This window comes from Populus trichocarpa, chromosome 2 (genome assembly GCF_000002775.5).
Source record: "Populus trichocarpa isolate Nisqually-1 chromosome 2, P.trichocarpa_v4.1, whole genome shotgun sequence".
Classification (NCBI taxonomy): domain Eukaryota; kingdom Viridiplantae; phylum Streptophyta; class Magnoliopsida; order Malpighiales; family Salicaceae; genus Populus; species Populus trichocarpa.
The window spans coordinates 2,385,021-2,522,199 of record NC_037286.2 but is presented as its reverse complement, the minus strand read 5'-3'; the positions used below and the strand labels follow the sequence as shown (position 1 = coordinate 2,522,199).

At 34.7% G+C, this 137,179-nt stretch overlaps 17 protein-coding genes, 2 long non-coding RNA genes and 1 pseudogene across 33 annotated transcripts in view; 10 read left to right on the top strand and 10 right to left on the bottom strand.

Moving 5' to 3' along the window:
- LOC7479972 (mitochondrial import inner membrane translocase subunit TIM44-2) overlaps positions 1 to 4,797 on the bottom strand; it is a 5,981-nt gene extending 1,184 nt beyond the window's left edge. The window contains exons 1-13 of the mRNA XM_002300741.4: positions 4,456 to 4,797; positions 4,248 to 4,360; positions 4,074 to 4,157; positions 3,868 to 3,943; positions 3,567 to 3,611; positions 3,056 to 3,469; positions 2,878 to 2,946; positions 2,711 to 2,775; positions 2,553 to 2,621; positions 2,376 to 2,448; positions 2,169 to 2,273; positions 677 to 748; positions 529 to 591 (exon numbers count right to left, since the gene is read on the bottom strand). Of these exons, the coding sequence (XP_002300777.1) occupies positions 529 to 591; positions 677 to 748; positions 2,169 to 2,273; positions 2,376 to 2,448; positions 2,553 to 2,621; positions 2,711 to 2,775; positions 2,878 to 2,946; positions 3,056 to 3,469; positions 3,567 to 3,611; positions 3,868 to 3,943; positions 4,074 to 4,157; positions 4,248 to 4,360; positions 4,456 to 4,530 (1,323 nt within the window). The 5' untranslated portion in view covers positions 4,531 to 4,797. The remainder of the gene's footprint in view (positions 1 to 528; positions 592 to 676; positions 749 to 2,168; positions 2,274 to 2,375; positions 2,449 to 2,552; positions 2,622 to 2,710; positions 2,776 to 2,877; positions 2,947 to 3,055; positions 3,470 to 3,566; positions 3,612 to 3,867; positions 3,944 to 4,073; positions 4,158 to 4,247; positions 4,361 to 4,455) is intronic.
- A 500-nt stretch (positions 4,798 to 5,297) lies between these two features.
- On the bottom strand, positions 5,298 to 6,141 carry LOC7479749 (uncharacterized). Its single transcript, XM_002300740.4, has 2 exons — positions 5,838 to 6,141; positions 5,298 to 5,744 (listed from the first exon to the last, which is right to left on the bottom strand). Exons 1-2 carry the CDS (start codon positions 5,978 to 5,980, stop codon positions 5,423 to 5,425), a joined length of 465 nt encoding a protein of 154 aa, XP_002300776.2. The 5' UTR covers positions 5,981 to 6,141; the 3' UTR covers positions 5,298 to 5,422.
- Positions 6,142 to 8,398: 2,257 nt separating this feature from the next.
- Positions 8,399 to 10,397, bottom strand: LOC7479748 (11S globulin seed storage protein Jug r 4). The gene is made up of 4 exons (XM_052450849.1): positions 9,930 to 10,397; positions 9,568 to 9,849; positions 8,979 to 9,467; positions 8,399 to 8,875 (listed from the first exon to the last, which is right to left on the bottom strand). Exons 1-4 carry the CDS (start codon positions 10,230 to 10,232, stop codon positions 8,480 to 8,482), a joined length of 1,470 nt encoding a protein of 489 aa, XP_052306809.1. The 5' UTR covers positions 10,233 to 10,397; the 3' UTR covers positions 8,399 to 8,479.
- A 2,711-nt stretch (positions 10,398 to 13,108) lies between these two features.
- LOC7471966 (TOM1-like protein 2) lies at positions 13,109 to 16,105 on the bottom strand. Its single transcript, XM_002300738.4, has 4 exons — positions 15,914 to 16,105; positions 15,303 to 15,823; positions 14,199 to 14,480; positions 13,109 to 13,779 (listed from the first exon to the last, which is right to left on the bottom strand). Exons 2-4 carry the CDS (start codon positions 15,786 to 15,788, stop codon positions 13,315 to 13,317), a joined length of 1,233 nt encoding a protein of 410 aa, XP_002300774.3. The 5' UTR covers positions 15,789 to 15,823; positions 15,914 to 16,105; the 3' UTR covers positions 13,109 to 13,314.
- Positions 16,106 to 16,685: 580 nt separating this feature from the next.
- Positions 16,686 to 21,728, top strand: LOC18096124 (uncharacterized). Of its 2 annotated transcripts, none has more exons than XM_024595179.2 (6): positions 16,686 to 16,865; positions 17,571 to 17,743; positions 19,609 to 19,792; positions 20,750 to 20,856; positions 21,079 to 21,190; positions 21,300 to 21,728. In XM_024595179.2, the coding sequence occupies exons 1-5, from the start codon at positions 16,794 to 16,796 to the stop codon at positions 21,158 to 21,160; spliced, it is 618 nt and encodes a 205-aa protein (XP_024450947.1). In that variant the 5' UTR covers positions 16,686 to 16,793; the 3' UTR covers positions 21,161 to 21,190; positions 21,300 to 21,728. The 2 variants fall into 2 exon arrangements, with proteins under 2 accessions (XP_024450947.1, XP_006386224.2); XM_006386162.3 differs by having other exon boundaries at positions 21,079 to 21,200.
- A 625-nt stretch (positions 21,729 to 22,353) lies between these two features.
- Positions 22,354 to 25,682, top strand: LOC7471964 (rho-N domain-containing protein 1, chloroplastic). Its single transcript, XM_002302007.4, has 2 exons — positions 22,354 to 22,521; positions 24,283 to 25,682. Exons 1-2 carry the CDS (start codon positions 22,482 to 22,484, stop codon positions 25,410 to 25,412), a joined length of 1,170 nt encoding a protein of 389 aa, XP_002302043.1. The 5' UTR covers positions 22,354 to 22,481; the 3' UTR covers positions 25,413 to 25,682.
- A 3,710-nt stretch (positions 25,683 to 29,392) lies between these two features.
- On the top strand, positions 29,393 to 34,834 carry LOC7471963 (U-box domain-containing protein 3). 3 transcript variants are annotated; one of them, XM_024596135.2, is made up of 5 exons: positions 29,393 to 29,743; positions 31,354 to 31,636; positions 32,085 to 32,201; positions 32,404 to 34,299; positions 34,592 to 34,834. In XM_024596135.2, the coding sequence occupies exons 2-5, from the start codon at positions 31,361 to 31,363 to the stop codon at positions 34,655 to 34,657; spliced, it is 2,355 nt and encodes a 784-aa protein (XP_024451903.1). In that variant the 5' UTR covers positions 29,393 to 29,743; positions 31,354 to 31,360; the 3' UTR covers positions 34,658 to 34,834. The 3 variants fall into 3 exon arrangements, with proteins under 3 accessions (XP_024451903.1, XP_024451902.1, XP_052306749.1); XM_024596134.2 differs by having other exon boundaries at positions 29,394 to 29,743; positions 31,357 to 31,636; XM_052450789.1 differs by lacking the exon at positions 29,393 to 29,743 and adding an exon at positions 29,788 to 29,915 and having other exon boundaries at positions 31,357 to 31,636.
- Positions 34,835 to 47,718: 12,884 nt separating this feature from the next.
- On the top strand, positions 47,719 to 49,355 carry LOC7471962 (protein LIGHT-DEPENDENT SHORT HYPOCOTYLS 3). The gene has a single exon (XM_002302005.4). The coding sequence runs from the start codon at positions 48,365 to 48,367 to the stop codon at positions 48,950 to 48,952; it is 588 nt and encodes a 195-aa protein (XP_002302041.2). The 5' UTR covers positions 47,719 to 48,364; the 3' UTR covers positions 48,953 to 49,355.
- A 13,023-nt stretch (positions 49,356 to 62,378) lies between these two features.
- Positions 62,379 to 64,294, top strand: LOC7479747 (probable arabinose 5-phosphate isomerase). Its single transcript, XM_002302004.4, has 3 exons — positions 62,379 to 63,215; positions 63,484 to 63,707; positions 63,941 to 64,294. The coding sequence occupies exons 1-3, from the start codon at positions 62,571 to 62,573 to the stop codon at positions 64,095 to 64,097; spliced, it is 1,026 nt and encodes a 341-aa protein (XP_002302040.1). The 5' UTR covers positions 62,379 to 62,570; the 3' UTR covers positions 64,098 to 64,294.
- Positions 64,295 to 65,597: 1,303 nt separating this feature from the next.
- On the bottom strand, positions 65,598 to 71,794 carry LOC7479746 (putative lysine-specific demethylase JMJ16). Of its 3 annotated transcripts, XM_052450616.1 has the most exons (11): positions 71,656 to 71,794; positions 71,170 to 71,285; positions 70,435 to 70,868; positions 69,427 to 69,498; positions 69,268 to 69,345; positions 68,609 to 69,112; positions 68,257 to 68,472; positions 67,932 to 68,096; positions 67,536 to 67,572; positions 67,204 to 67,430; positions 65,598 to 66,941 (listed from the first exon to the last, which is right to left on the bottom strand). In XM_052450616.1, exons 3-11 carry the CDS (start codon positions 70,729 to 70,731, stop codon positions 66,222 to 66,224), a joined length of 2,316 nt encoding a protein of 771 aa, XP_052306576.1. In that variant the 5' UTR covers positions 70,732 to 70,868; positions 71,170 to 71,285; positions 71,656 to 71,794; the 3' UTR covers positions 65,598 to 66,221. The 3 variants fall into 3 exon arrangements, with proteins under 3 accessions (XP_052306576.1, XP_024451281.2, XP_006386222.3); XM_024595513.2 differs by having other exon boundaries at positions 67,204 to 67,572; XM_006386160.3 differs by lacking the exon at positions 71,170 to 71,285 and having other exon boundaries at positions 67,204 to 67,572.
- A 1,948-nt stretch (positions 71,795 to 73,742) lies between these two features.
- LOC7471961 (protein CUP-SHAPED COTYLEDON 2) lies at positions 73,743 to 77,679 on the bottom strand. The gene is made up of 3 exons (XM_002300736.4): positions 77,259 to 77,679; positions 74,736 to 75,001; positions 73,743 to 74,360 (listed from the first exon to the last, which is right to left on the bottom strand). The coding sequence occupies exons 1-3, from the start codon at positions 77,425 to 77,427 to the stop codon at positions 73,953 to 73,955; spliced, it is 843 nt and encodes a 280-aa protein (XP_002300772.3). The 5' UTR covers positions 77,428 to 77,679; the 3' UTR covers positions 73,743 to 73,952.
- Positions 77,680 to 84,527: 6,848 nt separating this feature from the next.
- LOC112326482 (uncharacterized) lies at positions 84,528 to 94,002 on the bottom strand. Of its 5 annotated transcripts, none has more exons than XR_002980068.2 (8): positions 93,688 to 94,001; positions 93,533 to 93,595; positions 93,220 to 93,295; positions 92,996 to 93,064; positions 91,587 to 91,711; positions 90,870 to 90,950; positions 87,895 to 87,974; positions 84,528 to 84,791 (listed from the first exon to the last, which is right to left on the bottom strand). It is a non-coding gene; the product is annotated as an uncharacterized LOC112326482 (long non-coding RNA). The 5 variants fall into 5 exon arrangements; XR_002980069.2 differs by lacking the exon at positions 84,528 to 84,791 and adding an exon at positions 86,557 to 86,969 and having other exon boundaries at positions 93,688 to 94,002; XR_008058643.1 differs by lacking the exon at positions 84,528 to 84,791 and having other exon boundaries at positions 87,750 to 87,974; positions 93,688 to 93,998.
- Positions 94,003 to 96,568: 2,566 nt separating this feature from the next.
- Positions 96,569 to 101,051, top strand: LOC7479745 (probable methyltransferase PMT8). The gene is made up of 8 exons (XM_002302003.4): positions 96,569 to 96,728; positions 97,287 to 97,726; positions 97,849 to 98,013; positions 98,132 to 98,314; positions 98,482 to 99,076; positions 99,528 to 99,640; positions 99,715 to 99,935; positions 100,572 to 101,051. Exons 2-8 carry the CDS (start codon positions 97,481 to 97,483, stop codon positions 100,891 to 100,893), a joined length of 1,845 nt encoding a protein of 614 aa, XP_002302039.2. The 5' UTR covers positions 96,569 to 96,728; positions 97,287 to 97,480; the 3' UTR covers positions 100,894 to 101,051.
- Positions 101,052 to 103,322: 2,271 nt separating this feature from the next.
- LOC18096121 (probable methyltransferase PMT3) lies at positions 103,323 to 107,984 on the top strand (annotated as a pseudogene).
- On the bottom strand, positions 105,232 to 107,359 carry LOC127905010 (uncharacterized). Its single transcript, XR_008058580.1, has 2 exons — positions 107,095 to 107,359; positions 105,232 to 106,240 (listed from the first exon to the last, which is right to left on the bottom strand). It is a non-coding gene; the product is annotated as an uncharacterized LOC127905010 (long non-coding RNA).
- Positions 107,985 to 108,814: 830 nt separating the features above from the next.
- LOC7479744 (dolichyl-diphosphooligosaccharide--protein glycosyltransferase subunit 2) lies at positions 108,815 to 117,246 on the bottom strand. 2 transcript variants are annotated; one of them, XM_002300735.4, is made up of 19 exons: positions 116,886 to 117,246; positions 116,336 to 116,528; positions 116,148 to 116,237; positions 115,761 to 115,823; positions 115,389 to 115,458; positions 114,948 to 115,012; positions 114,180 to 114,234; positions 113,647 to 113,774; positions 113,420 to 113,535; positions 112,849 to 112,918; positions 112,455 to 112,559; positions 112,229 to 112,318; positions 112,002 to 112,147; positions 111,695 to 111,806; positions 111,537 to 111,620; positions 110,303 to 110,383; positions 109,986 to 110,210; positions 109,301 to 109,423; positions 108,815 to 109,085 (listed from the first exon to the last, which is right to left on the bottom strand). In XM_002300735.4, exons 1-19 carry the CDS (start codon positions 117,035 to 117,037, stop codon positions 108,969 to 108,971), a joined length of 2,085 nt encoding a protein of 694 aa, XP_002300771.2. In that variant the 5' UTR covers positions 117,038 to 117,246; the 3' UTR covers positions 108,815 to 108,968. The 2 variants fall into 2 exon arrangements, with proteins under 2 accessions (XP_002300771.2, XP_024450818.2); XM_024595050.2 differs by having other exon boundaries at positions 112,005 to 112,147; positions 116,886 to 117,231.
- Positions 117,247 to 117,889: 643 nt separating this feature from the next.
- Positions 117,890 to 122,738, bottom strand: LOC7471960 (H/ACA ribonucleoprotein complex subunit 3-like protein). 2 transcript variants are annotated; one of them, XM_052450310.1, is made up of 4 exons: positions 122,283 to 122,738; positions 119,412 to 119,489; positions 118,978 to 119,020; positions 117,890 to 118,295 (listed from the first exon to the last, which is right to left on the bottom strand). In XM_052450310.1, exons 2-4 carry the CDS (start codon positions 119,463 to 119,465, stop codon positions 118,198 to 118,200), a joined length of 195 nt encoding a protein of 64 aa, XP_052306270.1. In that variant the 5' UTR covers positions 119,466 to 119,489; positions 122,283 to 122,738; the 3' UTR covers positions 117,890 to 118,197. The 2 variants fall into 2 exon arrangements, with proteins under 2 accessions (XP_052306270.1, XP_006386216.1); XM_006386154.3 differs by lacking the exon at positions 122,283 to 122,738 and adding an exon at positions 119,622 to 119,768.
- LOC7471959 (uncharacterized protein At1g03900-like) lies at positions 119,884 to 121,626 on the top strand. Of its 2 annotated transcripts, none has more exons than XM_052450308.1 (3): positions 119,884 to 120,529; positions 120,642 to 120,929; positions 121,391 to 121,626. In XM_052450308.1, the coding sequence occupies exons 1-3, from the start codon at positions 120,041 to 120,043 to the stop codon at positions 121,454 to 121,456; spliced, it is 843 nt and encodes a 280-aa protein (XP_052306268.1). In that variant the 5' UTR covers positions 119,884 to 120,040; the 3' UTR covers positions 121,457 to 121,626. The 2 variants fall into 2 exon arrangements, with proteins under 2 accessions (XP_052306268.1, XP_052306267.1); XM_052450307.1 differs by having other exon boundaries at positions 121,366 to 121,626.
- A 546-nt stretch (positions 122,739 to 123,284) lies between the features above and the next one.
- On the top strand, positions 123,285 to 126,356 carry LOC7471958 (ABC transporter I family member 19). Of its 2 annotated transcripts, none has more exons than XM_002302001.3 (6): positions 123,285 to 123,564; positions 123,643 to 123,803; positions 124,286 to 124,337; positions 124,473 to 124,609; positions 125,193 to 125,279; positions 125,696 to 126,356. In XM_002302001.3, exons 1-6 carry the CDS (start codon positions 123,387 to 123,389, stop codon positions 125,981 to 125,983), a joined length of 903 nt encoding a protein of 300 aa, XP_002302037.2. In that variant the 5' UTR covers positions 123,285 to 123,386; the 3' UTR covers positions 125,984 to 126,356. The 2 variants fall into 2 exon arrangements, with proteins under 2 accessions (XP_002302037.2, XP_024450679.1); XM_024594911.2 differs by having other exon boundaries at positions 123,419 to 123,564; positions 123,638 to 123,803.
- A 1,834-nt stretch (positions 126,357 to 128,190) lies between these two features.
- Positions 128,191 to 135,925, top strand: LOC7471957 (uncharacterized). Of its 2 annotated transcripts, XR_002980565.2 has the most exons (15): positions 128,191 to 128,530; positions 128,629 to 128,901; positions 128,991 to 129,165; positions 129,752 to 129,835; positions 129,925 to 130,166; positions 130,287 to 130,509; positions 130,858 to 130,937; positions 131,119 to 131,203; positions 131,801 to 131,932; positions 132,028 to 132,141; positions 132,237 to 132,284; positions 133,656 to 133,740; positions 134,832 to 134,888; positions 135,032 to 135,269; positions 135,394 to 135,925. XR_002980565.2 is itself a non-coding variant. In XM_002302000.4 (14 exons), exons 2-14 carry the CDS (start codon positions 128,678 to 128,680, stop codon positions 135,166 to 135,168), a joined length of 1,686 nt encoding a protein of 561 aa, XP_002302036.1. In that variant the 5' UTR covers positions 128,191 to 128,530; positions 128,629 to 128,677; the 3' UTR covers positions 135,169 to 135,925. The 2 variants fall into 2 exon arrangements, 1 of the variants encoding a protein (XP_002302036.1); XM_002302000.4 differs by having other exon boundaries at positions 135,032 to 135,925.
- The last annotated feature ends 1,254 nt before the right edge of the window (positions 135,926 to 137,179 follow it).

Sequence of the window (137,179 nt, the reverse complement as noted above, 5' to 3'; positions counted from 1 at the left end):
CACCTTGTTTTCTAGTTCCTTTTTCAGTGAATATCTAGTTTTTGCCTCTCGGGGGAGAGAGTTTGAGTAATTTAATTTATTTTCTAGACTGTCCTCATTTTTTGAAAAAGTCTCAGGCATTGCCATGGTTTTTTGACCTCAATAATAACAAAAGAAGACCTGGCTGGATTTGTGTTCCTATGTCTCTCATAGCTGGTGGTTGGATCTTGGACTCCCACAGACAATCCATGACCAAAATGTAGATCAATGTTCTAAGAAAAAGGAGTTATGACATTCAGTTAGCATGACTTTTGTTATTTTTTTATAACCATGTCTGGATTTGGGCACATAATGTAGCAAGAAACTATTACATTGTCTCTTGGGCATTTTGCTTTCATAAAGGAAAAGTTTAAGAGTATGATATTTGCCGTAGGGAGCCATTCCTACTATTTGATTTCAATCAATAAAACTGGAAGTTTTGAGAAATCAAAATATATGTTAGGTTAAAAGGAAAAGGGAAATACAAAGAAGAAGGTGGTTTGTGTTTACCTGACCCCCTTCTGTTATTGCACCATGTCGATCGCGTACACAATGCACTTGCTGTGTCTGGAACTGCAGTTACTCCAGGAAACATGGCCATCAGTAACCAGAAAATCAATGAATACTTGCAACGAAGTTACCCAGAAAGGAGGCATACCACGACAATGATTATTGGGGAGGTTCCCATCATTTTGGTCTCTCTTACTTCCACATCAGTTATATGTAGAATCTGCACCAACCATAGGGGTGTGTTTTATTAACTTGTCATATTGGAACATTCCATCTAAGAACTAATATACAAATAGCTACTCTGCATCCAATACCTACAAGTCAGATTGTGAATATGACAACAAGGAGTTATTTCCCAACTTTGAGAAACATATTTAGCCCATCAAAAGCCTAGCTGTTTTTGGTCTCAAATTACTCAAGAAACCCATCAAACAATTGTAAAATGTAGCAAAATCCAACAACATTAGATGTACTGTGGGTAAGTGTCATAACTTCATTGTATCTTCATTCTTTGTACTCATGATTGAGTAATTCTAGAAACAGTTAAACACAGCATACTGCAACAGTCTAGCTTGAAGTGGCAATGTAATAATTTTAACTACTACTCCCTTGGTTCCTACATAAGAATCCTACTTTCCTTTTTGCCAGTCCCAATTTAAATGTCCACTTTAAAAGTAAAAATCTAATAGATACTCTACTTTCCATTATTGTCCTTTATCATTTCCTTGATAAAGATAAGAATATAATTAGGGGTAAAAAATGGAATAATAAGCTAGTGACAAAACAATTAATTTTTTTCATTTCCTCAAAAGCTGTGCATTTTTCACAAGGACAATTAAATTTGGGACAATGATGATTCATCTGACCACATAAAGCAATTTGAGAACAAGAAGAAACACAAATTCTGGCATCATATACCATGGCACACATAACGCATTCATGACATGCATGCTTGCATGTACACCACCAACTCAGGCACACATTTATGATGCTAATGATGAAATCGGATTCAGCAACCATGATATTGACAGATACCTACCTCTGCATCCTTACACCTAGAATTGTAGATTTTGATTGTGACAACAACAATTTCTTTTCCAACTTTTAGAAATATATTTATCCCATTAAAGGCCTGGCCATTTTCTAATCTCAGTTATTCAAAGAACTTACAAAAAGGTTGAAAATGTAGCAAACTCCATCAAATATTAGATGATCACACACCGTGGTGAGAGTTTCAACATACCCTTTCAAAGTTTCTTCTTTATTTAATTCCTTATATGGTAATACTAAGAACAGTTATATATTAGCACAGTGCCACAGTCTAAACTGAAGTGGCATTGTGATGAACTAACTATTAAGTATGCTGACTCATTTGAACACATAACTGTAAGAGAATTAAGAGGATAATTATGCTTAGCAGAAGCATCTAAATACCTTTAAAATTACAATAACTGAAATGAAAAACATATTCTTTACCTATGGCTAAAAGAAAATATTAAGGAGGAATGAGCAAACCCACTGGAAGAATAAGACATTCTTCGGCAGGTAAAGGAAAAACTAAGCTCAAAACAACATGGCATTCCACTGAAGGCCTCTAACATTGCACCACAAAGAAAGTATTTCAAAATCAAACTTGTTACCTTGTTATCAAAAAATATACCATGGGCCTGAAATGCCTTATGCTCTGCTTCACACCGATTAATCACTTCGGGGGTGCAGTACTTCTTCAGAGTATCTATATCCCCCTGTACATAGAGAGCATTTATTAGTTGCTAGTGAGAGAGAATTTCAAGGACTTAAACAGGCACAAGGGGGAGAGTCATGGGGAACCAACACTTCGTACTCACCTTAATATATGCATTAAGGACAGGTCTAACAGCTTCCTGAACTTCTGCCACAAAATCCATCAAAGAAAATGATCTGGTGCAAACACATTCAAGGGGGAAAAGAGTTGGTCAATTGGAAGTTGTTGGAATGCAGACATTAGTTTATGAAATGAAAAATCAAAGCTCATTTCATCATACGGATCTTTACGACGTATTTCCTTGAATGACGCTGCGGCATCACTTTCTTGAAAGATGGAGTCACTGACACTGTCATCAAGATAAAATGTTTTGTGAACAACTCTCTAAGTATTTATCATCTCTAGCATGGCCACAACAGGAGGGGGAGAGAATCATACTCCTGAATTTTGATAACAATGGGACTATCACTTGTCTCCCATCTTTCCCGCATGTCCTCTGCAATCTGGGAATTTCAACCCAAAAGGGAAGTTACAACAAAGATTTGAGGGAGACAATGAACTAACACCTCAAGAACCAAAATTGAAATAGATGAAGAAGATCAGACCTCTTGACCCTTTGTCACGACAGGTTCACTGAGGCCAGAAAAGCGCTTGAATAAAGGATGACCTTGCATCTGGGTTTACAAGAGCAGGAAACATTGTCATCTCAGCAAAGAAGCAAGAAGATATAAAATAAGTTGCTTTATTTTGTCCAGAAATTCAATGCAGCATTAACAAAATCACCTTTTCTCTGAATGCCTCCCATTTTTTACTCCATCGAGACTGTTTTGAAGGTAGAACAACAACGTCAGTTTTTGTACTTATTTCACCGCTGAAGGCAGGAGGAGGAGTATGCTCCAGGTGCTTTCTCTTATTGGTATTGCCATATAACTCATCCTTCACAACATCATATCCTTTCTTCATCATTTCACTGACCCTTGCCTCTTTCAATTTCTGGTAGGCTGAAGATACATTTGAAGAAGGAATTCTTGATTTAAACTTTCCAAAAAATGATTCTGCTGTATCACCAGTTCCAGTCTGCTTGTCTGCTTCTTCACCAGTTGAGGCCTTTGTACCTTCTTCAGCACCAGCACCATCTTTAGCCGACGTACCAGCAGACTCTGATGACTCTTTTCCAATCCCAAATGTTTCTTTGACCTGGATCACCCAAGACAAAATAAATAATCCCTTCATGGCAATTACTCCAAAACCATGTAACCCAAGAAAAGGCTGGTAATTTAAAAGGCAATCACACCTCTTCTGTGGCAGCCGAAATCTTTTCTTTAACATTGGCAGAAACCTACAAACAACACACAATTGCTAATAAACTATATCCAACTAACACGGGTGCTATTATTACAAACCGAGTAATGCTAAGTTCTCCAGTTCAGACACATCAGAAACCAACCCCACTATCCACCCATCTGACCAATAGGTTGATTTCAAGACCCTCTGAACGGAAAAGGAAAAAATAATCTCTCTTGCAAAATTTGAAAAACCGTTTCGCAGAAATGAGTCTATAATCAACACCATCTAAAGCTCAATATGAATCACACCTTTTTCGCAGTAGCTTCAGCTTCCGTCCAAACGCCATCTACATGCTTGTACAGCTGCTCAGTTGTCTGCTTTGTTCTGCATTCGCCATTTCATCATCTCAGGCCCTCCCTTGACATACAACGGTATGTCTCAGCCTATTAACTATTAATTAAAGCTAATTAATAACACACAAGTCATTAACACTCTCTTCTAAAGGCACACATACCTTACTTTGAGCTCCTCTTTCGCCCCTTTAAGCTCCTCTGCTTTTTCCTTTAGTTCCTTCACTGACTGCTTAAATTCTTGATTTCTGCACACAAAATCAACCACAAAGCAGATTTATACCCAAAGCATGATTTTTTATAACTTAATAACTAAGAAAAAAATACCAAGAATTTACCTGTCAGCTTCTCCTTTAACTTTGTTGGAGAATTCATTGAAGACACTGAATCGACGGTAGCCATAATACGTGCACCCATGATTTGATAGCACCTGTAGTCTCCTGCCTGAAACCTACCGCACCGAATCGAAACCCGAAATCCACAGAAGATTGCAATTAGTACCCAATACAGAATGAAAGAAAGGGAGATATTTTCTTGGAAAATAACCTGCTTAGAAGTCAGGCGAAGGAACAGGGGCTGTCTTGAGAGGAAGAGATCTCGAACAAGCTTCCTGCTCGCCATTTAAGAGAGGAAGACGTGAAGATTTTTTCTCGAGAAAAATCGGTGGTTTTTTTTTTGTCACCTTCAACAAAATAAGATCTTTCCACAAAAAGGAAGGAGAAGGAGGAGGAGGAGGAGATGGTTAGTTTTTGTTTCGTAAGAAACAAACCAGCAACGGTAGCGGTGTTTTTTTTTTTTTTTTCTGCCCTAACGTGTGTTTGTATGTAGCTGCTGTGCTGCCTACAGAGAGAGAAGGGAAAGGGTTTGCTTGGGTAAAAGGTCAGATTATCTTGGAGTCTGTTTGGGTTAGTTGATGAGTTTTAACCAAACTGTGCCCTAGGGCCCAACTACTCGGTTCAGACTTCAGACTGCGGGTCCGGAAAAAAATTGGTGGCTCCAACTCTCAACTAAAAAGAAAAATAACATAACCATGGTTAGTGTTATAGTTATTAGATCCGGGTCCTGTCTGATCCGGCCTAAAATTTGGGCTACAGATTTATTTGTCGGTTACTGGATTAATTTTTTCATTTTTAAAATTTTAAAATCGTGGAATTGATTGTTTTTTAAGTGTTTTTTTAATAAAAAAAATATATTAAAATAATATTTTCCATTTTCGAAACGCAATACCCAAACAGGCGCTAAGTTTTGGATGGATGATGAGTTATCAAATTGATTTGCTAAACTGGATCAGATTCGATAACCAGTGTGAGTATTGAATCGCATCATGACGATTCACATTCAATCCAAGTTGGGCAACGATCCAACTGACAAGATCCAAGCAAACTAAATTTCCCAACGGCAAAATCTTTACTTCTAGGCAATAACATAGAGACACAAGGGCTCAAGAAACACACAAAAGGATTAGTCACAAGAAAACGGAAAATCGAAACTAGTTTAGTGCCCATAACTTTAATCAATTACAAGCTTCGTTGGCAATGGAGAACTGTTTGGCTTGTGTAGCTGCAGCCTCTTTGGAGACCAATGCCTGTATAAACAGAGTCTTCACTTCCCAAGCGGAATAAGGAAACCCCTTTCTAGCATAAGTGTTGAGCAGGGCTGCACTCGCCTGCTTCAACAACCCAGCAAATGCATTCTCATCGTCATTCCTACCCGTTGATTCCAGCAAAGTCACATCCGATCTGTACCTTTCAAAAACTCCTGATCCAAACACCTTTGACACTGTTGATCTCTGTGGGACCATCCTAGGCCATGCCTCTCTCCTGCTGCTCCAGAACCTGAGTCAGATCCGGGTCCACTCAGTTACTCATTCGACATCCTTTATACATCACAATACAACATCATACGTAAAGTGGGCAGAGAGGACTTACTGGGGAGTGCATCTTCCTCTGGTTCTTGTGTAGAGAAAACCAGGTCTTGTAGCCACTACCTTTGAAGCTGCAAAGTGGGCAACAAAGATGATGAGAACGAGTCGACTAAGCAGAAAAGACTTACCCATCGCTGAGCTCAACATTGTTACAAATATGCTAAGCTTCCATTGTTTCCTGTGATGTCTTTATCTGGGATCTGAGTTTCCTACGATTTCAAAAATGAGACCCGTGTCTGTTGCTTGAAATGTAGCTGTGTTTTTCTGGACAGGTCTGTCTTCGTGTTTCGAAAAAATAAAAAGTAAACGGAAGCATTTGCATATGTACAAGATTGCCCTTTACTTTTGTGTGTGGTGGTGTGTATTGTGTGTGTGTCGGACACTGGTAGCTTTTGTGGGCTTTGAAAAAATAAGTTTTAAAAAACATATAAAAATTATAGTTGTTTTAATATGGAATGTTTTAATTAATCATGAGAAAGAAATATAAATTAAAAAGGTAATATATTAATTTTTTTAATTAAATAAAAATATGATTTATCTCAAAATAAATATTTAAGTGATTTTTTTAAATATTGAGACAGTAATATATTAGATTGATTCGAGATAACCTACTAACTTGTATGTTGGGTCATGAAACCATGATAACCATATAAAAATCAAATTAAAACAAAATATGAAACATGATTTTCAATAAACTCAATGTTGAATGACAAGATTGAAAAAAAAATCAATTAAAAAAAACTCGAGTAAACCCGGGTTAACTAACCAAACCAGCGACTTGAGTCATGAGATTGGAGTAACCCAGTAGAAATCAAATTAAAATAAATTATGAAATCTTATTCTCAATCAATCAAGAGTTGAAATATTCAAATAAAAAAAGGACATAAAAAACAAATCGAGTCAACCCGAGTTAACTTGTCAATCATGTGACCTGGGTCATGAGACATGGATAATCTCATAAAAAAACAAAACAAAACAAATAAAGAAGCCTAATTATCATCATCCTAATGTTGAATGATGAATTTTTTTTGTAAAAAAAAGTCGATTAGGAAAGGGGGGAATTCGAGCCAGCAGAGTTAACTCGCCAAACATATGGTTCGAGTCATAATGAGACTGCGATAACATCATAAAAAGTAAATTGAAAACAATTATAAAGTTCAATCCGTAATAAAACATAATGTTAAAAGATAAAATTAAAATTAAAAAATGACATAAAAACTAACTCGAGTCAACCTGGGTTAAGCCACCAAACTCGTGACTCGATTTATGAGACAAGGATTACATCATTAAAAAAAAAATCGAAACAAATCACAAAGCCTAATTACTAATTAACCAAATGTTGAATAATAAATTTGAGAAAAAAATCAATTAAAAGAAAAGAAAAAACTCAAGTTAATCGAGTCAACTCATCAAACCAATGATCTTGAGACTAAGATAACCTCATAAAAATTAAATTAAAAAAATTATGAAGTTTAATCTCTAATAAATATAACGTTGGAGAATAAAATTGAAATTTAAAAAAACATATATTGGAAAAATAAATGAAGGAAAAAAAATACTATAATAATAAATAGCATTATGTGAAAAAATTACAGTAAAATTCCCTCATCTTTTTTATTTTAATAATCGTACTCATGTTTAATTAAGTTAGTGGTATATATATCTATATTTACTAGAATATGAATTTGAATAATTAATATGTGTTTTGATTTCTTTAATTTAGTACTAAAATAATTAGTATAATATGTAATTTGTTGATAGATTTATTATTTTGTTCAATAACTATAATTTTAAATATATTTTTGGATTCATTAATATAAACATTATATTAAAAAAAAAACTATCTTCACCATTCTATACCTTAATTAATTGGTTTTTTTACTTTACTTTTTTTAATTTTTTTCGATTTCATTAATTTCTCCAATAAGGAGTAGAAACTTTCGGTCAATGCCACCACATAAATGAAAATTTATATCCCATAATGCCTTAAAATCAATTCATTCCAGGTATATGAGAGGGTAAAACATTCTTAAAAAACCAATACCAGTACATTTCAAAATTGTTCTCTCTTACGGTATAGTTATTATAACTGATATATTAGAGTTTTTTTTTTTTTTTTTTTTTTTGATTAATATAGTTGTTCGGGTTAGCTTGTGCATACTTCGACTAATTCTACGGGTCCTGAAGTTAACAACCATATAAACTTTCAGTGATTATCATATTAATAACTATAACTATAAGGCTCAAACCTGAAATCACCCAAAAATAAATCTTTTGATGCTAAAGTCTCACTACTAGGTGATATATTAAAGTTTCTTCTTCAGAATAGTTATGGCTATAGCTATACCAAAACCTACCGCGCGTTTACATGACGTGCGGAGGCATAAAACAGATCATAACCAGAAGAAGTAGAAGAAGAAGAAGAAACACAGCTCCAGAGGAAGGCTAATTACAGTACTTCATTACTCAATTGTACGAGGGCTCGAGCAGTAGTAGCTGTTACAAAGGAGATGCACACTCAACAGAACAAGAGACCTCAAAGTCCCTTTTTTATTTTCGACCCTTGAATGAGTTATTTTTTCTTCATAAAAAGATACTGCCTGCATGCAGCATCACATTAAACAACAGTACCCCATCTATACTCATCTATGCCTCAGCCCAGCTTCCAGATCGAGACGACCTGAGGCTAACCAAAGTGGTTTCCTGCCTTTCAAACTTGATCCTCCTAGCTTCTTCTACTGAGATTCTGAAGGCATTGGCAAGAACTTCGGCTGGCATGGCACGGATAGCCGAGGTGCGACCAGCAAGAGGAGAGATCATGGCATTGTCATTGGTCTTGAAGGAAACCCATTCGAACCTGTTTTGCTCAGCCCGTTTCACAACGGCGAAATTTTGTGGCACGGTCAAGACTTGTCCCTCGCGCATTTCGCCATCAAAGACAGTTCGACCACTGTGATCCACCACCTGAATCCGTGCTTGACCCCTGATCGCATACATTATGCTATGAGCGTTTAGGTTCCAATGTGGCACCATCATAGCTTCCTGTATTGTGAGCGAACATTGCAAACACGAATTATTATTATTATTATTATCTTGAAATTGAGATGCAGATTTTTTTTGGCAAGGATGTTAATTACACACTTACATTGTAAAGAACGCCTCTCTCTGCACTGAGTTGGATGTATCGGAGGATTGGGAGGTTGTGGCTATTGACAGTGCTAATGCGGCCAGCTTCTGGGGTGAACACATCAGCACGTGACGGATCACCGATGTTCTCTCCAATCCTCATTGTGCACATGGTCTCCTCCAAGCCATTGAATTGTTCTCCAGGTCGTTGTTGTTGAATTTGTTCCTCTTGTCTCAAACTGGGTGGCCTGACGATCTGAAGTCCACCTTTCACCCTCACAATGTTGCCCCTCCTGTCACTCTCACCCTGAAGCCTCCTTGCTACTTGTTCATTAATATTGAAAGCTTCAGCAAGGAACCTTGTGTCCATTCCACAGAAAACGTTGTTGCATTGTTGCTGGCCATGCCCGCGATATGATTCCCGTCCTGTTTGCTGCTCGCCATGGCGGCGTGGCTGGTCTTCTACTTGCCGGAACTCGTCCTCTGGGTTACCAGCTAGATAGAAATTCTATTACAAAATCATAGGAATATTGTCAATACCTCTCGTCGTCGAAAAATTATCCAGTGGATCAAGTTTACCGTAGATACAAATGAATGATCAATCTTACTCTAGGGCTCAGGACATCAAGCTGGTTGGCACTATGAGCAACATCAATGACAGAAACAGCAACAACAGGCTCATTGCCCTCGTTGAAGAACCAGTGGGCAACTCCAGCGGGTAAAGCAATGACATCACCCTCGCGGAATTGACGAACCTTCTGGTGCTGGTCTTGAAACCTGCGGCTGCCTTGTCCTCGCGATTCTTGAGATTCTTGGAATGTTTCAGGACATCCAGGCATCAAGGTCCCGGTCAAGACCTTACCTGAAAAAAAGAACCATACACAGATCAGCTGATAATCTTAATTATTGGTACTAAAACATAGACAAACCAAAAACATCATGTTTAATGAAGTAGAGGTAATTGATTAACTTGGACAATGTACACCAGTTGAGGAGCATTGGTATAGGATGGCAATAAAAGGCCATTGGGTTCAATTGTCCTTCTGACAACGGCTACACCAGCACATTGAAACTGATCATGGTTGGGATCCCAGGACTCAATCACACCAGCTTCACACTTAATGCGGTCATCAGGCCTGAGGGCGTTAAGCCTATCAAGCTGGCACTGGCCTTGTTGCTGCTGCTGACATGGGCGATCAGCTCTACGACCTAGGGAGCCATGGAAGAGAACAAGAAAAAGAGATAAAGAGAGCAGGAAATAAGTTTTGTCCATGGATGGTGTAGATACAGGCTGTTTATTGCTAGTGGATTGAGGTGAAGTGGCGACTGGGAGGTGGTGGTATTTGTAGATGAGAAAGGGTACCGAGTGAGTGACACGTAAGGGAGATGGCAGGCAAGATTTCTTTAGCCCGTTGTTCCGTTTGCATGGCTACTTGGCCCTAACGTCTTACACCTCAGAACTTCAGGCAAGGCAGGTGTCCCGGAGCTTCAGAGAACAGTACAAAAAGGTCCCAGACTCCCAGAGAAAAAGAAAGAAGCGTGAGACAGTACAACGATGCATCTTTATTTGAAGACTGTCTAAAATTAAGCTTGTAGTATCGTAATTAAACACACACACTATACTTTGCTCAATCAAGAAATGTTCCGGACTCTTAATTAATTAATTTATGAAATTTGATGATAATATATATTTAAGCTCCGCTCAATTAATTACTTTCTCTTGGTTTTCTGAGCTATTAAATTAAAACCACTATATCATCCATGAAGTCTCATGTTTTATTGTTGTTTGAGAGATATACGTACATCCGTATATGCATATGTACACGTGAGGATTTACATACTTGAATGTACATCAACTTTAATTTAAAAATATAGACTAATGGATTTGTTATCAACCAATTTAGTATATACTTTGTTATTTCTGGCACTACGCTACATATTGTGAGATAAAAAAAAAATTGAATGTAAAAAGTAAATGTCTAGGCTAGGAGGATTTTTTTAATATTATTAATAAATCAATTTTATTTGATCAAATTTAAAAATTCTTGATTCAACTTTGTATTTTCTAAAACTATCTTATATTCAATAATAAAAAATAACAAACACTTATAGAATCTAGTATCAACATAATATCATGATGTTTTATAAATTGCAAATTTATTTTTTAAAACAAAAATTAAAAAAAAATAGCAAGAGGTGCTAGATTCATTGTTCATATATGAACAATGAACCTCACCTCAGGTTTTTTAGTTGTATAATAACTAGATTATTGGTTCTTGTTATGTTGTGAATTAGATCATTTTTTTTCAATAAAAAAATATTTAGGTGTTGCTAGCACTTTTCTAGTAGAAAATTTTTTAGATCGTGTAGGGTTGATCTAATACACGTCAACTTGGTGACTTCAAATATAATTCGGATAACTTGTAAAAATATAAATTGATTAAAAAAATCAAGAATGTCATTATATATATATATATATATATATTGAGAAGACAACAAATTGGATTGACTCGGATCAACTTAGGTTAACTTGCTAAATTTATGACCCAGGTCATAAGACCATGATAATCCTATATAAAAAAAATAAAAACAATTATGATGCGCAATTCCTAAACAACTCAATATTGAATGAAGAAATTGAAAAAAATAATACTTAAAAAAAAAGACAAAAAAAAGGACTGAGTTAACCTACAAAACCCACGACTCGAGTCATGAGACCAAGATAATCATATAAAAAGTAAATCAAAACAAATCATGAAGCTTAATTTTCAATAAACTCAATGTTGAATGATATATGAAATTGAAAAAAATCAATTAAAAAAAGAACACAAAAAATAACATAAGTCAACCCGGGTTAACTCGCTGAAACCATGACCCGCGTCATAAGACAAAGATAATCTCATAGAAAGTAAACAAAAAAAACTTGGGTCAACTCAGGTTAACCATCCAAACTCGCTAATTGGGTTATTAGATTGAAATAACATTATAGAAAATAAATCGAAACAAATTATAAAGCTTAATTCTCAATTAATTTATTGTTGAATGATTTATTAAGAAAAATAATGTAAAAAATGACATAAAAAATGATCCAAGTCTACTCAGATTAACTTGCAAAACACTTGATTCAGGTTATAAGATCAGAATAACCTTATAGAAAGTAAACTGAAACAAATCATAAAATCTAATTCCTAATCAACTTAATGTTGAAATATGAAATTGAAAAAAAATATCAATTAAAAAAAATTGAGTTAATCAAGTTAATCCATCAAACCCATGACATGGGTCATGAGATTTTTATAATTATAAAAAAAATAAACTGCAACAAATCATGAAGCTCAAACTAGCAAAGATAAATATCAAGAAGCAGAGGAGAGGCATCACAAGCACACGAAGGTTGAAATCAATAAACTCAAAACTATAAATATGTTAGCATCAATAAATGCACAAAATCGGTCAGGCATGTTAAATTGCTTTCATGTTTTTCACAAATACTAAAACTTGTGTCACTGTACTATGTTAAATACATTCTCAAGTCGAAAGAGATTTAGCAAGTGAAGGATTTGGGTACAAATAGTAGATGGCTTGACTAGGTTGACAAGCTGGATTAATCCCCTGATACCAGGAAACAAAAGACAAATGTAAGCACTCAAGCATGCTGTTTCCAAGAAAATCAATAGGAAACAGATAACAAAAATTCAGTTGCCAAGGGTTCTTTTTTTTCAATTTTAGTGTGGATGATCTGCAGTGGACTGGAAAAAAATGAAATTAGTTTACAGGCAAAAACTGACCTGGAAATACCGGCTCAATACAATTTAATAAACACAAAATTTAATTGAAATGTCGAAAAAAGAAGGGGACAATACCCTGATAGTGGTCTGACATGATTTCGTAACGTTGTTAAAATGAATTCAGGAGGATTCAAGAATTTTTAGAACACCTGGTGCTTCAGATGAGGACTGTGGAGCCGGGGGGGGTTGGGGGGGGGTGGTTAAAAATGGCTACGCCACGAGGGGAACAGATCGCTACTGAACCCATTAACCTCTCCGTGTAGGGACAGCGAACCCGGTGGAGGTTCGGCCTGTGCAGGATTAAAAGAAAGCAGCACCAGCATGAAGGATGGTGAAATGAAGAACAGATTACAGGAGTACAAAACCAAGAACTCATTCCCAGGAAAAGAATGAGGAAGATAAGTACAACAAACTCAATTACATAAAATCTCTAAGCTAACTGAAACAGCTCGATTATTTATTTATCACTACACAGAAGGAAAGAACAAATTATTAGTATACATGAAATCGAGGATTAGAGAAAGTACAGTCGAAACATGCATTTTAACAAACCCTGCATACAGCACTTTAACCACTGAATTCTCCTTCATCAATTTTCTTCGCACTGCTAGATTCTGTACTCTCTCCTTTGTGGGAATCTGCTGTCTTGGTTTTATCATGATGTTCAATTTCAGCAGGCAACATATTGGCCCCAGTGGGAGAATCTGTCATCTTGGTTTCATTTTGATGTCCACTTTGAGCGGCCAACATATTGGCCCCAGTGGGATAGTCTGCTATTTTGGTTTCATTTTGATGTCCAAGTTGAGCAGGTAACATACTGGCCCCAGTGTTGTCAGAACTTTCAGGCAGCTGCTCTCTAGATTTTATACCAGCTTCTAACTCCTCGTACTGGGAAATGACTTGCTGGAGCTCATCATGGAGATTCAAGGCTTCAAAAAGCATTGCCTCGTCATCAGTGGTGCTTTCTATGATCCTCTGAATGTCAGGCTGTGACTGCTTGCACTTGTCCAACAAGCTAACTGTCAGATCTTCCTGCAGCCACACAGGAACTTTTAATAATCGCAGCCATTATTTCATAGTGCGTTTATTTCCCCTCTATCTTGCTTGTGAAAATGTAGTCACTCAGCTATATGTTTTACACTGGGATCACAGAAAAGAGATCCCAGGAACATAATGTGCTTTCAAACTCATATTAACAATTTTTTTGTTTAGCACCGTCACTACAATTTGTCATGTCATTTTTCTGGAACCCAATAACATTAGCAAGTACGAAAAAAATGAAAGATGAAAAATTCTTTATTCTGTGAAATATCAGAAAGATTAAAATAAACTTAAAAGCATGCATCAACTAAAAAAGAAATTCAAAAATGTATATAAACAGGTTAACAAGGATGAGCTGTTCAATGAGAATGGTAATTTCTTATTGAATAACACCCAAAAAAATGAATTACCTTAATGGGTTTTGGCTCAGTTTCAGCTTTCAAAATACTAGAAAGAAGTTCCAGACTGTTCCGAGTTGTTACAAGCATTTCATTCTTTTCCTTAATTGATAACCCCCCAAAGTTATATGGAAGAGTATTATGATCTGCACCATGCAATCCCATGTCAGGAATAGGATAGTTTCCAGGAGGTGACAACGGTTCCTGGTGAACATATGACTCCAATGAATACTGCATGGGGAATGAACTACCATCTTCAACTGGTGGTGGAGGCAGACTTCTTTCTTTTAAGCTCTGCCAGAGCCATAAAACGATATTAGATGTAAGAAAAGAAAAACAAACGACAGAGGCTTTTCTGTCTTTCAAGAATCAACGAGAACCAGAGTAACAATTGGCACAAAATAACATAGGAAAGAAAGGGGAGGAGGTGGAGCATCCATTTATAGCGCTGACAAGCAACATAAGGAATAAATGGGCATACGTTAGTTCATCAAAAATTGGAAGACATGACACAAGTTAGGGAGAAATAGTGATATATTAGCATGACCCTGTCCAATAATCCTTCTCCATTAAGGAAAAAAGGTGCACTAGTTTATCACTTAATGACCACAGATCCCAAAGGTGCTCCTTTGTGGCCTTCTTTTAAAAGGATCGGTAAGTAATTTTGTTAGGTGCTAAATTTGTAACTTTGTCTCACATTCACAAGCTGTAACTATGAAGAAAGACATGGATGAAAAAATGTAAGCAAACCCGCATTCCCAAAACTTTTAGCTTATTAGGTTTCTGATTTTGCAGCATATGGCAAAATCCAAAAAGCCTTAAGAACATGCCAAAACCCAAGAAGCTGTCAAATAAATAATAAATTGCAGTTCTATACAATGACCCATTTACAACATTCAAGCATAAAGCTAAAATATCCAACTAGTTTTCTTTTTTTGGCCAAACCTGCAGAGACTAAAACCAATCCAAGCCACAAGGCATAAGTATCACAACTGTATGTGTGAAATGATAATAGTGATCCTTGATTAAACACACCGAACTATTACCTGATCATACACAAACAATTGGTGTATTTCCATAGCAATGACAGCATTTGTTTACTGAAAGAAAGCTAACCATATAAGTTTGATGAAAGACAGGCAGATACTCAAGATCCTCAGACTCTCCCCAAGCCCTAATCAACTGCAAAGCTCGATCACGATTCCCCTGATCCGTCTGCGGATTCTCAATCATCCTAGCCATCTCATCCAACACCTTCTCAGACGCCACCTCAGAGAACACCTTCTCACAATTCGAAGTACATGCCTCCAACAAATCAAGACTCAGCCTTTGGCTCACCACACTCTTTCCCGAAAACTTCCTCTTCATAGCCTTAACAATCTCAGTACCACTAAACTCTTGGCTGTTGATCATCGCACATATCCTCAAATTCAAACCCCAGTTAGGCTCCTCCATTGTCTCTAACGTAGCTTCATCAACCATCTTCGATTCAGGCGTTGGGGTTTGCAGCATTTCTTTCACCTTACCACTTACAAGTCGACTCATTTGAGCCCCACCAGTCTTCAACAGTTCACCCCATTCAGATAATTTCAGCTTGTCCATCTCTTATTTTACGCTCAAAACACAAATATCAACAGCTATAACAACAACAACAACAACAACTGATTCAATTTATAAACAAAAATCAAACATTGATTAAGCTTTTCTAGGATTATAGAATGACAAACCTGAGGTCAGCTGCAATTGCAAAACCCTAATTTTGGTTCGAACAGAGAATTGAAAGCTCTAGTTGAGAAATTCCTGTGGAAACGTACCCGTTTTTTAGAGGATATGTTAAAAAAAGCTCCGCTCGAGAATGAATTGGGCAGTTTTGATTTCCAGTTGTTCTTTTGCCAGTGGTGACGAATCAAGATACACGTGCCCTGTGATGACAAGTCATTTTCAAATACAAAAACGATGCATCGTTCAAGAAAAATGGCAGTGGCAGCGTGGCATCGTTCTGTAACTATCATTAATTCCTTAAAAATTATTTATTCGAATTGGTTCATATAAAAAGACTTATCGTTTATGAAGAAAATACACTCGGCATTTTACAAAAACGACACGTCATTTTAAGGGAAAGACGGACTTTGTTTGAAAACAAGTGTACGTCGCGGTGGTTGTATTATAAAATATTTTTTATTTAAAAATATATTAAAATAATATTTTTTTATTTTTTAAAACTTATTTTTAATATCATTATATAAAAAATAAATTTAAATAATTTTTTTTAAATAACAAAACCAAACAAACTCTTGTGGACTCTTCTGACTGTGTGGGCTTGCAGCCTTGCACAGAGTCTAGTTCTTCAACCCGTAAAAGAGAGGGACCCGAATCGACCCGGCCCGAGGCCATAAAGAACCTGATAATCAACATCAAATCCAATTAATCGAAGGCGCTAAAAAGATCGATTAAAATAAATAATAAAAAAAAAACTGTTAAAATAAAAAGAAAGGAAAAACCGGTGCCGTGTCTGCTAGGGGTTTAAGGATAAACCGGCAACCTAAGATAAAGAAGGAAACGAACACTCACAAAAGTAAACAAAAACAGTAATTGTCTGCTAGGGAAATGGCTTCTCTGTCGACTTGGTGTCGTTACATTGCTCACAAATTTGAGTACTCTCTCTCTCTCAGCTACAAGGTCCCCCCCTCTCTAAACCCATTTTTCTTTTCTTTTTTGCTGTTACACAAGATTGATGCAATTTGACGAGTGTGTGTTTGTGGGTTTTCTCATTTATGCCTGTTTTGATGATTTTGTGCCTTGTATCTGGTTTCTCGGTTTTGGTTTGCCCGGGTAAAGGCTGCAAATTTTGCTAGAAATATTTCTTTTTGCTTGATGGGTTTCTTTCTTCAATGATCTTGATGCGGGGTTTACCGGAAATGGGATGTTTCAATGCCATTCTCTCTTGTTTTATAAGATATGCATTTTTTTGGAGACTAAGCTTTATCTGCTCTATGTCTTTTACTTGTGAGAATATAGTGTGTATGGGTATGTTTGAGAGAACAATACTTTGCTGGAGAAACTCAATTGTAGATGTTGTGTTGCAGAATTGTGCTTGATTTTTGTTGTAAAAGGAAGTTTTATCCAATAAAGTCCAAGATTTGGGAAAGATTTATATTGTTTTATAAGGCTCCCCAGAATTGTTGCCACATGCTCAATTCGTTGTATTCACTTATTCTTCTATCATTTTGTTTTGTTTTTTGAATTGTCAAACGCATCAGCTGATATCATGCACGCCACTTCATTTCTTTGCTGCTGTTTCTACACCCATAGCTGTGGTTAAAGTTGAGGATAATTGAACCTTCTTATATTGATTGTTCTGATGTAGCCTTCAACTTGTTGCAGAGCTACAAGGGTGGCATAATCAACAATAAAGAAGTCTATGATACAGTATGGAAAAATCTATTTCAGGGAAAGTTGACATTTTTACACTGGAATAAAGGACAGGAAATGGCCCCAACAATTGGAGACCAAGGGGGGACCCTTCTCGTTCGCAAATTACCAACTGCTGATCCAATGTAAGAATACTTAACTTGTATGTGTGGGTGGATGTTTGATTATTATTATTTTTATTTCTTAACCATCATAGAGAAGCATACTATTCGATAAGTATAGTATCAGGCAATAAGAATGTGACATCCTGTGCATGGGTGATTCATATAGATGATTCTAACATGTCATGAAGGATTTTGGTGCTTTTGTTGATTGCTGTTTGCAGGGCCTATCCATTCTGCGATTTATTTTATGCATAACTGGTAACTTGTTAGATGCTTGCTTGCTAGAAAATGAACCTATACTGTTGGGAGTAATGCTCATGGTGCACTAGGGCTGTATGGGTTTGAGATGAATGACACCCTGCCTGGCCATGATAAACCTCGATACCATCAATATAATGTTTTAATTGGCATGATGTTAGTGGCAGGTTGGAGTTCCCATTATGGGGGATTTTCTAATGTGGATGGAAAATTATGTTGCCAGCGTATTCATCTGAATTGATATTCTTTAGGAAGTTTTCTGAGTGATCTACCTTCAAAGCTCACTTTTTTTAGAATTGTGGAATCATTATTTCGTTCAATGGTAAAATATTTGGCTGCCAATTTGTAAACATGTGGATTCAAGTCTTAAGAGTTGACTTAATGCAAAACTTCTAATGTTAGTGCTCAGGACCATATCCATAAATGTTGTAGTACACATGTGAGGTAGGAGTCTTGCCTTTATAAGAAAAGTGATCAAGTGAGGAAGATATATGCATGCCAAGACATGTGATCCTTCAGTTTAAACTATAGGGTCAACATGCTGCCCATTATGATATCAGCCTTCTGTTCTGTGTAAAAACCTTCCTACAAGAAAGCGTGAGCTATTTGGTAGAGGAGCCTTAGCCATACCAAGCTTTATATACAATACCCAAAAAAAGAGAAATCATTAAAGCCTCTAGTCTTTAGGTCCAATCAAACTCCACGAGCAATCCAGTTGACAACCAGGATAAACAAGCCTGGCACAAGGGATAACAACATTACATCGAAGCATAACAAATGCTAGATTTCAACACCATGTTCTGGAATCCTTCTAAACTCAAAGCTTTTAGTTATAAAGCTATACCAAACTTTATACACAATCATCCTAGGGTTATCAGCAACAGAAACATGTGCCAATGTCTGATGACTTTGATATGGCTGCTCTACTCAACCTTTGATAAGGACATAGATCAGCTTTCTCCATCTAGGTACATTACTGGCTAAGTTTTCACAAGCTGCTGTGATTGTAGATCATTCTCTATCACTTCAATCCTCACTACTTTCTAAACCCCACCACCATATACTTCAACACTATCAATTTTCTTTGCTGGTGAAACCATAGGTTGATGATGGATATGTTCTACAAATGGGGATTATATATATTTTTTATTAAAGAAATGGGACTGTGTGAGTATTGTTTCATCTCATTCAGGTAATACCAATGCCATGTTCTTATTACTGCAAATGAGGATCAATTCATAATTTTCATTTGTTACTGACAACCTTGGTTGGTTGTTGAGAGGGTTGCCCAAAAGCAGTATATAAGGCATACCCAGTAAAACTTACAAGTAAACCAGATATAGAGATGGCGACTAGGGTTTGCTGTTTCCATTATTATGTAATAATAAAAAAAAAAATTCCAGACCACAATGGATCTATGATAAGATAATTTATTTACAACGGAATGGTATACAAAGTCAACAAATCTCAGCTAATACAAAAAGGATTTATGGCTACACAAAGCGTTGAGGGGAGTTCTAAATCTGGTCCAAGACGATCTATTTCAGGCACCCTTTTGTTGCCTTTTTTTTTTTTAATTCTTTTGCTCTAAAATAACATGGTGAGTAATAAGTCATAGTTCTCGGCAGGCGTGTTTTTGTTGGAGATGTAGTGCTTTTGAAGGATCCTGAGAAGTCAGATAATTTTCTAGTCAGAAGATTAGCTGCTATTGAAGGGTATGAAATGGTGTCTACTGATGAAAAAGATGACCCATTTGTTCTTGACAAGGATGAGTGTTGGGTATTGGCTGACAATGATAAGTTGAAGCCCAAGGTATGTATGATTTTGATATCATAAAAATAGGATTATATATGCTAACAGATTGTTTGATCTGTTCTCTTGTCACATCTTTCAACCAAAGCTCACCAACATCAGAATTTACATATTTATTTCCAAAAATGCCTAAACAATTGGGATAATTGATTTTTTCAAGTCATCTTTTGATGATTTATTAAGCTCATCATATAAGGCTTTTAGCATTAGTGGACTTGGTAGTTGGTGCTGGTCTCATTGCTGACCAAGGAAATAGTTAGACATATGGTTTTGCTTGTGATGGGATTAGATATTGGTTTCACAGAAATGTCAGGCTTCAGGAAACCTAGTTTGTTATCATGAAGGACACATTGCACTGCAGATTTCTAAATTAACTTAATTTCTTTTTCATCGTTAGAACACTATATGCCATAAGGAAACAAACTAAAGGTTTTGATAATGCATCTATTAGATTCCAGATTTTTTCCTGCCATATTCATTTACATTTTTATTTATTTATTTAGCTTTTCTTCTACGAAGAGAAATAAGAAATAAAAATGTCTAAATTACCAAACGAGATCAATAATAATTCGACAGTTACTTCTTTTTGCATTTTATTCTAATTGAGACTGGGTAGCATCTAAAATTTATAATTAGAATGTTGGCAGTTCCCCCAACCAGCCATTTATCACCAAGATCACTTTCTCAAATTCTGTAAATATTTCTTTTTAAATGTATCGAACTGAATGATTTGTATATCTACTCTACCTTGTCTCAGCTTCACAGTCATTTTCTCCTTCTTTAATGCTAGACTATTCTTCCTTCTATTTTTCTTGTGGGTGTAATTAAAGTTTAGTTGTAACTTTGGCCTGAAGATTGCATTTGAATATTTTATGGCTTGAGCAAAAACTGGTTGATCTTGTCCTTCTTCATTATTTTTCTTTGTTTGTTTGTTTGTTTGTTTTATTGGTATCACAGGAAGCCAATGACAGTCGAACATTTGGTTCAATTTCCATGTCAAACATAGTTGGTCGAGTCATATATTGTCTGCAAACAGCTGTGGACCATGGTCCTGTACAGAACAGGTAAGTATCTGGATGCTAGTTTGTTTAATTTTTCCAATCTTTCTTCCTTATTCTTTCCTTTCCTTTCGTTCTTTGTTTTTTTTTTATATATGCATCACTCTATATAATAACTACACTTCGAGCTTATCACTCTCTAAAATGACTGTACTAGAACTAGAGAGTGACAATATGAAAGGGCAAATACTGGGTGATATTTTGAAACTTTTGCTATCTTGATACCAGTCATTTCAGCATGAGAAAAGATTCTCCAGTGCTGGAGGTGGAACTCGATGTTGAAGAGATGGCAAAGAATCACAAAGCTTAGATTGTGCCGGCCAACAGGCTGTATCGATTGGTTTGTGCATGTATCGGTTTTTCTTCTCTGTTATCCACCTGTATTTTATTTATTTTTTTGGTTTTAACTGTTATGGGAGGGAAATGTGTTTACTGTTATTTTTGGTCAGGTGTGGCAACCAGATCGTTGGGTCTTCCTTTGCAGGAAGCTGGCTTTTTTCAACTTGGAGTTTCAACTTTATCTAGTATTGCAGTGATTGTAGTTTGAAAATCAGACCAGGGAAAGAAAATGAAATCTTACTGCTTCCGCCCTTCATTCTGTTTGTGTTGGGACTCTTTCCATGCCTTCATTGCCCCATATGAACTTGCTCAGACCTGGTTCTGCGGTTTTAACCATTGGATACATTTTCTAACCTTTATTTTCAAATAAATTTTGGGATGTTTGTGGATATGTCTTCCTGCAGTCTCATTGTATTTTACTATTATCACAATCAAGTTGTAGAGATCAATTGACTTGTCTAGTTAATGGACTCCTGTCTTTAACCCTATTCAGTCTTTGGTATTACAAGGACACCATTCAGGTTTGACAGTTCTACTCATCTGAAAGCTTGCTTGCAGATTCTTAATATGATATAATGATTGTAGTTTTGCTAACCTATAGTTGATTATAAAGCTGATTTTCCAACTGACCTGTGAGCTTTCTTATCATCGTAGTCGCCAACGGTTCCGTATATTGCTGCTCTGTTGATGAGCTTGGCTAGCTGCGTGTTTCTAGAAAAAAGTGATTTCTTTTGTTTAAAAATATTAATTTTATATGTTTTTGGATTGTGGTGTTAAAAATAAAAAATATTATTTAAATTTATTTTTAAATAAAAAATACATTAAAAAACATCAACGCCTTTAATTTAGTTTTCAATGACTTAAGCAATGTTTGTTGTGCCATTGATTCCTGTGAGGTCGGGTCCGGGCTTTAGAAGTGCTCTCTCTCCTTACAAGAGGCCCAAAACCTGACATGGAAAATGGGCCTGGCCTCATAAATCGCAACATAGCAGGAAATATTAAAAAGCCCCCTATAGTCCACCATCAAGAATTGCCCGTAACCGACCCGTCTCCGAGGCCGATAATAAACCCGACACTTTGCCGCCTCCCGTATTAAACGACAACAAGCTAAGCCATTGCATGCCCATATTTACCCCTAAGAAAATGGCATAATGCCCAAAGACTCCCTTATCAATGGCTGTATAAAATCTAAAGAACTACTGCAGAGAAAAAAACATTAAGAAGACAGAAAACAACACAGTAAAATGCAAACGCGTCACTGCTAAGCCAAAAGCTATAAACTAGTTCGTTCAATGTCGCAAGCAGTCCATCTTGTCACCAAGAACCTTCCAGGTACTCTTTTTCACCTTCATTCTCACTCCCCTGTACGTTCTCTAGCATTGTTTTGTTGCTGTGAGAACAAAAGAAATCTTGGTTTTGGCCTAACTGGGTGTTTGAAGAGGCTGTTTTTTAGTTATCGTTTTGTTCTCTGCGTTCCGTTTGCTTCCCAACAGAGTACTGGGGTTTTGTTGGCACTTTTGCAACTTAATTTTGAAAGCTTTTGCAAGCTAAGATTGTTGCCCACCATGTGTTTGATAGAATGACTTTTAGGTTTAACAAGTAAAGAGCGGGCTTCTCTGTTGTCTCCTAGATTGTTTTAAATTTTTGGTTTCGTTTCTTATCTCAAAACTGATCATTTACTGACCATGTACCTTTCACTCTGTTGATTCAATTGCTTGCTTGTGTTTTGCTGGTTGGCTTTCTGGGAACCCCTAAACATGCCACTTTTTTTTCTTGCTTTTGAATTTTATTTTATTTTTGTATTAGATCTTGAATCTAGGTGTTTGAGCTGATTGTTCTAAATTGAAATGGTCTCTTTTATATTTTATGGTACCTTTTATTTTTGGCAAACCTATTTGTTTTCGACTTCTTGTTTAGCTTTTGTATGCTTCATGGTTTTTAACAGAGATATTATCCCATAAGTTTTGCATAATATTCAGCATCATCAGGCACAATGGCATACCTCGCTCAGTTGCAAGGAGCGAGGTCTTCCATGTGCGCTGCGAGAATACTGTTAGGAAACAAGAGGTTTCGCGTTAGGAAATGGGACATGAGCTTGGTAGATTGTTTTGGCGATATGTTTCCAAGGGTCAGGTTGCTTAGGGTATGACGTATGTGAATCCTTAAAAGTATGTGGCCGCTTGTATGGTGAAAACCACAATTGTGATGGCAGAGCTGGAGCTAGAAATGTTCATGGTGTTGATGAGGTTAATTATGATGAGGTCCTAGTAGTTGGTTGGTGGTGAGTGGTGACTCATGGCTGCTTGTGACTGTGTTAGAGTTATCTGGTCAAGGTGTGTTAAGTAATTGAGGCTGGTCAAGGTGCCAGTTAACTACCTGAGACGGTATAGACAATCAAAATACTGCTTGTTTGATGGGAAAATATTTTTTCCGGATGCTATGGATGGGAAATAAACTCTTGTTTTACATTCCTTAACTTTTGTGTTGTCACTTAAATTGTATCATTTTAACCGATATAAGAAATCCTTGATTACCCTTGTCTTTGGGTACAAGTAATATGATCGAATACCTCTTTCGTTTCCAAGGAGCTGGATGGGAAGAAACTTTTATGTTTGATGTTCTGGTTTCAGTTCAGCTCCTTGTTTGACTTTTGAGAGGAATGATGTTGGTCTGGTGGTGGTTGGTGGTGCACTGGTGCGAATCTTTGTGGTGAGATGAGGACTGGTGTTGGTTTGCTGACTGTTAAATTGCATGAGAAACTGTTACATTCTTGATTGACTTTCATAGAAATACACTTGCATTTAAAAGTAGTCTTTCATCATCATAAATGCGTTATCATTCAAGATGAAAAAATTCTATAATGCATGGAATCTGTAAAAGTGTGCTGGGTGATGCTGGAAGCACTACTTCCAGCATAAATTGGAAATTTTGTATATATGAACATTTAAGTTGGTCACTGTCAAAAACATGTATTATTGTTGATCCTCTCATTGTATCAATCTCATGATTAAAGTCAAGATTCCCATCACATGTATAATGTCATAAACTTCAAGACTAATTCTCCTTGTTTGTACGGATATATGCCTTTTGTAGGTTATGGATCATCAGAAGGCAGGTGTCTCCCCTGCTCAGGAATTTCTGGTAGAGCAGTAGCTGTATCTCCTTGTTCTTCACGTGGTGTCCACTATGTTCATTCACAGGCGCAGTTTGGAAAGATGAAATGTTCCTCCAGGGCTTCATCCATTGTGTGCAAAAGTTCTGGCGGTCATAGGAGAAACCCAGACTTTTCTAGGCAAAACAAACAGGGGTTTTCACGAAACAGAAACAGGCAAAATGAAGAGGGAAATGGTTTTGAAAACCTTGATGAATCTGATCTGTTAACATCAAAGAATGGGCCACTACTCTCCCTCTCTGGTACCCCAAAGTTCCAAGCCACTGCTGCCCCTGGGCCAAGAGAGAAGGAGATTGTTGAGCTATTCAGGAAGGTACAAGCTCAGCTGCGTGAAAGAGCTGCAGTCAAAGAAGAAAAAAAGGTTGAAGCTTCACAAGGAAAAGGTAGAGAAAATGAAACTGTGGATTCCCTCCTCAAGCTTCTCCGGAAACACTCAGTTGAGCAAGGTAAGAAAAAAACCAGCAATATCAGCAGTGGAGACTTGAGTTTAGACCAGCCAGAGAATGGAACATACAAGAAAGCTAAAGGCACAAGTTTCTTTGATTCAAGTAAGAAAGAAAGGAATGATGTCCTAGAGCCCATCACCTCTTTTACCAGGCCACCTTCGAATTTCCGACGGAAGTCTCCAGTACCTCAAGTGAAATTCCAGCCCATTTATTCAAGTGAGGATCCTGTTAATTCTACATCTCATTTAAATTTAAATGGTGAGAAAAAGCAGCAGTTTGAGATACTCCCAGACACCACTCAGGAGCTTGAATTGGACCCAGAATTGGATGCGGAGGAGGAGCATGAGTTGGATTCAGAGCCAGAGCCAGAGCCAGAGCCTTCTTTTGCTGGTGGGGATGTGTTTGATGAGCTTTCTGAAGGTGAATCTTCAGACATGGATAATGTTGACGGGGATGGTGAAAAACAACAGCTAATTGAACATGAGGATTTGAGTTCTTTAAAGCTACCTGAGCTGAGAGCGCTTGCAAAGTCTCGCGGTGTAAAAGGGTTTTCAAAGATGAAGAAAGGCGAACTGGTGGAGTTGCTGAGTGGTAGTTCAATGTGACAATAGCTCAACTGGCAGATGAGATTAGTTTTGAGGTGTCCCTTTTGTTGTCACATAATTTTGTTTCCTTATTCTCTTTGTATGACTATATGTAAGGTGTGATAATTTTAGCCCGTCAAATCCTCTCTAATGCTTTCAACTGGCAGATGAAGATTTGTTTCGAAGCTGCTGCAGCTGCTTCTTTTTTCTTAGGATGAAAGGAAACCTGCTTTTTTTTTTCCTTTTCTTGAAAGGGAAAGCTGCTTTATGAAATTGCTATCGCTGTGCGCACATACATTTGTCGTTCAATGCCTTGAGGGAGAAACATCGCCAGAAGCACAGTAATAATTCTTGCGGCCGTTTTGATATTTGCTGCCACGGAGAGTGGAAACACAATAAACTTGGTTCAGGTGTTTATATTCTTTCCCAGCCAAATAATCTACAAATAAACTTGTTGGGTTATCATGGACAAGATTGCAACTCTCTCTCTCTCTCTCTGTGCCCATGCTACATTGCGAGCTGGCTGGATCAACGATTAATTATCAAAAGTAACGTAAAAAAGAGATAGATACAGGTAAAGAAATATAATTTTGCACCGTGTTATGCTGTTTAAATTTTTTATTTAATTATGTCTGTTTTTTAATAGAAAAAATTAATTTAAAAGTGAAATGAAACAAAATAATTTGCTATCATAACTTGTTATTGGATTTAAGTAGTTGAAAATATTAGAGTTGGCCAGATATAATATGTTTGACTTGATTTTCATACTCAAAACTTGATTTGATTAAAAAAATATTTAAACCACTGTTATATTAATTTTTTTTAAAAATAATAACTTTTTTATTGATACAAATTAATTTGTTAAACCTTCAAAGCAATATCAATTCGGTTTGTAAAAAGTTTGATTTGATATTTACATCTTTGATGTTGATGCGTGAGCTTATTCTATATATTAGTTACATTTGGAAAAAAGATGCAAGGAGGCAATTCCTGCTAGTCAACAGAAACCTAAGTGCAGTATGGAATACGAAGATCGAACTCTGCTTTGTGAAGTTTCTCAATGGATAATTTGTGGCTAACCAACGCAAGAAGCAGCATGACAAGGATACTTGCGCTATCTGTGGCATCAAGCAAACCATCGCGTGTCACCTCACATTGGAACTGACGGCCACGAAAGCTTAATCCCTACTTCTTTGGTTGGTTTCTTGCTTCTTTTATTTGTTTGTTTGATTACTGAACATTCCTCGCAATGAAAGAAAAGTGTTGTAGTTTCATTTTTCCACGAAAAGTATACCAAGTGATGGCTCCATATTTTGCTTTTTCCAGATTTCCTGCACCATGTTTCGTTGGAGGATGTAAGGTAGGAAGGGGCTATTTTAATCACGGATTAAAACAAAGCCATGTGTTCCTACTTGATCAAAATCCCATACATGTTAGCGAGCATTTCTTGAAAGTTGAAATTCACTTACTTTTTGCTTGAACACTCACATGAGTACTCCTGCCAGCCCACCACAGAAAGCAAAGCGTTGGAAATTTTACTGTCAGCACCTTTAACTCGGTGGAAATTGGGATGGAGTAGATAGAAGACTCCTGATCTATACGAGTCCTTTTGAACCGTAACACTATCTCCCATGTCCATCAACCCACATGGGAACCATCCATTCCTCGATGAAAATGTCCCCTGAAAGAGGTTACAGAGCGTACACGGCAGAAAACATAGTTTTGTCGGTACATAAAAAATTAATGCTTGGACGGAGGAGATCAAAGTGTATTGTTTAATTGATAGGATTGTTGACCTTAGTTTGGTAAAGAACAGAAGCAGCTTTTTTGAGTTCAACATTTTGGTTCGTCAATCTATGCTTTTACTTCCATAAAAAGAAGATATATTATCTCAGAAAATCAAGCAAGAACTAATTATGAGATAAACATAACTTCCCTTAAATTTTTTATAATTAGCTAAATAGAATGTTTTACTTGCATATTAGTTTTTGCGGTAGGTTTAAAAAGAATTATAGAATATAGTTTTTCATAACCAAAGTAATAAAAGACTTTTTTTTGTAATCAATTTAGAACCATGGTATACTATATTGACTAACCAAACATTTTAAAAACCATAACCAATATAAAATGCAGTTTTAACCACTTCTCACCGACTATAAATGAATATCATGGGTGTGGACTTTGCCCAAATCTCAAATTCTCAAGCATGGCTGTCCACCAGAGGAAAATTTAGTAGTTTTTCTTCTAGAAAGGAGTATACACAGCACGGTTAGAGTCACTCAGTCTAATTTCATGTTTGTTAGCTCTCAGCACGAAAAAACATCATTTTTTGTATGTTGCAGACCTGGCTGGTCATTCCTGCGCGAGCACTTTTGGAGGTTTTCTTTTCTTATTTTTATGAACATTTTTAGTATTGGATGCTGTCTTTTTTAACTCTATGTGGTGTCACACCAACACTTTAATGAGCTTTATTGTAAACGTAATAGAAAGGAAATATGCCCCTGGTTTGATGTGAAAAGTCATGATGCTTCCCCTCCTGCACCAATAGTGTTCATAGCTGGGACAGATTATAGCTGGCAGTTGTTAGTGAAAACACTTCAAGGGACAGAAAGGAAACTGCTGGTGCGTTGTAATTAAGACAGGGCAGGACAAGAAAGTTGTCGTGCTTGAATATACAGACACAGACACCTTCAAGATGTAATGAGCTGAGCAGAACAGTTGCCCAAGTCCCCTCCCCGTGCCTGTTTTCCTGTTATCATGATAGCATTGCAACTGTATCAAGGTTTCATGGATTCTTTTTTTTATTAAGAATGGATTTATTGGTGCAGAGAGGGCATAGATGAATCGTAAAACTCAGTCTATTTCTTAGAGCAAATTTTCTTGAGGATTTAAACAGATAAAGAGTGGATTTTTGCCAGTCACGGGATTCATGTAGCTCTCAGGAGATGATGACATGCATCTAAGATATTAAAATTAATCCTAATTTTTTTTCCTTCACTCGAGTAAGCATCTAAGATATTAAAAGAGACAACAAGTCACTTGTTGAGTGGGTCAGCAGGAGATTTTCTTATCCATCTACTGATCTCGGCGATGATGTTAGAATTTAACCTAAAAGATAGTTTTTATGATTTTTTTTTTATTTTTTAAATCCCAATTTTGATAACCATGTAAAGGGATTTATTTTGTTAAACTAATATTTACAATTTGCAAATTAAACTAATGGAAGATTCAAAGGGTTTATTATTCAAGTTATTAAATCTAAATGAACTCATAAACCGATTTAAGACTTAGATTACATATTGGATAGTTTAAACCGGATTAATTAAAATAATATTATTTAAAAAAAATAAAAAAATTCAAGGGTTACAAGTCATCCAAGTACTTTAAAAACAGGCTCTAAGAGCATCTCCAATGGAAGATGCTATTTTAAAAAGGCAAATTAATAAAATAGCATTTTAAATAGTATAAATATAGATTTTTTTAGCATGCATGTTCCAATGGAAAAAAACTATTTGAAAAGCCAATTCTATTAGAATGGAATAAATAAGTGTTTTATTTTTTTTAATGATTTTAATGTTATTTTTTTTCCACATGACTAGATTTAATTGGTTTATTTTTTTGTTGGCCCCACTTTGTTAGTTTTGGCTCTTTTGAGAGATATGTAGGAATAGCTTTTGTGGGAAAGAAAAGGCATTTTAGCTTTTTATTTGGCTTTCCCCTTGGAGTATGAAAAACAAGCAAAGAAAAACCAAAATATTAGTTTTTTATTTTTGGCTATCCATTTAGTTTCTCCATTGGAGATGCTCTAACAAGTTCATAAATTAACCCGATGGATTTAACCGGATTTAATAACATTGGCATACCAATGATGCTACTGCCATGGCGTCAGCAAATTACATATAAAAAGAAAAAGGTGCCCTGACTTTCCCTTATAGACCTTCTCCTAGTCTAATATAAAACCTCAACTAATCATGATTACATTACTACTAATCTCGTTCTCTCTCCCTCTCTCCACTGTTCATCATGATTCTTAATTAATTTTTCTTCCCCAACAAAAACACAACAAATCCGCAACCAATCATAAAGGGCCCCTTCAAATAATAATAGAAACACAAAGGGTCCCACGATTTTTTAACCCTTTTCTTTTATTTTCCCTCAATTTTTATTCACAATCTCTTTCTCATGCAGCTTTGTTATGAGAGCTGGGCATCAGTTCTCTACCAACACTGATTTTTCATGGCATAAAGCATGAATCTTTGGTAACTTCTGTACAAGTTACACGTCTGTGTCCATCAAGATCTGATTTTTATGCCTTAATTCACCAGCTTGAGCCTCTCATATAGATTATAAAGGTATTCTTTTGATCACAAGGGTTTTGGTAATGCTCAAGAAATGTTACTTTTTCGTGTACAATTTGTGCTCTTTGGAAATATTGCCTTGATCAGTCGTTCTCTGTTTCTGGATTCATGCTTTGGTGTTCTTGTGGGCTGCTGTGTGAAATTCTTTGAAATTATGATATAACAAGTGGGTGGTATTTTTGGGTTGATATTGTTTTGCTGGGTTGGTTTTATGGTTCTGTTCTTAGGCAATTTGAGGCTAGATATATTAGATTGCTGAGGAAGCTGAGAAGCAAAGAGTAACTGTGGATCTTGTGTTGTTTTGATTTCCAGAAGTGAATGCGACTCCCGTTCTTCTTGGTCACATGATGCTTGTATGATTAGGTTCCTGTTGTTCTGTCTTGAATTTAGAGTGATCAGTTTTGTTTTACTTCATCAATGGTGTTTTATGAGATTATAAGCAATTGACGTTCTTGTTTTTTTTTATGTTGAATTTACAGAGATCAAAGATTTTAAATTTTAATTCTTCTGGCTTTATTAGCAACCAAATGTATAGTGAAAATGATAGTCATCATATAAAAGCTATCAACAGAATTCCACCTTTTGTTTTATTGATGTCAATCAGGGAAATAGTCTTAGATAGAATGGCTTTGACGAATAGTCAAGATTTTTTTTTTTCTTTGTTTGGATATGATAAAATTGGTATCACCTTATTATGAAAAAAAAATTACAAAAAAATAATAGTAGTAGTAAATTGACCAAGTACCTTCTGTTCTCAAGAGGCAAGGTCTTACTTGTGTCAAAGCCATAGTAAATTCAAGCAAATGACTTTTTTGCATATTTTTAAAATATTTGTTGAAAGGCTCATCTTTCTTTTATTGTAGGGTTAGATGACATAAATACTGTTTATTTACCAATAATTAGCTTGCTGATTGTTCTCTGCTCATTCAGCAACCTTTGAAATTATATATCCTGTTGTTCCCATGGAAAATCCCTGTATTCAAGTAAGCAGCAAGCTACAGTGTGTCCAGCACTGTAGAAGGGAATTTTCTTAGATGGGTTGAGTTTTGAGATTGCTTTCCATTGTGTTTAATGATGCCACTTCTTAGACCCCATGGGATAACTTGAGTGCACAGTCGTGGTGCCTAGGATAGGAGCTCTTGTGGCAAGTGGAAACAGAGTGCGTAAAATGCCGCGACCAACCGAGTGTAGAACTTCTTAAGATTTATTGGGAGGGAAAGCATTTCATTGATTTGGGTACGAGCATCATGGCAGTGCTGCACCTTGTAGATTTACTGACCTTGTTGATTGTGTGCGTGTGGAGTTTGCTGTCAGGCTTGGCTGGTTGATTAGGCTCACACATGATAATTAATTATCAATCAAATATTGATGTGGGTGCTTCCTTAGGGGCCAGCTGTTTATAATTTTTGTATTTATATGCATGTTTGATGGTCTGATGCCCGTTCATCCTTGGCATTTACATGTCTACATGATAAGAGATTTGTATATATTCAGTGTTTTCTGGATCAACCTTTGTCTGTTCGTGAAATGAAGAACACAAGTCTTGATGTGTGAAATCCTGTTTACATTTCATGAAAAATCTCTTTGTTATGCCTTATGTAAAGCAGGTCAATGGAAACGTCATCTGTAAGATGTCTTATCAACAGTATTTCTCGATTCATGCATCTCGTTTCATGTCAGACAAAGAAGTATATGCCTATTCAAAAGGATTACGAGATCATGGTTATAATGTTAAAGCATTTGAAACCAGTGCTTGATGAAGTTGATGATTACAACATATCTTCAGATGAAATCCTATGTAGAGAGTGTGAAGAACTCGATGTTGCCGTTAATGAGGCTCGAGAATTTATGGAGAAGTGGTGTCCACAGATGAGCAGGATTTGCAGTGTGAGTATTTCTTAACAGCTTGATTGTGTTTAGCGGGATCAGATATACAATGTGTAATGCTTTTGAATGGAGTTCAAAATATTGTATTCTTTATCACTATGTGGTGGTTTTTCCATCAGGAAGCTCATAAATTTTGTTGAAAGAATAATACAAAAATAGTCTTCTGTTAGTAGATGTACTGTCAGTCTGAAATTTTCTTTCTAACCCATGCCAAAGAAACCAACATAAATGAATTCTATTAGATCATGTGAGGATTGCAAGTTGAAAGAATAAATGCAACCTGAAACTGTTTGGGGATCTCTAATTTTCCTTTGTTTTTCCCTTCCTTTTTCCTTGGCAATTTAATGTAGCTGTTTAGGATTTTCGAACACATGATCTCTGGTTTGGGATGGCTGGAGATGGTTGAGATTCAAACTCTTAATTTGCACATGGATTTTTCTCTGTATAGGTTCAGCAAAGTGAAGCCCTATTGAAGAAAATCCAGAGCTCTGCCCTGGAGATTTGTCAAGTATTATGTAGATTATTGCAGGGTTCTCCAACCACTTCTAGTTTAACTATTGTTCAGGTGAGAAAGTTTGAAAATTTGTTTCTTCCATTCTGTTTTCTTTGTAACTTAACAGTTCCCAGTGACTGACCTTTTTAATTCATTCTTTTATATTTTTTAAAACTTTATCTCTTTTTTTGATGTTGTTTAATCTAGATTGAAGCTCTAGTTGTTTAGATGCAAATATCCAGTGTGAGACTGACTTCTGGTAAAATGTTTCCAGCACTGTATGCAGGAACTTCAAGGTTTGAAGCATGAAACAATAACAGAGATTATAGAAGAGGCTCTGAGAGGTCTAAAAGATGATGTTGTTCCTTGCACTGATCATCTTATGAAACTTATCGAGACACTTAGTTTAACATCAAATCAGGAACTCCTGAAAGAAAGTGTGGCGGTGGAAAAGGAGAGGACAAATGTTCATATCAATAAAGCAGAAGGGTACTTGTATCAAATTGACCAAATTGTGGATCTCATCACTCAGATACGTAGTTGGTTGCTTAAAGTTGAGCACCGTGATCCAAAGAGTGGTGCCCCAATCCCTCCATACTTTCGTTGTCCGTTATCATTAGAGCTCATGCTAGATCCTGTGATCGTGGCTTCTGGTCAAACTTATGATAGGGTGTCCATCCAAAAGTGGCTTGATCATGGGCTGACCTTTTGCCCTAGGACCCGTCAAACACTCTCTCATACAAATCTTATTCCCAATTACACTGTCAAAGCCATGATAGCAAATTGGTGTGAGGAAAACAATGTAAGAGTTTCAAGCCACTCTGACTGTAATAATCATGTCTTAGCCTCATCACATCATGATTTATTGCACTTGGATAGTTTTCGTAACCGTTGCTCTTTGCACAGAAGCAATTCTACGTCAAGATCATCTGTTGAAGTTGGAAATGGATTTGAGAAACAGGTGATTGGTGTTTCATCCAGGTTAAGTGGTGAAGAATTTAACCGTTATAATGTCACGGGGACTGAAAGCTTTGAACATCCATCCCAGGGACATTCATATATACATAGCAGGAGTGAATCGACCTCAAGTGCCATTTCCAGTATTGAATATGTGCCTCCAGTATCAGATGAGATGTTGAAGCTATCAACCAAGCATGACAATGTGAATGACTTGTCAGGAGAGGTAACATCTGAATGCCCTGCTGCTTCTCCTTCAAATAACATAAAGGGATCGTCTCCCTGCTCATCAGGAATGCAATTTCACAGTCCTAAAACACAAGTAGATATGGCCAGCAATGGAAGCCATAACTATAGCAGAACAAACTCCCTTCAGTTTTCTGACTCAGGATCTCATGATCTAACTAAGACTTCTCAAGTCAAGAAGTTGGTTGAAGGGCTGAAAAGCCTATCAAATGAAGTACAGACTAAAGCTGCTGAAGAACTACGGCTTCTAGCAAAGCATGACATGGAGAATCGCATCATTATAGGCCATTCTGGTGCTATCAGACCATTACTTTCACTGCTGTCCTCAGAAGTGAAGCTAACCCAGGAGCACGCTGTCACAGCCTTGTTGAACCTCTCAATCAATGAAGATAATAAAGCCATTATTGCAGAAGCAGGAGCAATAGAACCAATTATTCATGTTTTAAGATCAGGAAATAATGGTGCCAAAGAGAATTCTGCAGCCGCTCTATTTAGCCTCTCTGTTTTAGAAGAATACAAAGCCAAAATAGGCCGTTCTGGTGCAGTCAAAGCCTTGGTGGATCTTCTTAGCTCTGGGACTTTAAGAGGAAAAAAGGATGCAGCCACTACCTTGTTTAACCTTTCGATCTTTCATGAAAACAAGGCTCGTATAGTTCAAGCTGGAGCTGTGAAGTATCTTGTTGAGTTGATGGATCCTGTCACTGGGATGGTTGACAAGGCAGTCGCTCTTCTTGCAAACTTGTCAACAATTGGGGAAGGGCGCTTGGCCATTGCAAAAGCAGGAGGCATTCCATTGCTGGTTGAGGTTGTTGAATCAGGATCTCAAAGAGGAAAGGAGAATGCTGCCTCCATACTGATGCAACTGTGCCTTAGTAGTCCCAAGTTTTGTACCCTTGTTTTGCAAGAAGGGGCTGTTCCTCCACTTGTTGCGTTGTCCCAATCAGGCACCCCAAGAGCGAAGGAAAAGGTATGCAGCTAATCTCATCTTTTCCTTCTTGTTTGTACTCTGCACCTTGGTGCCTTTTGCCCGTAAGGAAACGAAGCATGACGGGATGATTATGGTCATGTTCCCTTGTGGTAAAATCACATGTGCTCCCTTCCTTTATATTATGTAGGATATTCTGTTATTTTGATCTAGAAAGGACGTCATTGCTTTTATTTCAACTATAGGGTAATGAAGACCAAGAAGTTTTTGGGTATTTAATGGTGATGATGGATAGATGTGTTAGATGATGTATGTGTTTGCATGTGTTATGTAGGCACAGCAACTTCTCAGTCACTTCCGTAGTCAGAGAGAAGCATCCGCGGGAAAGGGTAGATCATAGAGACAAATTTTGTTAGATTTTATATATATATCTTGATTTTGTAATTGATTAAGTTATTCATAATGTACATATCTTGTATATATGTTATTAACTCATGCAGTCTGCTATATAATGGAAACAGAGGATATTGAGGCCCCATTTGATTGACAGAAAAATATCTGATTTTTGATGGATTAACTAATTTGTTATCGTGCAAGTAGTTGACTAGGAGGCACTGCATCAGTATCTGGTGCATGCATTCTTGATGCATGTGGATATTGAAATATGAAAAACAGCTGGAAAACGACGTCCATCTGCGATTTGGTGTTGGCTGCAGATTAGCAGAAATATGCTTTGTTAATTCAGAAACAAAGGTGCTGCTCCTTGGTGCTGGTAAGTAATAACCTGTTGGAGGCTTTCTTCTCCATGTGACTGCTTTCTGGCTGTTGTTGATTTCTTGTGCACACCTTTTGCTCTCTTCCCATTTTTCTCTACCTCCAAAACAGAGAAATTGATATTGATGAGAGCCCTTGAAAGATACTCTCATTTCTCAGAAAATTATCAGAGAACATGGGAGAGAAAAATGGAATCCCTTTCAAGAAGCAGTACAAAATGGGGCAACTGCTCTCACCAGTTGTATGGAGCCCTCGCAGGGCTGCAAGACTTGTTTCAAAACACACCAAATTTGGCATCACAACAAGAAGAACAATTTTCTCGAGGAATATTGGCATCCATGATTGGTTTTCCAAGCGATCAAAATCCCTTTTTTAAAAGAATTTTTTGGTCGAGGACAATGGTATGGTGTGTTTGTATTTTTTAGAATTTTTTAAATAATTTTTTTTATGATATTAAATTATTTTGATATGTTAATATTAAAAGTAATTTTTAAAAAATAAAAAAATATTTTTTTAATATTTTTTTTAATAAAAGATCATACTTAAAAGTAGAAGGAAAAAAAAGCTGGATGGGCCCAAACTCCATCTTCAAGGTTTTACTTTTCGCGTACGATAATACCTCTCACCAAACTCCAAATAGTGCACTGTTCATCAATCATGACCTCCTACTTTCCCTCTCCCTCTCGTTTTTCCTTGGTATGCTTGGTGATTATGTAAATGAATTAAATTTTATTCTTGTAAAATCTTAAGGAAGTAGAAAAGAGGAACTTTTTAAGAGTGTTAAATTTATTATTTTTTATTATTATTAATGTGGGATGTTCGGACCAACTTATGCGTACTTGACTAATCTTCATGGGTTTTTAAATTAACAATCAGGTAAGTCTACAATAGCCATTGATATTAGCAATCACAGGGCTTAAATTTGAAACTACAGGAGAAGCAAACATTTTGGTTCTAAATTTTTACCACCAAGCCATCTACTAGATGGTAACGTGTTAAATTTATCCTTAAAATAGCTAAAAATATTGAGTTTTACTCTCTAAATTTAACCCTTGATTCTTTAAATTTATTCTCATAATCTCTCTTACTTTTTATCTCCGAAATACACACTAAAATAATCTTTTATTTTCCTTCAATTCACTACTAATATTTTAAATATTTATCACTCTTTCCCCAACAATATCAAATGTATCTAAAAACTAATTTTTACACCCTTAAAAATTAATTTTGTAATAGTTCACTCTTATTATTTAACCTCGCCTCGAACACAATATGGCTGGCATGAAGATAATGGAAAGTAAAAAGTAATTAAGTGAATAATTATTGACCTTGAATTGATGCTCTTGGGATGACAACATGATGTTTGGTATGAGTTTAAAATGTGATTAGTAATTATAATATTTTTTAATGATATAAAAATAATTTTTTTAAGGAAGTTTGGTTTATTCCTAAGCTTGAAGGGTAAATTGTGGGTGGAAAGAGAAAATAAAAAAATAGAAATTATTATTGAGTGTCAAATCAATACTTTTTAATAATTTTATTGTATTGATATTAAAAATAAAAAAAAAATATTTTTAATTAAAAAACAACTTATATTAACAACACCAGTCATGAAGTTACCGAATCTAATGTATTAAGGCTGGTTGCACGCTCGTATTTGTTCCCTCGATGGAATCTTTAACCAAAAAAGTTAGGCAAAGATGCGCCATCAAGTTATTTTCAACTTTATTGTCCAGTTTTCTCTTTCGACCTGCCTTGACGCCCACATGTTTGCAGGAAGGAAGGTGGGAAATCGCACCTAACCTAATGTTTTTTTTTATATATATATAATTATTAATATGGATGTTTGGGTCAGCTTGTATATACCTTCATTAATTTTATAAACCGTAAAGTTAACGATCGTGTAAATTTCTAGATAACCATTATATTAGCAACCACAAGGCTACTTGAGATCACAAGGAAGCAAATCTCTTGGTCTTCAACTCTTACTTTTTGACCATCTACTAGATGGTTACACCTAACTCAATTTAAGTGGACGCATGGAGTATTTAAAAATCTTGAATATTTTATTTTAAATTTAATTTTTTAGATTGTTTTAATGGAATATATTAAAAATAAATTTTAAAAAATAAAAAAAAATATTTTAATATATTTTTAAATAAAAAAAATCATTAATACTATCTCAAACCTACACCGAAAAGCTATCAAGGTTAGACTTTCAAGCAGTAATTATCATCAGACCAGCTAGCTAGCCAGAACTCGGTGGTTTAATAAGAGCGTTAGGGTTTATATTATCCCTGTAACATTTTATGTTTTCTTCATGAAATCCACCGTCATCATCAGACTTTCCTGATAGAATACTGATTTGGAAAAGAAACATGGGGCGGGGCCAGAGGTGGCATAGAACCAGTTGTCTGTCTGATGGAGCCGAGCAGATGATGAACTCTTGGTTGGCCCCTACCAGCAGCACCAGAGCATTTTAATTTCCTCAGTCTGCTCACCAATTCAGTAGACCACTCTTGTGATGTCAGCTCGGGACCTTCACAGTCACAATTGTTTCTAATCTAATTAATTATTGAGATCATTTACTCGGCAGAACTTATAAAAACCAATGAAGGAAGATGATACAATTTCTAGAAGAAAGGATTAGACAGAAATCACAATAATTTTATTTTAATAATTTATACTCAAGATAGGAATCACAATAATTTAAATAAATAGGATTTAAATCATGTTCATAAAAAAAATATTATGATAATGATGATGATTTAGATAAAAAATAACATAAAATTCAAAAAAATAAAATAAAATTCCAAAATTAACTACAAAATACAATATCTTTTTAATTCTAATTTGAAGACCTTTCTTATCTCGATCGTCGGTCATAGAAAGTCAACCAGTTATAAAACTTGATCTATAGAATTTTCTAGAAAAAAATGATTCCTGTTCAAGATAAGAATCTAGAATTATATACATATATATTAGATTATGAACAGGATTCAAATATAATAAATAAAAAACCGATTTATCAAAACCTCAAGCATCAATCATTCAATCCCATTGTTACCCATTTCTGTCCTGTAATCAACAATATGAAATTAGCTTGGGTTGAAGAAAGGCTGGTCACGGGGCAGCTTTCCTTGATTCAAGCAAGGAGAATGCCGACTTGTGATCAGGCCACGTGATTTTAGATATACTTCTTCTTCTTTTTCCAAACAATCGACCGTTTTTTTCTTCGGTGATGATGAACAGCTAAATTATGAAAAGGACTGGAAGTTGAATCACCTTGATGATAAAACTGACGATACTGTTAATAATAGCAATCGCAGGGTCCAAATGCTTCGTAGATTTTACATCATGTGATGGGATAGCTATCAGACATGATGGTGACAGCAACAATTGAACAGGTCAAGATTTGAATTAATACACAGGTAATCAAAGTGTTTTTATTTTTCTATTTTACCGATTGATATTTTTAACCAAAAAAAAATTAATTTCTTTTTTTAATATTATATTAATTTTTTTATTTATTTTTTATAAAACTATCCCGATCTTATAACCTAAATCATTAATTTTGCAGGTTCACCCAAGATTATTTTTATTATTTTTTATCCTTTTATTAATTTATTTTACTTTCAATTTTATTCTTATACATTAAGTTGAATTAAACAACATATTTTTTTTCAATTAATTTTTTATTATGTTATTCTGATCTCACGACTTGAATTGCGTATTTAATAGACTAACTTGAGTTGATTTAAATTGTTTTTTATGCTTTTTAATTATTATTTTTTAATTTTGTTCTTTAATATTAAGTTGACTAGAGATTAGGCTTAGTAAAATAAAAAAATCTTATTTGCTTTCTAAGTGGATATCTCATTTTGAGGTACTTGAGTTGATCCAGATTATTTTTTGTTCTTTTTTTTAATAATTTTTTTTAGTTTTTTCCTTTAATATTTTATTGATTGGTATTTTTTCTATATATTCTTAGATTAGTTTTAAAAATATTTTATATATTATTTTTAAAAATTCCATTTAATTTTTAGTTTTTTATATCTTTGAACTATATATAGCCTCTTTCTAGTTTCTCTGTTTGTATATATATGTCTATTTGTATACTTTCTTGCTAGTTGCCTTATTTTGGCACTAGCTTTATTATTTGATACATCACCTCGCCTATTAATTATAGGAAAAAAAAAAACTATGATTCATCAACATGGATAATTTAATACCATATAGAGTCTTAATACTCATATTAATATACCATCATATATTAAATAAATTATATATTAGTAGCTAGTTGACAAGAAATCTTCTTACTTCACCACATGCATGCTCTTCTTTGGACATATATAATCACCCTAGCGTTTTCATACATACAAGTGGTGATATATAGGGTAGGTCGACGCAACAAATTAAAAAAAAAGTGTTCTCTTCAGACATTCCTTCACAGCTTCACCTAAGTAATTGCAATGGATCAGAACTAGATATGTGAGCTTCCATGATTAGTTGGTTAAGCTAGGCGTAAAAGATTCTAGACCAAGAGAAAAGACTCCAGCAAAGAAAAGAGACGAGCATGTATTTTCATAAAATATTGAAAACAGATCAAACATATACTCCAATATTCCAATATTGCATGTGATCCACTGCAGCCCACCGTGCATGGCACACGCCAATGTTATTAAATATTAAAAAAGGATTATATAATAACTAACAATATTGTTTTTTCCTCATAAAAAAAATAAAATAGCTGAGGCATCATAACCTAACCTGCACAAAAACTTTACTTTGGATTCATATGTATACTGTTGTTTGTATCTCCTCCGTTGATATTTTATGTGCCTCTCTGACATATATACTCATGTTTCTTTGAGCCACTATATTAAATTCTCGTTTTAACAAATCGGGTAAAAAAAGAGAGAAGAAAAGAGAAAATTCCCATGTCTACTGCAATTGATGTACTATAATTAATTAATTAATATACTCTAAACTTTGCTGTTTCCAAGGTAATTAGGGGGGAATAACATGCCGGCAGGGTTGCCGATTGCCCTTTCCCGGGCTTCGTCGAGGACATGCGTATATATATAGTATAAGAATTTGAGGGTTTATTAGTTTGCCATTTTTCAATTAAGAGAAATTAATTGTGTATGGGGAAATTAATTAATTAATTAATTACCGTGTTATCCCCAGAGCATGAGAGAAAAAGGGGGTGTAAACATTGTTTTCACCGTAACACCATACTTATTAATTACACTCATTTTATTGCACTGCAGACTACAACAATAAAATTACAATTTTACTCCTCAATCAAATAATATATTTAGGTTGGTATGGTTGAAAATGGTAGTATAGTTTTTTTGTTTTTTTATGAATAATAAAACTATTAAAATACCATTAAAAGTAAAATTAAATATATGCATGGCGTCTAGTGCTGGTTTTGATTTTAACTTTTAAATGAACAATAAAATTATTTACCTGCTTTTAAAGTAAAAAAAAAAAAATTCATTCCAGTGTCATTTTTTTCTTTTCAAGTTGTTTTTTTATTATTTATTGTTTTATCAAGGATATTATTGTATTTTAATCAATATTAAAATATAAAAAATTATTAGTTCATATCTGCATTTTTGAACAGTGTATACGGCGTCTCCAAGAGATTAACACTGCCTTCCCGCCTAGGCATGGACCTAGAAATTCTAGCTTGGAGGAGCCAAGATATATATATATATATATATATATAGATACGAGTAAAACATAAACTCAAATTTAATTTCAATAAGCTCAATAAAGTTAAAAAAAAGTGTCATGTTTAGACAATTATTCGTATAGAGGCTCTATTTTTTATATCAAGTGCTGGGGTGCCATGTCACCTACAGCCCGCCACTGCTCCTTGTTGAAAGCACAGCGCGGCTACATGGTACGGCACATGTAGGTGGTGGATGAATAATTTGTTGTTAGAGAGCTTTTTTTCTTTAATTTTTTTTCTCTCTCCCCTGTAAATACAAGTCGATCTTATTTGTTAATAATATTATAATTTTAATTTTTATTATTTTAAATTTTATTTTATTTAGTCTTTCAATTTCAATTTGTTATATATTATTTTTTTAAAAAAATAATTTTTTTTAATTTCTGATTTTTTTCTTGGTTTTTTTATAAAAATTTTATTATTTTTCAATTTCATTGTTCAATCGAAGTTTATGGTCTATTATTTTTTTTAATTTGATCCTTTTTTTATTAAAGTTATTTTTCTTTTTAGTTTAACCATTAAATTAAGATTTTTATTTTCCCTCTAATTTATTTTGTCTCAATTTTCACCTTTATTTTTTTAATTACTATTTTTTAATTTTATATCCTTTTAGTGTAATTATTTTTTTTCCTCATTTTTATCTTTCAGCATTTGATTTGCTGGAGGTTAGGCTTCGTAATTTTTTCATGTGTGATGCTTTTGGTCTAATGACAAGATTCACATGTTTAAAAAATTTACGCGGGTTGATATTATTATTTTTACTTATTTTCTTTTTTTAACTCGTTTGACATTGGTTTTTTTTTATCTAAAAAACATCTTTTGTGGTTTTCTTTAATTTTTATGTTAGGCAATCCTAATCTCGTGACCTAAGTTGTGGGTTTTGTAGGTTAAATTGGGTTGACTTGCTCTTTATTGATACTCGGGTTACATGTCTATTACACTACTTCGGGTTGAATCAGACTGTTATTTTTTGTCTATTCTTTATTCAATTTATGTTTCCAAAGGTTTTCTCTCAAGTTATAGTTCTTTTTTTTTAAAAAAAAAATACATGCTTACTATTGTTGTCTATTTTTTATCGTATAATTAAAATAAACTAACTTATTAAATCTGGTCGAATCAATAATCCGAGTTGTTAATTTTTCTTATTCTTTCAAAATACACTTACGACACCTAGACATAGTTTTTTATGAAAAAAATACAAAATCACCGCATAGTACGGGCTCATGTCTAGTATATACGTGCGCCCACGCGCCCACACACAGTAAGGTGGGTAGGAGGTCCCTCCCACTAGGTTTGAACTAGTGGACTTGTTCACTTTTAGCATGCCTTAGTTTTCAAAACTATTATTTTTAAACTTAATTAATTTGACGGGTTGATTTATGATTTAGATGACATGAGGTCTAGGTTGGGCTCTATTTCAACAAAATTAAGAGGAAAAATTGCTTCAATGTGATTCGATTAAAAACTTGGATTAATCAGCAACCTAGTCAGCCCAAGGAAATCCGTTGTTTTTTTTTTGTTTTTTTAATAATATCATTTTTATTCTTAAAAAAATTATAAAAAAATAAATTTATCTAGGTTAGCTTAAGCAAAAAAATGAACTTCATTATTTGTTTTAAGAGTTGGCCTTATCAAGAGTCATAAGTCAAGTTATAAGTCACCAAGTTACATCAATAATAATCATGAGTCATAAGTTAAACCACGAAAACTTTTGTTGCTATATTCCATGAGCTCCCATTGTCCTTTCTTCTTTTTTTTAGTCATTGGCTATTAATATTGCATACAGGCTCGTTACTTTGCTCTTTATTATTCATTACTCCTATACCAGCTGTTACTATAATTGACTAATTAATTATTTATCAGATAAAATATAGCTATCAAAATTAGAAATCGAGACATTTCAAGGCATGGGTCCGAGCGGATGGGAGAGATATAGCAGCATGAATGCTGGTACGTTTCATTGGCTCATAGCAGCTTGATTGATTAGAGCATCACAATTGACAGTGGACCTCTTGCCAACATCAAGTATTTTTATTAACCCTAACCCTAACCATAACCAGTTAACCTGTATTAATTCAAGTGACTTCTCTTTATATATGAACGATAAGTCATTTAATTTGGGATCCCTTTTTGTTCCACTAACATAAACATATGAGTTTTTTACTTTGTAAGATTCTGTTGATCATCCTCTCACGTATTATGGTGGATGGATACTTTTTCAATTTGATTTTTAAATTTTTTTTTTTTGCGATTTAGTCTTAATTAAAAGTCAATTGATTTTGATTTCCTATAGAAACACGAGATTGGAAGAAGAGGGATCAAAATAAAAAAGGCGTCAAACATGAGTGGTATGCCATAAGTTTCGCAAAAGAAGCATTTTGGTTCTTGAACTTTAAAAATCACGCAAATTATACAATTTCAGTACCTTAATATTTTTCCAATTCAATTTTAGTATAAAATTTATTTTTATTATTTTTTAGTTCCTGATTGAGAGAGGAGAGAGAGAGGTCACTAGATTCCGATGGTAGAAAGAAAAAAGTGTTATTGACATCGATTTAGACCACCAAAACAGACTATATTTGTGTAAAATGGTTTCATTTAATGAGGGGAATTCATGTTAAATGCTTTTGTATCTTTAAAGTTCATGAAAAAACATATCTGAACTCGAGTTGATTTTGGTTTTTTGAGGTCATAAATAGATTTATCACGGTTCATACGGTGTTTTACAAGTATTTTGGGTCAAAAATGGGTTGAAAACAGGTTTTTGAGTAAAAAAACTTAAGCCCTAGTTTTCCGGGCACCACAATGGCTGAAATGTAGGCCTGACAAAATGGCCTTTGCTTTTTCTTTTCTCTCTAAGTCTTTTTGTTTAAATTAATGATTTTTTATGAGTTTTTTCCTAAATTTTTTTAATTTATATTTAAATCAGTACCCCTTCTCTTTTTCATTTTGTTTTGGAGAGCCTCTTTTAAATGATAACTATTTTTTTAGTTATGTATTTAAATTTGAAGAGTTTTTTCTAATTCATCTATAATTATTATTTTTTATCTTTTATATGGATGAACTTTATTTTTTAAAATAAAAAAATATATTTTTTAGATAATATTTTTAATATATGCAGCATTGCATGATGATTTTTTTACCCTTTTATTTTATTTAATAAATTTAATTTGTTTCTCTATTTCTATTATCGTTTGCTCAAATAAAAAAATATTTTAATAAACAAATTTAACAAACACAACCGGGTAAATATCCCGTCTTTTAAGATTAAATAACTTTGATCTATATCTGTCTTTCAATTTTCATGTTTTTTTAGGTATCATTAATGACATTTTATTTATTTATTCACATATATAGTTTTTGATTTATTTGATTATATATATGCATAAATTTTTTTTATTTGAAATTAGATTTTTAAACTACAGAAATGCGTTAAAAAATTCTACATATATACTTTTTTTATAAAAAATAAAAATATATGATCAGTGCGAGTGACATAAATAGTATATATAAGAATTGATGTGATATATGAGTTAAAAGTAATGTTAATAGTAAAATCAATGCTTACAAGGCACCCGATAAATAAATCAACTACATTCCAGACTAAAAAACCTGAGGTTAGCTTCATTGTTCAGGAGGTTTTTATCTTTTCTTTCTTTCTTTCCACTTTCCCCGCCTTTTTTTCCTTCTATTTTCATTTTTAATTTTTAATTTATCTTTATAATTTATTTGTTTTGGTTTGCCGAGAAACCCAGCTGATAAAATATATTAGTGTTCTAATATTAAAAAATATTATCTTAAATTTTGTTATTTTCAAATCACACTTTTTACAGGTCAATTGTGCTGGATTTAAATGTGCCAAGTTAATTGAGAAATATCATGTTAACACTCACACAATCTAATTTAAAACTCGGATTAGACAAGAAATTTAGTTGAAAAATTTCAAGGGTTAACTTGATGACCAAAATTTAACAACGATGTCAAATAGTTTTTTTATAACCTGATCATAATTTTTATATTCAAAAAGAATTTAGAAAAAAATTGTATTTTATTTTAGAAATGAATCTCATCGTAAACTCCTTTTACTTTTAGTACTTGAATCAGGATAAATATTTTATTTTTTTATAATTTTTTAAAATAAAATCAGTTATTTTTTAATGGATTTGATGCTTTGTTTTGAGAGTAAAATCTATACTAGTGGTAAATATATAAGAAGAAAAAAAAAAAAACAGCTATAAGTAGTCAGTCATGAAAGACAACAGCTCTTGAACCACGAGCTGATGCCGACTTCCTAAAGGTCATTCCATTTCCTTTCTCTTTTACGTGGACAAGAGAGAATTGCACACACGTGCACCACATAGTAGTTAGTAACATGATTTAAATCACCATCCTACAAAGTAATTCTCAACGGGGTCCTCAAATATATTAATTTTTCCCAGATGGGTCTCTATTTTATTACAAATTACTGACGAAAAATTCAATTTTTCTTAAAATAAAGCATTAATCATTTCACAAAATAGGTAAGAAGCATGGAAGAACATGGACAAATCTAGATGTAATGCTTAACCGAGAATTTCCTTGGAGACTCAGCTGAAAATGTAATACTTTGAAGGACCTACTTGAGAATTGTCCAAGACTCTGGGGCCTATATAGTTTTGACATAAACACTACAACTCACCATTATCCATGCATGGAATGGGCGGTGAGGATCATTGATCAAAGAGCTGATCAAGGGACAAGGGCGGTGACTTATTCATGGGTTTAAAACTGTGCTTGATCGGGGCTTCGAGCTTCAGATCTCAAAAACAGATGGAGACATTTACTTGGATGAATACATGCTAATTAATTCCTAGCATTCAATCTGGGCATATTTTTCAGATGGCAAGAGCTTAGCTACCTTTAAAATAAAAGTACTATGAAGCAGTCCTTTCCATGTGAATCTTTTATTGAATGTAGAAAAAAGTACATAAACCATTCAAGCTGTTAATATCTATATGAAATTCCATGGCTCTTTTTATATATATATAATTATAATGATCGAAGATTTAATTAAATGGTCGCCACAAAAGGAAAAAGTATAAATTAAAGAAAAAAATAAAAGCAAAATAAAGAAGAGGGAAGGCTCCTCTTACTCCTATAATAAACACAAAAACGACATCAACATAGCCTTGAGAAACAACATATATGACATAGGATCCTCGCTAACTCGAACATGGATAATCCACAAACAGATGCAACAACAACCCTAAAAATTCACCACCTCCACAGTCAATTCCATGGCTTTGAATATGGTATCTACTTCTCCAGGTCAAATTTATTCATGATTTGGTTATGATTTTTTGATTGTATGTATGTTTAGTATTGTGGTGTAAGATATTTTTCAAAAGTATGTTTAGCTTAAAAACACATCAAAATATTTTTTTATTTTGATATCAACGTGTCAAAACCATCGAAAAACACAAAAAACATTAATTTGAATTTTTTTTTGTGAAATGTGTTTCTGAAACTTGTCTAGGAATAGAAGTTATCACACTCTCAAACACTCATCGTGTTTATAATAATACTCATAAAGGTATTTTAATGTGTGAGAGATCAATAATAAAAAGCAGAAATTTAATAATTAGGATAAACAAACAGCTATTTTTTTAAAAAAATTGTAGAATAATATTAGAAAAAGTTCTATTTCAGAGTTCTTTCACCAAATGTTTTTAGTTTTGCAATTGGGAGAAGAAAGCCTCACATTGTCAGATAGAGGTTTTGGATGTGTTAGGTAAAACATTTGAAGGACTTGGTCATGATTTTTAATTTTGAATCAAAGTCCATCCCAAATCTATTTAATTAGTAATTGAGTAAATATATTCAAAATGATGAAGCTCAAATTAAAGTTTCAGAATAAATCTTTTGCATTTTTTGATTTCTTTAAATAGTATTTTCACAAAGAATAAAGAAAAGCTAAAAGTACTCATATTCCATGAACATATTAGTAATTTTTGTTTTGTCATTTTAACATTAAAAATACTCTAACAACTTTTTACGGAATACTTATGGAAGAGTTATGGCTGCAATCGTAGTTGAAACCAGCAACTCATCCAACTGAAGAAAACAAAATCATTAGTAACTACAGAAAAGACAAGAAATGCTGGTAAAATGCATTTCTTTTTCATAGTTATCAAAAAAAAAAAAAAAAAAAAAAAAACAGGGCTGAATATTATCGAAAGCTATCGGTGTATGCACGGAAAAAGTGAAAATCAATCAAGTAGAGACCACAGCTGTGAAGAGATACGAAGTGATGTACGGATCAGTTGTTTAGCAAATTGGTTTTCTGGCTAGCTATGAACCCTAATCATTGCTTGAACTCACAATAATGATCAGTGAAGGCTACAATTAGGAAACTACTTACTACAAATCTACAGACGTTAAGAATGTTTCAGATTTTAATATATATATTTCTAACATTCTAAAAATATACACATATGTATACGTTTATATGTTATGATGCTAAATATATGACAATAATTTCTGCATTATCGATCTAGGTTCTCTGCCACCGTGATTTTTCTCTCGTTGTAGGCTACATTTTTCCCTTGAGAGATTCCAAAGCAAGAGTTTCTGTAAGATTGGAGGAAGAAGGGCATAATTTCCGTACATGTAGCAGGATTTAGGAGAGAAATTTGCTAAAAAGTGGAATTCTCCACTGTTTTGAATGGTCAGATGTGTGGATGTCTAGCGTACGTGATGGTGTTTGTCAAGTTAGAGGTGCTTGTCGTTGATCAGGCAATGAACAGAAACCTGGTTTGCCATTTTCTCTTCAAACTTTTCAGAGGGTATTCTGGTCACTTACAGTAAAGGAACTGTCATTCAAGACTACAGTCTCAAGAAACAAAATCATGTTTTTCCCTTCAATTTTTACCCTCAAACCTTTTCCTGTCTCCATCTCAACCTACTCTACCCAACCCTTTGCCATTTCCCACAAGCCCTAACACATACAGCTCTCTCGCTCTTTACATCGTCATCGACCAATAAGAGTCGAGTTGCTCCACCTTTTTAAGGTAAAAAAGCAGAGGAAAAAACAATCACTATGCATTTTCCAGACCCAAAAACAAAAAAGCAAAAATCACAACCTTAATTCAAGCTTTTCTAGTGTTTTTCAGCATTATCAAGAGAAAGAATCCTTCCATCCCTTCTCTTCCATCACCAGTCTTATCATCCTTTGTTACCCATATTTCCAGCTCCACGCCTCTTTCTCTCTCCCATCAAAAATGGAAATCATGTAATATCAACCAATGATTACAACTTCTTTTGTTTCATGACTCACTTCTTCCTTCTTGGGTCTAGCTAGCTAGTATTTCCCATCAGCAGCAAAAACATAGGACTATCCAATCTTTTGTAGTCACCGCCACCGCCAAGCAACCAAGTTAAAGGTTTTTGTTTTCGGGAGAGGCAAACCCTAGAGAAAATAAGTGAGTGAAGTGATTGTAAGGACAGGAAATAGGAAGAGGAGAGGCCACCGCCACCGCCACCGCCACTTCCAGCACCAACAACATAACCTAAACCATCTGAAAGATCGAAATAACTCAAACAACATTCTCCATGAATTCAATCCCAGAAATGGAGAACTCCAACTCTGAAAACATAAGTTTCAACAACATAGGCAACAGCCCCACTGCCATGTCAGTCTCAAACTCTTCATCACCGTCCTCCTCCACCGCTCCAAGTCGCTATGAGAATCAAAAGCGCCGAGACTGGAACACCTTTGGTCAATACCTGAAGAACCATAGGCCCCCTCTTTCTCTCTCCAGGTGCAGTGGTGCTCATGTCCTTGAATTCCTTCGCTACCTTGACCAATTTGGCAAAACCAAAGTACACACTCCAATCTGTCCTTTTTATGGCCACCCAAACCCACCTGCCCCTTGCCCCTGCCCACTCCGCCAGGCCTGGGGTAGCCTTGATGCGCTTATCGGACGCCTCCGAGCAGCCTTCGAGGAAAATGGAGGCAAGCCCGAAGCAAACCCTTTTGGAGCTCGTGCTGTTAGGCTTTATCTTCGTGAGGTTCGTGATTTGCAGTCTAAAGCAAGGGGGGTTAGCTATGAGAAAAAGAAGCGTAAGCGTCCACCACAGCAACAAATCCAATCCCTGCCACTGCCACTGCCACTTCCACCACCTCCAGGTGCAGCTTAACATAAAGAAACAAAGAGTTCCCTTTGTCAAGCAGTTTACAACACTACTGCTCTTTATTGTTCTTAAATTTTTCTCTACCCGTATTTTTGGTTATTTTGTTTTAGTATGTATGAGTTATATGGCATTTTAGTATTTAGGGTTAGCCTTTCTCTCTCTTTTTTGGGTATTTCTCTGTTTGCTTTGGATATATGGAAACGATGGCTAGCTAGATCTGCAGATACCACGAATCTACTTTTGATGCCAACAACGGTAGTAATATTACTAGCAGTGGGACTAGCAGTAGCGGTAATAGAAAAGTGGTGGTAGAAGTGATTGTACTTGCATTTATGGTCTGTGTTGGAACTGAGAGTGCTCATAAATTAATGTAATATTCATGTATGCCAAGCCATAGATTTGCAGATCATGATGTTCTTCCTCTCTCTTTCTCCTTCTTTGGACACTAGCGCTTCTTATCAAATTCTTTGAGGGTGTTATGGAAATTCAGTCACATAGTGGTTAAAGCTTGAAAGACATTACATAAGAATCATATGTCAGATGTCTAGCACTACTACTGTTGTTTTAATGGTTGGGTTGCAGATGCTTGGTCAGTTTTTCATTTCCTCTGCTGAGTCTCTGACTTAACTTTTGCCCTATTGCCCTGCTACTTTAACTGCCTTGCTGTCTAGAAAAACCATAGGAAATTGACATAAAGATAAGAGTATATGTTGGTTTTTAAAGATTATTCTTTTAATTTAGTGCCCTGAAAGATTGATATCAAGGCATAAACTTGGGTGTAGATATATAAATATAGAGATATGTAGCCTCTTAGGATACTTTTCTTATCACACTCTTGTAGATGCAGTCCTGGTGTACCAATGAATTGATTTAATATTCAGAAACTTGTGCTGTTTCATTTAGTGTTGTCATTTCATCAGTCGAGGGGGAAAGATAGTGAAAAATGTGGCAGACAATGCAAAGTACTTGTGGCTTCTGAGATTTTGTTGATTGTAATTTTAGTATTGTAATTTATCTTGTGTGTCATATAATTGATCTCTTCACCAGTAAATTCCTCCGGCCATTTCCCTTATTAGTCATCTCAGATTAGTTTCTTCTTCCAGGTTTTTTTTTTTTTTGGGAAAAAAGAGAGGAGAGAGGATCATAAGTCGTCAAGTCAAAATTACTTAACACTCACATGAACCTAGCAGGAAACAGTGGAATCTAGTTAGGTTTCTAGTCAAGTCGAAAAAGTTTTGTTAGTATAAAATTAGAAGACAAGACAAAAAGGTCTTCATCCAAGATCTTGACATAATTGATGCTAAATCACTATATACTAGTATGCTAGCAGGTGACTAAATACAAAATAAGATTGGAAACCATGCATGGAGATTCGAGGAGGTTTTGTTTGATTTTTTTTTAAAAAAAATTATTATGATATGTTGATGTTAAAAATAAATAAATAAATATTATTTATATATATTTTCAAGTTAGTTGTAAATTAATATTAGGTCATCTAAAAATTATAATTTGTGTGCTTATTATTATGAAAATAGAAAATAAGAAGAATAATTTTATTTAATCAAGAAAGATATAAGCTTTTTTTTTTTTTTTTTGATAATAATCGAAGTTTTATTGATTGTTGGGAAATTAAACCATTAAGTTCATGGGATTTTGAGGTAGAATATTATACCATCAAATAGAATCAACAAAATAAACTTCACTAATTGTGCTATGAAGCTGACATGAATAAAAATATTCTCTGAAACTAACATAATTCACTTTAGTTGTTCAATCTATGATACCGGCAAGCCCTCTGAATAAATCACCCTTATTGTAAGTAAAATTCATGTCCAATGTCTTCAACCAAAAAGATAATTTTGAAGTATAAAATGAAATATTGTATTCTAGTTAAGAACTTTATCCTAAAAAATCTTATTGTTTTATTCCAGCCAAATGCCCCATGAGATTCCATATGATAGCATTGTCGAGGCTTTGCTTTGAAACTCCCCTTGACACTGAATTCCCAAACGACCTACTCCACTATTTGAGGCATACACCAGTTAAAGCCTAGCTATTTATTAACACATTGCCAAAGCCTCCATGAAAGATGGTGGTGAAGAAATAAGTGTATTGCACGTTGAATCTCTAACATTGCAAAAAAGACACAAAGCTTGACTCGAATTTATTAAATTCATTTTCCAAAGAAAACCCATTGTGCATAATCTATCTTGTAGAAGTAACCATAAAAACATCCAAATCCTAGGAGGAGCGATATTTATCCATAGCAGTGGAGTGAAAGAAAAAGTACCCAGAAATTCAATGTTATTAATAGTCGTGCTGCAAGATTTAACTGTATATCCTCGTTTATGTAGCTTCCATTGTTTCAAGTTTTCCCTATTTGTATCCAATCTGATCCCATCTATCAAAGTGTAGAGTTGTTGCAGCTCGGATTGTTCTGGAGAGTTTAAGCTGCGGCTCCAGTTGAGTTAATTTCCACATCCATCCCCTGTTATTATGCTCCCCCATTATTGCTAAATATTCTGATTGAATTGTTGAGATTGTATAGAGAAATGGAAAGCACTCTCTCAAAAAACCACATGGCAACCATCTATCTGTCAAAAAACATGATTTGTGTTGATAATTGAACAAATAGCAGTCCATGTTGGTGATATAGGGTTCTTAAACAGTGGAAGGCCATTGATGCAAGGAGGCCAGTACATGTTAGTGATGAGATTCTGCCAACCTCCTTCATTACTGTTATCTAGTCTCCGAAGCCACTTAAAAAAGCATTGCCTTGTTTTTTCCTTGCAAAGAGCTGCCTATACCCAATCCATCTTTCTTTCTTCCCTTGAAAAGCACTTGCCAAGCTACCTTGCAGATATTTCTTTCGATAGATACACCAACCCACAAAAATCTTCGTTGTATTGAGGTGATCAACCGAGCTACACCCTTGGGCATGAGAAAGATAGACATGTAATACAATGGAAGAGATGAAAGGACACTTTTGAAGAAGACAGACGCTTCCTCCCATGCTTAGCAGCCATTTTGTTATGTAATTAGAGGATATATTTGTTTCACTAATCATTTGGGTTTATTATGTGATTAGCTGTGATATGATCTTTGTTTTGACCCTATGTATAGTAAATAATAAATCATGGATCAAAGTATTTCCTTTTTGTTCTTTCCATGCATATCTTAGATTGTCTCCAAATTTAAAGTATTTTATTTGCTTGACAATTACAATTGTGTATGTATAAAGGCACACACGCTGCATTAACAAAATGTAGGAAGTTTGCATGAAACATCAGATCGGTAGAGGGGCTAGAAAATTTTATTCGGACGCGCATCCAGTGTAACTTGATTTTTTTATGCGAATGTGCTACAAGCCATTCTTTTATTGATTGAAGTTCTACACTTTTATGGCATTGTTATTGTGATTCAACCAAAATCAGCAGCAGTTTTGGCAGCTTTAACGCGTTTCTATAGAAAATTTATGAGTAAAAAGTAACCTGCGCTAAACACAACTAAGTATTGGCCCTCCACTTCCCATAATAGTACACAAGCCTCTCTCCAGGCCGCAAGAGGAGGTAGAGCCACACTGTCTCAATGTTATCATATCATCATTATCCAAATATATAGATCATTGACCTATGTGGGATTTTATGTTTTGATGTTCAAAAACAGAGGAAAGAATCTTTCTGCATGACTGATAATCTAGTCAAATTACCAAACATTACTCGGTTCAATGCTGAAATCATCACCCTAAAATAGTGATGGCTTGCTTTAGCACTAGTTAGAATTCTGCAAATGGGTAAAATCATTATTTTGCCCCCCAAAGTTTCAACAACTTTCCACTTTCATCCCCCAACGTTAACTTTTAATATATATAACGTTTTGATTGATTACTGACTTGCAGTCGGAGGGGTGTTAATTTTCTCCAACATTTTCTATTATTTTATATTTCTCGTAGGTTTTTTTCCGGGATCTCGAATTTTTTTTTTTTTACTCGGGTATTCTCACATCTTTTTAAAGGATAAGACTAGTTCTGTTCAGGGTTTGTGGCTACCCCTTTCAATATCCGGAACCTTGAATTAGCATGTGCAATTCTACAAATACACTCACAAATCCAGAGAAGATTAAGATTTTGAAAACGCAGTTCTGCTGTTAATTTCCTTCAGCTATTTTTGAAACTCCAAGGATAATATTCAAAAAATCTAAATCTTAGACAGAGTTTATAGAACAAGGATTTTATTAGGACAAGGATAATATTCAACATACATCCTAGTTTTGTATGAGTTTTATTAAGAAAAAAAAACTTTGGTTACAAAAAAATTATAATTTATATGTTTTTTAAAAACTTTTCTTTTTAAACTATAATTGTAAAGTTATCATAATGCCAAATATACCAATTTGATTGATTCCCCTATTTTGTTCTTGGTAGAATAAATAATCAATTGAATGATGTTTTTTTTTTCTAAAAAAACATCAATTCAATGATGATAGATTCCTCTATTTTTTTTTTGGTAAAATGAATAATCAATTGAATGATGTTTTTTTCTAGAAAAACAAACTCACATGGAATTTATTTAGCTTTAGGGGGTGTTTGGCCCTGTGTTTAAACTGGATTTTTGAGAAAAAAAAATTGTTTCAGATTAAATTTTTTTATGTTTTTAGATCGTGTTTTGATGTACAGATATCGAAAATAAATTTTAACAAATAAAAATATATATTTTAATATATTTTCAAACCAAAAATACTTTTAAAAATAAACTTTATTATCATCCCAAACACCCTAAACCTAAAACAAACAGCACGTGATGTTAAATAAATAAAAAATTCTCAAAATCAGTGCTGTCATGGAGGCACTGAATTAATTAGGGTACTCTTCAGCATCAAATCGCCCCTTTCCTTTAGAATAAGCACAGACAGGCTGTGTGTTGTTGAGTGTTTATGAGCCAGAGATAGAGATAAGACGAGTATAATTGAGGCCCTTGTTCCGTGGATAGCTACTGTTTTAAAACTATGGGAAAGAGTGTCTCTAGTCAAGGCAACGGTTGACAAAATGCATGGATCATGGATGTGGTTCTTAGGCAGCATTATTGGCGCCTGATGACGAAACAATTAGCAGAGCTGCGAACGCCTGCCTTCGCCAATTGTCTAAACAAACAAGCATTAATCACACGTTTTCTGTTGCTGCACTGTTTTCTTTATTTTTTTCTTTTAATATACAAGTATATTAATTTTAATTCGTTGATCCCGTGACCTTGCTCCATTGCACACCGTGGCCAGGTTTTGTGTCAATTGGCGAAAATATCCTTCAGAGGCTTTTCATTTCATGTATCTCTCTCCATTCACAAGCTAATTTGCAAGAGTCTTTGACAAACAATCAAGCACAGGGCCTGGAAACTTGAAGAAATACACTGTTAAATCTTAGACCACGGATATAGAAAATTATGTCACCTTTTATAGTTTATGATCTTTGGGTTTTCTTACTCTCAAACAGAGGACTAAAACTAGATTAACCAGATTTTGATAGAGTGGACTGGAACGGATCGAATCAGACTCTTTATCTGGTTTAATTATAAGTTCAGCTTGATTTACACTCTGGATTGCTAGATTTTCGAATCAGCTCGTTGGGTTGAATCAAGTTCGTCAAGTATGATAAAAATCTATGCATAATTCCGAATCTACTCTAGAGATTTCACCGGGCGTACGTGGGATCGCTACAAACAAGTAGTGGATCCTGCTCGTCGGATGAAGTTTTCTCGGGAAATCAATTGTTTTCGGTATAGTCATCCGCTTCTCGTCATGCTTTTACTCTTGACACCGATAATTTTTTAAAAATTACCAAGCCATGGCAACCTATTAGTACACTTGAAATAAACGATATCATTTAACCAAACGCAGACGTCAAAATCTCAGGAAAATAAAATTCACAACATTTATTAGAAATCAGGCGCGGTTGAATTGTATTTCTGAAAAATTTTAATTTTTTTATTTTAAATTGATTTTTTTATGTTTTTGAATTGGGTTAAAGTTAAAAATAAATTTAAAAAAATAAAAAATAATTTAAAAATAATTTTTATCTTAGTACCAGAAAGCTGTACCAGTGGAAGAGTATCAATCGGGCAATAACATCCAAATATGGCAGCAAAAGTCTGTCCAATATTTACCTTCCCAATAATTGTATGATTTAAGACAAAAGATGCCTTAGAAGGACTAAGCGCTGCCTCCTCCACGTTCTCCACAGTTAAAAACTACTCTACTCCTGTAATTCTAATCTCTTCCAACAGAAAGCCCTTTTCTTTTCGGGCGTTGCTGCGGCAAAACCAGTTAAAAGAATACAATCACGGTTATGATACACTGTTTGCTTTTATATTTCAAAAGCATTTTAAAAAAATTTAAATTTTTTATTTTTTTTGCTTTAAATTAATGTTTTTTTTAGTGTTTTTAGATCATTTTGATGCGTTGATATCAAAAATTATTTTTTAAAAATAAAAAATATATATTTTAATAAGTAAAATACACTTTAAAAACAATCAGAACCACATTTCTAAACAAACATGTTTTTTTAGCATCAGGTGATGATGCCTCGATAGTGCCATTGATTATGTCACTTGCTACCGATCATCTCGTGATCATCCGTGCTCGAAACCGTTCTATATGAAACTGGTTTACCCCCTGGATTATCACAGCTAGCTAGGACTTCCAGTGAGATTATAGCAATTGAAAGAAGAGGCAATTCAGCTCGAGAAATGAACAAAAAGATTTAAGATAGTTTGACAAAATAATATTTATGCGATTCGTGTACGGTTTGTAACAACTGGCACAAAAGAAATTACAGTACTATATTCTTAAAAATTATTAAAATACTTAACAAGTAATACAAATGTATTAAATTAAAACTAAAATAATAAATCTTAGTGAAGTTGTAACTTGTAGCTTGCTCAGTTCGACGTGCCATCAAGATCTCAAGAAATTAAACACCAGCATCGACACAGTAATTATACGATTGTGGTTTGAAAAAAATTATTTTATAAAAAGTATTTTTAGTTGAGGTTAGTTTGAAAAAATAGAAGTTAGGTTAAAACTGTGGTTGCAATTGAGGTTAAAAAAAAGGTAGTTTAATGTGTTTGGTTAAGAATGCTTTTGAAATTGAGGTTATAAAATAATTTTAAAAAATATATATTAATATTGATGATTTTTAATTTAAATATTGTGGATTTAACTATTGCTATTACATCATGAAATAAATCATACTTTATATATAAAAAATTTTATTGTTCCATTAAACTATCTACAATTCCATTACGTACAAATTTCATCCGACAAGAACTACAAAATTAGGTAAAATATTATCAGGAATAAAATTGAGATTACAGTATGAATAAATTTAATTCACCTTAAATTAATTTTTAAAAAAAATAAAAAAAAAATTGTTGTTCACGTTCACGTGAACAGTGCGAGTGAAATCAATTAACTGCACTTGTTTTTCGAGAAAAAAAAAACTGTTCACGTGAACAGTGGAGACATGATCCACTGTTCATTGAACAGTAAAGCACTGTTCAGTGAATATGCCTCAACTGTTCAGTGAACAGTGGATGCATGCCTCTACTGTTCATTGAACAGTAGAGCAAGGTTCAGCATTTTGCCACGCATGAAGCAACTCCTCTTTTTCTTGCTTTTTAAATGGAGCAGACTGTGGGACCATGAACAGTAACAAGCATTTGTTTAATTACCAAATAGGTTGTCTCTGTGTTTTTAATAAAACGTAAACACAACCTCTTAAACAAACACTTTCTTAAAAAATAAAAAACTCAAAATAACAACAACATCATCGTCTCTTTCATTTGATTACTATTGATTAAAATTCCGTTAATCCATAAATTAAATCTTGCATTAATAGCCCTTAAACAGATTGTTTGATTTGATTTAGTAAAGCAAGTTTAATTGAATGGGGCTCTGATTAGATTTAAAGTTCTTATGAAAAATGATTTTTGACTTTATAATATAAGTATATTTGATAAAAATGACTAAAATCAGTTTTTTTTTAAGAATATATATAATATAAATAGGATTGGTTAAAAGTTATTAATTTTAGTTTTCCATCAAATACAAATCTGACTCGGTTTTATCATAAACTTTTTATTTAAATAAAAAATTGTTTCCAATCAAATATATTTATATTTTTTTATAAGTTAAAAATTAAAAAATAACTTAAATTAATTTGAAAAATTCATATCAACCATAAACTTAACAGTGAATCAAAACAAATGACATTTTATTAACCAGTAGTTCAAAGGATTGGACATCTTTAAGACTTTAACCATGAAGAAATGGAACCTATAAACAAATTATAAGTTATGTTCTTCTTCAGCAATTCCACCAAAAGTGACATTCGCTGTTGCCAACTGAAGCATACCACCAGCATACCTGATCAGTTTTCTATCTCATCCTGATGATTTTAAAAAAAAATTAAGTAATTAGTCGCAAGATTTATATTTTGAATAATAAATTAATTTTTTAGTTCTGCCAAATTTAATCTATTCTTTCTAGTTAAGATGGCTAGAGGCGGGTGTTCGATATCTATAAAAGGTATCTTCTAGTGAATTTAAGGATTATCTGATAATTAATTCGGTGATTTTTTTAGAGAAAATATAATAATATTACAGAGAGATACTTTGAAAATAAATATGCAATAGAGGATGGAAATTCTGAATTTTTTTTCTTTATTGAAAAATTCATGATCTATTTATAACTCATGAGTCTTTTAATAGAGATGAGAGGCCAGAACATAATATTTCTCTAATAGTTTCAATGAAAAAAAAAATATCTCTAATATATGTATTAATATTGATTAAAATATGATGACTCTTGTATAGCTTCTATACACTATCTCTTATACAACATTAACATTGATGGAAATATAGTAAGTTTTTAGAGGATTTTTATACATATAATGTATTAGGAAGAATATGATCTAAAATACAGTGCATATAAAATTGAGCTCTTCCCCTAAATTGAATCGAAGAGGATTGAGTTCTTTCCCTGAGCTCAAGAAAGGGGAGGTATTTTCTTTAACTGAATCTAAGGATGGTTTAGTCCTTTTTTTACTGAGCTCAAAACCGGTTTAGTCATTTCCTTGACTAAGCATAATAAAAACAGTTTTTTTACAAAAACAATTACCCGTTAAATTTGATTTTACCGTATCCTCATCTATCTATCTCGACACTGCCAGCCATATCTCATGGCAATGAAAAAAAACAAGCCGAAAAAAAAATGGTTTAGTCCTTTTGCTGGAATAGTTTGAAACCCTTACAGGATATCCCAGATGGTATCTATAAAAGCCCCTCAATAGTCCAATCCCCGAAGAATCCACGTCCAAAAAAAAAAAAAAAACAAGAACCCACATCGCAGTCGTTTGCTGGAGTAGTTCAATATTCACAGAGGTTTTTTTCTTATGATAAATGTTTAAATTAATTTTTGAATCTAGAATAACTAAATTGGTTTCTATTATAAAAACATGTCTTAAATTTTTAGTATTTCAAACAATATTTCATTTTCTTTCTTAATTTGAAATCATCTATTCTCAATCTTACTATTGAGGGATTGAATAAAATCAATAAGTATAATTTCATGCTATTTCTTTATTATTCTTGAGATTTTAAATAGTTTTTAATAGATTTAAAAAAAAACATTTTGAATAATTTTCTTTATTTATAAGAAAATAATATATTTCTTAAAAAATAAATATTTATAATTTAGATACACGCACGCAGCAAGTTGTTCTCTTGCACTAATTGTAGTTTGATTGATTATTTGGTCGAGTATTAAGGTCAAGATAGCATAGTTATTAAATCTTGTATTGTTTTGGAAGCCAATCTTTTTTTTTTTATTTTTGATAGAACCAAGGGTATCCTGAGCGCTGGCCCAGACTAATCCCTTTGCGTACCGGGTGGCAAGTGCTCCTTAAAGGGCCGGCTGCAAACGAAGAGAAGGGTCGAACCCCAGACCTCGTAAGTAACGAGAACGCGCCTAACCGCTCCGCCAGGATCCCATGGTTTATTGGAAGCCAATCTAATAACTCATTAATTTAAAGCTGGACACGAGGTTATATTTTATTTTAAATTGCTGATTGATTTAATCAAATCCATGTTAAATTTGATGGGGTTAATTTTAATAATTTTTTATAAAAAAATAATATTATAGCAAGCGAAATCATGCTAAAGGATTGGGCAAGACGAAGAATTGAAAGTTTGGGAGCTATGGTTTCTGCGATAACCTATGGGAGAGAGATCCACTGAAATCAATAGCACAGGTACGAGAATCCCGCATTCTTTGGTCATCAGATTAGACGTTCGATTTGACACTCATAAAGAAAGCAGTGGGGCCTAACACCAGTGTACAATCCACGTGCGCACCTGTCGGCCATGTCGGCTACAGTTATCGCTTTGTTCGATTGACGAAGGCCAAATACATGCATTTTGCCACGTATCATGGCATCAGAGCTGGGACCCACCTTACCTCGATAACGTTGAACCGTAAATGATCGCTGTCGCTTCTAAATCACGGCCACTAACTATTGTATAAAAGTGGGTCCCTATCTGTCGTGGGAAGCGTGAAGGGTCCCATACGATCCCACTTTCAGCCGTTTGATTATACTTTTATGTACGGACACTCCTGGGCTTGGATCATGTGGGTTAATTTTTTTATTTGAGAAATGATATTCGTTGTTTTTTTTTATTCTGGGCTAAGAATTCTTTTTTAAAAAACCATATAAGCAAAGAAACAAGAGGGAAAAAAAAACTCCTAGTTGGAGCGACACGTCTTTCCACTTGTGTATAATTATGCTTCTTTGGTAACGTGGTTGCGGGTGAAGTTCATCCGCAGCCATATATAATATTGTTTGGTTAAGAAGAAAAAAGTGTTTTATGATGGTAGGACCTACTAAAAACCAAGATGATGCCGCAAGTTTTGTAGAAGCAGCATTTTGGTGCTTCTAGTGGGGGAGGAACCACAACAGTTGAGCATGACTCCACTGTCGCATTTAAAAATGTCCGTATAACTACGCTGAAACCAAAGCATTTGTAACGCAGTGAAAGAGTTTTATATTTATCTGTTGTTTTATAATATGATGCATAATGTTTTTAATTAAATATTTATTAAAATAATATTTTTATATTTTTTAAATGAAAAATCATTTTAAAAAATAAAATTACTAGGGTGTCAAACAAGCACATATTTTTATTAAGCTAAAATATACGGAATTCTCTAAATATGGATTGTAGTGCCATTATAGTATGGACTAAAAATTCTGTTTTAGTGTTTTATAAAGAAATTACTTGATTTAATTTAATTTATTGTTAAATCAATCTAAATTTCCATCCAATTATTACATAAAAAACAAGTGCTAATCACCTGCGTAATAATTACACTGTAATTGTATTATCCTCTCTCTTTCTCCCCCCCTCCCTCCCGACCAAATTGCAAAACCCCCCTCCATTTCTTTTTCTCCTCAATCAACAAAATCACTCACCACCACCGATAACCTCCACCACATCACAAGACATCAGCAATAACCTTCACCGTTTCATCATCCTCCACCACGCCATGATTACCACGCTTCCACTTACACATATCATTACCACCAGCACTAAAAGCTTCACTATTTCTGAACTGGGTATTTTTCGCATCAAACCCTACTACTGATTCAGGGAAAATTTAGCAAATTCGACATAGATGCAAACAAATAGGAATAGGAGCCCATCAAAGTAAAATGCTAAAAGCATTCATACATGGAAACATGCTCAAAAGCCCAATACATGTTACGGATCTCTATGCTCAATCTAGGGTTTGGTCCACGGCTTACCTGTGTCAGGCCTCCACACGCCCTGCCCTCTGATAAATTATTGTTGTTATATTATGATATGATTAATTTTTAAAATATTTTTTAATATTGATACATTAAAATAATTTAAAAATAAAAAAAATAAATATTAAAAAAAAACACGACCACACAGCAATAACAAATAGGATCTTCCTCGTCTATAATCCATCCATAGTAATTATATATAAAACACAAATTTATTTTAAAATTTTGATTCAATAAAAATATATCTTAATATAAAATTTTGTATATTTAATAATTCAATTTTTGTTTATATATATTTTTTAGTCACCTTCAATAAAATTTTAAAATTTTGATTCAATAAAAATATATCCTAAAACACAAATTTTGCTATTGCATTTATTTTATTTTTTTCTTAAAAAATAGGTACATATTTTAGTTTTTTTTTTCCTCCAAATAATCTAATTAATTTATATTTCAACAGCTTTCCTAAAGTAAAATATTTTTCACACAAACTCTCATCCTGGTCATTGATACACATAAATTCTGAATTGTAACTCAACTAGTATTAATTTATTTTACCCTCTTGATTTTATTTTATTTTTCTTCTAGAAAAAGAGATTCTGTACGTTGTTTACGAGCAAAAATGGATAATACTGCAGCATAGCATGTCATGAACATGACAGGCAAAGAGCCGAGAGGCAATACTCTCCCTCTCACTATATTATGCATTTGTTTTTACGGTAAAAGCTGTGTTTTATATTATTTTATTTAAAATTAATTTATTTAGTGTTTTTATATTATTTTGATTTTTTAATATTAAAAATAAATTTTAAAAGTAAAAAAATATTATTTTTAAATAAAAACCACTTAAAAAAATATCTGTAATTATATTTCTAAATACTCCTAATAAATGCGGTCAATATTACCACATAAATTCCTCAAATTTAAAACCTTTTTGCTTTTCATGTATCTTCACTCAAGAAAATAAAAACTCTTTTAATAACTTATCATCACTCTCTCATACAAATCACTCAACCCCTCTTTTCATATCAATGATTTTTATATTACAAAAATACAATAACAACAAAATTATTATTTTATATTCATCATTTTTTATAAAGCAATCGATCAATCAAAATAGTTATAAGATCCAGCTTATGATTTACTTGTAGACTCAAAATTCAGCTAAGGCTAAATTAGTAAATTTCAAAGAAATATATATCATTTTAAATTCATTCTATTAAAAAAGTTTGAGTAATTAAATGAATTAAGTGTCTATTGAAATAGGGATTGTTTTTTAATTATTTTTTTATCTAAATATATATAGAGAATCAATATTTGTTTTAATACATCAACTCATCAAAACAATAAAAAAAAATAAAAAAAATTTAAAACTAAAAAATATTCAAAATTTATAAAATATACAATTAAACTGGAATGCGAAACAACACATCATTTGTTTAATACAAGACCCGGGTTTTGAAACACCTTCGAATGTCTAATAATTATTATTAAAACGAACAAAAATCCACGCACATTGTCACTCCCCCGCCCCCCTTAAAATAAATAAATAAATATATAATAAAATAAATCCCCCGTTGGGTACAAAAATGCCTCCCCATGATCGCTCTACCGACACCGGCGTCCAAATCATCCCCTCTTGCCGCGTAAAAGAATAACGGCAATAACAATATTTCACACACCCGCCTCTGCAAATCCCTCCCCAACTCGAAGAAAGCCAATCATTTCCAAAACTCTCTCTCTCTCTCGCGATCTAACCAGAGCCAAACAATGGGCTCACTCCCACCATCTCTGGACCTTCCCTCACCGAATGCCAAATCCCAACAAATTGACCAAACCACCCTTCTCAACCTCTTCAAATCCCAACAAAACCACCTCAACTATTTCTTCCGAAACCTCGATCTCTCTCAAACATTAACCTTCACCCAGACACTCCTCCACTGTAACGGCACTATTTTCTTCTCTGGCGTCGGAAAATCCGGTTTCGTCGCCAATAAAATCTCCCAAACCCTAATCTCCCTTGGCATTCGCGCCGGCTTTCTCTCCCCTCTCGACGCCCTCCATGGCGACATCGGCGCCCTCTCCGCCTCCGACATCCTCGTCCTATTCAGCAAATCCGGGAACACTGAGGAGTTGCTCCGTCTGGTTCCGTGCGCCAAGGCGAAAGGTGCGTATCTGGTGTCGGTGACGTCCGTTGAAGGCAATGCTCTCACGGCGGTTTGCGATTTGAATGTGCGTTTGCCTTTGGAGAGGGAATTGTGTCCGTTTGATTTGGCTCCTGTGACCTCCACTGCGATCCAGATGGTTTTTGGGGATACCGTCGCGATTGCGTTGATGGGAGCCAGGAATTTGAGTAAGGAAGAGTATGCGGCTAATCATCCTGCTGGAAGGATCGGCAAGAGCTTGATTTTCAAGGTCTTTCTTTCTCTCTCTTTTTTTTTACTATTAATTGATATTCAATTGCTTTTATGATTTTCTTTTTAATGTTTTTTTGGCTATTTGAATTGGGCATCGAGTTAGATTACAATTAGAATGTGCATAAATGAAGTTGTTTTAGTTAATTGCTGCCGCGATCTACTGCGGTGATATTATTGATAATGCTATTTCAGTTATTTGTTGATGCCATCTATCGAGATTGATTTTGAAAATTTTTGTTGCTTGGATTCGACTTAAAATGCTCTAGGTAAAGGATGTGATGAAGAAGCAAAATGAGCTACCAATCTGTAAGGAAGGAGATTTGATAATGGATCAGTTAGTTGAGCTGACGAGTAAAGGATGTGGGTGCCTGCTTGTTATAGATGAGGAGCATCACCTGATCGGAACATTTACAGATGGTGATCTACGGCGTACTCTCAAGGCTAGTGGGGAAGCCATCTTTAAGCTTACAGTGGGAGAAATGTGCAACAGGTAATGTGAAAGAAAACAATGCATTTGGTGTTCTCGAAGTAATTGTGAGTGATCGTTTTAGCTAGACGTTACTCTGATTTTGTAGCTTGTATGTGATGCCAGTTGTTTCTATAATGGAGAGTTTCTTGTATATCAGTCTTTTTGCTTAATGTTGCAAATCATGGATTGGGATTGATTTGAGTTTGTGGCAAAATTGCATGTTTCTCAGCGCTTTTTGTCTTGTGTTGTTTCAGGAACCCAAGAACAATTGGTCCTGATGCAATGGCAGTGGAAGCCATGAAGAAGATGGAATCACCACCATCCCCTGTACAATTTTTGCCTGTTATTAAGGATGATAATATCCTGATTGGTATCGTTACCCTCCATGGATTAGTTTCAGCTGGGCTTTGATAAAATTTGGGATTTTATTTTTTAATGCCTCGTAGGTTTTATTTATTTATTTAATTTGTGATTCTTTATAATATTAAAAAACTGGAACACCACCGGGCAGGGTTCTCTTGTATTCTTATCTTATCATTGTTTCAAAGAATTATTGGATCCGATATGTTCTGTAGATGTAGAGGTATTGGATATTCTGTCTTCGGATATTTTAGGTCTTGTTTGGTTATTGTTTAAAGAATTGGGGAAAACCCACCGCACAGACAAAGAAGAAAACTCTGAGGGGTGTAGCTCAACTTATCAGGCTCTAAGTTTGCTCCCTATAGGTCACCAATTCGAGTCTCACAGACCTCAGGGTTATTGGAGGCTTCCATAGTCGTTAACTTCAAGGCCCGTGGGATTAGTCGAGGTGCGCGCAAACTGGCCCGGACACTCATGTTAATAATAATAATAAAAAAAGATAAGATAAAAAAAGAAATGGGGACAATATTGTGTTTGGTAATGAAGTATAAAATAGAGGAAAGATTGACTCGACTTGATCCGATTAAAAATCTAGGTCAACTCGTGAAAAAACATAGGTGAAAAACTCATTGATTTTTTTTGAAAAAACAAGGTTGTTGTGATTATTTTTTAAGAAATTCTTGGGTCAGTCAAGTTGACTTTCTCGACCCGTGACCTAAATCTTGTCTTGGGTCAACTCTCGAGTTGGATTTTAAAACTATAATAATAATCATTTTTATTTATATGTTAACTTCGGTCAATTTGTGTTAAATTGTGTTGACCCTCTTGACCCGTGATATGAACATTGTCCTGGCCGATCTTCGAGTCTGATTTTAAAATTATGATAATAATAACTTTTATCGTTACATTGACTTGGGTCAACTTGGATTGACCCTCCTAGTTCGTGACTCATGTCTCATTTTTGTTTTATGTTAACTTGGATTGACTCAGAATTACCAACCTGACACGTAACTTGAGTCTTACTCTGGGTTGACCATTGAGTTAGATTTTAAAATTATAATAATAACCATTTTTGTTCTTATATTGATTCGGGTCAACGATCAACCTTACTCGTGACCTAAACTTTGCTCCTAGTTGACCCCAAAACTGAGTTTTAAAATATAATAATAACCATTTTTATTCTTACGCTGACTCAAATCAACCCGGCCCGTAACTAGAGCCTCGACGAATAACCCAGATTTTATCTTGAATTGACCATTGAGTTGTGTTTTAAAATTATAATAATAACTTTTATACTTCCATATCCTAATTAGAAAATTTTTTATTAAGATTTTTTTTATAATGATATTTTAGGGATAAAAAATAAAAAAAATATTATCTTTAAAAACAAATCCTCCTATAAAAATTCTCTTTAAAATTATTTTAAAAATAAATTTATTGTTGTACCCATGTCCTTATCTCTTCGATCAAAGACATTTATGTTTTCATTGTATCTGTTATTTTTATCCCCAAAAAATAATCAACCACTACCTTCAAAAAAAAAAAAAAAAATGGCATGAAAGCAGGATACTCAAATTCATAAGAAAAGAATGTGTGAATAACATGAGGCTCCCCTGGGGAGTCACCTAGCTCCTGGAGACCTGCCAGGGAACATTTGGCCCCTACTTAAACCTGACGTTGCACACTTCGTGGATTAGAGAAACAGCTATTCCGACAAGTGTTTTGTGGTACCTAAGTTTAGCTTCGCCCAACACCTCGCGGACAACTCGAACCCAAGCTTTCAGGCCGGATGAATGAGCATCTGAACGACTATGCTACAACATTCAGTTGTAACAAGCTAGTTAATTTACAGTCATGCCAACTGCTGGCTTCAAGTCGATTTCATATTTCGGCGTACAAGATTGGGGACAGCATCGACGCATTATCTGGGACCATCATAATCTATACACCGCGTTATCCAGATACTTTTCTTGTGAGGTTGCACTATCATCCAAAAAGAAGCCAGCTCTTGGGAAGAAAAATGGTTTTGAGGGTCCCCCATAAAGAAAATAACACATCTTTACGTATTGAGATTGTCAGAAGTCTAATCGAAAGACTAAATTTCTGTCAAATTTGAAAGTGACCTGAAGCAGCAGGAACATAGGATGGAAGCAGAAACACAAATTTTCGCCAAAACTACATGCCAATATCACATTCCCCCAACTCCGAGGAGCTAGATGAGCTTGTACTATCAGATGAAACTTCACATTTCAATAATAAAGAAGCATCATCCACAGCTTCACTTGTAACAAATGCAGACACTTTTGGGCTCTCCCTTGGCTTTTGTTCCCCTGTAACAAATGTAGACACTTTTGAGTTCTCCTTTTCCATTTGTTCATTCAAGGATCTTAGATGCAGCATTCGTGCCTTCACTTCTTCCTTTATGCTAGAAACAGCACTCCTCTCATTGCCATAAGGTGTTGCAACACGTTGTGATTGATGTTTTTTCTCTTTTGATTCCTCTGAGTGAAATTCTGGGCTACCGATATGGTTGGGTGCTTGTGAATCATCTTTGGAGATATACGAGTACAATGACAGTTTAAGCTCTTCTCTAGCCCACCTGTAGACTGCGCTTAATTTCCCTTCCAAGGCTTCAATAAGTATATTCAGCTTGCTGATTTCATATCGGAATACAAAGATCTTTTCACTCCAAGCACAGGAACATAGCTGTTTTGCATGATTCAGACAAGAGTATCTGTCCATGGAGCATGAACAGCGTACTGCAGAAAGGTGTAAATCATAGAAGCATATGCTGCATTCCCTTTTGCTGACAGCATCGAATTTGTTGTCCATCTTCTCTGACTGAGAAGGGGTGCACAGATATTTCCTTCTATTGTCTTCCATCTTCATTCGTGTCTGCGAAATAGGGGAATGAAGGAAAACGATAAGAAAACAAAATAGACCAGCCATTGCTACAGCTTAGGTTAGGAAGGGTTTCACAGGTAAATGCACAATGCAAAGTAGGAATAGGAAAAGAATGTAACATAAAAGAAAACAGTTAGACCTTGTGCAAAGAAATTTATAATGATGACACAAGTGTTCTCTGGGAATATTCATATTAAATTCAAACAGGAGCGGAAGTCCACTAAAAACTGAACCAAGAAATTGAAAGGCCTACCTTGAGCGCTTTTGCTAAGATCCCATCCTTTCCAGAGGCATCTTTCCATCTTAAATTATCTAAGGTGCTCTTCCTCAAGAGTGAAACTTCCCACTGTGCCCTCACAGCTTCCTTAGCTGCACCCAACAACAGCTTGTCATGGGAAATTGACGTCTTCCTCCCCTGTTCAGAGTAGACTTCTACTGCAAGCTGCCCATGTGGCAACCACTCAAGTAGAGCAACATTTACTACCTCAGAACAATTAAAGCCACTATCAAATCCTGAATAATATGCTCCTGGAAGGACAAGAACAAACTCTCGTGGATTCTGAATGCAACGATAAACAGGTATACCTTCAGACTTCAATGCAGAAGTGGATAGTTTGGCAATCTGTATTAGATAAAAACAATATCATCTGAAAGATTTACAGAGCCTGCGAATGCATCAGAAGATATTAAGAACCTAAAAACTAAAAAACAGAAAACATTACAAATCAACTTTCATATGCACCAAGATCACCGTAAAGGACACAAGTCAGGAAATAATTAGTTATAGTAAGATTACAATTAAGCTAAAGAAACATCAACTAATAGTACATGATGCGTAATACCAATTTACTTGAAAGATATGTAACTTTATTCTCATTGCATGATAAGAACCTTGTTCCACAGTCATTGCAAGCAATGAGCATCTAAAAAACAAATTTCGCTTCCATGATGTAATCTAACTAGAATTTTATCACCACTCACCACCCTATCATGCAATGTAAGATCATCTTCCGCTAACACATCTGGCAGGTACTTCTTCATAGCAGCTTTAAACTTAACAGCATATCTACCTGGGACACCATACCATATTTTGGGGTCACCCAGGTGCATGTAACAGAGTGAGTACAAGTGGTGCTCTTCAACTTTCTGTTTTCCAAAGAATGAGCAGAAGAATAAGCAAGCAAACAATTTCAATTTTTTTGTGTGTGTGTGTGTGGGGGGGGGGGGGGGTGTTATCTGATCATTCACAGCAGACCAAAAGTGAATAAACATGACCCTAGTCATTAAAAGAAACATTGGAACTTACCCAACAAAATGTTGAGAAGCACATTCCAATGTTCAGTCGAGGCACCAAGACACCACAAGTTTTGTTGCTTTCAAAAGAAAGAAGAGAGCCTGCAAGCCTAGGTGTATTATTTAGGTTCCAGCCCGATTCCAGATATTCATCTGTATTTGAAATACTGGATTTGGTGGGAAATCCACTGCCAAAAACTCCAGTGTCCAGGTTGCTACCATAAAGCACCTAAAACCAGCAGAATGATAATTAAAGCTTCCCAATCAAACAGAAAGAAATACAGAAAAAGTGATTCAATGTACTTGTCATACACACACACACATATCTGTTTGTGTGTGTGTGTGTCTGCTTTCTTCCAGCATACCTCCATTTCTTCAGTAGGATTCTCAATAATTCGTCTATACTCACCCTCGATATTCTCCACTGATGGTTTCCATTGCTTTGAACACCCATCTGAATCCATATTTGCAAACACATCCTTACTAGAGCGAAAATACTGGCTTTTGAAATCATCGGCACATTTCTTGAAAGATTCAAGAGTAAATTTTGGATCAGGTTCAGATGCAAAGCCATCAGTGTTAGAGCATCCAACTTCATCACAATTCATGCTGTATCCTTCACCAACTTCATGATCTTTATCCATTGTAACACTATTTCTCTTACAGCTTACAATTTTACTCTTTATATGCTCATCTTGAAGCCCATCTATCCGTTGAATGTGCGTCATAAATGGAGCAGTTTCCCAGACATTCTTTTCCTTAATAAGGCAGGGTGGGTTCCACGAAGGAGGAGGTATGATCCGGCAAATTCCATATCCCTCTGCTCTTGAATGTACACTAGCAATATACTTCAGTGTATCTCTAAATTCCTGCAGTTATAATTTATACTGATTCAGAAATCAAGGTTTTTTTACCAGCCCGTCAGCCAGCATTCCAAAATGAATAAAGACAATAGGAACATCCAAGAAGAAGCTATACCAGTGAAATGCACAAAAGTCATTCATTACAATTAGACAAAAAATACCTCTTCCGTTGGGTGGAAAACAGGAACCTCTTCAAGGACATCTTTTCTTGCATCCTCAGGACGCCAGCTTGCCGTTACCTGCTCCATGGCTTCCATTAATGGGTCACGGCATTACAGAAGATATAATTGGAAGAGGACAAACTTGATGAAGAGTACCACCTTTAGACAATTACTGCAATCTGCACATCCATAGGCAACCCCTTTTGGAAGGGAGGTTTCTGAAGGAAGATCCTGTGAAAGATATTAAATAACATGCGATAGTTATGACTTATGAACCCTGACCTCCAACAGTTGAAAGATAAAAATCCAGTTATTCTTTTGTAGTTCTGCAAGCATGTCAACCATGGGAAAGCTATTTCCAACATTATCTAGAGAGAAATTTATCTATTTTAATTATGGGAAAATGATTAAATAACTAGTACCTTTTTTTTTCAAAGAATCCTCATACTAATTCTCTTTATATATTTTTTCAGAGCAATTTGTTAAAATATACACAAGGAGATGGATGTGTGCATGCAAATGAGCCAAACTTATTTAGCGTGCTGATTTTCTAAGAGGACATGACAGAACAATATACAACAACACTCCCCAGCCAAGAGAAAGCCATTTCTATGACTTCCACTTCTCATAATTCAACATCAGACTAAATCAATCAAATCCTCATCTATTAAAATTATCACAATTGGATGCTCCAGAATAGTTAAGCCTAAGTAATGGGGAATGAATGAAGAAAGAAAACAACAGCAATTGATATTTGAGACTAAAATGTCAAATATTAATTTCCGTCATTATCTTTATTCACCAAGTATTGATTCAGTATCGTCTTTGTTACCCATGAGCAAAACAACACAACAATATCATGTCAGCTTATCCCAGATTGCTTTTGCAGCTAAACATATTAAAAAAATCTGATTAAATGCTTTCCAAATACACATCTTTTAGTACACCAATTACAGAAAGCTCAAATTGCTTACTATGCAATGATGTCCCTTTGAACATATTTTGGAATATCGAAACAAATTATATGAAGAAAATTTCTCACAAATGACAAATTTACCCAATCTAGATTAATATCAAGCAATAGAGAATTATGCCCCAGATTGTAAGAAATTAACAGACATCAAAGCCCACAACTCGAGAGAGAGGGGGAAAGAGAGAGGATATGACCATGTTAACTTGTTCAAAGTTTGATTCCACTAGGTTCTGATTTTTCTGGCCATGCAGAATGCTTGGCCGATGCTGAAAAAATCTCTTTAATGTTGCAACATCAATTGTGTCAGTCGTGTCATCCATCTGGATTGTCTTTCCTTTGGACACACTGGTAGATGGTGTGGAATTACCATTTTGTACACTAGTTTCTACCTTCTTCAACCTAAAGGATGTCAGAGATGCAAAACCTGGCGGGACAGAAAGTTTTTCTGCATTTTCATTTCTGAGATCACTTCTTGAGCGCTTTGTCCTCATTAGTAATCTTAAGGCCCAAAGGAGAACAGAAATAAATTTGTTAGACTAAAACTTCATGTTTATTAAGCTTGATTGCGTCAATCGCTTGACAATCTTCACCACCAATCCATGTCCAACAAAAGCCTAGAAACTTTTACCTGCATCAGCCAAAGAGAAGCAAATATGAAAATTTTCAAATTAATGGATTCAGCCATTACTACAAAGTAGTAAGAATGCAACCGATATTGAAATCTGGGATTGTTACACGTGTATTCTGATCCAAAACTGACAAAATAGTAAATTAGGAAGATTTAAATCATAATCCAAATCCTCCTGCTCCTTCTCTATCAAAAGACTGATCTAAAATAACTTCCTTTGTGATGCCTTTATTGAAATCAAGTTGCGCAACCAAAAATAAAAAGAAAAAAAGAAATCAAACGAGACAACTACAACGTGTACCACATAAACAAGTCCCCACTGGAACCTTCCAGGATGCAATTTCGGACAACTAATCACATCAATCTTGTAAGTTTCTCATCATAGTCCAAGACCTCCGAGCCAGTTATATGTACCTTCTGAAAAGCAAAAAACCTCTTACATTACACAGAAGTTCAAACACGCCCACGCAAAATTTCTCAATTTCTTCTAATTGTTTCACATTTCCAAGACTTACTAACACGTTTATTTCAGCCAAGAAACTTATCGCTACGTTATGCCAATCCATCCATGACAAACATCACATGTTAAACGCATACACTTCAATAAATCTTTCCAGCACATGTAGCATTTCAGAGAAAAAACAAATGGGTTTCTTCCCATTTGAATTTCTTGAAACAAACCACAGACATTTCTTTACACACTATATATCATCAAACAACTCACACTAGCAAACCCAGCATCAAAATAAATAAATAGGAAATAAATAATAGAGAGAAAAACGCATACCATGAAAGTTAGACTGAACCCGTGAGGAAAATGAAATAATTAAACAAGGGTTTCATGAAAGGCCTGCAGATATCAACGGCGAAGAAACCACAAAAAAATAAAAATAAAAATTGATGAGTACTTAAGATTTACAGTTTATTCTAAAAACAAAATAATTATATTTTAGATTTCAGATTTACATGTAATTACCTTTATGACCGTGGTTTTGGTATGCATTACCTCGTCTAGCTGTCTGACCATAAAGGTAATTTTGATATGCTCCGTCGTTTGTAGCATGTGCAAAAGTTGATGCCGTTTTGTCAAAAAATCACACCCCCCTTGCTAAATGGTAATGGGCCGACGATCTGGCCCATTAAACTATCAATGCCTAACCCATATTAGCCCATGTCAAGAATTTACAAGATGTTGTAAGGACGGCTACATGAAGAAAAGAAAATTACAAAGCTATAATTAATAACATAAGGTGGTGTATACATATTTGAGTTTCATGAAACTTGGAGGAGCTGTGTTTAGGATAATACTAGATGTCATGATCGCGCGATGTCGCGGGGTTGTGGCATGCTTGTGTCTTTTTGTGGGTTTATGGAAAAAATAATAATAAAAAAATCATATGAAGAAAAACTGTTACAATCACAATATTTTTAAGGAAAAAACTACAAAGTTAAATTCTCAACCAGCTTAATATTAAAAAAATAAAATCGCCAAAGATAATTTTGAAAAAAATCATAACAAAAAAAATAAAAGGAAAAAAAAACCATGCAGAGAAACACTGTAACAATCTATAGTGTTTCATAAGAAAATCTACAGTTGTAATTCTCAATCAGCTCAATATTAAAAATAATAAAATCCGATAAGATAATTTTGAAAAAAATCATAACAAAAAAAATCATATGGGAGAACACTGTAGCAATCCACACTGTTTTTTTTTTTAAAAAAAAACTACGAAGTTAAATTCTCAACCAGTTTAATATGAAAAAAAAAAATCAACAAAGACAATTCCGGAAAAAAAAAACCACAAGGGGAAACACTGTAGCAATCCACAGTGTTTTAAAGAAAAAAACAAAAAAACTAAATTCTCAACCAACTCAATATTAAAAAAAATAAAATTAAAAAAAACAATTCTGAAAAAAAACACAAAAAATGAAAAAAAAAGACAATTTTGGAAAAAAAAAGCAAAAAAAAAAATTTAAAAAGGGAAAAAAAACATGTGGGGAAAGTTAAAGCTAAATTCTCAACTAGTTCAATATTAAAAAAAAAATTCAACAAAGATAATTTTGAAAAAAAAACATGTGGGTAAACACTATAGCAAAACAAAAACCATATAGGGAAACATTTTAGCAATCCACAATGTTGTTTTTTTAAAAAAAACATGAAGCAAAATTCTCAACCAGCTCAATATGAAAAAAATAAAATCGACAAAGATCATTTTGGAAAAAAAAATTCATAAAAGAAAGAAAAAAAACCATATAGGGAAACATTGTAGCAATTCATAATATTTTAAAGAAAAAACATTACAGAACTAAATTTTGAACCAGTTCAATATTAAAAAAAATCGACAAAGATAATTTTACAAAACAACACAAAAACAAAAAAGAATAATAATAAAAAAGACAATTTTGGAAAAAAAATATGTAAAACAAAAAAAAATAAATAAAAAATATAAAAAAAGTTACAGTACTTTCCCCACATGTTTTAGAATATTACTTAATAAAAAATTGATCAAATATGAAGGAAAATTGATGCTCGTGAGGCAGAAAATCAATTGAAGAAGCTAATTTATTCCCATTTTAATATTTTAAAAAATATTTTGAATTTTTAAATATATCGATTATCCATATTATTTTTTAACTCATCACATATTGTAATAGATTTCATCATGTAATGTTAGAAAAATATAATTACAAAAAAAGAGAGAATATAACATAAAGACTACATAACTTATATACACTCAGATTGTATGCATTTAATTTCTAGCTAGGTTATTTATACGTAACTTATATACCCAGATGGGAGGGAGATACAATCATAATGATAGAGATTGAGGTCCAAGTCGATTTGATAATATATTCGAGCATAAAATAAGAGTATAAATTCTAAATGATTAACATATATTAAAATTTGTTCAAGATGCCAAATATACACTGTACACAACAAATAAATAAACCCTAACAGTATACTAGCACAATCTTAATTCTTCCTAGCTAGCTATCATTTGATCCAATAAAACATCGAGTTGCTCCTCAAATAATCCAAACACTACAAATAAGTACATCACAAATCAACAAATGGTAATATTTTCATAGGAAGACGTCCATACTGTTATGATCAATCTCAAATCTCATATCTTCCAAATTTGAAGCCACCACCCCATCTCCCAAGCTATTTTCTTCCAAGTTCATGTCATCCCATAAGAAGCCATACTCATCAACCGCCTTGGAGCTGATGTCAGTATCCATGGGGTACTTAGAATTCCTGTCCTGTGATAGCTGCAGAAGGTTTAGCAAAGAGGTTTGGTCTTGATGGGGCGGGGTTGATGATAATGATATCATTTGCTGGTACCCACGAGCCAGAGTTTGGTGATCAGCTGTGAAAGGTGATGCTGTTAAATTCACAGTGCTCCCACTATCAGTTGTGGACTCGAACATGAATCTTGTGCTGTCTTCTGCTTTGCTTTTGTGGAACACCCTGCATAGGACCCAGTCCTCCTGTGATCACCAAAACGTTGAACTTTAATTAGCGAACAGTAAGGAATTTATATCACCAATGTACTGATTTTAGGTACAGAAAACGATGTATAGGGAATGGACAGTTTCCTAATTGCTACCAGACACTTTCCTCCAAGGTTCCTTCAGATAAAAAAACTCTCTGGTTTTTCCTCGGATTCTCTCATCATGACAGTATAGTACTATAAAGCAGCAAGACAACTTGCATGTCTGGCTTTATTCACTGATTGAACTCTGAGAAAATTAACAATTTTTCCTTTTTTTAATTTATTAATAAAACATGTTATTGAGCTATGTCCAATATTTGTCAAGCTTAATTATAAGCTGTCAAATTGTCAAGCAGAAAACACACGGTACCTTGGGGGGCATATGTGGGGTCTCGAGACGAAACTCGTGCATGATCCAACCAGTTTTGATCCCATTGGGAGCCCTGTTCTTGTAGAACACCAAGGTCTTTCTCATCCCCACAACCTCACGGGTTGTGGGGTCCAGAACAGTACGATCCTTCCCTGTAGCTTTCCAGTATCCAGATGTTGTAGCCCGATTGGTTCGGAATCCGGTGGCATATTTCCGGTCACGAAAGCTGAAGAAATACCACTCCGTTGCGTTGAGCTTCGCCACCTCTAGATTCCACATAGACACACATGGTAAGTTCAAATATTAATTAGCAAGCAGAAGCTATAGATCATACAACAATATTGCTTTCATGAACATGGATTTTTGTCTTCTCGACTTGTATATATATACACGTACGGTTGGGGTTTTCTTACTCCTTGCATGCTAGACAGAAATATGGCTGAAAGTTACACGTATTAACCTTTTGCTGAATAAATATAAAGGAAACCTTTTTTTTATCTTGTAGTATTTACTTACGTCGTATATGGTCCTAATTAACTTTTCTTTTTATCAGTATAATTAAGATGAAATAGTGATAACTAAAAGTGGGCCATATAAATTATATATGTATAATTGAGAACTCTTTAGAGACAGAATATACAGTATAAATTTAACGAGGCAAAGGTTAGGAGGCCATGCATGGTCAGGGGAAAAAAACAAAGGAAGAATTAAAGCCTAAACTTATTGTCAAGTTCAATTAGGAAGGATTAATTTCCGGGAACATGCAGAATCAGATTTGTGAAAAGGAAACTTCCCAATGTTTTCTTGGACGATAGTGGTGAAGTCATCATGCCTATAGGAAATAAAAGTGGGAAGGGAACAACTTTATTATTGATTCTGTTTTACGTTGTTGCTTTTGAAAATGGAGATCAGTACTGATTACAGTAGAATAAAATAGTTGGAAAGCACGCATTGGCTTATTGTTTGACTCCTGAAGCCTCACAGATGAACAACAAGCGATCGATCCCTTGCACCTTAAGGTAGTAAAAGCCAAAATCATTTAAGTTTTTGGACTATAACATGCATGGATTCCTGATCATATCTAGAAAATCTTATCCTTATACACAGAACCGCCCCTTCATTAATTATTAGGCAATCCCTTGTAAGAGGGAAGAACAGTACCAAAAAAAACACAGAAATTACGAGATGGGATGAATTAAAAGAATTGAAGAATATAATTTTATCCCTTGTGTAGCTTAAGACAAGTACATCATGAACCAATATACATGTAGTGTCAACCAGTAACACATGCCAGGATATGTAGGAAGTGATTTAGCAGATACGAGGGGACATGATTCAGGACATATCATAGTTTCACATGATCACCAACAAATTGCTCCCATATAGTGTAAAAACAAATGAATAGGACATGCTAACAAATTGCACGGCCACGTCCATGTACTAAGTGCTTGCCTACAGTACTTCTAGGAAATTATACATGTATAGGAAGCCAAGAATTCTACTTACGAAAAGGAGATATATCATTTTTCTTGTGGTGGTTAAGCATCCAGGAAAAAATGGCTTTAACAAAAAAAAAAAAAAAAGTTTATAAAGTAGCCACATGAAAGCCAGTCTCTCTTAAATCTTCTTATTTATTAAGAATTATAGGCTTAATCCAAATGCTTAATGATCACACACACACACACACGCATGTATAGAAGTACTTAAGAAATATTTCTAGTAAAAAATGGAAAATGGAAGACAAAATTATTGTACGACATTAATGAATCCCAACTTGTGAGAAGCTAGCTACTTGCAGTTCACTATGCATAAATATTTTGTCTGCTGGTTCTGAGAAGACATTGACAAGACTGAAGGAATTTAACTTGAAATTAACCTGGTAGCTAGGACTTGTTGTAGCCATTATATTTATATGACCTCTATATCCTTGTCGTAGCTTCCAACTTAATTACCAAAACAAAGTAAAACAATAAAAATGGTTAAAACCACAAATTACCATACAAGAGGATCGATTACCTGTCCAGATACTATTCAACTTCGCACTCATCAATGGTGAGTTTACATTAATTAAGAAGTTTGGCATTAATTATCATTCAGAGTTTATAGCTGAGATCGAGCCTTGCCCCCTCTCAGCCTCTCTCTCTGAGGATCTCTCTCGCTATGCATGTGTGCGCGCGCGCTCTTAAACAGGTATTAAACCAAACATTTCTGTCTGTCTAATTTGTCTGGCTTGTACAGAGCCGAAATATCAAATCGTTTTTTCATAATATGTATGTCTTCAGCAGAGCTAAAGCACAAAGAACAGCGACCATGGACTATCCATTTTCTTGAATTTCATCATTAACTAATCAAACAATGCATTGATATATGGTTGATGATATTCATGAGTCATGCAAGAACTAATATATCTTCTACAAGTTGTGATGAAAGCTCAAGGAGATTAGAAGCAGCTGGGAATTAGCTTTGAGAAGAAGAAGCTAAGAAGTGGAAATCAATTAGTAGTTATAAAGGGAGGAGACCTACCAGGAAGTTGCCATGGCTCGCAAGTATGCAAGTCAATTTCTACCAGAGTACCCTTCAAGACTTCTTCATTTGTGATCTTTTTGTAGAGGTAATGGCAGACAAGCTCTTCATCATTAGGATAAAACCTAAACCCGGGAGGCAGAGTTGCTCCAATGTCTCTTAGTCCCATGATGATTGTCTTTCGAAAGGAAAATCTGAAGTATAATATGCCAAGTTTAAAACAGGAAGCAAGATTTAGATATGTGGGAGAAAGGTTGGTATTGTGTGTTTATATACATGGTTAGGATGACAAGTGCCTTTGCCAGTTAGAATTTCTTATAATATTCTAGTAGCAGGCCATGCTTGTGCAGCTAGCTAGTTAGTTAAAGTGGGAAGTTTCAAGCAAAACCAAAGCTACAAGAAATCTTTTTTTGGGAGATTAATTGTTCTGAAATTAGATCAATTGGATGCCACATATATTGACAAAATCCATAGCTTTTTATTGGAGAAACCTTCCAAAACACCCCTTTTTTAATTATAATATAAATATTTCTTATTTACATTAATTCATCAACATTATATATATGAATATTATCTATCTATCTATCTTCATAATTAATACCCTCTTTATAGGCAACAAAAAACAAAGGGTACTGATATGAACATATGAACTTAATTTCACGTACGTGTTCGTCCTATACATGCTGGCTTAATTAGCCAATATATAATTACTGAAAAATAAAAATAATATGATGATCAAGCGCTCATTATTAACATATATATTATATTATATCCATCCAATGTGTATATTCTTTTTTTTTCTGGATTATGTGCTTTCTTTCTTTTTTCTTGCTGACCATTTTCCAATTACTTACGAAGATGGGTTACATGAATCCTCATATATTTATGTACACACAACGTGTGTATTTGGATAATTTCTAAAAATATCATGTAATTGATTCCTCTCGGCCATCATCACTACTTTGTTTAAAATGTTGAATTCAAAACAGAGAGATTAATTATATTAAAAAATTATATAAATTATATCTCAGAATTCACCTAAAATTTTAAGTTTTTATTAAGTTGAGATAATTAATTATATTAAAAAATTATATAAATCATATTTCACCTAAAATTTTAAGTTTTTATTAGGTTGAGATAGTTATTTAATAAATTATTAGCTAAATTTTTTTAAATCCTAATTAAGTTTTCTAAATTGTTAAATGATAATAATTGCATCGAATTGAAAATTAAAAAATAAAATAAAATAAATAAAATTGATAATAATGATGTTTTTTTTTTATTGTTGCACAACTAGATCAATGCATATAATATTCTCAAGTTATACGAAAATTAGGTGACAAATATTTTTTAGAATGATTTTTTTTAAAACTACAATTGTGTATATATATATATAGAATAGATTAGCCATATTTTATCATGCCTACGGCACTGTTTTAGCTATTTTGGGGTTATAATTAAGCTGTATTATGATTGATTGAAATCAAGTTGTCAACTAATTGATTAAATCAAAGGTCATGATTGACTAAACGATGCTGGGAGTGTTTTATTAAATAATTAATCGGTAGGATCATTCTATGATCAGTGGGTCCATTGGTTAGATAAAATGCCCATAAACAAAATGTCCCAAGCACGTGAACCATTTGATTGATCTTAGACCTATATGTAAACAGGGACAGCTCGGGAAAAAAAATCAAATTAAATAGCTGGAAATTCTGAGAAATTAGTATTGTTAATCATGAACTCGTTCATATGCATATGAGAGTCCGATCTGTTCAATTTTTTATTTATTTATTTTTTATCACAGAAGAGTATTTTTTGGATTGATGCAAGCGATCCATGAAATCCGGGGCCCACTAATGATGAAGGATATCAGGCCCATATATCGATGCACATATATACACATATATGGTGAACTTATCTAATTAATTTGGTATGGATTTTGTTTTCTAGGTGATAATGGAAATGAGGACAAAAGGATATTTGTCACAGCATGTACTATTTAATGATAATAATTAAAGGGATGGCATGTTGTACATCATGACTAGACTGGGGTCACGACGGCTTGGCATGCCATTGAAATAATAGAGACCTCATTTTTAAATATATAATTAATTAATAGAAATATTGAAAATATATTTAATCAGAAAAACAAAAATGATGATGATATAAAATAAATCTCTTGAATTTTTATTCTTTTAAAATAAAATGGATACAAAAACAAGTAATTTTGATCTCAACTATATATGTAACTATTTAAAAGACCAAACAACACATGAACATGTCAACACACACGAAGTAAAGAATATCCTTTCAAATCGAAGGAGGAATGCTTGTACGACATGCTAAGAAATTAAAACATGCCACGGTGTCCTTAGATGATGGAGGGTCATACTCACCACTACGTACGTACATGATATATATGAGATTATTACAAGCATATACAATATTATTACCGTATGGAAACATATATGGAAGCTCAAAGAGAAACGAAATCAAGTGATTAATTAGGCTAGTACTTGAGGGAGGGCCTGTCGGGAAATTAAAGCACAGGATTGATTAACGCAAGATTAATTAAAATTAATTAGGCTAGTTGAACTGGATATGTTTAAGTCAAATGATCATGAGAATGTTAAGAGATCAACTGATTTTATTAGCTGATTGATCGATCACCGATCAAAACAAGAACAATAAATTAACACCGTGTATATCCACGCACTGATCATCGACTTGATGGGATGAAACCGGTGATGTTGATCTTTTTAGTTAAGATTAGAAACTAATTAATGGGAACATAAAATGAAAAAGGCAAGTTCTATGTGTAATTAAGGGACCAAGCAAGTACAATGATAAGGGTGTTGTGTATAATTACCACATGGAAACTTATCACTAGCAACACTATCGATTATTTTGTTGAATCATAATTAAACCCTAAATCAACGGGAGTTGAACGCGTTTAGACTGCGTTTTAAGGTACACGTCATAGGAATGGTGACGTACGTAGAGATCATTCTAAAAATAAAAATCATGACAATATATCCAAAGCAAAGGCAAAGACACAAATGATTGGTGAGTAGTAGGGTTAGGGTTAGGGTTCTTGCCAAGGTGGGAATTGTTTTTTGTTAGGTGTGTGGATGATGTTTATACAAAGAGTGACGGCTTGATATTCCTCCTTAGAGACCAATAATTCCATCTCTCAGCCTCCTTTCATGGTGTCCTTGTACTTAACTCTCTTGCATAAGTTATGGGCTCTTTCTATATGGGACATATTTGGGTGTCACACACAATACCATTCCTAGCAATCACATGCACTGTGATGACTTGTGAATTACAGCGTGGTCCCACGAAACCATGCCCTCTGCCCTATGAAATCCCGCCAACTAAGTGCCACTTCAAGCCAACGTGGCATTGTCTAATCCTCCTTGGAAGCTTGTTCTTGATTGGGGATGTTGTCAAGGAACGAAATCATTAATTCCTCTATGGCCGACACAATAGCGCCCTATATAAATTCATATTACCTATAAATATATATATATATATATAAGTATATTAACTATTGCATTTATTATCTCAATGATTATCCTAAGATTTGTTATCATATAGTTTATAGACATAGCTGACAAGAATGATTTTTAGACATCATCAAAAGGAACAGTTTTCTTCTCATAATTATTATGTTCTGTTTTTTTTTTTTTACAATGTTATTGACAATATTTGAGTCAACAAGTGTAGCACCAGAGAGGAATATATAACCTCCCTTCTTTTGTTTAATCTTTCTCGATCTCTTGCTGATCTCTATCTGCGCAGAGAGATAATTAAATAGTGATCGATCGAGGGAGAGTAGTATATGCATGTATATGTACTTAATTTCTTGAACAAATTAAAATGTCAATGGAAACTAATTACAACACGAAAAGAATCATTGAAAAGCAAGTGCCCCAGATGGCACTTTATGTTCATTTCATAATATATTCAATGAAAACCATTAATATAATTAATTATGATTAAATATTAACAAGAAAAATATCGTTCGGAAAAGAAGCCATGATCGGGGAGTTAAACTTTCAGTTGATATAAAATTAATAAACAGAAACGAAAGAAGAAAATGCCGGTGACTGCTTCCTGAGATGCGGCATGTAAAGGTGGATCTTTGAAAATAGTACTCCACTTTACGTGACGATTTAATTTCTATGACTTTCCATCTCCTTTCTTCTTCTTCTTTTTATCTTTGTTGCACTTTGATTCCATGAACCCTTTTCGGAAAAAAGAGCTTATCTCAAACTTTTGGAAAACCGGGTGTGTGGTGAGATCGTTGATGACTCACCGCCGTTATCAAATCAATGTATAGTAAAAAACAAAAATAAAAAAGATCAAGCCTCATAATTAATCACCATGCACGATAATAATCTTTGATGCTTTAGGTTTTTTTATATCCATGTAATCAAAATACAGACACGACAATCTTAATGCTCGAAATCGGCTGATTGTGCTTGCAAAATTGATAACAGATCTTGTTGTCTTCTTCTTCTCCTTCTTCTTCTTTTTTGGTAATTGTGGGTATCTGGACCAACTTACACGCACATCGACTAATTTTTCGAGGCCCTAAAATTAACGACCAGGTAAACCTCTAGTAGCTCTAAGATTTGTGGCACTCAAATTGATAATTTCTAGAGAAAAAATTTAGAGTCTAACTAGTTGAGCTGCACCCCTCAAGATTACATATCTTATTGTCGTAGACTTGGAGATATATTGTATATACGTTTGCATGCAAAATTAATAAAATTGTTATTTAAGATTTATATATGTTATTAATTAACTAAAGCTAGATTTTTAATATACTTTTTTGAACTGAGATTTCAATATTAGAATCATTTTGATCGTAAGGATTATATTATTTTAATCTCAGGAAAAAGAAGCATCAACCTAAACAAAATTATGCGACTTTCATGAATATCCAGCAGTTAATTTGCATATATAGTGAGTACTGCTAGCGATTGACCATGCTGGATATTAATTATTTAATATCGGTAGTGGAAGGGATTGAAAATCCTGTTATCTGAAATAAAAAGAAAAATCATATATGAATTGGACTCTTGTTGAGATTCCAAACGCCATCTATCACTTCCCCGATTACAGTAGAAGAACACCTGGCGTTCAAGTTCTGGTGTAATTGTCGAGTGTTGTCATGAAGATCTAAAAAGTATAGGATGCATATGCTTTTGAAGCTTGCTTTTTATTCACAAGATCCTTCAGAATAGCTAGCTAGACACCCTTTTGTCAACAAAGCTAATATAGGATATAACTAATCTAGATCAGCTGTAGCTGCATATATCCAATTACACCATAAAAGAAAATTTCAGTGCATTCGAAGCTGGTTTTGGAATAAAATGGCGCACTCAGTGGATAAAGGAGAGTGGTCAGACAGTGTCTAAATTTAAAGCTTTATGTCCTTTTCAGTTTTTTGTTTTTTTTTAAAGATTGTTTCTTGCTAATCTGACCACATAAAAAGATTCGGTTAATAGCTTGAAAACGTGGGAAATCGTTAACTACAAGCATAAGCAATATCCCTTGATCATCCTGGCCTCTCTAACTAAGTGATTATGATCATAAAGTAAATGCAAGAGAATTCCCAGCCGAGAAGATTATACAGATCATTAAGTTCAATCTTCACCGCTTAATTGAACATTCATCAGCAAGCTATAGGATTCTCTAGGGGTTGCAGCTTACTATAAATAGTATGCCATAAGCATACGTAAACTCTATGTTTGAACTTGTACGTACTGGAACCTAAAATACAAGTTCTATTTCATGTTTATCTCCCTCCTCGTGTTCTTCTCTTTGTAGAAGCTACCGGCCCACCCTCTCGATTTCTAACAAGCATACGAGATTTCAACTCGTGTTACGGCAACAATAACTGCCAGAGAGTATGGTTTTTATCGGGGGAACGAGTATAGCTTGAAAGAAACTGTTTTATTTTTTATTTTAAAAAATAAATGGTGCAATAATATCCAAGAGAGCAGTGTTAAACCATGGAGAGAGAGAGAGAGAGAGAGAGAGATCATGCGTGTGAAAAGATGGAAAAGTCATGCAATTCATGTTGCTCCATGCTTCATCCATTCTTCAGATATAATTTCATATTTAAAACTTTATCTAATAGGTTAAAACAATTATATTATAGCGCTGTTGATCAGGCTGTCGCGGTTCAAATATCATCATTCTATTCTTTTAAAAGCACAAGGTACTATGAATAAGTATAAATTTTAAATTAAAAGAGCTTTCACTTAAGAATATGTATAAGAAGAAAATATAAATTATATTTTAAGATTTTATTTAAGTTTTTATTAAGTTTTTTCTTTTAGAATCCAAACTTGGAAACATGAAGTGATAGCATGTTTATAAAAGGAGATAAAATAAAGGAAATTAAAAAACCAAAAGAAATTATGTTAGTAAAAACGAAAAAGCTTTGGCCAATTAAAATAGCCACATGCCATAAGAAAATCCTGTTTACCTATTTTATTTTATGAAAATAAAATAATATAGATGGTGTGATATATATATTAATATATGGCTTCAATCAATCATTGGTCAACATATAAAGAGAAATAACAAAAAATTAATTATGTATTATTAATGAAAGACTATATGTCATTAATTCAAGATATTTTGAAATAAAAAGTAACCAAAGGTCTTCACTCTCACCAAAAAACAAAAATTCTTTAGGCATAAAAGCTCTCAAATTAACTTGCAAGTTACCTCTATCTAGCTTGAAGTTTTCTCAAGCATTAAGACTCTACCGAATTAAATGTAGATTTATTTTTTTTATGAATAAAAAGTCAAATTTAAATTCCGAATTAAATGTAGTGCCCTGTACTTAGATCTTCATCTACAACATTATGAGGACCAATCAAAGGTGTTTTCAATACATACTCCAAATCTTTAAATCTGATCATAATGCAGTACACGTTTAAAATCTTGACAAATCCTGAATTGTATTTACGAAGAATTCAAGTCTTAGCAAAATCAATTTCAAAGAAAGAATAGAGTATATTATCCAAAAAAAAGAATAAAATAATCTTGTAGGGTTATTCAATAATGATTGTACCCGCAATTATAATGATCAAAATTGTTAATTATTTGTCGTTTTTTTTGGATTTGTTTAATTTCATACACGAAATTATTTGTTTGTACGTGCATGCAGTGGTTCGACTCAATTAATCTTTCAATACTATACATGGTAAATATAAGAAATTACAAGGGTATCTATAATTAATGCACATTAATTAACATTCTAATTAAAAATAATAATTATCTAAATGTAATTCTATAAATGCTTTTTTATTCTTTTTATAGCTCAGGAAAATAAATTAAAAAATCAACTACCTTGTAAAAAAACAGAGGCCTCTATCCTTTGTTGGGAATGCATAGTTGTAAGGTTAAATCATGCCATGAGTAATGGTATAACAAGAAAGCCTACGGAAGAATAAATCTTGATGGAGTACGTACGTGAACCTCACGATGAATTCCACAAAAGACCTGTAACAAATTCCAAATAGTTTGAGACAAATAGCAATATTTCTCTTTCATTTATCAGGTCTCTATCACACTCAATATTATCAAGTATATAATATAATATACTAACTTTTACCTATATACTAGAATATTAATAGTGTGATATAACGGGTTAACGGATCATTCGACTTCATATATATATATATATATTATTGAAAAGGATACAATATTCGTATAATATTATTTGCATATCAATTCATGATGAAAATTGATAGACCGAGCTTATCTAACAATTTTTCCATTTATTACTCCAAATAAATTTACCAACCAAGATTACCAAGCTGGATATATAGCATTAAAAAAAAAAACAATTGATGAGTTATCTTCTGCCAAATAATATTATAATACAATCAGACATCTAGTCCGAGATTATGGACTAATTCTCTTGTTGTCATGATGTTAATTCAAGTTGTGATTTAAAAAATAAATAAAAAAACACCTTGAAATTGTTCAAAATAAAATACAATTCTTGATTAACTAATCAGATCGAGGTTTTATAAATATGATTATATATGTGTGTCCGTGCAATATAATATTACAAGTTCTTAACAAACACACATGCATACATATACCGTAAGTGGCAACCAATATGAGATTCCACTTGTAACTAACAAAATACTCCAGCCATGATCAACAATTAATTCTTTAACATAATTTAATAATGTCAGCAATATAGTTTACAAATATTAATTAGCACGCACGTCAAAATATGCTAACAGTGGCAGAAAACATTGACACACAAATAATTTCTTGTCGGTTATCTTTGAGATTATGAGGCAAATAAATTTTTTAAGTGTTTTTTATTGAAAAATATATAAAAATTTATATTTTTAATATTATTTATATTAAAAAAATATTGATTTTAATTTTTTTAAAAAAATTACGGTACAACCAAACCCCAAACAATGCCATGTATGCGATAATAATACATGCAAGGAAGATGCTGAGCATGTCTAGAGTCGGCAGCTGGCTAAGTATGTGGCTATGAAGGCTAGCTAGCTTTCTGATTGCAGATCAGAAAACGTGTCTTGCAGGTTTAAGATCAGTCAGTACTGATGACGAGAGAGATGTCTTTGCCATGCCAACCTATTGATTTGCGCCGCAAAGGCAAGGGAGCCCACATGCAGCCATAGCGAGCGAGCTCACACGCACAGAGATATCTTTGGTAAAACAAAATTAATTCATCCATGCCCATGACTATATATCATATGATAGATATCTTATATGAAAATATATGAGGTACTAAATCAGACCCCCCCCCCCCCCCCCCCCCCCAAATAAAAATATATCCCAGATGAAAAGAGATGTTTTTGAAACCAAACGCTTGTAAAAAAGAATATTATAAAATTATTTAAAGAATCAAATTTTATATTGATATTGCTTTGCTCAGCTTTACTTGACAGAATAAGTGTTTAAGACTTTAAATCGCACTCCTATCAATTTTTTTAATTAAATTGATCTCGAATATGGGTTTTTCAAAAAGAATCAATATTTGTGATAAATGGTTTATTCTAAAATTTATATATTATACTTTTAGAATTATTATTTATTTAAAAACTTTAGATTTTAAAATGGATGATAGTTTATTAAATTTTAAACTTTTAAGTTAAAATATTGATGATAAAAAAAATAATGAAAATATTTGAATATAAAACTACGTGGGGTGAACGAGTCTGTGGTGCTACATTAACCAAGATCCGTACAGAATGACAAATATCTTGGCAAAATTATTTCAAGACCTCCATCATAAACCGTTACATCATCATATAGATAGAGACGATAACACACAACTCAGCATTTACGGGGATGCAGAATATTGCTCCATCCATTATTTTCCTGAAAATGTCAGATTTTATTAGCCCCCTATGAACCCTATATGGCTTTCAAGGGTAGTGCCTCATGACCTTCTCTGGACTAGTTCTTGAAAGCTATCTTCCAACAAACAGCTCCCCCTTTTCTCGTGCTGTTATTATCAGTGTCAAATGATCTTTACTCTCTCGTACCATTTTTGGTGTTCAATGAGCCTGATTTGTTTGTTTGTTTCCTACCCTCCCATTTTCCTCCATCTACTCGAAATCCCCCTCGACCTATTCCAATAATGCAGAGAGCTTGATCAAGGTTGCTCTCACCAGAAACCGTGATCTTCAAGCATAAAAGAAATCTCAATGAGTTCTTCAGCTCTTGCACCCTAATAATCATAAGATATTCTAAATGTTTAATTTAGAAAGACAATTGAATCTTGCCATTTTTTACAGGTAATTTTGAGACAGAGAGACGCGTGTCTAGGATTGTTTGGCTGTCGACAAGAAATGACAAAGAACAATATACTATTTCAGAGGCTGCATCCACCTTTCTTGTCAATCTGAGATTATATGTACATTGGCCTACCATACCCCATGATTAATCTAAAGTATTTTGGAACTAGAGTTGGCATTATCTTGCTCATAATAGAACTTGCAGGGCTTTTGATTGGATTATTGATTTGGCTACTGGGATCCACATGCTCTAATCCAAACCAAATTATTTGACACGAAATTTTATGTGACACGGTATATGTGAAGGGGTAGGTAGCATCAGATATCGCCTTGTACTGCCGTCTCTGGCTGGGTAAAGAAACTCTCTCCATGTCTCCAGAATATATGATTACATGTTAGAATGTGATTAAAGTCATTATACCAATCCTTTTTTCTGTGTTATTTATGAAATATTTATCTAATCTTGTGGGATCGAAGCTTTTATATTCCTATGTACGCAAACGCGCCTGCGCCACTACCCCAGAGACCGGCCACCGGCCCCTAGTCAAGTTCAAACCCTAAGAAATTTTACCGGCACGCACTTAACCTAATAAATCTATGCCCTCCTCGCTAGTAAGAGATGAATATTACAGACTGCTACAAGTGCTGTAAAATAGGAAACTTGTGTGAAACAAAGGGGTTCCATTTCCATATAGCGCATGCAAGTAATGCATGGATGATCTAGTACTAGCTAGTAACTGAAAATATAGCATTCCTCTGGTAAAATAAAATAAAATAAAAATGGGGTTATATAGTTTCCAATAAACACTCACATGAAGGATCATGTCAGGATGCCTTGTTTGAGAGCTTTCACGAGCCTGTTTCCGAAAGAAAAGTACAAACTACAACGTCCCTGCATCAAAGTAGAATGGTTAATAGCTGATGTCAGTCTGCTTCCCTTTAACAGAACATGTGAAGATTTTTTGGCTAGTTTTTAATCTTCCACAAGGTAAAGAAACCTTAACAAGACAAGATGGTAGATCCGAAATTAGGGCCTTAACATCATTTGCTTAGAGAGGTAATTAAGAGCATGCCAAATGTACAAGGCTGCTCTATTTTGGAGTCTAGTTAATAAATTAAGTGCTTTTATCAATGCCTTGCAAATATGCATGAAAGATTATGGAATAAAATAACATGATATCAGTTGCATTTCCAAGCCATTAACATAATATTTGAAGCACAATGTATCCTTTGCAAACAAGAAATATAAAAGAATACAACAAAAATTAGCATGTCACTAACATGGCTTTATCTATCAACTAATTATTGTATATCGATCCACCGCTATATCTGTTGTCTGGTATAGCATATCCGATTCAATATTCTTCCAGGACAAAACATAATTTTTCTTGTATGAAAAACTATGCAATTAAACAAGAAGCTTGATATCAAATCATATGATTATACAGGCATGGATTTACTATTGATACATATTGTCATCGTACGTAGGAAACTTGCAGATATAACTGTGTTGTTGTAATGAATTCATCCCTTACTAATTAATACGATTGATTGCGATGCATTCCAAATTATTTTTTAAACCCTCGAAGAACTATATATAATTAACTACAATAGAAGATTATGCAGAATATCTATGATGTAAAGTCTCTTGTTTTATTAAATATTCAATTCAAAAAAAGGGTCACATGCATGTCCTGTCATTCTAGTTGAATGGCTACTCGAGGCTTTCTAGTTATTCCACTCAAAGACTCCCTCTACCCTTTGATGGATAATCTTGCACTTTTTCTTTACTTTCTACTTTAGTTTCCTCCACCACACGATTAAGAAGTTCCATAACATGATTTTTATGTAAATTATTCTCTTTGGCATGTCCTGTCATTCTAGTTTTTTCTTCGCTTTCACAAATGCATGTGAAGATGCAAAGTATCTATATAATATAGAACCAGAGAAACTAAAATAGCATCCACGAAGCTCAAAATTTAGATAAAAAAACAGCTAGATTTCATCCTTGTAGACCCTTCTAACTTCTATCCCAGCAATTTCGAGCTTCTTATGCGAGTTAGTGGGGGGCAGAAGCAAGCCACTGCCCCCACTTGCCCCCATATGTTTGAAATAAAAACTTCTTGTACCATTCAGAACCTGTGGTATTTTTCTTCATCTTTGACAACTTTTAGGTCAGTGGCCCCGGCTTTCATTTGGTTTCATAAACTAAATGTGCCCTTCTTTTCCCTTTCTTCTTCTTCTTCTTCCTTTTTTTTTTTTTTTTTTGTGCGGGCATCAATATGACAATACCAAGTTTTTTATAACTAGAAAAAAAAGGATACCTTGGCGACTATATTTCACAGCACAAAAAATCGCCATTATTTTGGTATTTCCTTCACTTAGATATGACCACATTTTTTATTCTGATCAAAGAGACGCAGAACGTTAAATTTGTGCTGTCCAAAATACCAAGTTCCAAATCCACCGACACAAGAACAGCAATAGACATTTCTTTTTTTGGACAAGAAACAATAAGCGTGGAACAAACTCCCTTAATTTTCAAGATTGCTTTCACTTATTCAAACCATATTCAACTCAGCAAGTTGGTCAGAGAACTCCCCACTATTCAAAGCTTATCTCAGGGTCAGTTTCAAGTTGAAAAAAAAATCTTAAAAAAATAAAATAATACAGTTTTCACAAAAAAATTATCGACACATTAGTTAATCCTAAGCACTTTCAGATCAGTATGCTCCAAATAAAAGACAAACTAGACTTTTGGGCACGGCCAGTGCATAGGTAAATTTCAGAAGAATATGGTTACAGTCCTTAACATACATAAAAGGCCAGACAGGCCTTCAAATGAGTGCACAGATAAGCACTGAACAGAACTATGGTCCCTTCGTGATGGTGACATCCACTAAGTGCAAATGTTTCAGCACAGAGATGAGAGAACAACAGCATAGGCACACATTTCAAAAGGATTCCCAGCAGTGAGCCCTCTTCTTGGCTATGGGCCGACTCCTAAATTTTAAGCTGTCTAAACGCAACCCTGCTTTCAACAACAAATTTATCTCCGAACCATTCAAGTGACGACTTGGGCATTTACTTGGCAACCTTATTTTCTATGAGGAAACGTTTTAAGCTCGAGGAAGTAGTCGAACAAGTAAAAATGATGAACTATTGATTTGTCAATCATTCAACAAATCCTATGCTTCTTATAGGACCACACAGTATATCCTTCACTTGCAACTAAATTAAACCGGTTATGGGATGAGCTTTTCAACATGGTCCAAAAGGAAAGCAAAATTTTAACATTTTGGGCGAAGTCAAGAAACCAACTCGCCACAGATGAACTTATGGCTCCATCCACACATCTATCATTGCGAACCAGTATCTAACTAGAGAGGGATACATGCATGCAACATGGCAGCAGCAACAAAACTGTGTTAATTATATGACAGCAGTCTGAGAACATTGAGTTTAAAGAGGAGTGCTAAATTATGCAGAACTAATAAAATTTGGTATATAAAGTTGTGGGATTCAGATAATAATAATTCAAACAACTCATTTTCTCTCTCATATATTAGAATGCAACAGTAGTTAACAGCAGTTCATCTGATTTTCAACATGAAAAATGTAATGAAGACGAAGCTGTCAGCACCTTGTTAAATAGATGATAGGTAAACCTTGAAGAGACCCATGCTACTGCTTGAAATTATATTGTAGTAATTTGATTCAATTAATCATGGAAAAGTTAGGCCATGAATAACAAAACAGGTGCAGAATGACAGAGAACGAGTAAGACCTAGTAGTGAAGACACCCACATCATCTGGCATTCATTTAAAATCGAGCATGTGATCGCCCAATCCTTGTTTAGCTGTCACTCTGAAAGAGAAGCATCAGACATGAAATTTTATAAAGCAATGGATAATGATCAAAGAACTAAGAGAAGTGGATCACTGCTCAATTTTAATTTCATGTATTACCCATGAAAATATATGGGGCATGGAGACACAGAAATAATTTTCTTTGCAGGGGAGAAATGATTAAGAAAGGAGAAATTTTAGTAGTAAAATTACTAATGTACTGCAGTTCAAAAAAATAAGTTAGAGATGTGTTGGATAAAGTTCTGAAAGTAGATTAATAACAAACTTTGAATTTGTGTAACAATATCCATGCAGAAGGTAACAAGTAACTAAAAAAAATGCCAATTTTAAAACCACCAAGGAAAAATGAGAAGTTTAAAAGTTTTGGAATTGTATTCAAAATTACATTTTCTCAAAGACTGCATATCTGGAGGAAACTCATTTTATCAGGAAAACAACTCCCAGAAGGAAAAAAAAAAGTTCTAGCTTGTATATTCTCAATTGGCCAATAAATTAATATTTTGGTTAGAACAATCTAGAAGCCAAAATCCAATAAAATTGTGACAATTAATATGTCAAGGGAATGATATGTCCAAAAGCCTTTGTCCACCAATTTAGTACCCAACTATGTCATAACAGTACAACTCCCAATTACCTTCCACGCATTTTCTTCTGAACTCTGAAATTTTATGTTTTTACCCACCAACTATGCTTTAGATACCTTACTGGAGGACATGTCAATTGGTAGTGCTACTACAATCCCATTGATTTTATTTGAACCTGGAATCCCAGAGAAGAAATCATCAAAACTCAATATACGCAGATCCTATTGGAAGGAAACTAGAAGCTACCATTTTGATTTAGTATATTTAATACATGTCATTCAGATGCACGGCCAAGCAATATTCACTCAAAATCTAATGATAACAAATATTCATAGGGATCTTTATTGATGTTTTATCAAGGATGGGAATTGGCATTTTTTTGGGTGAATCTTAAAAGGCTTTTGTTGCACATGAACCAAGCTGCCAACCAGCAGCTCCAAATTTTCCCCAACTGGACTGGTTCACACTTCTTTCATTTATGTGAAAACCTCCTCCACAATAAACATACTTTGACTAGGATCAGTTCACGAATAGGAGGTGAGAGGTTTCTAAAGGTAGAATAACATGTTCATGAAATAGCCGGCACAATCCTTAACCATAGAGGGCATGTCTTAGCATAGCTATCCATTAATTCAAGCAATTGCACAGGAGAGCAGATTATGAAAATTCGGAGTTTGCTTACAAAAAGACCAGCATTGATTAAAGGGAAGGTGTCTCATCCTTCACCCTTCCACCAGGTGATAAGAGTAAGCACCACTTCGAAGGGTTTCAAAGTTGTGAGAAGCGTGTGCTCGCACGCACACATACCCATCCCACGTGCATAACCAATGCTCTATAAGATATCTACAGCTACCAACCCCAAAGACAGTGGGAATTATGGTCCTTGTTGAGTGAATAGAATTCAATGATTCATTGGTTGTTAGTTACCAACTTCACTATCAAATATAATGCAAATACTGAAATACATGACACGATGAAAATAAAATTATCATCATCATGCTAAAATATTAAGGAAGACATCTCTTTCCATAATTGCATTCTGGATTTCTTTCCTTTTCTTTTTTTCACCGGCAAACATAACATGCACAAGTAGAATGATATCAGTAGCACTTGCAAGCTCACGATGGTCAATGCTAGGATCCGGCTTTTTATCAATAACATGTGTTTTAAACCACTCAAAAACTTCCATTATTTTCACAACAAAGTGTATCTGCACATATAATGAAGAAAAAGGAAAATAAATCAACAGAGTGGCAGACTCTTAAAACGGTTGTAGGACATAATCATCATTTAAAAGCTGTGAAACCTTGAAACAAAAATTTCACGCACATCCATTTCTAACAATAAAAGTTGAAAAACTACAACCTAAATACAAGCAGCCAACCTCGGTTAAATGATCATCCAAAGACATTATAGCATGATCATCTTGTCCAGTATTAAGTTTGAAAACACACAATACCTTCTCTCTCCTCGACGACTGCATAACATATCATAGCTCATCATCCGTCCATCACATTGTAAAAAGCATCTAGTTCGGGGGGGAAAAAAGAGTTACCGCCAAACTTGTAAACACACAATTCATTCAAAACAAATAAAAAAATTGCATATCTCAATTTTCTTTAAAAAAGACAACGCTATCAATATTGTAACCATTAGAGTAAGGTATTATCAACTAAATTAAACCTCTAATTCTCTATCAACTAGCGTTCTGTTCACTGCTATATAGTTGTGAGTGTAAAATGAAAGGCTGAATCAACACCTGAAATCACAATTTCTGCATGTCAACAAAGTAAAAAATAAATAAATAAAATACACTACAGAGAGCATGGCTATTAACTGATTTACAGAGCCAAATCCAAACACGGTAACAAAAATAGATTACGCGACAAGCCAAAAGCTCGAATAAGAGTAAATTGACCTCAACAAGGTAGAAAACTAATAACCAACTTAATATTAAAAAAAAAAGACGAGTAAGAAGAGAGTGAGAGCGATTGACCCTGTCGATGTGTCGAAACTGAGCTCGCACCCACCACTTTGTCGGTGAACGCGGGATTGTCCACTTGATAAATAGAAATTTACAAAACTCGGCACGTCAAATACAATTTCAAAGGAGAAATTGATGAAGCTATAAAATAAGAGTTGATTATTTACCGAGTGAGGGAGTTTCTTCAGCTTCGATCTCTTCCTCTTCCTCTTCCTCTTCCTCTTCTCCTTCTCGAAGGCGTTTTCTACTTCCTTTTTTTAAATGATTCTGCAATGGAATCTTTTTTTTTTCTTGTTTTCTACGCTATGTTTGGGGCTTGGAAGGTTGAGATTTTTGAAATCAACGATTGAGCTTTGTATGAATGGAGAATTGGAAATCCCTAGTTATTCAGCGCCGTCGTTTTACTGATTCTATTCCTTCGCGCCTTTAAGAAAAAAAAAAAAAAACTAAAATTAACCAAACGACAGTCCATCTTCATGATAGCGTCGTGCATGTCACAGGACAACGGATATTAATAAGATGTATCCGTTTTGTCATTGTTGATTAAACAAGCATATTCGGGGGAGTGAAAATTGTTTTTTAAATTGTTTTTTTATATATATTAAAATAATATTTTTTATTTTTAATATTAATATACTAAATGATAAAAAAATTAATTTAAAACTAAAAAAATTTAAAAAGCACAATTAATGCTAAATGATGATTAAATATTTAAACAGTTATACAGTGAGAATTTGCACCGCCAAAAAAAAAAAGCGTCTATGGCAAGTTTTAGGTTTTTAACATGTTAATGAAATAAGCATGATTTTATGTAATATTTATATTACTAGATTAAGAACAATTACATTTTCATATATAATGGATGTGCTTGGAGCTAAATCACATGATATATTTAAAAGATTTGTGAAAGGTCCTGAGCTTCACTACTCCCTTGCCTTTTTTTATTCATTTTCAAAAACAAAATATTTTTAATTAAATTCTTTAACGTAATTTGATGAGATTATTATTGTAATTATAGTAAAATTACTGAATTAAAAGAAAATAAATAAATTTGACCCATGCATGCGGCCCGGCCCAAACTCATATGCTTGGTTTTTTTTTAGGCCTTGGCATGTTTGGCTCATTGTCTGGCCTGAAATTGTTTTTTTTTAATCTTTAACCTTGAGTTTCTGGTAAAAACAAATATATTTTTTTATTTTTATATTAGATTTATTTGAATTTGTTTTTATCAAATAATTAAAATAAAAAAAATTATTGAACACATTAAATATCATAACTTAAATTTGCAAGTTAATCCATGTAATATTTTAACTTGTATAGACTAAAAGCTTGTATCATAAACTTTTTAATTTAAGATGCATATTGGTTTCTTTTCACGAGGCATGAGAGTAAGAAAATCAAGAAAACTATATATTATATTCAATCAAATCCACGTCAAGGTGTTTTTCAGTTGTTTAAAACTTTATTTAATTATGTATTATTTGAATTTTTATTAATTTTTTACTATAACCTTTTTCTTAATAAAATCACGAAATCAAGCAATACAGTGATATTTATTTTAAAATTTGGAAGTAAAAAAAACAATCTGATATATTTTAAAACTTTTCATTACCTTTTGATTTTACTTTTAGGATAGGGGATTTCTAAATTAAGTTTTAATCTATACAAAATTAAACAGTGATGCTAGGTTGAAAAAAAATAAAATGCTACAAAATCATAAAATTTTAGAAGTGTGGTTGCAGTTGCGGTTGTTTTTTAAATAACTTTTCACTTAGAAATATATCAAAATAATTTTTTTTATTTTTTAAAAATTATTTTTAAAATCAGCGCATCAAAATGATCTAAAAATACCAAAAAATATTAATTTAAAGCAAATAAAAAATAAAAAATAATTTTTTTTTTCAAAAACACTTTTGATATTAAAAATAATGGATTTTGATATGACTTGATGGATGAAGTTAAAACCAATAAAAAATTAATTTATTTTTTATAATATTTTAAAATAATATTTTTTTAAATCCTCATTTAAGATTGCAGGATAAATAGAGGTTGGCAAAAACTTAATTTTATTTTATTTAAAATTATTTTTTTATTTTTTCAGATTATTTTTTATTAATTGATATTAAAAATAAATTTTTTTAAAAAATAATAAAATATTATTTTAATAAATTACAAAAAAAAACTACTTTTAAAAAAACCCACTTAAAAACTCAAAAACACCGCTTTAATAATTTGGTTTCCTATGGAAGTGCCAAACGTGGTTCAGAGATTCACTTGCTATTTTTTAAACTCGTCACGGACCTCGCATCTCACAAACTCTTCCTACTCGGGGGGGTAATACGATAACTGCTAGACTTCTCCATTCCAAGCACGTAACTTATTGCTAAAATATTATAATTTTGGGCACGTGTATGATCCCTGTACTTAGCCAGTCAAATGAAGTCGGTCCTCTCATTTCTTTCCCTGCGCATAGCCACCAGACTCTTCATCTTTATTTTTCAAATCACAAAAATTCTATCTTTTCTTTTCTGTTTTGAAAATAAGAGCGTGGTTTACTAAACAATAAGAATTCATTATTTAACATAATTATTTCAAATACCTATAATAAAAACATTTTAAGTGCTCATTCGGCACGCTTATGTTTTTTTTATTTTTTTCAGTGAGGTTCGCGTAAAAAATATCAAAGTAATGTTTAGTGTTTTTTCACTCGAAAATACATTAAAATATTTTTTTTAAGATTTATTTTTAATACCAGTATATTAAAATGATTTAAAATAAAAAATACTAATTTTAAAATTTAAAATTTTATTAAATATTATTTAAACCACGTTTAAAAAAAAACATCTAAAAATAAAACCAAAAGCGCAACCCAAGGAGAAGCAGAAGCATGCCTAAACAGGCCGTTACAGTGATGCTTATCCAAATTGGTGTATGTGGGGTTGATAGAAGGGACTAAATTGTTAGAGAAATACGAGTAAGAGAATAAGGGACCGAAAACACAAAATTGAAAAAGTACAGGGACATACTTGTAAAAAACAACACGAACTAAAATTAATATTAGTAATACTCAAACTCTGTTTTCAGATCCACTCACATCGTCATCATCATTTATTGACTTCCTTGCTTGCATCTCAAGATCTAATCTGCGCCATTTTCTTCTCCCCAGAGCACCATTCTCATCCTCAATTCCCCATCTTAATTTCAGGAGGTGAGGTTGCTTGCTCGTAGCTTGTTATTTTTCTCCATCCTAAACCAAAAAAGCTATAAAGTTTGCAACTTTCTTCTTGATTTGCAACAATGGCCGCATTGTTTTTTTTTCTGGGTCTGATGTTTGCCAGGATTGTAACTTTCTAGTCTTGAGATTTTGTTAGCGATCAGGATTTCTTAACTGTATCTAATTATAGCTGGCAAGTTGACGTTGTCGGTGCCTTTTCATTTTCTCTTATAACTAATATTACTATTGCCATGATGTAATCAATGATCCTGGATTGAAATGGGTTTTCTTGATTACCTAGCTCTAATTTTTAAGTTTGTCTCATATCTATCTCTAGTTAATACCATCTTCTTTCCTTTTTATGATTAAATTAATGGCCACCAATTATGCGATTTTGTTTTAGTTAATGTTTTTACATAGATTCCATATTTAGATTTTTGGAATATAGGATCTTTTTATTAGTTTATTTGTTTATCGGGATCTATATATAATAAATCTTTGCTTTCTTTTATGGATGGTTAAGTCCTGACGTGAATTATTTTTGGAATCAAGGTTGGTGGTGATAAGGAGCTCCAGGCAATCACTGAAGCGAATTAAACAACGTAAGTACTGGATTTGGTGTTGAAGTTTTGTTCTGGATATCCATTACCTATCGTGGATCTCTTGGAGAGGGAAATGAGGTTCTGATTTTAACTTGAAGTGAAAGTAGAAGGGAAATTTTCATTTTCTGCTCCTGGTTGCGAAAGATGTCGAGGGGAAGAGGTGATGGGGATCTGAAGAAGCGGTTGGTAACTTGGATAGTGGTAATAGCTATCATCTGTGGTTGTCTTTACATATATTCTCGAAACAGTGGAACATCTGCTTTGGAATATGGCAGTAAATCTCTAAGGAAGTTAGGTTCTTCTTATCTGGGTGGAGAAGATGATGGTGACGGTGCTTCCAACAAACCTGGCGAAGATCTACAGGATGATGTTATGCTTAAAAGCATTCCTGTGAGCAATTTTAAGTTGAACTAACCTTTTTATTTACTTGCTCTCAGGTCTAGATCTTCATGTTGGTATGAATTGCACTGACATAAGCTATATTTCTTTTATGATTATTTTCAATGTTGTAGGTTTGTGATGATCGACACTCAGAGCTGATTCCTTGTCTAGACCGAAATCTTATATACCAGACAAGATTGAAGCTGGATTTGTCTTTGATGGAGCACTATGAAAGGCACTGCCCAGTTCCAGAAAGGCGCTTCAATTGCTTGATTCCTCCTCCACCAGGTTACAAGGTAAAGTATTTCAGAAGTATTTTATAGTAGCTAGTTTGTAGGGAAGTATTGTTTTGGCCATGTGAATTTAATGAACCAGCTTAAAGTTGTATGTGTTTCCTATCCTTGATGGTTGCAGGTCCCGATCAAGTGGCCCAAAAGCAGAGATGTGGTGTGGAAAGCAAATATACCTCACACCCACCTCGCAAGTGAAAAGTCTGATCAGAACTGGATGGTTGTCAAAGGTGACAAGATTGAATTTCCTGGAGGAGGAACACACTTCCATTATGGAGCTGATAAGTACATAGCTGCAATTGCAAATGTAAGTAGTACTTCTGATATTCTTCTGATGTAAATATGTGATCCTCAGATTCTCCATTTAATCTCATCTTTGGAATCCTGGTGCTGTGATAATTTTTGCGTTTTACTTTATACTTGGTTTTCCAAACTATCCTGGTTTTTAATACTATTTATGTTTCTCGCTGGCAGATGCTAAACTTTTCAAATGACATTTTAAACAATGAAGGAAGGCTCCGGACAGTCCTTGATGTTGGTTGTGGAGTTGCAAGTTTTGGGGGATATATGCTTTCTTCTGATATGATTGCAATGTCATTGGCACCAAATGATGTTCATCAAAACCAGATCCAGTTTGCCTTGGAAAGAGGAATCCCTGCATACCTTGGTGTTTTAGGGACAAAGAGACTTCCTTACCCGAGCAGATCTTTTGAACTTGCACATTGTTCTCGTTGTAGGATTGATTGGCTTCAAAGAAATGGAATCCTTCTTCTTGAGCTAGATAGGTTGCTTAGACCTGGAGGCTACTTTGCATACTCATCCCCTGAAGCCTATGCACAAGATGAAGAGGATCTGAGAATCTGGAACGAAATGAGCGCCCTTGTCGAACGGATGTGTTGGAAGATAGCTGTGAAAAGGAATCAAACAGTTATCTGGGTCAAGCCTCTGACAAATGACTGTTACATGGAAAGAGAACCTGGTACTCAGCCTCCTCTCTGCAAATCTGATGATGATCCAGATGCAGTTTGGGATGTGCCAATGAAAGCTTGCATCACTCCTTACACTGATCGTGAGTACCATATCAGCCCTTTAAATTTCTTTTTGGACTTTCAAGATTAGTGTTAGCAAGTCTCATTACGATTTTTTTTCAAGCATGACCTTTCAATGGAAGCAAATTAATTTTGGAAGGTAGAACAGGAAATTGCATATTTTACTTTACATCAATAAAATGCTCATGCAGTAAACAATGCTTTACCTGCCCCTTTTGAGTTTGTGAGCTTTTAGCAGCACATACAGTTAACATGACAATTTGTGTTTGTTTAAATGTTTGATCTTTTACTGTTCATATATTGCTACTGAGGAAATAAAAAAAGAATCATTGGTGTAGTTAGATCCTCCTTGCCATGCTTTTGTTTGATTTTGCATTGCCCTTATTTGCATTTTTATAAGGTGCTTTTTTAGCTACATAGAATTTGTGTTGGAAGTAAGAAATGCACTGAGTATTTTAATGATCCCATCAGAACAACATAAAGCAAAAGGGAGTGGATTGGCCCCTTGGCCTGCTCGGTTGACCACACCACCTCCCCGTCTAGCTGACTTTGGCTATTCTGCTGAAACATTTGAAAAGGACACGGTAATCTATCAAAATTTTCCAATCTGTTAAATGTTTGGAAGAGGCTGGTTTGTAACAGGATTGATATGTTGCAGGAAGTTTGGCAGCACAGGGTTGAGAATTATTGGAATCTTTTGAGCCCAAAGATTCAGTCTGATACCCTGAGGAATTTGATGGACATGAAGGCTAACCTAGGGTCATTTGCAGCTGCCCTAAAGAGCAAAGACGTTTGGGTTATGAATGTTGTGCCTGAAGATGGACCCAACACTCTCAAAATAATATATGATAGAGGCCTGATAGGCTCTGCGCACAACTGGTGAGTTCCAAAACTTTTCTAATATTTGACATTTGGAAAATATTCAAATGTGTTGGGGATTAAATTTCTGAAAAAAATAAATAATCAAACCTATCTGTCGTGTTAGTAAAAATTCTAGATATTTATTTTATTAATACATTTTATCAGAAAACAGAAGCATCATTAGGGCTGTGTCTACTCTAAGGTTATTTAGGTTTCTATGAGAAATCCTTCCAACGTGTTTTCATGAGATTGTGTAGAAAGTTTGTAGCCAATACCATTGTTATAACCACATGCCAGTTTGCTTGATGGGTAAATTTGATTTCTTTTTTCAAGTAAAAAGAAAAAGGAAAGTATAGGAAGATATGATACAGCAGAAACTGTAATACAAACTCATCTCTGAGAAACCATTTCATTGTAGAATATGAGGTTTTCCATCTAGTTTGACTCCACATAATATTCTTCTCTTGCAAACACATGAGAAGGTTCTGTTAACTCTCTTATCAGGAAAATTCTTGGGGTGGTAGACTGTTGTAATAACCATGGCAGGCATGGTACTTCCTAGGAGAGGGAAACAAAAACATCATGGAACTGCCAATTATATTTCTTGATCAGACTATCATGTGGTCTAAAATGATTTTTGTTTCCTATTGGCAGGTGCGAATCGTTTTCAACCTATCCACGGACTTATGATCTACTTCATGCTTGGACTGTCTTCTCAGACATAGAAAAGAAAGATTGTGGTGCCGAGGACCTGTTAATCGAGATGGACCGCATTTTGAGACCCACAGGCTTCATTATTATCCGCGATAAGCCATCAGTGGTGGAATTCGTAAAGAAACATTTGTCAGCACTGCATTGGGAAGCAGTGGCTACAGGTGATGCTGAGCAGGACACCGAGCAAGGTGAGGATGAGGTGGTGTTCATCATCCAAAAGAAGATGTGGCTAACAAGCACCAGCTTCAGTGTCACTGAATAAAACAGCCAACCATGATTTCCAAACTCTTGCCCTTCTACCTGAACATTGCAGGGGCTAAAGGTAGCCCATGTCGTGCCTGGTGGTTTATATGATTTTGTAGCATTTGATGTTTTAGTTTATTTCTTCTCCTTAATCTTATATGAAAGCAGAATTTTTTATCCAGGTTATTTATGCTCTATTATTCATTATAAATTCAAATTGTTAATTTAATCGCTGACTATTGATTAAATTAAATCAAGGCTGTTATAGGAAGTATGGAAATTGAAGCATTCATTTTACAGGAGTCTTCTTGTTTGTCATGCACTTTTAATTTTTTGACCGAGCTTTTATTAACTCCGCAATTTTTTTCACCGACTCTGGAGTCAGAACCTTCAAATATCAGGAGATTTTTAAAATATTTTATTTTATTAATCTTTTTCTTTTACTTTGTTAAAAGATTATTATAATTCTTTATATAAAAAGAAAAAGAAAAACTCAAATAATATTAAATAAGAAAACTATTCTTTTCAAATAAAAAAACTAGAAAAGTATAATAATCCATGATTGGAAAATAAAAATAGAAAAAAAAATAGCCAACAAAAATATTTATTTTATAAAAGCATTTGATGCATTAGACTCTGCATTAGAAATTATCATCCAACATGAATATTTTTTGTGTGGACCTTTTCATTGGAAGTCCCAACACATGTAGATTATTTTATTATAAAATCTTAATATAATATTTTTATGCAGGTTGTATTATCATAAATTTCTAACACTACACCTTTTATAAGCCACTTTATCAAAGGTTTTGCTATTAAGATTTTCAATAATAACAACTGACATAAACAAAAACAACACTTTATTTCTAGAATATTTCTTTTATAAGAGTGAACCTTCTTATCTACTCCTATACAAACACCTCTTGTTTTGAAATTTTTTCTAACAATGATTATTCAACAATGTATAATAATTAATCACTCAAAATTGTTGAATTTTAGTACACATCTTTTGCAATCTCTAACCATTATGATTTGATAACATGACAAAATCTTTTAGAAATTATTGAGCTCTAATATCAATTGACGTAGTCAAAGCGAAGAATAACGTGGTTTGTTATAAGTCTAGATCTCAAAGACTAGGAATACCATGATTACAGGAAGACTTCTAAAATATTCAATTTTATTCATCAATGTCTCCTCATGTCAAAATAGTATTATAATTTTTTATATAGAAAAAACTACAAAACTCTAATAATACTAGATAAAAATAAAATAAAATAGAAAAACTATCATCTTTAAACAGGAAAAAAAACTAGAAAAGCATACTAATACATAATAGAAATAAAAAATTAATTGAGAAAAATATTTATTTTCTCAAAAAACTTTAGCATCACTCGTCCCTTTTTTATAACTATTTCGAGATATAAAAGGCGAAGATGAAGATAGTGTGGATGTATTTTTTCATACCTTTTATTTTAAAATATAATTTTTTTAAAATTGTTTTAAAAATAAATTTATTTCATGCATCTAAATTTTTAATTAATTATATTTGTATTTTCTCTACGTATTTTTTCTTTGTTCAAAATATTAACCAAGCACAATCCAGATACATGTATAGTCCCTTTGTTTTTAGAGAATGGACCATGAACTTGATCCTCGAAGCACAATAATGTTCATTATCAGCCAGGACAAAATAACTCCTCAGTTATGATGAAATTTATTGATTTATTAAAAAGAATGTTTTAATTTAAAATCTTAAATTGTTAAGTGATGAATTTAATTTAAATTAATTATAAATAACTTGTCAAGGAAATATATCCATCCAAAATCTTAAATGACAAATTAATCAAAGAAGAATAAAATTATTTGGTTCTAACTCCTCACCATTTGGCGATCATTAATTAAGGTTTTGAACTCAATTTGACCGAATCTATAAGCTTAAGGAATATTCTAAAAATTATTTTATATTAATTATTCAAATCAATTCACAATCTTCTTTTGAAGAAATAAAAACAACATAATTTTAATTTAGCTAGCTAGAAAATAGATAGGAGTAGACAACTAGATTCCTCCTGGTTTGACTCTTGACCAAAACCTAATCCCCATCCCTTGTAAATTCTATAACTAACAACTGTAAAACACAACAAGAAAACTTCAAACTTGATTACATCCCAGGAATTTTTTTATAGTTATAAAATTCGGATCCTTCAATGAGTTAATTTGAGATTTTATCGACTTTTAATCTAGACTGATTTAAATAAAATAAAAATAAAAAATTACATTAGGATTGATTTGTGACGCTTGTAAAACAAACCCGATAAAAAATCAATGAATTATTTAAAAAATATTAATTTGATTTTTAATTTTTTAATTAACCTGAGTTAAATTAGCTATATTATTTATGTAAGGGGTTAAAAAGATGTTTTTTCTCAATAAAAATTGCCATTGTTTAATTTATGCAGTGGCTCAGCATCGTCCTTTCTCTACTCCACATTTAGCCCATCCAGGTACCTGACATCATCCATCAATTTCTTTTCTTGCAGTTCAAGATCCAAGCTTGTCAATTTTCTCCTTACAAATAGAGAGAAAGAGAGGGAGGAAGAGAGCAGCATTGTCATTTTCATTTTTCTAAGTGTGAGTTTATACTGTATTAATACAATTACGCAGCAGTCTTAAAGTTTGTAACTTTCTTTATGGTTTGAAACATTGCCGACATTTGTTTTTGACATGGGTTCGATGATGTGGTTACAGTAATTAAAGACACAAAGTATTCAAAGTGTTGAAATTTTTGTGATCTGGGTCTTCTTAATCAATCTCTTTCAATGCTTAACTGTATCACATTATAACTGGCAACCAGCAACTTGGCGGTGCTTTTCGTGTGTACTGTTCTTTTTTCCCCTTTTTTCATTATTGCCCCCTTGTTTATCTGACAAGATCATGCTGCTGCTTCATTCAACTGGGTAGATTTGATTTGGTTATTTCATTTCAATGTTTTTCTTAGATCTACTGTTCTTGCTAATCTCATGTAAGTGCAATAGCATGCCACATTCTCGTAGATGGAATGTAGTTCTTTTGTTTGTTTTGTTACATTTGCTATCTTCTTTTTAATCTCTGAGTAGTGATCTTCTTCTGTATGAATGATTGACCTGATAAAGGTGTGATTTCACTTTTTGTTAATGTTTTGACATTGGATTGTATGAGTTGAATGTTTGCAATTTAGGGTTTGTTCTGTGATTTGCTAGACTATTGTGCCTTGTGTTATGGATGCTTTAGTCCTAACTTGATTTATTTTTGGAATCAAGGCTAGTGGTGACAAGAAATTTGAGGCCATGATGAAGGGAATTCAATAGCGAATTTGTATTGGGTGGTCATTCATCACTAATCACTTGGAGAGAGAAATGAAGTTCTGATTTGTCTTCTGTATATTGAAGTTACAGTGGAAGAGGGAGATTTTGTATTTTTATTACTGGTTGCAAAAGATGGCAAGGGGAAGAGTTGACGGGGAACAGAAGAAGCGGCTGGTAACTTGGATAGTGGTATTGGCTATTGTTTGCGGTTGTCTTTACATATATTCTCGGAAAGGTGGAACATCTGCTCTGGAATATGGCAGTAAATCTCTAAGGAAGTTAGGTTCTTCTTATTTGAGTGGGGAGGATGATGGCGATGAAGCTTCAAACAAATTCGGCGAAGATCTACAGGATGGTGTTATGCTTAAAAGCATTCCTGTAAGCAATTTCAAGATGAGCAAATTTTATGTTCACTTGCACTAGGGTTCACGTTTCTCTGTTTTAGAATCAGTTGCACTGATATAAGCTATACTTCTCTTGTAATTATTTTCAATGTTGTAGGTTTGTGATGACGGGCAATCGGAGCTGATTCCTTGTCTAGATAGGAACCTTATATACCAGACAAGATTGAAGCTGGATTTGTCTTTGATGGAGCACTATGAAAGACATTGCCCAGCTCCAGAAAGGCACTTCAATTGCTTGATTCCTCCTCCACCAGGTTACAAGGTAAAGTTTTTCAGAAGTATTTTGTAGTAGCTAGTTTGTTGGGAAGTATTGTTTTGGCCATGTGAATTGAATGAACCAGCTTAAAGTTTTATGTGTTTCCTATCCTTGATGGTTGCAGGTCCCGATCAAGTGGCCCAAAAGCAGAGATGTGGTGTGGAAAGAAAATATACCTCACACCCACCTCGCAAGTGAAAAGTCTGATCAGAATTGGATGGTTGTCAAAGGTGACAAGATTGAATTTCCTGGAGGTGGCACACACTTCCATTACGGGGCTGATAAGTATATAGCTGCAATTGCAAATGTAAGTTAATAATTTTTCTCATGTAAATGTGTGATTCTCAAGCTTCAATCAATTGCGTTTCATTGAAATCCTGGTGATGCAATATTATGTTTGACTGCACATGCTATCTCCAAACAGTCCCAGTTTTTTTTTATTTTGTTTATATTTCTGGTCGGCAGATGCTGAACTTTCCAAAAAACATTTTAAACAATGGAGGAAGGCTCCGGACAGTACTTGATGTTGGTTGTGGAGTTGCGAGTTTTGGGGGATATATGCTTTCTTCTGATATGATTGCAATGTCATTGGCACCAAATGATGTTCATCAAAACCAGATCCAGTTTGCCTTGGAAAGAGGAATCCCTGCATACCTTGGTGTTTTAGGGACAAAGAGACTTCCTTACCCGAGCAGATCTTTTGAACTTGCACATTGTTCTCGTTGTAGGATTGATTGGCTTCAAAGAAATGGAATCCTTCTTCTTGAGCTAGATAGGTTGCTTAGACCTGGAGGCTACTTTGCATACTCATCCCCTGAAGCCTATGCACAAGATGAAGAGGATCTGAGAATCTGGAAAGAAATGAGCGCCCTTGTTGAATGAATGTGTTGGAAGATAGCTGCTAAAAGGAATCAAACAGTTATCTGGGTCAAGCCTCTGACAAATGACTGTTACATGGAAAGAGAACCCGGCACCCAGCCTCCTCTCTGCAAATCTGATGACGACCCAGATGCAGTATGGGGTGTGCCAATGGAAGCTTGCATCACTCACTCTGACCGTGAGTACTGTAATTGCCATTTCTACAGTGGTCCAATCTCATAGAAATGGAAAAAACCAAAAAACCTTTTAATTTTTATCGAGGAACTTCAAAATAGTGCTAGTATGTCACTTGAAATAGAAACATCATTAGGAATGTGATCATGTTATTAATAAATTAAACATGGCAATATGTTCTTGTTTACATATTTGATCCTTTGTTGTTCACGTGTTGTGTGCTTATCACCTAGGTACCTCCTCAAGATTGCTTGTCTTTTGATGTTTTAACACTTTCATCTGCTATGTTATTAACTGCTTTTTTACCTGCATGAAACTTGTAACGGGCAGTTAGAAATACACTAACTAAATATTGTGATGATCCCACCAGAGAATCATAAAGCAAGAGGGAGTGGATTGGCTCCTTGGCCTGCCCGGTTGACTGCTCTACCTCCCTGTCTCGCTGACTTTGGCTATTCTAATAAAATGTTTGAAAAGGACATGGTAATCTATCCAAAAGTTGCAGTAAGTTTACATCTGTGTAAATGCAAGTAGCTGGTTTAAAACAGGTTTGATATGTTGCAGGAGGTTTGGCAGCAAAGAGTAGAGAATTATTGGAATCTTTTAAGCCCAAAGATTAGGCCTGATACACTGAGGAATGTGATGGACATGAAGGCAAACCTAGGGTCATTTGCAGCTGCTCTGAAGAGCAAAGATGTCTGGGTTATGAATGTCGTGCCTGAAGACGGATCCAACACTCTCAAAATAATATATGACAGAGGCCTGATAGGCACTGTGCACAGCTGGTATGTTGGAAATGTTATTGACGAGATTATATTTGAATTTTTGAATGGTCTATGTGCATTTTACACAGATGGTCTATTTTTGAATGGTAAAAATAAGTGAAAAAGAAACCAAATGTGTGGATTTTGGTAAAGATTAAAAAAAATTGCTCTTCAGAAACCAAACACCCTGCTGGGAGTGTGTGCCTATGAAATATATAGATTTCTAAAGGAAAATTGATCCTTTAAGTTCTCTTGTTGTAAAAGATTAGCAGTCATATCCAAAAATTTTCAATGATTCACCAATTTGTTATGATGGGAGTAATTTTCCTACTCTGCTATTATATTTGAAAGAGGAAAAAAAGTTTGAAATAGCGCAGGAGAAGCTGTGATGCTAACCTCATTCGTGTATCTGCATAGTGTAGTCCGAGTCGCCATTCACTCTAAAACCTGAGGGGTTTGGGACAGTCTCACTCCACAGGGGAACTTGTCTTATAAACATAAAGGCTTTGAAACCTCTATCAGGAAAACTCTTTTGGTGCTAGATTGCATGGATAACCATGTTGCTTCCAAGAAGTTGGATGTGGAAGCATAGTGGAAGTGCTGATTATTTTCTCTCTCGGTATCTTTTGGGAAAATAATTTTGGTTTTCTACTGACAGGTGCGAATCCTTTTCAACCAATCCACGGACTTATGATCTACTCCATGCTTGGATGGTTTTCTCCGACATTGAAAAGAAAGGTTGCAGTGCTGTGGATCTGTTAATTGAGATGGACTGCATCCTGAGACCAACAGGCTTCATCATTATCCGAGATAAACGACCAGTGGTGGAGTTCGTAAAGAAACATTTATCAGCACTACATTGGGAAGCAGTGGCAACAGCTGAGGCTGAGGGGGAGTCTGAGCAAGATGAGGATGATATGGTATTCATCATTAAAAAGAAGCTGTGGCTAACAAGTGAGAGTTTCAGGGAAACAGAGTAAAACAGCTAATCTTGTCATCCAGAGTCTTGGCCTTTCACCTGAAATAACCACTGCGTTGCAGGGCTTAAGGTGCCCAAGGAGCAGTTAGTTTATATGATTTTGTAGCATTTGATGATCATTTATTTAGTTCATTTGTTGCTCATTTTTTTTCCATATAAAAGCAGAAATTTCTTACAAGCCATTTGTATTGTATTTTTATTCTTCATCAACTCAAAAGTCAAAACTGCTGTAATTTTATTTTATTTTTTTGGGTTTTTTTAACCATAGACCACAGTAGGAAATAAAGAAATAGCACCTTAAAAGAAACCGGCTGTTGCTTTGCTTGATTGCATCAAAAGTCGTTGATGTCTGCTGAGCTCATTATCATTGAGAACTTTTTCAGCCATGACTATGTACACAGGTTTCGAATCATGCACAGGTCATTATTTGTTAAATCCCTTCTAAGAATGTATGGGCCAGGGGCTCGACACCTCCATTGCCTGTGCAGAATCCATCCGAGTCCAACAAGGGCATTCCTAGCATACTTCAAGAAGATGCCTGGTGTCATTGATAATTCGACATCAATACATGTTTTTCAATGGAACCATGGCCACAGGAAAATTAACATCTCGGAATCATAGAGTACAGGAAATTACTGCATGATTCCAACAGAATTATAGCAAATGTTACTGCTCACCGGCATGGACACCGACGTTCTTTTATCCAATTACCAGAGTCTAAGCAACGAGACTTTATTTATTCATCCCATCACTAGGAAACTCGCAGATCTTTTATCTTGGTAATATTCCCAGCTAACCGTGTGAGTTTATTTAACCACCAGCTAACTTCCGAAAGAAACCAAGCGGATAGAAGAATACACATTAAAAAAAACAACCCTACTCAAGCCCTTGATGCATGCATGCCAGCCAGCCAGCCAGCAGCATCATCCACCCATTAATATTATGTAAAGTAGAAACAGTTTCACTTTATTCTTTTCTTCACACGGCAGGGTGTGTCCTAAGACTAAACTAGCCCACATCCTACAGCAAGATTGATCCATCCCCTCACCCCCACACTAGGGTATACCGTAACCCACATGGACAGATAGAAAAGCCAAGGGGAAGTCTAAACGGTGAAAGGGAAAAAAACCCATAACATAGATGAACCCGATTTCATTTCGTGCTCAAAATCTTAACAGGTATAACATAATTGATAGTTTACATCCCCTACAAAATTGAGTCAAAATGTCTAACTGTTTTACTTCGAGGAAAATTTCCTGTCTCCAGTCACTTTGGCAACAAACTCTCGTCCTCAGGCAGATTTCAACTTGGATGACATAGAGGCCAGGTGTGAAAGGATTCTGTGCCCAACAAACATCAGGAAAGCTCCCAAGAAACCAAGAGCTTTCAGTGTTGTGAAAAGATCCCACTGCTCGGAAAAAATAAAAATGAAAGGGTGAATTCTTCGGGAACAAAATGCTTCTAACACCACTAATAGAAGAAAAATATCACTAATACCCCAGCAAACAATCAAAAGTTGCATATCAAACACACATCAGTGAATACAAGCACTAGAAACCTTGCAGGAATCACAAGTTAATCGTCAAATAGGAGCACATAAAAAGCATGAAGTGCGAAACTGACCTTCAGCCAGAAAAGTGCGTAGAGCAACAAAACTGCTGCAATGCCGAGATGGAAGAGGACAGCGAACATGGCAGGAACGGATGAGGAAGGGAAGTTCTTCAGGTTCACCCCTAAACGCAATAACTGTCAAGAGGAGAAGGCATGTTAACATATGCCACTCATTCACATCCCCTATGTACCTTGTCCCTATTTATTGGGAAGAGAAGATGGCAAGTAAGAGAAAACTAGGCAGAAAAAAATAACAATGCACACTTGAAATCCTGACTCCTTTTCCACACCAGAATGTCAATGAAAGCAATGTGCAATACCTTCTCTGTCCAAATAGAAAGGGGTAGTCTAAACTCCTGATGCTCACCTGATGTCATCTAGCAAGTTCTAGCAATAACATCTAAACCAACAGGTTCAATTGAGTATTTTCAATCAGAATTACAATAAAACACATCCATATCGGCAGGTGTCTGCATAAACACAGCAATCAAAAGATCTTTCCAACATAAGCACTCAAATTCCTAGGCCCAGGTCATACTGGAAGCACTATATGGGGCATCCTAAGTTGGGACAATTTAGATAGAACAAATGAATTACAGAAGTAACTAGGAAGATTCAATCAATTACACTCAGAAGGGAGCAAATCTATGTTAATGCTCAAGTGTCCAGAATCTCTGTCAGATAATATAATACTCACCCCAACTAAGAACCCAAGTAATGGAAAAAGTGTAAGACCCAAGAAAGCATGAGAAAGCTCCTTAGGTGGAAGCTTTTCAGGAACCCTGAAGATGTGAGTTATCTCTGCTTTAGGACCATATCTCAAGTTCTGATCAAGAGGTTGTGGCGGTGGCTGTGGTGCCTTCTCAGGTGGTTCTGGTAGATCTAGGTCAAGGTGACCAATAGCCTTCAAGAAAGAATTTTCCTGAAAAAGATAGACAAAACAAATTATATCATGCTCATGTCATATAACAACCCATACAAATGTAAAAACCTCGTAAGAAAAATCAAGCTTACCATAGCAGCATCACCCACAGTGAGCTGAACATTATATTTCCCTGATAAATAGAAAAATTTCTCAACCAGTCCAAGGAAATCCTGCGAGACATATTGCCAAATATAAGAAAAATAACAAAACTTCAAAAGAGACAGAATATGGATGGTTGAATGGTTTGTTATAGTGTGCGAGTCTGTTTCCAAGCAATCGATACTGGTGCACACTAGCAGTATTTGGAAACGAAGTGGTAATGAATCTTGGCATGTGCAAGGGTGTTATACTATCAAGCAATAAAGGCTTAAACTGACTTGCACTAAAATTACTTCCGCTAAAGGTGTATTGATTTGCCATAGCAAAAAGAGCCATTTTCACCAAGGACCCTGAGACAATGTATGATTGCTACACAAATATCGAATAGTAATTTCATTGACATATCATTTAGTTTTATTGCTAGTTGCAATTTAAAAGTGTTCAAAGTCTCTGGACATGGGATTAATTGGCATATTTTACTTCTTAACATTGGGGTTGTGGAAAAACAAGTCCTCAACTACCAATTTGGTCTTTTGTATCCTCAAACTACTATTTATTGAGCAAATTAAAGCCTGCCGTCAAATTTGATTGTTAATCTAAATGCTATAAATAACGTTTTGAAGCAATTAATTTTTTTTATAGATAAAAATAATTACAAAGAAGGTAAATGATGCACCGTAAAAAAAATATTCAAATTGCTCCAAAACAATATTATTTATAACATTTAGACTAATGGTCAAACTTTGAAAGTTAGTCTTCACAGTCAAATTTGATGGTAGACCTTAATTTGCCCACTAAATAGTAGTTTGAGGATACAATAGACTAAATTGACGGTTCAGCCCTTATTTTGCCACAACCCAAATAGTTTAGGGGTAAAATATGCCACTAAACCTTTGGACATGCATTCAAGATTATCTTCTTCATAAAGCTTACTTTCATTAGTCCATAATTACCATGTGATAAGAAAATCAACTTCATTTCAGGTAGGAGGGAAATTGGTTAGCATTGCACTAATTTACAATTGGAATCAAATTGCTAGGAACCAAGTAAAGTGATTGTTGGCAAAAGCCAACAAGTCAAATTTATATCAATGAGAAACCCAAAAGCCAACATTCATATGCATTTGATAGATTTTGTTCCTAAGCTAGAAAGTTGCAAAAACATGTCCATGATCACGTAATAGGGAGGGACAAAAGGGAGAAGAACATTGCAGAGGGAACTTACTAGATTGATCTCAAACTGTTTTCCAGAGCTCCCCACCACAAAACTATGCTCAACCTTAGTCTCATGTGTCAACTTAAGAATTGCCTGCAAGCCAAGAAACTCTGAACAGCTAAATCACAGAGAAACCAATTCTAGAGAAAGACAGGCTTAATACTAACCTGATGTGGCTTAAAAGCATGACCAAGAGAAGTAGACAATTGGAAAGAGAGGCGCAGCTTCTGAAGATGGTTTGCAGATAATGATACAGTATTTTCCCCGGCTAAATCTATCCTGCATGGATCCAAGAACTAGAATTACCCAAACTAAAGCCATGTAGTTCAAATTCAGTCAAAAGCAGAGCTGAATAAAGGATTGTAAATAAAAATTTAACAAATCCCAAAAGGTCACAATGACAAGCATCCAACATCACAATCAGTGACAGTTAGAAAGCACTCTGATTTGTAACTGGGAAATGTAAAAAAATACTTCTTGGTTTCTGTGCTCCCAAGATCACTATCAAGCACTGAGATTTCTGCACTGTCAACTTTGACAACTCCAGTCACAAATATTGGAATCCGAGTTTGGCCTCCAGTGGCATATAAGTTTAAGTGGTCTGGATCATGAAGCACCATCTGCAAGAGTTTGAGCTTGTCATATACAGATGTAAAGGCAGATGAAAAGAAGCCTTTATGCATCAAAGAAAACAAGGATACCTCAAAAACAAAAGTGTATTTTCCAACATCAATACTCTTTGGCAAAGCATCCAAGGCATAGACTGTGCTTTCAGGGTTGAACTTGAGTTCCTATATCACACCAACAACAATTAGTGCTGACCATCCGGCAGATCACCAATTCGACTGGGCAGACAACACCACATGAAAGCTAGACAAAGGAACTGAAATGGATTCCACATGGTTAAAGTTAGGAAATAGACTGTACCTGACCCTCAATTAATGAAGTGTCCTTTGAACCAGATCTAAAAACTCCTACAAGTTTCACTGTCAAAGGAGGTGCATTTGAACCAAGCACAGTATTCACCTTAACCTGGTTACAATTATATGGAACGTTAATTTCAATAAATGGGTTAAAAGGAAGGAGGTCAAGTTTATGCAAAAACCTTATAACAACTGAAGTTTTTGCAAATCTAAAAAAATGTATAGAATAAGAAAGATATCAATTATAATTTTTGCAAAGTCCAAACTATCCAGAATACATTTAAGAAACAGGAAGAATAAAATAATAATGGCCAAGCATGATAACCAGAAAAGCCCATGAGCTGGCACGCACGCGTGCACAAACACACGAAATGCTTAGCATGCACACAGCAACACACCTTAAGGGCGTCCTTTTTAGTCAATGAAAGAACTGTAGCTGGAAGCGATAGAATCAGTGGAATGGAAACCCTGCACAAAATAAAATCATACTTGAATAACAAAGAATAAAGAAGTTATTTGCAAACTTTTCAGTAAATTTAGCACTAAATATTATAACAGCTAGCCACATCATGTTATCCTACTTGTGGCTTTTCTCAACCAAGAAATGGACAAAGCAAAATATATAAAACTGAGGAAAATTAACATGCAAACATATAGCTAAAAAATAAAAAATAATGTTCAAGTCTACAAAGAAGTGTTTAAATTTTTGCTTTAAAGGCAAACTTCTGCTCTTAGAGTTGCAAGAGACAGCAGGCAGCTCATAAAACATATTTGAAATTTCTTTTCACGGAAACAGCACATTTTCTTGAAGCACTGAAACTGCAGTCACTGAAATTTGTTTTCTTTTAATGGACCAATCACATATTACAGATTCCCTTATATTAGGCAAGCAATTATCAGAACGAGTTCTACATAACATACATATAAAATGCTGACAATCACAGAGAACTAAGTTAAGAACACACTTACGAGTTGCTCTCTAGGGAAGCCAAGGAATCTATTTGGTTGAACAAGTCTTTGGCATCACCTGGAATTCCAATGCCAAGTAAAAATCTTGCCAGACCCAATACTTTGCCACTTGGAAGCTGAGAATCAAATAGGGAGAAAGAAAGCAAAGATAATAGCATTAAACAGTTTCTGCACTAGAAAAATAGCAGAATAAAGACCAGCAACAACAACAACCAAACCTAACTCACATTCAAGCTTCCTGAAGTCACAGCCGCAAATGCTGTCAACCCTCTAACAACAGAGGATGTGGTTGAAAGAGGACCTTGATGTTCATGTGCATCAACCAGTTTCTCATCAAAGTAAAAAGCTCCATCATCTACAATAAAAATTTTTAGCTTACTAAGTACATTTTGGAATAACATAAATAGCAGCTGACAACTAGGTTTTTTTTTGGAAAAGGTTAAAACTGATGACTAGGTGAATGAAGCATGGCCTGAATTTAAAACTGGTGAAGATCCTTGATGTTAGAATGAGGGCTTAATTTGCCAAGTCAAATCTAAGACACAATAGAGTGCCAAACTGTGTCTTGGAAACTTAGCTTAAAATCAGCAGAATTAGGGTTCTGGCATATGAAGAGTAATATGAAGAGGAGAGTAGAAATACCCATGAAAGTTTAGAGAATATAAGCACATTGCCGCCATGATAAGAAATGCTTTGGCGGCACAACTGCCAAAAATTATCATGATATACAAGAAAAGAAGAGAAAAAAATATTGACATACCATATTTCTCAATGCTGTCAAACAGTTTCAATATATCATTTTTAGTTGTACCAATCTGCAAATGGTAAGCAAATGTAAGAAATAAGATATTGCAATGACCACAGAAGACAGCAGCAGCAAGTATATTAAAAGATACGATATAATTTATACAATAGAAACAAAGTCCCTCACCATACCTAGCAAATTACTAATAGAAGTTTATACAAATAGATAGACCCACAAGGAAACAGTAGATTACATAGCATAAAAGTAAGTTAGGCAATGATTGTAACTACATTTCTAAAGGACATGCTGTTCTAAAAATTTGGATTCGTTAAGCTCTGGATTTGTTCTCAGACTATGGGATCTATAGCAGACATAAATCCACTACATAAGCAAAACAGTAGGAATAACTACTGAACACAGACTATGAACCAATTTGAAACGAAAATTTAGAGCAAAATTTTTTCTGTGGATAGAATGTGCACCAGAAATCACCAATATGCTTATGCTTTAAAGAAAACAATAAGGAAAACAACAACCATATAACCTATTTCACCTACAATCACAAATTACAAAGTAACATAAATTCCTTAAACAATAATCATCTAACCTATTTCACCTACAATCACTAATTACAAAGTAACATATATCATTGGATGCCAACAAGTTTGATGCTGATAAGAAAATTAACAGGTAGTGTCTTTATTAAAAACATAAGAGAAATGTTGGGCTCATGAAAAAACTAAAAGTTCTATTGAGGCAAAGTAAGCAAATCTTCCAAATTACCAGAGATCGATCGATCTCAGAAGATGATAAAGAGACAACACCAGAAAGTGCTTCAAGTGCTAGACCTGAAAAGAAACATGATCAATAAAATTAGGACGAGCCACTTTAAGCAGAAGAATTAGCATGGCATCAAGTTCTAATTTCAATAACACACCATAATTTATGCATTGAATGTTAAACATGCCACAGTCTCCATCCAGATCTTTTCTTCCCATTTTTTGGGATGTTCCAAATTACATTTCCATTACTATTTCCAAGCACATGCTTTTTGTCGAGTCTACAAAATTATGCTAAAATAATGATCAAAACATAGTAGCATTTGTGTGGTCACCAATAAATGTTAATGCAATAATTGCATATTCTCTTAAAAGAGATGCATTGAATATATAAGAAAGTTGCTAAAGAATTCATCATGGTATACAGAATACTTATAGAACATACCAGCAGCAAAGGTACTGGACTCAGGATTATTAGAATTATAGCGCCATCTTCCATCACTCTGGCTTAGAGCCTGCCAATAATTTGTAAGTTAACTAAAACATGCGCAGAGAATTGTGTTTGAAGAAAGTAAATTTAAAGCCAAGCATCAACCTAAACATTGTGGAATAAACTTCGAAGCAGACCAGTAGTGGGCCTACTACACTGACCAACTCTCAATACACCAGCAACTAGTTCCACAAGGGCCCTAATCAAAGAGGGAGAGTTCCAGGCAAGGGTGGTCACTATTGAAATCTTTTTTACCCCTCACAGAACAGTCCAGTGCCAAGCTTATATCCTCACTCTAATACAATTCCAAGTAATGCAAATACCAACCTTGATGGAACCAAAAACTCCTTCAGCATCAGCAAGATACAGATCATCTTTAGAAGTTTGATCCTGCATTTAAAAAAAATTCAGCCACAAGCTTTAGTACAAAATTGGCTAGGCTTATGCTATGTGGCCACAGCTTGAAAGTTGTGTTCTCCAATAATTTGTTGAGTAAATAGATCCCTAGCAAAACATTAATACTGGTGAAATCTTATCTTCAGGATTTCAGATACATTCCTTTGCTTACAAAAATTTCAACCTAAAGACCATGACAAATTACTTCTCCCTTGCATTATAGAATGATTAGAAGAGTTCCCAAATTAGCAAATGCTGAAAAAAGGAGAATCAAGCTCGAAACCCATAACACCTAAAAGTTTTTGTTATATGGATTACCTTGACAAGAACTAAACCTCCAACTGAATAGTAGAAATCAAGCAAAGCACCTGCGCCACTGACAGTAGCTTGTAGTCTTGAAGCAACACCCTTTAAGAGAGAGACCCATTATCACACATTGTCTGCAATTTTTTGTAACATAGAGTATATACCCTTCCGACCAAAAACAACATAGAGCAAAACAATACCTCAAAGACATCCTTTTCTATGTCACATTTTAATATTCCGTTGACTTTTAAGGCATAGAATAAATCCTTCAAAGCAGAAGATGGTGACCCCAGAATTTCCAACACAGATTGGCAAGCAGCTGTGTCGATATCAGACTTTTTATCAATACCAAGCACCTCAAACGTTCTGAGTGCCTCGTATGTTTCTTCTAAGCTGGTGGCACACACAACATCTAGTCAAATCACTCTTTCTAGTTTATGCAGACACTACTACAAATTAGCTAAAAAAAAATGAAACAAGCACAGGCATGAGTAAACACCAACAAAAAAATTACCACAAGACACAAAATTTATCATTTTCATAGTATCCAAACAGAGGTAACAGCCAATTTCAGTTCTACAGAATAGCCAGATCTCACACGGTAAATTTACAAAGGCAATTTTAAATTCAGTGATTAGTAAAATTTGGCATCGCATAAGGATTAAATCAAATTCATCTAATTCACTTAGAAAATAATAAATTGAGAGATTAGATGTCAATTAGAAGGGTTTAATTAGGGTTTTTGAAAACCTGAAAAAGGATCCGTCGCGCGGCGTGAAGAGCTCTAAAGCAGCGGATCGATGAGAATCGGAGATCGGTTGAAAGATAGAAGAAGCAAAGGAAGATGAGCAGATCAATGCCGCAACGATCAGCACCAGAAATCCTTCCAGACTTCCGGCCATTTTGTGCAATAAAATTAAATAACCGCAGCAAGCACTTAACAGAAATAAATTATGTTACAGAGTCATCAACATTCAAGCATGTGCAAATCGTTCGCAGTGCGAGTCTGCGGATCCGATGACTATAAAAGTCGTTGCCCTCTTCTCTCCTTACTCGAGTCTGGACTCACTCTCACACTGTAGTCTGGACTGTTGTTAAGAGGAAGCGGAGGTTTTTTATTTTTATTTTTTGATCCCGAAAATGCCCATAAGTATTCCATAAATACCCGTTATGTACACTGGTGTGAGTAGACGTGGCGTATCAAGTGTTGCCATCTGGTGGCAAGATGACTCCGACTGACCATTGGTGGATCATCTTTGGGCCTTTTTGGGTAGCCTTTCTGGAATAGAGCCCATTCTTAAGCCTAGGGAAAGAGAGATCGAGAGTTTCTATTGAGCCCAAGGAAATAAAGGCTTGGGAGCGTCTGAACTCGTGTAAGGTATAAATAGTCTTGAACTGGATCAGATAGTCTTGATTAAGTGTAAAATAATCTTAAATTAATTTCGGAGGAAATGCAACGTTTTGAGACATTGTTATTAAACCCATCTCATTCTTTCAGTTGACCCGACAAATCCCAAGTGATGACCCAGTCAAACCTGTTCCAGCCAAATATATATATTTTTTTTAAAAATGATAGATTTAGATTAATCCCAAATAAAAACCCGGCTAGGTTTATCATCTTTCACTCAAAAGATCGCAAGGCCTCTAGGTTTATCGTCTTTCACTCAAAAGACCGCAAATGACACAAGCTTACGGAGAAAACAAACTCGTCATTAACTTAGTAAAAAAAGAGAATATCATGAAAGAGGTCTAGATTTTTAGAGAATAATAGAAATTATATCTTAGAATCTTCCTTAAAATAATTCTTAGACATTAACTATGAAAACTTAGAAGACACAATGGTGTTCAGTTTGCCAACAAGCTTTACATCGATGAATACTTCATAGTTTTCATAAAAGATCCATTTGTAGGATTTTTTTTTTCTATCTGGGCTACAACGGGGGTGGCTGATGCACTACATTCAGCAACCAAAGATGAAAAGACACAACACTCTTCAACATGCACGAAGGAAAGCTCCCCGTTCAGACACTTGAAGATGAAAAACTAGACAGCCATAATGATCTCAGTACTTCAGAGGTGACTGTTGGGTTGGCAACAATCCAAACCGCTTCTTTAAGAGAACTCTTTGCCTTGAATATTTGTCATCGGGGGAGAAGCGGGCTGCAATTTGAAAATGGGAAAAAATCAATAACAAGTGAAGTTTGTATCTGAAGTACTAAACATTGATCAGAGAAGGACACTCAGGAGTGATGGCGAAGCTCAATATGTGTGTAGTCTTTTTGTCTGGAAAATCCCAAGAGAAATCATATTTAGCTCATGCAAACATGCCATAACAGTTCAGATTTGTGAGGCAATGAAGAATTTGAATGAAGTCAAATGGCTGGATCACCAAATGCATGTTTAAACCAATTTATCTAATGACAAATCAACCAAAAGCAAAGGTCAGATCCAAAATCATTTGATACATGCAAACATAAACCTGTAAAGAAATTTTATCAAGAGTCCAACCACTTGTGACATTGTAAAAATTATTCAAATCGCGAAAACAACAGTACAATTGAATATGGGAAAAAGTTTTCAAAACAGCACATCTGAAAATATGATTTTGGATTGCATAAAAAAATTAACCCCGATAGCTTAGTCCAGTGATATTAAATGTTACTTCTGGTATGACTGAAATGTAAAAAAACAGCAGAAGAAAGACAATGATCAAAATTTATTGATCAAAATCATATTTATTGTTTGGATGAAAGCCAATGATTACGGCAACCTAACAAATTTCCAGTTGTGAATTTCATAATCAAAATAAAAAAAATATTGCAGCATGATAATGAAAATATACCTGGGTGAGCAGATTGAGTGGGCAAGCCCAATGGTGATTCTTTCTGCAAAAAAGAAAAGGCAACTCAACAAAAATATAATAAACAACAGAAGCAGAAAATAAAGATATTCAGAAGTATTGAAAAAACAGTACGTTTCTCAAAATCTCATCTCAAGAAGCATGCCTAGCAAATCTTCAAACAATATAGACAGTTTCCATTTACTTTCAAATACAACAAAAGTAAATCTTGACAATACATAAAATTTCCTAGGACATATACTTAGAGAAGCCTGACCCTGCTTATCTCACCATTTAAACCTCTAAAAAAATCATTCCCAAACAAAAGATGGCATCTGAAACAAGGATATGTAAAACCTAGAAAGACAGCTGAAACACAAAACCTAGAACACCAAGCAATCAATAAGATATAAGAAGTCAGTCTCAAAATAACATACCTTGGTAGTGTAGACTTTGTCACCATTATCGTTTATGTAAAACTGAAGATACATTGTTCCAGCTCCTTATTAACCTTCCTACAAACAGCAAAGTCAAAATCACAAGGAGCCCATCTTTGCAAAAATCCACATAACATAATTAAAAGCCAAAAAAGCATGAAAAAGACCACAGAAGAGTAAAAAATAAAGAAACCCTAGTGATGGCCATACCTCTCTCGGCTCTTCTTGCAAGGGACTAGAAAGTGGAGACACCGCTCGCTTCGCTTCAAAAGAGATAATTGTTGAACGAGAGCGACTAGGGTTTATGACCCATTTTTTAATAAAGTTACGGACCAGGCCCACATTGGATGGAACCATTGGGCTCATCCAATCAGGCCGGCAAGACTTTTGGAAAACGCGTAAAGCCATTGACAAGGAGACAAAGGGCAAATCAGTAATTAGGTCATCATTCTTTCTCTCTCATTACAGTTGACCAATCAATCACTCTTCGAATCCACGTCTCCGCAGCTTTCTCCTCTCTCTCTCTCTCTGATACCTTCTCTTTTACCTTTCAAAGCTTAAAATCTCTCCGCATTGGGCTTACAGACTCTCTAAAAACCTACATCATTGCCTAAAGGACGCCAACTAAAATGTCATTCGAGGAAGACGACGAGTCGTTCGAGCACACACTTTTGGTGGTTCGCGAAGTCTCGGTCTACAAAATCCCTCCTCGCTCCACTTCCGGCGGCTACAAATGCGGAGAATGGTTACAATCCGACAAGATCTGGTCTGGACGGCTTCGAGTCGTGTCCTGCAAAGAACGGTGCGAGATCCGATTAGAAGATCCGAACTCTGGTGAGCTATTTGCTGCTTGTTTCTTTAACCCTGGACAGCGGGAGAACTCCGTCGAGACAGTCCTCGACTCGTCCCGATATTTCGTACTTAAAATAGAGGACGGGGGAGGCAAGCACGCGTTTGTTGGTCTAGGGTTTACTGAGAGAAATGAAGCGTTTGATTTTAATGTGGCGTTATCGGATCACGAGAAGTATGTCAGACGAGAAAATGAGAAAGAGAGTGGCGAGACGAGTGAGAGTGACGCTCACATTGATATCCATCCTGCTGTTAATCACAGATTAAAGGTAGTTAGCTTAAAAGTTGATCGCTTTATTTTGGTTGATTGATAGTGTTAAGTTAGTTAGGAGTGATCATTGAATTTTTATGAGATTAAAGATCCATAATTTTGAATTATAGGAAGGGGAAACTATAAGAATTAATGTGAAGCCTAAGCCAACGAGTGGAGCTGGAATGCTATCAGCTGCAGGGCTGTCTGGTTCGGCAACTGGAAAGCCTAAAACTTTAGTCATTGCCCCACCTCCAACTGGGGCGGGGAAACCAAGGTCCCCACTTCCACCGCCTCCCAATGATCCGGCTGCTGCTCGAAAGTCGGCTGTGAATAATGTTGGCATTGGTCTAAAAGCACCACCCAGGGAATGTACACCGCGATCTACTGATTCTTTATCGGACCTGTCTCCACTTGAGGTATGTCTGGTTTCTGTATATCCTGTTTGTGCTCTTGATGATGGTATTGTGTGTTTGAAATGTTATGCTAGCTTAGTTCAATCGATGTGTTCTTTAGAAATGTGAAAACACCGCACATTATGCCCTGAAGATTTGCGTTGTGATAAGGCCATGGACTTGTTATGTTCCCTCGTTGATTGTTGGTAATGTGATGTGTGAATAGAGTGCTGACTGTATGCTAGGATAGTAATGTCATAATGGGGATAAACTGATTACAATTTCCTTTCGGAGATCCTGGTGTATTCTTAAGGGGAACGAGGGGATTTTTCTGCACTATATTTGTCTTTTCCCCGTTGTGTTACGCACTCAAATACTACAACACATCTCGTGCTTCTCACTTCAACTAAATGTATGTTGCCTTAGTTAGTAGATGCATATGTGACTGTGTGTTATATAGTTCCCTTGCTGTCCTGCATCTGCAGAGAAATCTTCCTTCAACAACAACAGGATCAACCAAGACAGCTGCATCGGGATGGGCTGCATTCTAACTGTGTTGGGGATTTATTGAGCATGATTAAGGCATTTGTTTTACTTGTTCTTTGGAAAAGATGAAAAAAGTGGAGGAAATCGAGAAATGTAAGCAACCATGAGCTATCAAATACGACCATGTGTGAAAAATAATGTTATATGAATGTATCAAATGCTTTTTTTCTTCTTACGTGAACTGAGTTCCTATTTCTACATGATAGAGAAAAAGAATGGTGTCTTTATTGTTCTAGTTTCCTGATGTGTACCCTTTACCAAATATGGTTCTTCTGTCATGCTCCTGCCCCTGACCCATGAGAACGACGAAAAAAAAGCTCATAATCCGCAACAGGTGCAGGCTGACACCTGTTTCTCAAAGTAGCTTTCGGCAGCTAGGTTTAACAAGTCGAAAACTTACAAGTAAATGTTGATATCAACGGGGAATTGCTGGTTTGGCATTTTCTTATGATCCAAGATAGAAAAGAGTAGCCATAAATTCATTTCACACATGCAAAGTATTAAGTTCACCGTAATATAATCTTTTAATTATATTTTTTTATCAATAAATTTGTCGCTTATTTATGCAAAGTATTAAATTCTTTTTTTAGTTAACTTCACTTATTTATGCATTTTCTGAATTATTTACCAAACATGCTGGGGATAAAAAGAAAGAAAGATAGATAGAAAGAAAGAAAGAAAGAAAGAAAGTGTTTAATTTTTATCTCAATTAGTTTTTAATTACTTTTTTATTTCACCATTACAGACTTCTCAAACTCGAACATCATTTACCGAACATCATAAAAACTGAACACCTCAATCTTCAACCACTTTCTAAGGGAGAAAACTTACCAAACTTAACACTTCAATCTTCAACCACCTTCTACTCCCTTAGAAGTCAATTTATAGACGCTTTTTACCTCCCACGCAGCTACATGGCACCGCATAAGATTCGTTGTTTGCGCTTGGGGGACAATACTGGATTTCCAATGTTCCCATTCACAGCTAGAGAAAGCTTAATTGCCCTTTCGCAGAACTAGACCTGAAATCTAGGACCACCAGACTGGCTGGGCTCGTATAAAAATCCCCTGCAGGTCTGCACGATGGCTTTCAGCTGCACTTTCATGCCAAGCGCAGCCAGGATTATGATCTCCAATGTAACGGAGGGAAAGAGGCCCCAAATCTGAAGAGAGAATTCATTCTCAAAAGAAAAGGGGAAAAAAAATAATTCCCTGAAGAGAGACAACTCCGTGACTCATTCTCTAATTCGAGAGGGAGTCTTGTCTAAAGAGTAGATATTTCTACGAGAGGTGGCTGATGATTCCCTTCTCTTCAATGCCACCTGATGCTGTATAAAACAAACTTTTGAAATCATTCTTGTGGATTGAGTTATAAATTGAATCAAAATATCATTTTTTATTAAAATTTAATTAATTATATGAAATTTTAGTGCCCAGTACAAATTAATTGGATTAACACCAATATTTTTTTTAAAAAAAAAATAAAGGGGTCTTATTTAATAAAAAATATTTACCTAAACTAGCTTGATAATCGATAACTAATAATTATTTAATTTAATAGCACATGTTTTTTTCCATATCAATTACCCAGCTAAAAATGCCTTCTTTAACAAGAATAAACGGATTTTCCAGTGGAAAAAATGAAAAATAAAATAATCTAAAACCGACGTGGTTAACAAGGAAGATTGTTTTCCTAGTTTGTTTTTGTGGTTGTAAACCAATACTAAACGGGCTCTTTTAACGGAGACGTGGTGCACCAAAAAATCACCACGTGTAAAAAGCTGGTGCATCCAACGTGACGGCCATCAAACCCGCTGACTAGCTCTTGGCCGCGAAACAAACCAAACCAACAAGAGAGGCGTGTATAATAGAATCACCGACGACAACACAATATCTCCGTACAACCACCTCAATTTGCAGAGCAAAAAAAGTAAAAATGGCAGAGAAAGCTTCTCAATCAATAGAAAAGGAAGGAGGAGAAAATGAGAAGGCAAACAGTATCAGTATATGCGGAATGCAATTCGCATACGCAGGACAGCATCCACTCTTCTACGATTTCAATCTCAACATCTCTCCCGGATCTCGTTGCCTTCTCGTCGGCGCTAACGGATCTGGTAAATCAAAATTTTCGTTGATTTTGAAGCATTACTAGTGATAATATATACTAAGCTCATTACCTTTTTGTAGTACAGGGAAGACTACTTTGCTGAAAATAATGGCAGGGAAGCATATGGTAGGAGGGAAAGATGTGGTGCGGGTGATAAATGGTTCGGCTTTTCATGATACGCAATTGGTTTGTAGTGGTGACTTGGCTTATTTAGGAGGTTCTTGGAGTAAAACTGTTGGATCTGCTGTGAGTTTTGTTTCTTGTTAAAGCTATATTTGTATGGTATGTTATTATATTTGCGTTTTTTGTCATAGCATTGCGTAGTTACATTTGATTGTCTAAGGTTTGTGCTAAAATTCAAGTGATTAGAAGTGATTAATTAGCTTAATTATCGAATAAATTACTATACATTGGGTTGACTCATGCTTGTTAAATTTTATGGTGCTCAAGTTATAATTACCAATATTTACAGCATTAAAAGAAAAATAGACACAGGAAGGGGAGAGAAATCCCATCCGATCTCTCAAAAATGTTTAAAAAAAAAATTTCTCATGTCTCTGTCTCGTTCTTGTGAGTAGTGGTAGTTTCAGCTTGAGTACCCAGTAAATTTTTTTGGATTGAATTTTCAAATGATGTTAGGGTTTGCTCTTTTTTTGTTCCCGTCGAGTGCATTTTTACGTACTGTAAAGAAATTCACTCTGGATGAATATTGCCTTGTGGTTTTTCAGGGAGAGATTCCACTACAGGGAGACTTCTCTGCGGAACATATGATATTTGGAGGTAACTAATGACCTCTTAAGAGTTTCTTTTTCTTTTATTTTGTGTGAAGGTGTTGTGTGCTCTTTCATTGTTAATGATTTCTTGTTAAGATTTAATAGAATTGAGATTGCACTCTGTTCTTTGTATTACTGGCAGTTGAAGGGACTGATCCTGTTAGAAGAGAAAAGTTGATTGACCTGCTTGACATTGATCTGCAATGGCGAATGCACAAGGTATCTGATGGGCAGCGGCGAAGAGTCCAGATTTGCATGGGTCTTCTCCATCCATTTAAGGTATGATGAAGCTATGAAGCCTTGGTCAGTGACCACCTATAAGAATGGGGCGTGTTGGAATGTATCAGAGTCAGTTTTTATAAATTCAGCAAAGCAAAGTCATCTAGGAGAACACGCATTTCTCATTGGAACATTTTATTCTGTAGCTTTTCTTTTATATTGTGCAAAATTGTTCTTTGTTAAAGAGATGCTTGCATCTATGAAATACTATTTGTATTTTCTTACTGGTCTGGCTAGTAATCTAAGCCAAAGGGTTCAACATGCAAGTCTTGGGCCACCTACTTGTGAGATCGATTCATCGTGGGCATCCAATCTACTAAAAATAACCCAAACCTGGAAAAGTTGCCCATTTTCCTTCTTTAATGGGCTATCAATTTGCTTCACGGGCACACCCCATCAGTTGGAACTTGGGATTTTTGTTTGAAGATCTTGGTTCAATCCCTGGGAGGGGTGGGGATTAAGGGATTGGGAGGTGGCAATATGGCTATCAGTTTGCATTTCGGTTGTTTACAATGATGTTGCTGAAAGACCATATTATCTCAAAACTTCCTTATTGAGTAGGATCCAAAATTTTTAATTGCAGGTTCTTTTACTTGATGAAGTTACAGTCGATCTAGATGTTGTTGCCAGGATGGATTTGCTTGAGTTCTTCAAGGAAGAGTGTGATCAGGTATGACTCCCTTTTTTAATTGAATTCACATGCACACTAACAGATCTGATCGAATGATGGTCTAAAAAATTAGAAACAGTGGATTTGATGTAGCCAGGGCACAGAACAAGTGGTCCCTGCTTGTATTATCTGAAAGAGAAATCATCACCACCATGTGAATTTTGATTATTAGATTTTGGATCCTTCTGCATCACTGTGGCTATTTTTTCTGATTTCTTGAGTGAAAATCATTTTGCATGGAATCACCTCTGTTGTCTGTTTTTGAAGATATGGAGTGCTTAGAAAGTGTAAGGGTCAACGTTTATGATTCTCTTGAAATGCGCATCCACCCCCTGTATTAACGATGCGCATCAATATGGTTAGAGTCCCCGAGGGAAGTTCATCATGTTATAACGAGACTTTTTTTTTTGGTGCAGAGAGGAGCTACAATTGTATATGCTACTCATATTTTTGATGGGTTAGAGACTTGGGCAACTCATCTAGCTTACATACAAGACGGTGAGCTGAGGAGGGCTGAGAAGCTAACGGAGGTTCATGAGTTGAAAAGCTCAGCCAATCTGCTTTCTGTTGTTGAGTCTTGGCTCCGTCATGAAACCAAGAGTGAGAAAAAGAAACCCACCAACCCTCCTGCCCAAAATCAAAAGACCTCTCCACTTGGTAGTTCTCCTTTCATGTCATCTAGACACATGGCATACTACCGTTGATCCTTCCCAGATCAATTGTTTCCGTCGTTTTTTTCAAATTCAAAGCTGGATAGAGAAGAAAATAAATGAAAAGGCTAGAGATGCCCATGAGCTCGCAAGGAAAGTGGTGAAAGCTATTTAAGCTGGTTATTTTTGGTACATGCTTGTATACTGCTTGATTGATAACATGAAATACAAATTTTCCCTTTCTTGTAGCTCCCTGTATTAACGATGATAAAGGAAGGGCGTGCTGTTGGTTTGTCCCCCCCCTCTGCACTGTAAAGGCCTCATAATATGCGGGCTAAAATGTTGTTTGTAATCTGTTGCCATCTTCTCAATTAAACGGCTGAGATTTATCCACTGCAATTCAATGTAGTTATGAAATTGCTGTTCCTGATTTTGTTCCAATACATAGTTGTAACGTAATTGCTTTATTCAATTGAAGGAATTGGTAGACAGTAGCGATGGGATTATGCATTGGCCTCTTTATGTGCTCTGGCCTCAGCTTGAGACCTTTCCACACCTTCAGTTTCACGAACTTCTTTGAACCAGATGAATGCATTGGTATCTTGAACTGCCTAAAATTAACAATGGAATATCTGGAAATTAGATCTTAATAAGAGTAGGAGTCGATTCAATATGATGCAGACAGCAATTGCAATTGTTTAGTTGTCTTGAGTTTGGTAGTAGTAGTTGTTGTGCTTTAGGTGAAACTTCAAGCTTGAAGTGGGCTCCCTGTTTCTAGGCTGTGGAGTAGAAGACAAAATGAGAGCGAGAGCAGCAAGGGCGGGCCGAGGAATCAAGATTGAAGCTCTGGCAAGCATGCCCGCAGAAAAAAAGTTGGGGCGGGAAAGGAGAGAGCTATCCTTTTTCCTGCCATATTATTGGTCGCGGTCACTTTTGATGTCCATATTTCTCCAACTCCCCACCCAACCACCCCATCTACAGCAACACTTTCCAAAACTAAGCTTGGTTTGGAATATTCTCTATTTCTTGCAGTATTCATCCTTTCCGAACTTAGTTGTTAATTTCAGTCAATCTAATGGGTTGGCTCAAAAATTCTAGGATGATGAACTTAATCCATTACAAGCTCTTGATTAATCTGGTTTTTAGTGATTCAGTTGCACGGCAACAAAATCCAACCAAGTCAACATCAAAAAAATTATTTTTAATCTTGTGGGTGTAACTCAACTGGTTAGATTTTAGATTTGCTCTTTAGTGATCACTAGTTCGAGTCTTACAAATCTCGGAACCACTTGAGACTTATATGGTCGTTAACTTCAGAGCTAGTAGGATTAGTTGAGGTATGCATAAATTGACCCGGACACTCATATTAATTAATTTTTTTTAAGTGATGTTATTTTAATAAAAATATTTAAACCTAATTAACCTAGTAATTGAATACTCCAAACCTTTTTCAGAACTAAATTTTAAATGGGACTAAAACATATGGTTCCTAATAATTGTTGCGTTAAGTGTAAAATATATTGATAAGATAAGTGTTATTAGTTTAGTAAACTGTTTATTTTTGTATTTCAAAACTATTGAAAAAAAATTAATTTTTTTTTTAGTTTCAAATTAATTTTTTTTAGATTATTTTAATATATTAATATTAAGAATAATTTAAAAAATAATAATAAAAATATTATTTTAATATATTTTTAAATAAAAAAATATTTTAAAAAATAATAAAGTACCTTGAGAGGGGGTGCCTGTTATTTCCACTTAGTGTATTAGTTGACGACTCACTTCGCATCATCTCATGTGGAGAGTGCGTGTTAGGAAGACTACGCAATTATGAGTATAATAATGAGCATTTTATGAAGTTAAAGGGAGGAAAGTTAGGCATTAATTGGGCAATTATGAGTATAATAGCTGGACATCATCATTGATTAAAGCCTATATTTGATCTAATTAAAGTAATTAATGTAATATTGATATAGAAAAAGCTTATTCTAAAACGTCTCTATTATTTTATGTTTTATTCGTTTGTTTTTATTTTTTATATTCTTTTTATCATAGTTTATGTTTTTTAAAGTATTTTTAATTTTTTTTAAAAATTTTATTTTTAAGAATTCTTTTGGTAATTTGAATTCACTATAATTAAAAATAAATAAATAATTATAAAAAACATAATTTTAATTAAAAAACACTAACCCATCAACACGCACTGACCAAACCGTGTAAAAAAACAAATAAACAAAGAGTTTATATGGAAAGGTATATAAAATGGAAGGTCTGATGATGCCTGGTCTGCTGCAAATGCAATGAAACTGCTCACAGTAGCTCGAGAAAATATTGCAATCAAGATTTATGAAAAATATCTATCTATACAAAGCAAAGCAAGAGGATCAAATAAATGTATTGATCGATAAATAGAGTTTTACTACACCGTAAATGCCGCTCTTCTCCTTGGCGGATCACTCACATCTCTCAAATGTGGCTGTAATCCGATTTCTCTGTTTCTTCCCTCTTCTTTTTTCCCCCCGTACTTTCTAGAATTCTGCAGAACAATTGCTAGAAATCGTTTTCATTTTCTCTTCCATCGATCGACTCCTCTTCTTCAAGGTCTATAAATCTCGGCGTTGATTTTTTTTTCTTTTATTTTCTCTTTAAATCCAATTGTTAACTCTCTGAAATGATTGTAATTTAAATTTGTGATGCAGATGTTTTTTTAATTTAATTGCGGGATGACTGGTAGCAGTGAGAAGTGAAATGGATTCAGCGAGGAGTTGGTTTCAAAAATTTCAACCGAGAGAAAAGTTCAGGTCTCCTTCGAGGAGGAAGGAGGGAGGAGATGAGGATAATGAAGATACGATATCGGAAATGGATGAGGAAGCTCATTCCAATGTCACCAAGCAGAAAGTTGCTGCGGCTAAGCGGTATATTGAGAATCATTACAAAGAGCAGATGAAGAATCTACAAGAGAGGAAGGAACGGTATGATGCGATGGATGGATTGACTGAAGATTTACATTTGATGCGATGATGGAGTTGATTAATTTCTGAATGTGTTTTTGTTTTAATAGACGGACGACATTGGAAAAGAAGTTGGCGGATGCTGATGTGTCTGAGGAAGATCAGAGCAACTTACTTAAATTCCTGGAGAAGAAGGAAACTGAATACATGCGCCTCCAGAGGCATAAAATGGGTGTTGATGATTTTGAATTGTTGACAATGATTGGCAAGGGTGCGTTTGGGGAGGTATGCATATTGCCATTCTTTTTATATACGTGTAATTTCTCAAGGGGTTTGCTAATGGGTCTTCACACTATTTGTACTGAAATTTTTTAGTGTTAGATTTAGAATTTTTATGTGTTTGCCATTGGCATGTTAGGATAGTGATGATATCTGAGGCACCTCTTTGTGGAGCTTCAGAAGCTGTAGCCGGTATGATTTTCTGTGAAAATGAACATTTTTTGTGTTATTTTTGTATTTTATATAATCTGCTCTGTGAATAATCACATTGTCCCGTTATGCACACTAGGCATTTTCATGAATTAGACGAAGATGTGGAAATTACTTGGCTTTCCATAGCTACTTTTTTTCTTTCCTAGCTGTGATTTCGTGTTATGCTTGTGTTTTGTAAATGTGATTTGTTAGCCGAGAAGAACATAGAAAGTCATAAATTCTGTGTATTTCCTTTTCTCTTTTGTGTCCAAGCTTTGACAATGAGTGATTCTATTAACTATTACGTCCATTTGCTCATGTTTTTATAGGAACTACTAAAAGTGCCAGTTGCTTTTCTGCTATAAGCTTATGGTTGATATAAAGTTTGCTTCCTGGGCAGGTCAGAATCTGTAGAGAAAAAACAACAGGCCAAGTGTATGCTATGAAAAAGCTTAAGAAATCAGAGATGTTGCGCAGGGGCCAGGTAAACATTTATCTGGCCTGCTTGATGATATATATGACTAAGGTTTATTACCCTTGCTTATTACAAGTTGGCATCACAATCTTTTCTAGGTTGAGCATGTTAAAGCTGAAAGGAATCTGCTCACTGAGGTTGACAGCAATTGCATTGTCAAACTGTACTGTTCTTTTCAAGATGATGGGTTTCTCTACCTTATCATGGAATATTTACCTGGTGGAGATATGATGACTTTACTTATGAGAAAAGATACCTTGACAGAAGATGAAGCTAGATTTTATGTTGGAGAAACAGTTTTGGCTATTGAATCTATCCATAAGCATAATTACATCCATAGGTTTGTAATTAAATGTCAAATAATAATAATTTTATCTTGGGGTGTTTTAGGCCAATGAGAATGTATTGGCCAGTTAAATGTGGATTAACTTTATTTTTGTTTTTGCATCACATGTTATAGGGATATTAAGCCCGACAACCTGCTACTTGATAGATATGGGCACTTGAGGCTATCTGATTTTGGACTGTGTAAACCATTGGACTGCAGTACCATCCAAGAAGGAGACTTTTCAGTAGTAAACAACAATAGTAATGGGACTACACAGAATGAAGAACGCCCAGCAGCTCCAAGGCGCACACAGCAAGAGCAATTGGAACATTGGCAAAAGAATAGGAGGATGCTTGTAAGTTTTCTGCCATCGCATGTCTGAAATCTCCATCTATGCATGTGTGTCTGATTATTCCAACTTGGCATATCAATTTAAAATCTTAAATGGATCCTTTAGTCTCTCTGATTTGCCTTCTCTCTTCCTTGGTGATTTGAAGAACATGTTTTAAAAAATGAAAGAATGTTAGTTGTGCTCAATTAAGATATGAATCCTATGTGGATTATGGAATAAAATTCTAGAAGAGAATTTGCTTCTTTATTTTGGCTTTTTTAAAGTGGTGTGTGAGCTTTAAGCATGTTTTTTGAAGATCAAAGGATATGGCTTTGTTTTTCCTTGTCTAAATTTTGTTGTTGGGTCCTGCAGGCCTTTTCTACTGTCGGTACACCTGACTATATCGCTCCAGAAGTGCTATTGAAGAAAGGTTATGGGATGGAATGTGATTGGTTAGTAGTTCTGTACATTCTGATGGGCATGGAAATAAATTACTTCTAAAGCGTTTTGATGACTCCATGGTGGGAAATAACTTAAGCCTTCAACTGTTACCAACGCTTGCTGCATATCTGGAGATACACTAGTTTTCTCCAAGGTAGTTTAGGCTACGAGACTCACAGTTATTATTTGCAGGTGGTCACTTGGTGCTATTATGTACGAAATGCTTGTGGGTTATCCACCTTTTTATTCAGATGAACCATTGTCAACATGTAAGAAGGTAAAGTGAGACGTATTGGTGATTGGTGTTTTTTGTTTTCAACCTTGCATCCACATGTATTTGATTGTACACTTCTTTCTTGCACGTCTTTCTAGATCATGCTTACTAAGTCTCTTGCCTGTACTATTTCTTCGAAGATAAATTTCACACAGCAATAGATTAGGAATTTCTGCTGTTAGTTTTGGTTAATTTTAAACTGAACCATAGCTGTACTTTATTGTTTCTGACCCAACTTGTATATCATTGGGATCTCGTTTGTATCATAAAGATCCATAGCTTTACTCGGGTAAATCTTTTAGGTTGCACGTTACAGTTGATCTATGTTTGGGGCATAGACATATTCGAGCATTAATCATTCTTTTCCTTTTGAATAGTTTAATTTGCATATTTAAAGTAGCCAATGATTTTGCTGTTTTTAAATCTGGTTAATATGAATGCAGTTTTTTTTAGGCTACATAGGTTGTGGGTGCTTTCCTGATTGGATCAATATCCTAATTGGGCGCTACTGATATATACTTAATATTATGGGTTTTAAGAATAGTAAGTAAATATCAATTCGCTAATAAGTTAATGCTGTGAAGTTTCCCTTTTACTCAGATAGTAAACTGGAGAACACATTTGAAATTTCCAGAAGAAGCAAAATTATCTCCAGCGGCAAAAGATCTTACTAGCAAACTCTTATGTAATGTCGACCAGAGATTGGGAACAAATGGCGCAGAAGAAATAAAGGTGTTGTATGGTGTGTCCTTTTCTGAATACTTGAATATGTTAAGTAAGCTAGTTGCAAATAAAAAGAATTACATTCCTGCCTCTTCCTTTTACAGGCTCATCCATGGTTTAATGGCGTGGAATGGGATAAGCTTTATCAGATGGAAGCTGCATTTATTCCTGAGGTCAAGGATGATTTGGATACCCAAAATTTTGTAAAATTTGAAGAGGTATTGACGTCTCTTAATTTCTTATCAGGTTTTGTGAACTATCTGTGCTTGTTGCTCAGTATACTTTTTTTTTCTGCGTGCTTTTGGCTCTGCAGTCTGAGAACCAACCTCAAACTACATCAAAAACTGGTCCATGGAGAAAGGTCAGTTTAAGTCTTTGAGAGTATTTACATATGGGATTATTAGTGCCATTATCTCTCAGGATATTGTTCTTTGTTGCTTCAAGCTGTGGAGTGGTTGATTCTTGAATATGAAAAAGTTTTCCTCTTCAGCAAACTAGAAAATTTCATTTTTACACGCAGAGAAAATCGAAGGCATTGTATTTTTCTCTGCCCCAAGTGTCATATGAGTTTTGTTCTCGGTAACTTAGCGGTTGCTATGGTGAAGAATTCTAGCCACATGTAGTCCATGTGATTGTGTCTAGGGTTCCTCTGTTTTTTTCTCTCCTTTTCCCCATTGGAATCTGAATGTGGGGCAAGGACAAGTTAAGTTGCTGGTATGGTTTTGGAGATCTGTCATAGTTAGTTGCGTTTTAATTTTTACCGTCTTTGCATTGGGCTTTTTATTTGTTTAAGAAGGCCCTTCTGATTGTCAAGAAATTGAAGGCAAGATTTGATGGGGATCAAAATGCAATGCTCCCTAGTCTTTCCTTGAGTCTTTTGTGACTTTCTGTTATTGGTAAAGGACAGCATGCACAAGCTTTTTCCATTGAGTGCCAAGCTAATAGTAGGGCAAGGGAACTATTTTTCATAGTTAGGAGCTGTTACTGAAGTTGCTTTTCTAGAAGTTCAAAGTTTGGAGTCTAAAATATAAGAATGGAATCAATGGATAGGATTTGTGAATTTTGGACGAATAACTTTTAATGAGTGTAAACGACATTAAATTCTTAACTCTCAATCCTTTTGGACAATGTCAAGTAATTAATGCTAAACCAAGCATGCACGATAAGGACAGATAATTCAAAGATCTTATTTATATCTCTATCTCGTAATTAATTACTATACAACTACAAAACTTTAGAGAAATTATTTTTCATAAAAAACCACTCGCAACTCACAAGCCTAGAATATTTCCTACCATATATGTTCATCACACCAAGAGGAATCAAAAGAAATATAAGAGATGGTGGTTTTTTTGTTTTTTTTCCTTCATATTGTTTCCTTTTTTTTTTTCTTTCTCCCTGAGAGTGGCATGCATATTACATGCGCACAATAGTAGGTACTTAAAGTGGGAACCGCATAAACTATACAACATCGGACCCGTCGTATAAAAATACATAGAGAAGCAGTGAGATGTTGATGTTTATGGCAGCAATGCAAATCGGGAAGGACAGCTAAAACCATCATGATCTAATCTTTTAATTTAAAGCAGCAATAGGTGCAAGAGAAATGACCTATATTTGATACCACATGTGCTTCTCATTTCTCAACCAGTGATATTTAATTTAAACCATCATGAATTACCCAACCAGAAATGACCTATATATCCCTCACTTTTTGACATCTATATTGCAGATGCTCTCATCTAAGGACGTCAATTTTGTGGGCTATACATACAAGAACTTTGAAATTGTGAATGACTACCAAGTTCCGGGGATGGGTAATTCTCTAACATTTTCAACTGCATTGCAACACTTGGTTATGGTTTTGATTTGGGTATCTATTGAATCATGTGAACACCTCATTTAGACCTTGTTTGTTTACGTGGCATGTAGCTCTTTTCAAAAAAATTGATTTTTTTTTACTTCAAATTAATTTATTTTTTTTTGTGTTTTTGGATTATTTTGATGTACTGATATCAAAAATAAATTTTAAAAAATAATAATAAAATATTATTTTAATGCATTTCCAAGCAAAAATTACCTTGAAAACAACTGCTACCACAATATTAAATATTACCTCAAGGATGAAAAAGGCACTAAACTTTTCAGGGAATGGTGCCACGTTCATGTTAGCAGCAAATTTGTTCTGTACATAAATGTGGTGAGAAATATTAAGTTAGAATGGAATTTTCATTTAAACGGGATTTTAAACTTAGATAAGTTAATGGTCGTACACATTCATTTTGTACCTATATCCATTTCATGTTCTGCACATTAAAAATTATGCAAATGTTGCTTGGCCTTGAACTGGATCTTTTTAAGCTTTGCTAAGTCATTAATGTCGAGGCACTTCTAAAGTACCAGCAACACAATTTCTTAAGCATGCAGAACCGACTTTCTTGGTAAACTGATTCATTTCAAGTGTGGGATCTCACTGGATCAGTGAGCATCCAAGGACAGCTAAGAGAATTAGTGATTTGGCAACACAAACTTCATTAAGGGATTTAAATTTCAGAAAGTATTTCTTAAATATTGTTTTAGATTATTCTATTCTTAATAAAAGTTTGCCAGAAACTTTGCTAGGATTCTGCGCGTCTCTCTATACTTGAGTTAATCTTAAAGTGCTTAGCAAATCGCAGACACACACAGTGCATAATTTTTGCAGCTCTAGATGTAAGGGCAAGGCAAATAGGTTGGCCTTGAAGATGCGCCTCTTATATTTCACATTATATCATTTAGAGGGCACCGAGTGTCTGGAATTTTCCTACAAAAGATGCCTGGAATTTAGTTTAGCAATCTTGCTTGATTGCTTTTCCAGTTCTTCTATTGTTTCCAGTGGCTACTGATTTCAATTTGTTCTCATCTATAGCTGACTTGAAGAAGAAAGACACCAAGCTGAAGAGACCATCTATCAAGTCGCTTTTTGGTAGGCTGATACCTATTCCCAATCTATTTCTTGGAAACATGCATCATGATCACCCTTTATTTTCCCTTCTCATGTGCCTGACTGTCATATAATTTTGTGTATTGTAATGCTGTTTCTTCAACCTTTTTGGCTCTACTCTTCAGAAGGCGAGTCGGAGGCAATAGAATCATCAGTTACAGCCCCTGGTGATGAGACTTCTCGAGGGAGCTTTCTGAACCTCTTGCCTCCACGACTAGAAGTATCTCGAAACCAGAATGAAACCATTATTAGATTTCATTGATGGTACCTTCTGCATTCGCAGTTGATGTTGACACTTATTTGAAGTTGAAGTGCTGGGTTTTGAGGCAACTTTCAGCTTTAGCTCTCCTTAGGCAATTAGCGGTGCATTTTTATTTTTTATTATTATTTGTTAAAAAAATAGTAAATACGAATTCACTCAGTATATAGCAGGACGTACAAATCCACTCTAACACATACCATGTATATGTTTACATGTGTTCTTCAGGTTGATAATAGGAAGAAAAAAAAAACATCTGTGTAATCTATTTGCTGAGATGCTGCACTGCATAATGAGTGATGGGTGCTCAGTTGTTGCAGAAATTTGCTTTATTCCTTCCTCGAATGTGCTCCAGCCTCCAGCTCCTCTTCTTAATGATTCAAGCAATACTTTCGCCTCTGAGCTTCCTCGAAACCTTTTTTAAAGAGTTGGTCGAGCCTTCTTTGAGGAGTTAAACCCGTGACCTCTCCTTTAAACGAGTAGTGTTGCTGCCAGTGGAGTTAGAGCCCAAGTGGCAACTTCCTTGAAACTGCTGTTTGCTACAAAGGCTCGAGTGTATATATAGATTCGAGGAGCCATAAAATCTGAATGCATGGAAGAACGATTGAATAACAACAACAACAACAATGAATGTATTGAATAACTTTCTGTTCTACTTTAAGGGCCTTAATCTTATTGCTGTTTGTCCGATATAACAGGTCCTACATGTGTTCTTCACTCGGTGAATCAAGGACAATCAATCTGAGTTTGTTGGAAACCAGATGGAGAGCAACAAAATTATTGTCTTCAAAGAAGAGGACATGATAATGACGGTGATGTTGTTTGAAAACTAAATTAGACGGTTTGAAATATAGTAGTATTTTTTGTTTGGAAATATATTAAAATAATATTATTTTTATTTTTTAAATTTTTTTTGATATTAACATATAAAAATAATTTAAAAACACTAAAAAATTATCAATTTAAAAAAAAAAACATATTTTTAAATCATAAAAATGAATAAAAACGTGACCGCAGTAAGAAGTGAAGAGTGAGACATTCTCACATTAAATTGTTCATGAATTGAGGTAAAGGTAAATTCCAAATGCGTCCGCTAGGTGACAATATGATTGTCAGGCCCTTTTTTAAAAAAGTTTGGATATCGATTTATGAGTAATTAAGTCAATTTATAATTTATAATTAATCCCTACTCGTGACTTGCCCCCGTCGCCGTGGTCGGTATAGAGACACTAAATGAGTGCCATCTGTCACGATATTATGCCCATTTGGAATCGAATGTCGCATCATCTATCGCATTAACTATACTAATTACTCCACTTTAATCCACTCTGGGCCCTGTAATATGTATAATTAATTAATTCTTGACCAACGTTGACGTTTTGACCGATCTTTTTTGCAGACACTTTCAGCGTTTTGATTGGCCATTCTGGCAGATAATTTCTCGGTAATTTCTTTTAGAAAAATCAGGACCGTTCAAGCCACTGGAAAATAAACAAAACTGGATTCAATTCTACCAGCTTCTTGTCAACAAGACACTGAGATGCATGTCTGTGTGGGTCGATGGAGATTCAAGAGGCCAACTACATATATTAGCATACACGGACTTGCTTTTGCGAAGGGTCAGGTTAGAATTAGGAAAATTAAGAAATTAATATTATTATTCCGAGACCACAAAACGTTAAATATGTTTTTTTAACATGGAAAAACATTTAATGTTTTATGTTTCTATCAATAATTAGTTTAATTGACAAAGCAAGTGGACAAAATTTGGGATAATTTGGGCAATGGTGCCATGCCGGTGGTCTTCCAAGGTTAAGCCGCCGATCCGGAGTGAAAGTGTGGCTGCAGAGTAGTGGAATTTGTGTTAGGGTTTCGAGCAAAGATGAATTCACTGTAAAACTCATATAGCAGGCCAAGACCGATTGACCAGCACTTTAATTAGAGCAAGTTTTGAAGGTTTGACAGGCCCCTTTGACATATTCCATTTGAACTACTGGTTGGTGTTCGTTTCCGG

What these genes read in the sequence shown, in the direction of transcription:
- LOC7471957 (XM_002302000.4), top strand. Translation starts at nt 128,678, where the DNA reads ATGGATTCAGCGAGGAGTTGGTTTCAAAAATTTCAACCGAGAGAAAAG. An exon ending in AGATGTTGCGCAGGGGCCAG is followed by an intron (nt 129,836 to 129,924) that starts GTAAACATTTAT and finishes AATCTTTTCTAG; the next exon opens with GTTGAGCATGTTAAAGCTGA. An exon ending in CATTGTCAACATGTAAGAAG is followed by an intron (nt 131,204 to 131,800) that starts GTAAAGTGAGAC and finishes CCTTTTACTCAG; the next exon opens with ATAGTAAACTGGAGAACACA.
- LOC7471966 (XM_002300738.4), bottom strand. Translation starts at nt 15,788, where the DNA reads ATGGACAAGCTGAAATTATCTGAATGGGGTGAACTGTTGAAGACTGGT. An exon ending in TCTTTCATCAAACTTATATG is followed by an intron (nt 14,481 to 15,302) that starts GTTAGCTTTCTT and finishes TGGCTCTGGCAG; the next exon opens with AGCTTAAAAGAAAGAAGTCT. An exon ending in CTGAGCCAAAACCCATTAAG is followed by an intron (nt 13,780 to 14,198) that starts GTAATTCATTTT and finishes GTGTGGCTGCAG; the next exon opens with GAAGATCTGACAGTTAGCTT.
- LOC7471961 (XM_002300736.4), bottom strand. Translation starts at nt 77,427, where the DNA reads ATGGGACTAAGAGACATTGGAGCAACTCTGCCTCCCGGGTTTAGGTTT. An exon ending in CGAGCCATGGCAACTTCCTG is followed by an intron (nt 75,002 to 77,258) that starts GTAGGTCTCCTC and finishes TGTGGAATCTAG; the next exon opens with AGGTGGCGAAGCTCAACGCA. An exon ending in CCCCACATATGCCCCCCAAG is followed by an intron (nt 74,361 to 74,735) that starts GTACCGTGTGTT and finishes TGGTGATCACAG; the next exon opens with GAGGACTGGGTCCTATGCAG.
- LOC18096124 (XM_024595179.2), top strand. Translation starts at nt 16,794, where the DNA reads ATGGCTTCTCTGTCGACTTGGTGTCGTTACATTGCTCACAAATTTGAG. An exon ending in CTCTCTCTCTCAGCTACAAG is followed by an intron (nt 16,866 to 17,570) that starts GTCCCCCCCTCT and finishes AACTTGTTGCAG; the next exon opens with AGCTACAAGGGTGGCATAAT. An exon ending in TTACCAACTGCTGATCCAAT is followed by an intron (nt 17,744 to 19,608) that starts GTAAGAATACTT and finishes AGTTCTCGGCAG; the next exon opens with GCGTGTTTTTGTTGGAGATG.
- LOC7479744 (XM_002300735.4), bottom strand. Translation starts at nt 117,037, where the DNA reads ATGGCCGGAAGTCTGGAAGGATTTCTGGTGCTGATCGTTGCGGCATTG. An exon ending in GAGTTTTTGGTTCCATCAAG is followed by an intron (nt 115,459 to 115,760) that starts GTTGGTATTTGC and finishes AATTATTGGCAG; the next exon opens with GCTCTAAGCCAGAGTGATGG. An exon ending in GTCCAGTACCTTTGCTGCTG is followed by an intron (nt 115,013 to 115,388) that starts GTATGTTCTATA and finishes GTTTCTTTTCAG; the next exon opens with GTCTAGCACTTGAAGCACTT.
- LOC7471960 (XM_052450310.1), bottom strand. Translation starts at nt 119,465, where the DNA reads ATGTATCTTCAGTTTTACATAAACGATAATGGTGACAAAGTCTACACT. An exon ending in ACAAAGTCTACACTACCAAG is followed by an intron (nt 119,021 to 119,411) that starts GTATGTTATTTT and finishes TCTTTTTTGCAG; the next exon opens with AAAGAATCACCATTGGGCTT. An exon ending in CACTCAATCTGCTCACCCAG is followed by an intron (nt 118,296 to 118,977) that starts GTATATTTTCAT and finishes TTCAAATTGCAG; the next exon opens with CCCGCTTCTCCCCCGATGAC.
- LOC7479745 (XM_002302003.4), top strand. Translation starts at nt 97,481, where the DNA reads ATGTCGAGGGGAAGAGGTGATGGGGATCTGAAGAAGCGGTTGGTAACT. An exon ending in CTCCTCCACCAGGTTACAAG is followed by an intron (nt 98,014 to 98,131) that starts GTAAAGTATTTC and finishes TGATGGTTGCAG; the next exon opens with GTCCCGATCAAGTGGCCCAA. An exon ending in ATAGGCTCTGCGCACAACTG is followed by an intron (nt 99,936 to 100,571) that starts GTGAGTTCCAAA and finishes TCCTATTGGCAG; the next exon opens with GTGCGAATCGTTTTCAACCT.
- LOC7479746 (XM_024595513.2), bottom strand. Translation starts at nt 70,731, where the DNA reads ATGAGGACAAAGCGCTCAAGAAGTGATCTCAGAAATGAAAATGCAGAA. An exon ending in ATTGCAGTAATTGTCTAAAG is followed by an intron (nt 69,346 to 69,426) that starts GTGGTACTCTTC and finishes GCCATGGAGCAG; the next exon opens with GTAACGGCAAGCTGGCGTCC. An exon ending in TTTTCCACCCAACGGAAGAG is followed by an intron (nt 69,113 to 69,267) that starts GTATTTTTTGTC and finishes TTATAACTGCAG; the next exon opens with GAATTTAGAGATACACTGAA.
- LOC7471959 (XM_052450307.1), top strand. Translation starts at nt 120,041, where the DNA reads ATGTCATTCGAGGAAGACGACGAGTCGTTCGAGCACACACTTTTGGTG. An exon ending in CTGTTAATCACAGATTAAAG is followed by an intron (nt 120,530 to 120,641) that starts GTAGTTAGCTTA and finishes TTTGAATTATAG; the next exon opens with GAAGGGGAAACTATAAGAAT. An exon ending in CGGACCTGTCTCCACTTGAG is followed by an intron (nt 120,930 to 121,365) that starts GTATGTCTGGTT and finishes TGTGTTATATAG; the next exon opens with TTCCCTTGCTGTCCTGCATC.
- LOC7479748 (XM_052450849.1), bottom strand. Translation starts at nt 10,232, where the DNA reads ATGGACAAAACTTATTTCCTGCTCTCTTTATCTCTTTTTCTTGTTCTC. An exon ending in AACTGGTGTACATTGTCCAA is followed by an intron (nt 9,850 to 9,929) that starts GTTAATCAATTA and finishes TAAGATTATCAG; the next exon opens with CTGATCTGTGTATGGTTCTT. An exon ending in TTGATGTCCTGAGCCCTAGA is followed by an intron (nt 9,468 to 9,567) that starts GTAAGATTGATC and finishes ATTTTGTAATAG; the next exon opens with AATTTCTATCTAGCTGGTAA.
- LOC7479747 (XM_002302004.4), top strand. Translation starts at nt 62,571, where the DNA reads ATGGGCTCACTCCCACCATCTCTGGACCTTCCCTCACCGAATGCCAAA. An exon ending in GCAAGAGCTTGATTTTCAAG is followed by an intron (nt 63,216 to 63,483) that starts GTCTTTCTTTCT and finishes AAAATGCTCTAG; the next exon opens with GTAAAGGATGTGATGAAGAA. An exon ending in GTGGGAGAAATGTGCAACAG is followed by an intron (nt 63,708 to 63,940) that starts GTAATGTGAAAG and finishes GTGTTGTTTCAG; the next exon opens with GAACCCAAGAACAATTGGTC.
- LOC7471964 (XM_002302007.4), top strand. Translation starts at nt 22,482, where the DNA reads ATGTCGCAAGCAGTCCATCTTGTCACCAAGAACCTTCCAG. An exon ending in TGTCACCAAGAACCTTCCAG is followed by an intron (nt 22,522 to 24,282) that starts GTACTCTTTTTC and finishes TGCCTTTTGTAG; the next exon opens with GTTATGGATCATCAGAAGGC.
- LOC7471962 (XM_002302005.4), top strand. Translation starts at nt 48,365, where the DNA reads ATGAATTCAATCCCAGAAATGGAGAACTCCAACTCTGAAAACATAAGT.
- LOC7479749 (XM_002300740.4), bottom strand. Translation starts at nt 5,980, where the DNA reads ATGTTGAGCTCAGCGATGGGTAAGTCTTTTCTGCTTAGTCGACTCGTT. An exon ending in AGAGGAAGATGCACTCCCCA is followed by an intron (nt 5,745 to 5,837) that starts GTAAGTCCTCTC and finishes GATCTGACTCAG; the next exon opens with GTTCTGGAGCAGCAGGAGAG.
- LOC7471958 (XM_002302001.3), top strand. Translation starts at nt 123,387, where the DNA reads ATGGCAGAGAAAGCTTCTCAATCAATAGAAAAGGAAGGAGGAGAAAAT. An exon ending in GTAAAACTGTTGGATCTGCT is followed by an intron (nt 123,804 to 124,285) that starts GTGAGTTTTGTT and finishes GTGGTTTTTCAG; the next exon opens with GGAGAGATTCCACTACAGGG. An exon ending in GTCTTCTCCATCCATTTAAG is followed by an intron (nt 124,610 to 125,192) that starts GTATGATGAAGC and finishes TTTTAATTGCAG; the next exon opens with GTTCTTTTACTTGATGAAGT.
- LOC7471963 (XM_024596135.2), top strand. Translation starts at nt 31,361, where the DNA reads ATGGAAACGTCATCTGTAAGATGTCTTATCAACAGTATTTCTCGATTC. An exon ending in AGATGAGCAGGATTTGCAGT is followed by an intron (nt 31,637 to 32,084) that starts GTGAGTATTTCT and finishes TTCTCTGTATAG; the next exon opens with GTTCAGCAAAGTGAAGCCCT. An exon ending in CCCCAAGAGCGAAGGAAAAG is followed by an intron (nt 34,300 to 34,591) that starts GTATGCAGCTAA and finishes TGTGTTATGTAG; the next exon opens with GCACAGCAACTTCTCAGTCA.